Source organism: Ceratotherium simum, chromosome 3, assembly GCF_057802395.1.
Source record: "Ceratotherium simum simum isolate JZ-2026a chromosome 3, ASM5780239v1, whole genome shotgun sequence".
In the NCBI taxonomy this organism is placed as follows: domain Eukaryota; kingdom Metazoa; phylum Chordata; class Mammalia; order Perissodactyla; family Rhinocerotidae; genus Ceratotherium; species Ceratotherium simum.
In genome coordinates, this window is record NC_141902.1 from 93,604,944 (window position 1) to 93,749,122 (window position 144,179).

Here is a 144,179-nt window from a genome sequence, read left to right on the forward strand (position 1 = left end):
CTTGCATTTCTCTTCCTCCTCCCTCTTGTGCATTTGTTGCTGGCAGCTCCCACTGGAGTGCTGATGGTGGATCCCCTTTCTTGTCGTTCCCAAGGACAGGCCCTTCTTGGGGGCCCCTCCGCCAGGCATTGCTTTGTCCCCAGCTCCCTGCGGGTGTGGCGCTGTCGAGGTGTCCAGTTGTGTGCAGCACTGGGCATCTACGACGTGCCAGGCTCTGTGCTGGGCGCTGGGCAGGCAATGTGACCCAGACCCACACTGCTGTCACAGAGCTCACCAGTATGCCGAGGCGTCAGGGCTGGGAGGGGCTGTGGGTGCAGAGGAGGCCCTGTTGGATGCTCCTGCATCACTAGGGGACACTGTGTTGGCAGCTGAGGGGCCAGAGCTGGTGGAGGGGAAGGAGGGGCCTTCCCGTCTCAGTACCTGTCCAGACTGGATTCTGAGCTCACATGGACGCTCCAGAGGGACTCCCAGGGACGCAGGGGATAGAGTCGAGGGCCTGGAGCAATGGCTGGACCGATTTCCCTGGGAGCCGGTGGTCGCTAAGCCCTTCCCAGAATCCCAGAACCTCTCTGGCCTCCTGCGGGGCCGGGGCTCCACCCTCACTTCTTCCCCCCCCGCTGGGACGAGCAGGACCCCTCTGCTCTCTACGCCCCACTTCCTCGTTTGATTTGCATAACAATCTGCCCGGACCAGCTCTGTACCTTGTCACCTGCTGTGCCTCCTGCTCCTCAGGAAACAGTTCCCCTGAACTCTGCAGGCAGGCAGCACTGCCCTCTGACCGAAAAACCCAACCAAACAAAGCTCTAGCAGAAGGAAAGCTGGTGGCTCCTGGGCAGTCTTTCCGGGGAACCGGCTCTTGGGGACTGGCTGGCTCTGGAGTGAGCTTGGGTCAGTCCCAGGTGAGGGGGCCTCCTTGAAACTGCACCCTCCTGGCATGGGGCCCAGTGTCCCATCTGGGGGGGGCCTGCTGGAGCGCTTGGAGAATTTATCCTACACACACCGGCACGCAAAGGGGTGTAGGACAAGGGTAGTCATCACAGCACTGCTTGTCTTAGCAAAAGACTGGAAATAACCCGTGTGTCTAATAGTGGGGAATCGGGGATTCTGGGCATCCCAGGCATTCACCCGGTGGAATGCTGCAAGCCCTTAAAAAGAGCCAGGGACCCTGGCATGTGCTCACAGGGAGGGGGCAGCTCCTGCGCCCCCATGTGGGCACTTCACCCATCCCCCAGAGGCTGCCACAAACGCCTCAGCGGGGGCCTGTGAGGACAGTTTACCTACCTCACAGGTGAGATGGCACTCGGGACACGATGCAGGTGGGAACTAGGGGCTGCAGATCGGAGGCAGGGCTGGGGTCAGGGTGGTGCCGGCGCCCTCTGCAGCGGGGAGCGGTGGCCCAGGGCTCGGCCCTGCCTGTCATACACTCTGCGTGTGCAAGGGGCACTGGGCCGCCGTCCCCGGCCACCCCCCCCAGCAGACTCCACGGCCTAAGGGGAAGAGTTCAGGGGAACTGTTTCCTGAGGAGCAGGAGGCACAGCAGGTGACACGGCCCTCACCTCCGCCTGCCCTGAGAGTCACTCAGCACTGTGGGGGGTGGGAGACACTGGGTCACCCACTGGCGCTGGAGGCTTGCCCTGCAGCCGGTCCGCTCAGCAGGCTTGCGGCTGGAAGATGATTGGGGAACTTCTGGGGGAGTGAGTGGACACTGTGGGGGGCGTGGGCAACGGAGCTGGCAGAGATGGGGGCTGAGAAGGGAGTCCCACTGGGCCTGGAGGCCGGGACCCTGCCCTGTCCAGGATCCTCGATGGCGTCTGAGCCCACAGCCCCCGTGGACCCTCGGCTGGCTCCAGAGGGAGTCTCTGTCTTCCCAGGAAAGTTAGAATTGTTTCCAATTAAACTTGGATCACTTTTCTTCCCGTACTGACTTGATGATTTCCCTCTTTCATTTCCCCCTCTTCTGTGAGCTCATATCTTATTGTCATTCTTTTAACAAACCTTAAAATAAAAATACACATTATCCTCTTTATTCTTTTCAAGGACTCCATGAGGAAGAATTACCATGTCCCTATTTCTCAGACAGGGAAACAGTGAGGACAAGGGACCTGGCTGAGGTCACCCTGCTGGTGATGAGGCCAAGGCCCAGTCTCACCCACTTGCCTTTCTGCCTCCCTGACGCCAGCCCCTGGCTGGGCACTGGGTCTCAGGGATGAGCAGAGCCAGGCTGGCCCATGGGGGGCTCACAGCAGGGGCCAGAGTCCTGACCTGTGGGGTTGGGAGGTATGTCAGGGAGGGCTTCCAGAGGAGGAGCCTTGAGATCTGGGGGTGAGGGAAGGTGGGTAAGAAAGGGGTTCTGGTGGAGGACAAAGCATGTGCAAAGGCCCAGTGGTGTGGGAAAGGGGAGCTTAGGCCAGTGTGGCTAAAGTGAGGGTATAAATGGAGAAGGGGGGGAGTGAGGGCTCTGTTCAAGAGCCTCTGTGGGAGGGGGAGATGAGGGTAGTGGAGCTCAGGAGCCCCCCAACGTTGTGGGGAGGAAAGCCTTGGCCAGGCGTGTCCCAGACACTTATCAAGGCTGGGCCGGGCCCCCAGCTGCCTGGGTCCAGTACCAGCTAGAATGGGCATCTGTATCACAGGCTTAGAATCCCAGGACAGGGACAGGAACCTCTGGCAAGAGGGGCTTGGGAGACAAGCCCAGTGGTTCTTCCAGCCAAGAGGGGCTGAGGACCCTAGGGACCAGCTCCTCTCTTCAGCGCTTCCTAGGATTCAGCTGCCCAGGTTGAGACCTGCAGAAACTCTGAGTCCTCACACTGTCTTCATGAAAACCTTATTTACACTAAAGTGTCAATGACACATACAGCTTAAAATGTAGTGGTTCTCCACTCAGGCTGTTCAGAAGAATCATCTGAGATGTGTGTGAAGAACCTCCTGGTACAGAGTAGATGTTTAACACAGCCCACCATTGAGTGTCAACATTTGGTGAACGTCCTCTACATACAGAGAACTTTGGAGATAGAGATAGGTAGAGAGAAAAGTAAACAGGTCCAAATAATTTTCAAAGATGGAATTGTACCACAACTGCTATATTATAAACTAAAAGTAATTTTACTTGAGTTTAACAGAAAATCTTAGATAAATCTTTACTTTCTACAGAGATATTAGTTCATAAGGAATTTCTCTAACATTAAGAAAAAAGCTTATGAAACTCATTAAAAGATTGGAGTCCTGGAGAAAAATAATCAATGTTTCACTCTGGGCAGGCTCAACATTTCTTGGGATAAGAAAGGTGATCCTTCCCTTACGCATCATCCCCTGCCCCCAGCTGCTGATTGTGATTCCGATATTTTCACTGTGTCAAGGTTGATAGCACTTATGTTCCGTTCTGCAACCATAATTCTCCTAGTATTTCATCTTAGTTCTGTATTTAAATAGATTCCATTCCACTTTTAAAGCACATTTTGTCCCTGAGTTTTGCAATTGGAGTCATCTCCTGGTTGTAGCAGGAAAAATTGCGAAAGAATCTGAAATGGACCAAAAAAAAAACCCAAAAAAAGACTACTGGTGTCCTGTATTTAGGGACCTGTGCCTTTCATTGCCTTTGAGCAAATCTAAGTTGTAGAAAACTTATAGCAATGCAAATAATTCTTGTCTGTAGAAATGCAAATGAATTTTGTCCAGTGGAATGCAGGTGATTATTGCCCTGGGGCTGTTGATCAGTTCTGCACATGTGTAAATTCATTTCAGCCTTCCTTATCTGCCTACGTGTGTGTGTGTGGTTCTAATTTTCCTCGGAACCACTTGGAACCTATTTCTTATTCTCTAATTATTTAATTAGTTAAATAAAGTTTTTGGCATGTGTTCATTTTATATTGTTTGAAAGTCATGCTTTTACCTTAAAAAAATGGACGCTTTTCTGGCCGGGTGGCGCTACCGGCGCACTGCTTGGCAAGCCATGCTGTGGCGGCGTCCCATATAAAGTGGAGGAAGATGGACACAGATGTTAGCCCAGGGCCAGTCTTCCTCAGCAAAAAAAGAGGAGGATGGGCAGATGTTAGCACAGGGCTGATCTCCTCACCAAAAAAAAAAAAAAAGAAGACTCTTTCAACGGTTAGCTAGATTTCATGGCTGAGTAATTTTTTTTCAAAAAAGGCTCGAGGGTGCTGTTTTCCCTGACCCTTTCCATGTTGTCTGTAAATCTGCACAACCTCATAGGGTGTAATATTCTTGGTTTTCCCTTTTCCACACAACTGTGAAGACTCAGCTCCCTTCCCTTCTGGTATTGAATGCTGCTGTGGAGAACGCTGAGGCCAGACTGATTTTTGTCTCCTCTTGCTGGTGACTTGCTTTTCCCCCCTGGGTGTCTGAAGAGTTGTTTCGTTTATCCTCCAAGTTCAGTAACCGGCCCGAGTCAGCACGTTCCCGATGTTGACGGTTCGGGTGCCCTCTCGTGCCCTCTCAGCGCGCACAGCGGGTTCTTCCTTCCTCTCGGGGTTTCTCCAAATATTCTTTTGTGGGAGCTGTTGGATACTTGACTTCAGGACTCCAATTCCTCTTATGGTAGAAGGTCTGGCTTCCATAATGATCGTCTTCTCTCTAATTGTTTGAACTAATTTGTCCTTTTTCTCTGAATTCACTGTGGTTATGTCAAGTTTCTCTCCGTGCTGTTAATTTCTGTGCAGACGTGCGTGACTCAGTTTTCGGACGTGAAGTGGTCCCGTTGGGGTCCTCCGTGTGGTCCTGCCCTCTGCGAGCTCTCTCTCTGCGTCTCCTGATGTGATTTTTTCATCTTCTCTCCTCTGTGCTGTCTTCACATCTGATTCACGTTCTCATTACCTTTTCCCTGTCCTGAAGCGATCAGTTTCAAGGAAGCTGCCCTCGATCCTCGGTGCCTCTTCCCTTTCAGCTGTGCCCTCATGTGACTTCCTTCCCTTTCCTGGCGGTTAGCAGGGCCGCCTTGCAAGTTCTTTTCATCTTGCTTGGTTAACTCTCGCAACTCCTGCAGACAGTCGACCCCTCCTAATACAAGAACGGGTCTGCCCTCCCCTCAGGGCAGTTTCGAGGGCTGTGTTGTTTTCAGCCTGCTTTTTGGCAGCCTGGCTGTGCTGGGGGTGGGGAGTCCCCGGACCAGGGCCACACTGCTGGGGCTACAGATCTTCCCTTTCTGCCATCCCGTCACCGCCCTGCAGCCCAGGCCCCTCTGTGCAGCCAGGTGTGTCTCCTGCTCCCGCGCCCAGGCAGCCCCAGATCCGTGAAGACGGAGGGCCCTGGCGGCCAGGTACTGGGGTCGGGAGAGTCTGTGCTCTCCCTCCACTCCACCCTCTGAAGTCTGAGCTGGGGTATACAGGCCTGGGGTTGAGGACTGCTGAGTCATCCACCAGGACCATTTGCATTTTTGTCAAATTAAAGGAATGTGGCTCCAATTGTGTAGAATCACATGGCTCTGAACATTTCACCATTTTGGAATATCCGAATGGGTGGGCACCCTGGATCATTCATCCTATTGGGAGGCCTCTGAGGCCCAGAGAGGGGAAGTGACTTGCCCAAGGTCACACAGCAAATCAGCAACAGACAGATTCGAAGAGCTGGAACTGCCAACCCCAGATCTGGGACCTGAGGATCAGGGTAGCCCACCTCTGAGGGCAGGAGGGTCTTTGTCTGTGGCAGAGCCCCCTTCCCATCTCTGATCCTCTGAGAGAGGAAATGGTTGTGGCCCTGCCCCTGGGGAACTTTGGTGGTGAGCTGCACTGGGGGAGGTGGCCAGACCAGGAGGCACACCACCAATCCCAGCCCGCCTGGAGGAGCGACCCCACTTCCCCTTGTGCCTGACCCCTCCGTTCACCCACTGCCCAGCAGCCGCGCTCTCTGCACAAGCGAGGGCCTGTGAGGACCTGGGCCAGGCGGCGGGTGGAGCAGTCTTGGTGAGGAAGCAGCATCAGAAAAGGCGGGGAGAGCCAGCCCTGATGCCCTAGTGGTTGAAGTTTGGCGATCTCACCGCTTTGGTGGCCTGGGTTCACTTCCTGGTGCAGGAACCATACCACCTGTCAGTAGCTATCCTGTGGCGGCAGCTCACATAGAAGAACTAGAAGGACTTACAACTAGGATACACAACCATGCACTGGGGCTTTGGGGAGGGGAAAAAAAAAAAGAAAAGGTGGGGAATCTGGGATTAGTACTGGAGAGGGTGGGTCAGGCCTTTCTGGGAGGGCCGCCCATCTGCCTGGGGAAGGAGCTGCCAGAGCAGTTTAGGCCATGACTGGGCAGTGAGCTTGACCCTCCAACAGAGGGCTGGGACCCTCAGAGCAGTTGGGCCGAGCTGCTCAGGGGGTCCTGGGTGTTGTCAGCCCCTGGTTCTGTTCTCGTCCTGCCCCACCAGCCTGGTGACATCAGGCAGCCCGAGGAGAATCCCGGGTCCACCCCTTGCTCGTGTCATGGCCCTCCATGGCTCAGCCACCTCAGGAAGCTGCCAGCACCCTCCCACCAGGTTGTGGTGAAGAGAGATTCCCGTAAAGGCACACAGGAAGCACAGGCTCTCGGTAACCGAGCTGCTGAGCTCAAAATAGACCCGTTCCACAAGGTAACAAGAAATATTCCACTGGAGTTTTTTTGTGAAGAGATGGGGAAAAGGAATCTCACCGTTCACCATAAAGCTGCAATTTAATTTCTCTCTGGGACATTTCTGATCTTTCCCTGCTAAATTCCCACCCGCCCCATCCTGGAGGCCCTTCTATTGTTGGGTCCCAGCCCTCTGTCTGCGCAGCCCTTACAGTGGCCCCCCAGTGTGTCCGGGGGAGTGCGTGACTCATGACAGTGGCTACAGCCTGTGCGGCGCTTGCCACGCTCTGGGCAGCACATGAAGCAACCGTGTGGCAGGGACTGTCATGACCCACTGGACACAGAGCACCCGGGAGGAAGTGCCCACTGTGGATTCAAACCCAGGCCGCCCAGGCCCAGCTGCTTCCAAAGATCTTGACCACATCAGCCACACTCAGGGGCTTCTTGGCTCTTCACAGCACCCCCAGGAGGAAGACGGGCCCCATGGCCACCACCGTCCCACAGAATCCCACTTTTCAGGTGAGGAAGCGAAGTTAAGAGAAGCTAGGGGCTCACGTGGCTGATAAGCCACAGAGCCTGGACTCGCCGCATCCTGCGCTCCTTCGGCCATTTTTGTCTGAGCTGCACCATGGACTCTGCACACCCCACTGTGTCCAGTTCTCTGGCTGTCCCAGCCACCCCGCTGAGCACTTCACTTGCTTGGTCTGTGACGGGGCAGGTCCACTCACTGTTTCACAAGGCTTATCGTCCCAAAAAGTTCGCAGGTGGCTTGTTATTACGGCTAATTGTCGTCATACATTTTGCCTGGGGCCTTACGCTTCCTAATTTGTTCTCACCATTTTATCGTGTTGAGTCTTCTCCTTACTTTGGAGAAGGCCTGGCTGTCACACAAGGAGACGCAGAGCTGAGCTGCTCCCATCTTTGTCCCAAGGTCTTGGTTTCGGGGAGGCCCTGTGTGTTCCTGGTAGTGGCTGTACTGTCCAGGGAGCCTGCTGAGGGTTCTTCAGCCTCTCTAAGGCAGGGTCCCTTAACCTTTCAGGGGTGCTGGCCCTTTTGACAATCTGATGAAAGTCGTGGCCTCTCTCCCAGAAATCTGCACAGACACACAAAAATAGTACATAAAAATTTAGGGGTTTATACCCCTTCTGATGTCCATTTGGGATCTTCTAGGCATTCCTAGAGTCTGGATTGAGACCTCCTATGTTATGGGGTGCTGTCTACCAATCTCCAGAACCCCAGAATATGTATGCTTATGATGGTTGGATAGCTAGATGTGGCTGTGCCTGAAGGTGGCCTCTTTTTTTTTTTTTTTTAAGAAGATCAGCCCTGAGCTAACAACCATGCCAATCCTCCTCTTTTTTTTTTTTTTTGCTGAGGAGGACCGGCTCTGAGCTAACATCTATTGCCAATACTCCTCCTTTTATCCCCCAAAGCCCCAGTAGATAGTTGTATGTCATAGTTGCACATCCTTCTAGTTGCTGTATGTGGGACGCCGCCTCAGCATGGCCGGACAAGCGGTGCGTCGGTGCGCACCCGGGATCCAAACCCAGGCCGCCAGTAGCGGAGTGCGCACGCTTAACCGCTAAGCCACGCGGCCGGCCCCTGGCTTCTTTTTTTGAGAAAGCAATTTTATAAAAGGATTAGGTTGAGAACAGCTGAGCCCACTGAGTGAGAACTATGTCCAGGTTATTTGCCAGTCAACTTCTGCACAAATATACGCAACAAACAACAAATATATAGAGTGGGTCTATGCTGTAAGGACAATAGCTCATGTTGAGTGAGTGCCAGGCCCTGTGCTACACGTTGATCACACGTTGTCTTGTTAAATACTCATAACCATCAATCCTATAGGGTTATGTTGTTATGATCTCTCTGAGGCACAGAGAAGTTAAGTAACTTACTCAAGGTCACACAATAAATTGACCCAATTGGCCTTTGACCTCAAGCCCTCTGACTCCAGAGCCATCTGACAGTCTTCCTACGAACTGGTGAAACTCACATGCAGGGGAGGTTGGCCGCATCCTGTTCTGAGATTTGCCTTCATTCCCAGCTCAGCAGTGGGATCCTGTTGGGTCTAAGCAGAGAGCAGGCTCCAAGTAAACACTGAAATGGTGTTTTTCTGGAAAGCCTCTGTAACACATTGACACCCCAAGACCCCTGTCCAGCAGTCCCCAACGGACCGTGTCATGAAGTGGCATTTGCCTGGCTTGGCAGGGAGAGAGAACTCCACTCTCAGGCAAATTTGGGTGGTAATGTGATCCCATTCGACCCCACAGGCTGGCAAGGCCTGGGGAATGTCAGCTTACACTCGTTTCCACTGTGTTTAAGGAGGTTCCCTTTGCCTCCAGCAGACTCTGAACAGCTCCCGCTGGGAATGGCCCTTCTGCTTCTGCTTCCCTGTTTCTCTAAGATGCACTTTGGTGATGGAAGGGGCTTTAGAGCCTGGTTTTCTCATGACTCCAAACCCCTTCCTGCACATGGCTCCCACCGAGCAAGGCTGTTCTACTTCCACATTCCTAAACACGGTTCCAACCCACCCGACAGGCTTGTCCAACATGCGGATGGAGGTAGGTGAGCCATCGTGAGAAATCAAGGATGAAAGAGAGGAGAAGGCCTTGCTCAAGGCCCCAAGCTAAATTCCCAGCAGCTGAGGTTTGTATTCGCCCTGAGGGTTGACCCCTGCTGCCCTTTCCTCTGCCTGAGGCCAGTGGTTCTGAACACGTGGGCTGGGGTGGCTGGCAGCTTCAGCATCATCAGCGAGCTTGTTAGAAATGCAGACCCTGGGGGCCCAGCCCAGATCTTCTGAGTCAGAAGCTGTATTTTAACCAGCCCTGTAGCAGTGCAGAAGCTGTTGAGAACCACTGCCCGAGGCCTCTGCCTCCCCAGCTGGGATTTGAAGCTCTGCAAGGTAAGAAGGACTGAAGTTTGAATTCCGACCCCTCTGTGCACCTTGGTCCTCCCCAAAGTGTTCCCCACACGTGCGTGGACTCCAGATATGCAGGATAGAGCAGGGAGCTGGAAGCAGATGCTGGTGGCTGTACAAATCTTAGCACATGGTAAACAATGCATCCCCAAATCAATAAGTGGGGAAACTGGTTAGTTTTCTGAGAACAAAGAAGACACTGATAACCAACACCATCAATGCACACACACAAGGAAATCTAAGTGAATACTGAGGCCAACTGGAAGCAATTTTCACTTGTCTTGGTGAAGCCAGCAGAAGTGGTGAGGGGGGAAGCCTTCAGTGACCCATCTGCCACTGTGCTCCATGGCCTGGCACTGCCAATTGGACTGTGAGATTCTAAGGTCCAGCAGGCCCTGTCCCCATCCTCCTATCTTATCCTCCCATGAGGAGGGCAGTCTAGGTAGATGCCTTCACAGCAGCCCCCTTCATCCACCCACCCATTCATCTATCCATCCATCCACCCACCCATTCATCCATCCGTCCACCCATCCAACAAATGTTATTAGGCACCTGCTGTGTGCCAGGTCCTCCCTGCCAGAACCCAGGTCTGGGGCAAAGTGCAGACCTAAGGTGAGGCCTATTGAGGAGTGGCAGGACTTGTGGGCTGGGGGTCCTTGCAGGTCGGCTCGGCCCCCCTCCCCGTGCAGCACCCTCTCCTTGAGTTGGAGTTCCTGCTGTGTTCCTCGAGGTCACCTGGGAAGGCGACCCAGCCTAGCACACTTGTCCCCTCAAAGTGAGGAGGGTGGCCACGTGGAGAAGTGTCACTTTCTGCTCAGAAATGGGGTCCCAGGGTGGCTTTGTGCCCCTCCTGCCCTTCCCAGAAGGCGAGGAAAAGAGAGCAGAGGAGGGTGCAGGGCGGCCCCAGTGGGGATAGCCAGGCCCTGGGATACCCGGCCTGGAGGCCACGTGGCCACCCCAGCCTCCTGTGCCCTGCACAAGTCAAAGTCCACTGACGCCCGCTGGCCTTGCTCGTCCTGGTCCCAGGAGGAGTTGGTCACTTCTGGCCCCACAGCCTATCCCTAGTCCACTGGGGGTTCTGACCCGGCAGCCCTTCTGGAGCAAAGCTGAACCCCAAGGTGGCCGAGTGGCTGTCCCTTTGCTTTATTCTGATTATAAAAATGATACAGAGCTTGTTGTAAAAAGTTAAGCATTTAGAAAAGTAAAAATCACCTAAATCCCACCACTGTCAATATTTTAATGAGCAACCTCTCTCTCCACACACACAAGCACAAATAAAGTGACAAATAAAATCTTTACTAGCCATGTTGTTCTGTAGCCTGCTTTAAAACAAACAAACAAGAAAAGCTGTTGTTTACAAGACATACAACTGCTGAACACCCTCTGTGTTACGGCCCGGCCCTCCCTGCAGCTGGGGGGGGACCCGGGGTCCCAGGCTGGGCAGCATGGTGGCAGGGATTTACAGCGAGGCAGTGGGACTCTGTTCTGCACCTCAGCAACAGGCTGTGGATGACTTTCTAGGTCAATAAGCAGAGCATTCATCACATGCTCTTAAATAAAAAAGAAATTAGCACAAAGTTGACTTTTTTTGTTGCAGGGAGAGCTGTGGCCTTTGAGGAACTACTCGCCAAGCTTGGAGGAGGCAGCGTGGGCTGGAGAGAAGGCACATGCACGCACATCCCCTACATCGTGGGAGATGCTGGGCCCATGGCGCTGACACAGGGTCTAGACCAGGGGCCCCCAGTTGATCCCTCAGGAATCAGTGTCCTCCTGCCTGGCAGGGAGGGGGCCTGTTGGCATCACCGATGCAGGAACACCATCTCTCCTGCATGTCTTCAAAGCATGTCCACCGCCCCTGCCCCCACCCCATTTCCCCTCCTTGGTCAGTGGGATCCGTCCACTCCTGTCACCTGTTACCCTGAAGGCTGCTACGTCTCTTGCTGGACAAGCAAGAGCCCCCTGCCTGTCTGTGGGCACCCATGCTCATCCCCTCCAATCCTTTCCTGACCCTGTGCTCAGAGCCATTTTTCTAACACTCAGATGGGATCCTGTCTCTCTCCTGCTCCAGTGCCTTCTCTGGGGACCAGTTCACGCTCCTCAGCCAGGACCATCTCGCTGGCTTTCTACCTCCCTCAGCCCGTCCCTTCACAGGCCATGCTCTGTCACACCTCCAGCCCTTTCCCTCTGCGGTTCCCTTTTGCCTGGGGTCTCCTCTTGTTCTGAATTCCCACTAGTTCTTCGAGCCTCCAACTTCACTTCTTGTGCCCCCCAGACTGGATTAGGTCTCACCCAGGGGCTCCCACAGCACCCCAACACCCCAATCCTGCTTCTGTTCTTCTCCAGGGCTGTTAGAGAGTTTGCTGTTCCCTCATCGACAGTGACCTCGCTGGGGCCAGGGCCATGCCTGGGTCTCTGTGTTCTGGCCAGCAAATGTTTGTGCAATCTCTGACCAAAAGGGAGCCCAGAGCCACCGCAGGAGGCAAGACCGGGCGTTAAGTTTAATGTGCAGATGAGAAATTGAGGCTCACAGCGGCCGCGGAGCTTGCGAATGTCATTGGGCTAGTACAAAAGGAGCAGGTCGCCGGGCCGGGTGCTGGGCCCGGCGGTGAGATGGACCAACCGCAGTCTCTGTTCCCAAGGTGCATGAGCAGCTGCGGGGGGGGGCCCAGGGCTGGGGTGTGTGGGGGGCGCCTCCCTCAGGCACCAACTGTTAAACCACCGCCGCCGCAGGCGCTCACGCTTCTGCCTTGAGGTTCGCAGGGCTGCTGCCTCCCGGGTCACGAGAGGCCAGGCCCCCAGCCAGGGAGAGGCCCATGGGGGCCGGTCTGCGGGGCTCTAGCCAGAGGTCTTGCTTCTCAGACGCGCTTCCCTCCAGACTGTGGTTTCAGAGTATGGTCCTGGAGGCAGGGAAGGCCCCCGGCTCAGCATTCCCAGCGCTATGCCCGCACCTTCCACCCCAGGTTCACTGCTCCGGGCTCTGCCCCACGGCGAGAGTCTTCCCTGAGGGAGGCAGGGACCTGCGGGCTCCGCTCCACCCAGAGCTGGGCAAGGGGTGAGGGCCTGACCTTCGTGGGGCCTCGAGGCTCCTGGAGGGGACTGAGCACACGGGGCCAGGATGGGCTGCCGCCTGCAGCCTGTGCATGTGCCAGGCCCTGTGTGGGGGACCCACAGGGACAGAGGCCCACTGGGATGAACTGCATCCTGAGCAGGCCTAGGCCTAGGGGCCATCAGAGTCACCAGTGGTCAGCAATGGTCACCGAACCCTCTGTGGGATGGTGGAACCATGCAGTTGAGCTGTGACGCCGCCAAAACTCTATCCTCCACACCTGTGGGCCGCAGGGACCCGCCTCAGGCCCTCAGCCCTGCTTGGGGCTCCCCTCCCTAAGGCTCTGTGGACTCAAGTTCATGCTTCTGTCTATTCTCCTGTCTTGTCCTCTGTTCCCCCAGTAACCAGAACAGGGGCCCAGCAGCCCACTCCACCACTGTGGGATTTCGTTCCCTCCCTCCTTCCTCTCCTGCCAAGTGGGAGCACAGATCTGGCTGAGGAAAGCCGCTCTGGGGGCCGGAAGAACAGGAGAATGAGGGCTGTTTGGAAACCAGGAGCTTTCTAAAGGCCCAGGGGGAGTGTGGAGCTTCGGGGGTGCCCTGCACAGGCGCAGAAACTGAGGCCTTGCCTCATAGCAACTGAGGGCTGAATGCACAGACTGGAGTATGCGCAGGGCATGGGTCCCCTGAACTCCTCCCACCATCAGGCTTCTCCAAACCCTATCTGGGGAGGGGGCGGGGGTGGAGGGGTCGAGCGGGGGCATGTGGCTGCTGGAACCCCTTGGGGACTCTGCCCTAGCCTCCACAACTGGCCCATGGGCCATCGTCCCTCCGCTGGGTGGGAGCCCACGGCTGGGTGAGATCCATGGTAGCCGCCAGCCCAGGCCGCTGCTCAGAGCAGGAGAACCAGGGGCTCACAGCAGCTCCAAGCTCTAGGAGGAGAAGCAGCAATTTCTTAAGAGCAAAGGGGCCTGGACCACAGCCTCCACTTCCTCTTCTGAAGAAAAACTGCAGCTCAGCTATGCTGACTGATAATTCTGCAGCCTCTGTCCCTAGAGCCTGCCCCTGGGGCCTCAAGTTTTGAGGAGGTGGCCCCTGGGACTTTAGATGAAAATACGAGGTTGGGAGACGAGAGTGGATTGTCCAGGGAAAGAGCACAGTCCTAGATTTCTTATAATTTATTGCCCAAACTGGAGCACTCCTGAGAAGGAAAGGGAGTCGACTTAATTATTACACCAGGGCAGCAGAGTAAACTGGGACTCTTCAGGGCAAACCGAGCTGTATGTCACCCTACTTATTACCACTTCCTTAGCTGTGTGGATTTGGGCAATTACATAACCTCACTGAATTCTGGTTTCTGCATAAAAAAGGCTAATATCATATGCCTGCCTCCCAAGGCTGTTGAAGGGATTAAAGAGTGAATTAACTTATGTGAAAATTCCTGGAACAGTCTTTGGCATCGAGTGGGCTCTCCATGCTCGTTCTCTTCCTGAGGTAGTGGGTTCCCCGTCCCTGGAACTAAGCAAGGACCTGTCAGCCCTCTGGAATGAGTTCTCATGATGGGGGAGGGCCCAGGGAGGGTGTGTATACAGCTGGAGAGTCAGATTCCAGTCCTTCCTGTGCCCACCAGCAGGGTGATCGTGAGGGTGGGAGAGGCCCAGCCCCGGCCCTCAGGCCTTCCTGTATCCAGGGGAGGCTGGGCCAGTAAAGGGTCCTAGGCTGGAACTCCCTGGTGGACTTGTCCCCACCACTCCTCCCAGGCGGCGGTGATTTCTGTGCCCACTGAGGGCCCCCCCGCCGCCCAGGGCCCAGCCTCGAGCGGCTTTGCTGTCACCATCTTTCTCACTGGCTGCCAGAGGCCCTGGTTTTGGTCTAAGGAAAGTCCATGCGCGTCTGTCCTCCCAGGATTGCCCCGTGTGGATGCAGCTGCATTCTCCAGGGGGTCTGGGAAGGCTGGAGGTTGAATTGAAGGAGGCTGCTTGCATTTTCTGTGCATGTTCCCAGAATTTTTTAAAAGAGCTGGGTGTGGGGCCTAGCTCTGCCACTTGACCCTGGGCTAGTCCAAGGTCTTCAGGCGTCCGGTTCCTGCTGGGCGGCAGGGATGAGTTGACTGTCCTCCTGAGTGCTACGGTGGAAGGCCGGATGACGGTGCGGCGGGCAGTACTGGCCCCACTCCACCCTTGGGCTCCCACTGCACTGCCCTGATCTGTTCTCCCATTGCCCTGGGGGGCCCCTGGAGGCAGAGTGGGCACTCCTGAGGGGATAGCTCCGTCTCCAGTGTCTGGGCAGAAGAGGCGCTCAGTAAAGGAATGAATGAGGTCAGAGCTGGGAAGTGACCCAATGTCTGTGGGATCGGCTGTGTGGAGCCTGCCCCACGCCCCCTCAAAGCCAGAGCTGCTGTAGGTGGAAGGGTGTGACCTCTGGCCAGACACTCTTGTGCCTCTCCAACTCTCCAAGGTGACCTCATGCTAGGGACATTAGGCCAGCAGCTTCAACTACTGGCTACTTTGTCCTCCACTTCCTCTCCTCACCCCGAGAAGGTTCTTCTGGCCACTTGAGTCAGGGCTTGCTGCAAAGATGGTTTCTCTGAAAATGTCAGCTCTGGAAGGCATCCTGAGGTAACAGCACACAGCCCTCAGCAGACTCCTGTCTGGCCAGGCTCCTCCGTTAAATGTGGAGCCCGAAGCACCAGATGGCAGTTGAGGAGGCAGCAAGTAGGTGTGCAGCTACGAGGCTGGCCCCTCAGGGTGGGCCCAGGGCCCACCTCCGTGCTGAGTCTCTACTCAGTACTGAGCTTCCAGCCAACTCCATCCTCAACACCTCTGGCCCACGCAGGGCCTCCTCAGCTCTACCCATTTGATGAGGTCAAGGAGAGAAGTGGGACACCAAACAGGTCACGAGAGTTACTTACAGCTAAGAAAAAATAAGTTTCCAAAAATGAGGTCCTGGAGCTCCAAAAAGGGGTGCCAAAATCCCACTTTAAGACTTTCTGGCCAATCAGCCTATTAATGGAGAGTCTGGAAAAGTATGGCCTCCCTAATACTAAAGGACAACACCAACATTTAACATGTTCTCACCAACAGAATGTTTGACCACTCTCTTGTTGACCCCAGATTTTGGGAGACTGTCCAGTGTGGACAATTTCATAGGCAAAAGAATGGCATCTCATTATTGTAATTTATATTTTTAACTAGGGAGATTGGGTATTTTCCACATATTCATGGGCGATTTGTATTTCTTCTTCTGAGAAGAGCCTATTCACATCCTTTGTTCATTTTTCTACTGGGCTGTCTTTTTTTCCTTAATGATTTATAGGTACTCTTTGTATATTATGGATATTAATCCTCTGTTATATATTTTTCCCTATTTTCTCTGTCATTTGTCTTTTAATTTTGTTTGTGTCCTCTTACGCAAAAAGTTTTAGTTTCACAATGTCCCATCCATGTCTTTCCCTTGAGCTTTTGTGTTTCATGACGTGCTTAGAGTTTTTCTAAGATGATTCAGCTGCTGCTTCAGAAGTTCTGAGAAACAATGGCCACAACGCTTGCAGTGGCAGCAAATCATGCTTATTCAAAAGAAAATGTTTATTTTAAAAATAAGAACTGTCACCCCAAGCATTTATTTAAATATTAATAGATATGAGTAAAAATTACAAATGGTATAACAAAACTAAGAGCTTTATATTCACAGATGGTCAGATGCTGACAAGAAATAAGATCTATGTACACTGAGATTTGGTTGTTATGAAAATGCATATGAAGGCTTAAGGAACGGTCTATTTATAGGCTTTGGTGGAGCCATAATCCCCAATTTTCTACTGGCTCCTGATGCCGCTTCAGAACCATGCAAAGCTGAACTGGGTCCAAATATGTTGGAGGATTTAGTTTTAGAAGATATCTTTCTGCATGCGGTGGACCCCCTAAAAGGTGACAAAGAAAAGAAAATGTTAAATAAAACCACAAGTGAACAGTCTTCTTTCTCTTAACCTGCACGGAGCTCTATGATCCATGACTTTCCTTGGTCTGAGGTCTCTGTGAATTTTCTGCCTATAAACCCCCTGGGTAAGGTAAGTTTCCTTGACAATTCAAGTAATAAAGGACTGCTGCCCTTCACACAAATTTGTCCTAAATTTGTCTTCCTAAAATGTCAAGGATTGTTTCTTACTTCTGTGACTTGAGACCAACTCCGAGCCTTCTGTCCACCCACACTTTTCATGGCTGATCATCAGGCCTCTCCCTCTGGACAACAGAGCTGAGATCCACATTCCTGGATCTATCCTGACCAAATAAAGGAAGCAAGAATACCTTGTTTTAAGGCCCCAAATGCCCAGACAATAGACACTCTGGAATTACTGGGCTTATACTGTCCAGAGAAAGGTAGTTTTGTGGGTGAGTGGAGATGGGGCAGAGCTGGGGTCCTACTCTTGGCTGAGCTGGGTGGGCGGGTAGAGCAGAGCAGAGCCTCTTCCTGGCCAGCCCCGGCCGCGGGGAAGGCTGCAGATGTGGTTCCCCAGGGAGGCCCGAGAGTTGCTCAGGTCTGGCACGCCTGTCAGGGCCATGTCACCAGCAGCTCACTCTCCTGCCTACCCTCCAAGATCTGCCTGCTCTTGCCTCCCACTCGCTGCCTTAAACCAGGAAAGCAGCCCCTGCCACAGCCCATCACAAAGTCCTTCCAGCACCTCACTTCTCTCACCGACCTGAAGGTAACACCTTTTTTTCTCCCCTCAAATAAAACAGAAAAAAATAGAAATCCCAGGGCTGGCATGTCTACAAGGATAACAGCAGGCAGCATTCCCTATAGAAGGCTTTCCCTACCGGAATTTTTGTGACGGCTTTGTGACCAGGCTGAATTCATGCCCAGCATTAGTCCACAGCATCAGGGCATGCACGTGGCCTCCCATCTTTGAATTTAGGGGCCAGGGAATCAGGGCCTCCAGTCTGTGGTAACATTTTGGTGGGGCTGGGTAAAGTGTGTTTTTTTTAACATTTTTAAACACTTGCTTGAGGGCAATTTTACTGCAGAACTGGCAAATATCCGCTTCTAAGGCAGAGAAGCAGCCTTAAATTTCCCTGTGCTGGTTTCCTGCTGAGAAATTAAGCCCCGAGCAAAAACCTGCTGTTTATGTTGATTTACAGAACGAACCTGCCAACAGCAGCCTCCATTTCACCGGGGCCATCCATTTTACTCCCACTCAGAGCCCAGAACACAACTGGTTCATTGTGTGTCATTCTGAAGATGTAAAACTCTGAGGGCAGGGTGGAGAGTTAAGTCTCTGGCAAAGAGCCACATTTATTCTGTCGCTGTGCAGACTCTCAACCAGGTGAGCAGACTGGGAACTGTGGGAAACCATCTTTCAGAGTGATTCAGTGACAATAAGGAGGATGAAGCACAAACACAAGGAGGCTGCTACAAGGGTAAAAAAAAGTCACAAAACTTACTGGTTTTAGCCAGCAGGGATTAGAAAAGAATCCCACTGTAAACACATAGGCTAATTGAAAACTAGCATCAAAATTGGTGCTGGCTTTTGGACAAGCGTGAGTTTTACTACTTATTAGATTAGGTCCTAGACCATAGGGCAACGTGCTTTTCTCTTATAAACAAAAGTTGTGAAAACTGAATAAGGGAGAGGACGGCAACGAACGCTAAAATATGGTTTGCTTTGTTCTAACAAGTAAAAACGAGAAGACAATGATCGTTTTGAAGGAATCTCCAAGGACGCTGTGCAGAAATGAAAGTGCTCTGGGCAGGCGTGGGCGAGCCGGTGCCCAGTCCTACCTGTGGAATTGAGACCAGGTGGGGACAGCCTCACACGAGCCTTCCCCAGGCGGGGCTTCAGCCTCCTCCTCAGAAACCCCCAGGGGCTGGACCAGGTGCCTTTTAAGGTCTCCTGCTCTGTGTGAACTTCTGAGTAAACAGTATTTCCCAAAACGGAGGAGTAAATGAAGAAAAGAAAAATGTCCCCACAGAAGAACATCTGCTGGTCACTTGTGCACTAAAAATCACAAAATTAGACTAACATTTACTAATGCCTTTAATTCCTGTACCCTGGCAGAAGGATCAGCACATACAAGATGTTTGTTTATGGATTTAACAAGAAAACGACAATTTGGTAACATTTGCCTTCCTTTCTCTTCCCCCACTCAATTTTTGTTTTTTATTACCTAAAAGGAAAAGAGGTAGAAAAACTGCAAAAGAAAAACACAACAGCTTGCAAAAGTTTCCTGAGGCCTTGTTTCCTGGTTCTGTAAGCATACTGTTATAATATGCAGTTATTTTGGGGCCACATTCTCCACACTGACAGGATGGTCACAATCTTGCCCACTTACCTACGAGGCAAGGGCAGAGGATCTCCTTGCAGAAGACAGGAGAAAGGGGCTGTCAGAAACAGTGTAATTATGAAGAAATAATGCTGCCCAGATCACTCCCCCCGGACCTGACAATGCTCTCTCTGTGCCCGCTCCGTGCGCAGAGAGCACCCCAAAGCAGACGCATCCCAGCCCAGGGGCCAGGCAGATGTGGGAAAGGGAAGATGGAAGCCATTCACGCCGTGCCTAGACCTTTTGGTTTTCCTGTTGTGGCCTCTTCTCTGCTACCCTTTGAAGGCTGGGAGGTTGGTTCTCCTAGGTATTAACGAATGGCAGGGAGCACGTAGGGCCTCCACGTGGAGGCCTGCAGACTCTGCGGCAGTAAAAGCAGGGTAGCAAGTCCTGACAGAATCATAAGAGCAACGAGGAGCAAAGCCCTTTGCTTATTCAGCTAGTATATGGGTTATAGTATTTTAGGTGGAAAAGTCTCTCAAGAAGAACAATTATCAAATTTTTTTTTCTAAGGTAAGGTCAAAATTGGCAAAGATTTTGCAAACTATAAAACTTTAGCGATAATCAACTTAGAAGAAGATACTTTAAAAATCTGAAACAAATGATTTTGTTTTAGATCAAACCTTAATCATCACTCCACAACTGGAGGGACAACATTTAATAATGGCTTATTTTAATAAATACTTAAAAGCAAACCAGAGCAGTTTGCTTTTGTTCTTTTCTCCCTTATATCCCACATTGCAGAACATGTCACAGAACATACCCTTTTGTCTTGGAAGCACCGAAGCCAGTTTTTCTCCTCTTAGACCTTTGGGAGGCTGACATCCTTTTCCTCTTTCTTTCATTTTTGGTTTTATTTGCAAAGTAGTGAGAAGATACGGGTGTTTCCTCATGGAACTCCTCAGTGGCATTTCTTCCAGTGCCTCTGCTGCTGGATGGGCTTACCCGTGGGGAACCGTCCTCAGCTACAAACGGACAATGCAGACGTTTACCGGTGACACTGAGCTGCTCCAAGTGTGCTTACGGTCTACACGGAGATACACAACACGGGTGCAGCTCAGCTGACACCTGGCTGCCTTTCTGGCACCCTCTTGCCACATGGATTCAACAATTCCACAAGAACTGAACATTTCTTTTTTTACTTCACAAAGCCCCAAAGTGCTCAATGCCAATTTATTTTTAAAGAAAGGGGATCAGAATTCATTAAAAAAATTTGTGATACTCTTTAACTTAACTAGAGACATCAGGTTTGCCTCATACTCTGTTGTGTATGGCCTGCGTCCCTGTTTTTGTTTGAGCAGTTAATCTTGTTAAGCTCTTTGGAAAGTATAAAGTGCTAAATAAAAAACAATTTTATTTATCATTTCACACATGCTGAAAAAATAAGCCCAGTGTAAGAGAAACATAACAAACTATGTTCTGCGTTTCATCTCTGCACAACAGTTATTTAGTAAATGAGTGTCAGAAAAGTCTAGATGATATTTTACTCTTCAAAGACAAAAAACACTTCTTTGCATAACAGTTGTGAATATTTCACAGACTATGCAGGAAATGGATCTGTAAGAAAGTACACATTTGCAAAGAAGATAGTAATTTCCACAGGTATTTACATCCCAAGGCACCCAAAAAGCATGAAACCCCTCCAGAGGTCAACAGGGATCCCGGCTCCATTTTCTGATGGAAGATACTTCCTGGCTGGTCTGGTTCTCCCCCAGATGACCCTCCTGCCTGGCAGGAAGGGCACATCGGACTCCTCATCCGTCCAACACTAGTTCACACAGGAGGCAGTATAGCTTGGGCGAAGAGCTGTGGGACTTTGGAGAAATGAGAAGGCCTCCCCCATTCTCACCTGTAAATGGGTGTTGCGAGGATTCAATAACACAAAATAGGCAAAGCTCTTGGCACAGTGTCTGTCTGTCAATACGTAGGACAGATCACTACCACACTGTGGGCTGTTTCCACAGAGCAGCCCTGTCTAATGTGGGTAAAATCCCCTTTCAAACAAGTTACCATACTAAAGAAATGTTCAAGTTCCTACCAAGAGACTGTCAATGTATTCAAAGCAAGGCTTTTAATGGAATAATTACCATACAGAGGAATTTACAAAAACCCTACTTTTCAGCATTTTGTTAATGGATAAAAAAATGTGGAGAGAATTTAAAACGCATGCTCATTCATTTCTCATCTTGCTTGCCATTTCCGTTAGCCTTGAGAAGAAACCCCTACTGTGGTCAACAATTAACTTGGCTTGTCTGTTGTGTCTTATTGCATGGCAATATGTTATAGGAGGGCATAACACTTCTGCACCCACCATATCTCCTACAACAAAATCTTTCTTTGTTCTCAATTTTCCCTTAGTCAATGCTTTCTATAGCTCAGTGATGAGGTTCACAATTAGAGGTGCTACATGACAGGCCTAATGTAACCTCTGGGAATGGCTGCTGCTGATGCACTCACCCAGGCAGATTCTTTCAACTGCTAATAACAATAAGATTATCTAGCATTCCAATTACATCTTAACATTTTTCCAAAACATTTAAACTCTTAAATTCTATCTTTAGACATGCTTGTCAGATAACATATTCCTTCCTAGATAAAGAAAGTGAAGCACAAAGAAGTTATCCGTGGCCTGCCAAGGATCACAGAGCAAGATGGTAGCAGATCTGGGATCTGCACCCAGAGCTCCTGATTCCTCGGGCGCTTGCCTTAACAGAACCAGTAACTCCCGGGCCCAAAGGTCGCCCTTTGGTTCTATTAGCAGGTTCAGTGACTGGCATCCCCTGGGGGACAAAAGCACCAGTGTCCTCTAAGAGGTGACTGACACACCACTGGGGGTAGTCTGAGCACTTGAACATCAGTGTGACAAGGTGTAAAAGTATTAATACAACCCGGAAACCACATAATTCTAATCCAGTAAGATGCATCGCTTAACATTAAAACAGGCTTTTAGAAAACATATTTGGCTGTATACTGAACCTGGCAATGTCCAATCAGAGTATTTCTGTAATATTGGAATCACTTCTGCACCATATTTTTCCAGTTTGTCTTCAGTAACACCATCAATTTGAAGCAAAATCTCAGGATCAGAAGATAAAGATTCTGTGCATGGGCATAAAATTAGGAATTTAAATCACCACCCATAGAAAACCCACTGAATTCATGCTCATTCACCCATTCAGCACGTTTGTTAAGTGCCAACTAACTGTAGAGCACTGGGCACATGGGCCAATTTCTAAAAGGCACTTAGTGCCAGCAGAGGCAGCAGACAGGCCTAGAAGGCAGGAGCCCATCATCCAATTCCAGCAGCAAAGGTGCATACGTCAGGGCAGAGAGTGGGCCAGAGCAAAGGACATGAGGGAAACTACAGGCGGGACCTGTGCAACGTGCCTCAGTTTACCCAGACTTTGCTCTCGCCCACTGTTCTCACAACACAGACTTGTCCAGCTGCAAGACTGATATTCCCGCTGTTGTGGAGAACGCCCACATTTATATCTCCAGCTCTGACTTTTGCCCTGCACTCCAGACTTGTCTATCCTACTCAGTAAGGCCATAACCGAATTCTTACTTTCCCCAACCCAAACCCATTCTTCCTCCAGTCTTTCCACATGTGGGGTGAAGCAGGCATTCTGAGTTCAACAAGCAGGCTTTTAAGAGTCCTCTGGGGGCCGGCCTGGTGGCATAGCAGTTAAGTTCGTGCGTTCCCCTTCGGGGGCCGGGGATTCACCAGTTCGAATCCTGGGCACAGACCTACTCACGGCTCATCAAGCCATGACGAGGCGGCATCCCACACAGAAGAGCTAGAAGGACGTACAACTAGGATATACAACTCTGTACTGGGGCTTTGGGGAGAAAAAGAAAAAGAGGAAGATTGGCAACAGATGTTAGCTCAGGGCCAATCTTCCTCAAAAAAAAAAAAAAGGAAAGAAAAAAAAGAGTCCTCTGCATACAGATAGCACATTAGTCTTGTAGCTAGACAAGTTGGTCATTTTAAAGATCACTCTGGGACCAGCCCCATGGCTTAGCGGTTAAGTGTGTGCACTCCGCTACTGGTGGCCCGGGTTCGGATCCTGGGCGCGCACCGACGCACTGCGTGTCCAGCCATGCTGAGGCGGCATCCCACATATAGCAACTAGAAAGATGTGCAACTATGACATACAACTATCTACTGGAGCTTTGGGGAGAAAAAGGGAAAAAAAGGAGGATTGGCAATAGATGTTAGCTCAGGGCCAGTCTTCCTCAGCAAAAAAAGAGGAGGGTTGGCATGGATGTTAGCTCAGGGCTGATCTTCCTCACAAAAAACTAAATAAATAAAAAATAAAGATCACTCTGGCTGCTGTATGGAAAATGGATTGTGAGGGAGAGTGGACTGGGAGCCTGGTGGAAGCCACTGTTGGAGCAAGAGAGGATGCAGTGAACAAGAATGTAGTAGTGAGGATGGAGAGAAGAGAGGGATGGATACGTTTTGGAGGCTGGGTCTGCAGGATTTATTGATGCACTGGCTATGGGGAGTGAGGGAGTAATAATTCCTACGTATCTGACTTGAGCAAAGGGTGGATTTCAAATCTGTAATTTTCACATCATTTCTATATTTAGAGGAAAAGGAACAGACCTGTGGGACAGACCAGAAGGTTTATGGAGGGGGTTAGTGGAAGATAAAGCGGGAGAGGCAAGTAGAAATGCAGATCCTTGATAGAATTTGTACCTTATCTGGAGAGCTGCTGGAGTTTTAGCAGTTTTTGAAAGATTAAAATGTATATCATGTTCATAACTGGAGTTAAGGAGACCAGTTAGGAAACCACACCAATAGCCCAGGAACAAAATACTGTATTTCATCGATTCGAAGACACACACTCTCTCACGTTTTGGCATTCCTGAGGTCAAGGTGCATCTTACAGTGCTGACGGCCAAATGGCAGCTGTACTGCGGCTGCTGCCGCCCGTGCACGTGGGAACCGAGGCACAGCCATCTGCACTGTCAGCACGTCGACAGCGTCACTGCAGTGCTGGGTCCTCACATGCTGAGTTTAACTGCCACATGGAATGTCTACAGAAAGCCTAGACTGTGATTAGCACTGGGAAAGGGATTGTGAATGCAGAAAAGCTCAGAACACAGTAATGAGGAATAAATCTGGCATTAATAAAGCAAATATCTGTCTTTGAGGAAATGACCACAATTCCATAGTTTCTTGCAAGCAACAACCAAGTGCTTTACACGACCTAAAAGAGAATATGCCTAGAGTAGATGAAGCAGTGTTACACTGTGTTCCTGAGAGACGTGCAACCTTCGTTGACACTTTCTAGTATCATCAAGAAATGCCACCATCAAATCAGAATGGGTGATAAAGGTTTTGATTAAAATCCTAGGGAAGACAGTGGAACACGCTAAAAAGGCTGTATCATTAACATTCTCAATGAGACGAGGAAAAAGAAAGACAACTAGTCAAAAAACAATTCAGAAGTGTCAGGCTTTTTTTTTTTTTTTGAGGAAGATTGGCCCTGCGCTAACATCTGTTGCCAACTTCCTCTTTTTTCTCCTCAAAGCCCCAGTACATAGTTGCATATATCACAGTTGTACACTTGTAGCTCTTCTATGTGGAACGCCTCCACAGCACGGCTTGATGAGCGGTGAGTAAGTCCACACCCAGGATCCGCACTGGTGAACCCCGGGCTGCTGAAGCAGAGCACACAAACTTAACCGCTATGCCACTGGGCTGGCCCCATGAAGAGTCAGGCTTTGAATGTGAGTATTTACAAGTACCTAAATTAACTTACTTTGATTTTATGCATTTTTAATATATGCACAGTTATATGTGATAAAAATCTATATCTAAATAAGTCAAAACCAATTCTTTCCATGAAAGCACTGTCATAGTTTAATTAGTAGAATTTTTTCTTTCTTAACAGTCCATAAAATAACGGTGTCTGAAAATAGACGGCATCTTAGAGCTGATGACATACTGTAATGACCTATGCTCATAGGAGTGGGAATGGAAAAGAGAGAAAGTCATGACGATGAGACTGTGTGAAAGAAGAACCTGGAAGGTAAGGCACACTAGTCAGTCAACTCTGTGAACAATTTATTTTCCAGGGACTTTACTGTTAGAATTCTGGGTTGAGCTCTCTGAAGCTATGGAAATAACTCAGGTTAGCAAGTATTTATTAACTAAAGACATAGCAGTTTGCTAGATCCAGATTCAAAGAAGCATAAAACAATCTCTTTTTGTAAGGAACTTACCTCTTCACTGCCAAGGCATTTGTACATAACACAGCTAAACATCATAAGGCAGGCAGATAATGGACACAAAATCATTAAGTGACACCTAGTGTTAGAGATGACAATTATCCATATTCTAATATCCAGCATTAAAGTATAAAATTAAAATTATACCATATGTCTGAATAACAAAGTACTGCACAGATCTTAAAGAATATATTTTATCTCAAGAATAAGTTTAAATTGTTTCTCTGAGCTTTCAATTTAGTAGTTAAATAAAAATAATAAAAAAGACATATATTTATGCACTTAAAAAGTTCCTTAGCAAGATTAACTTTTGGCCTATTAATTTATGCCACATAACAGAAGACTCACATATACTCACCTGCAAGCTTCTTGAGAGTGACAGTATTGAAAATATTAAAGTAGTGGACACCAAAAACTTTCCCCAGAGATTTGCAGACTTCTGTAAGTTCTCCAAGACATTTCTTAACCATCTCTTCCCTCTGAGATACCCTTGCCACCAACGCTTTTTGTTTTTTCACACTGCTGTAATTTTCCGTTTCCATAAAATCTACCTTTGTGAGAGAGAAAGAGATCACAGGAGTGGGTATGTGCATGCTTATATCCAAAGAGAGGCTTTATTTAATGCTTAATTGCACCTTTTTTTGGTATTTCTATTATGCCGAGTAGACAGTGAGCCCCTTGGGAACAGGTGCTGTGTACTCTCTGTCTTTCTATCTCTACGGCATAGTACAGAAGAGCTTCTTGATAAATGTTTATTTAATGAACAGATGACGATTTAAGTGATCTGATAGCTCATTAAATTCATTTTGACAGGTATTACATTACTTGGATTCAATTTTAAGATCTCTTTCCAAATTAAGAGGAACAGAGTATGTTCATATAGGACAGTAGATATAAATTCAGTATCCATAAGCTTTGGAAAAGACACTTTAATTTGCAGTAATATATTTTTGTCCACTCATTGGGAGATACTAAAATGAAATAAACATTTAAAATACCATACCTTTAAATGCCCGTTTAGTACAGTTTGGGCTTTATTTCCGGGCATCACATAGGCAATTGCTTGGTCATTGGCATTGATATATAAATCTTCATCCAAGATCTTGTCAAGTATCAGCTTTTTAAAAAGTCTTTCGGCATTGTGTCGTGAATAAGTAGATCCCTTTCCAAATATCCCCGACTGAATTTTTGCACTCTTACTCCCTGGTAAGAGGGTACAAGAAGTTAGATTAGTAAACGTAGGTACACCACAACCCTCTAATAGAAAAGGCTGAAAAAGTCATTTATGGACAGGTCTGGATAAAGGGAACAGACAGTCTATTCCACAGGAAAATCCATGGCACCAACAGACACCCATTTCCATAAAATGAGAATATTTGAGTAGAACTATAAAATTTTAACGGTTGAATGTACTTTTCCTCATCTTTTTATAACACACATTGACCAAAAACAGCAGCAAAATAAAGTTTATCATTTTAGGATGTTGCATTTCCAGCTTATAAAATTATATTACAGCAAAGAAATCAAAGAAAGAGTTCATATAAACCTTAACAGCTTCATATCAATGTGCTACGTTAGGATAATTGTGCATTTTTGACAATCAATTTTTGACAATCAATTTTATAAATGCTATCTCTGGTCCTGTACTGAAATTGCTACCTATTTACAATCAAAGTATTTAAGTCTATACTTTTTGTCACCCTCACAAACGAAGCCCATACAAATTCCAAAACAAAAGCACAACACTCCACAAGGCTGTGCACACTTCCCTCCTCCTCTCACTGGCTGAGGGCTGGATCCTTGGTTTTACATTCAAGCTGCTGTAATTACGAATGTCTTCATTGTAAACACAATTTTATTATAACAGTCTACTTCAGAAGCCTTGTGACGTTGATTATAGTTAGAATTAACAGTTACTTTGTAAAGCTTTAGCTCTATTTTAAGAGGTTCCAATAATCACATTATTGTAAATTTCAGATGGCTTCTGGTCATATATGCTGAATGATTTAATTTTTTCTTTCCTCAAGTGATTTGTGTCCCTGAAATGTGACATTACAGGATCAGGACCTCTGCTCTGGTAAGGGTGGGCTGGATGATGTGGACCAGCCCTAGTGCTGAGGATAACTAAGACAGCTGGATGAAACATAAACAGTTTTCTTAAAAACATATAAGAGCTAATGAGAAACTGAAGAATGTGTCAGAAAAATGTTTGATTTAGTAATCTTTCTAGGAGTCTACATGAAAGGTGCAATTAGAGACGCAGTCAAAGATCTATGTATGTATGTATTTATTTGCTGAGGAAGATTCACCCTGAGCTAACATCTGCCGCCAATCTTCCTCTTTTTGTATGTGAGTCGCCACCACAGCACGGCCACTGACAGACAACTTGTGTAGTTGTCAGGAACTGAACCTGGGCCACCAAAGCGGAGCACACCAAACTTAACCACTAGGCCACCAGGGCTGGCCCTCGAAGGTGTATTTAAGAGGCTGTTTATCACACTATTATTTACAATAAAAAAAAATGTTCTAAAATAAGACTACGTATACACATTTCATCAATATGATAAAATATAAATTATTAAAAAGCACTTTAGAATAAAAATTCAGAAAATGCTTATATCTTGTTATATAAAAATGATATAAATTATATGTACAATATGATACATATGTGACTGTGAGCAAACAAATTAAAATAGCAGTTTTTTCTGGAGTTATATTTTTTAGTTTTCTACATATCATAATGCACACTGATCATGCATCACTCATACAATAAGTTATTTTATCTGCAATATCTCATTCCTTCCACCCCTAAAAGAGGTACAAACTGGGAGAACGCAAGAATCTCCAGAAAGCAGGGGCCAGCCCAGGGTTTGCGTGTTTGGATCCCGGGCGTGGACCTACATACCACTCACCAAGCCATGCTGTGGCGGTGTCCCTCATACAGGGAGGATGGAGACTGGCACACATTAACTCAGGAACAATCTTCCTCAAGCAATTTGGCAACGGGTGTTAGCTCAGAGCCAATCTTCCTCACACACACACACAAAAAATCCACAAGGGGCACACCAGCACTAAAAGCTGTTTTTGTCTGCAAGAATGAGCAGATCCAGAAGGAACAGCGAGAAACTGAGCAAACCATCTTCCTACTCCAACCTAGGCTATTCATTTTTTAAAAAATGAATGAACCCATTAATTGCTTTATATATTTTAAATTAAAGTAATACATGTGCATTCCCACAAACAACATTCCTCTGTCCCACCCTTCCCCTCCCCAGTCTCACTCTCTTCTCCAAGGCAATCACCTTTTAAATCCTTTTGTTTTCAGCTCTTCTGGTGGTCACCTCTACACTGAACCCTAACTCTTGGTGTCACTGTTTACAAGCCAGGCACCACCTGCCATTATCTATTGACCTCTCACTACGAAAGATGAGGGTGGTCTCATTTATACCACCCCCTTCACTTTACCCTCCCCCAGATTTTGCTAATTATATGATAACATAGGTTCATCTATTAACTATTTTTGTAACTTTAGAGAGAACTCTTGACCACTCTCCCTCCCCTCCATGTAGGAGGTTATTCCTTTATTTTTATTTACTGTATTTTTGCTTTTCCATCATCAAGATTCACACGCACATCCTGTCCTGTCCTCTCACCATGTTTCAGTCTGTGCCTGGACCTGACCACTGCAGCAAACCAGCAGTACTTATAGCATGACTGGTTTCCTTTCCTACTTGGGCCATCATGACTCTTGTGCAACCCTGAGGATGTTTACTGCATCCAGACAAACGGATTATTTTGTGTACATTCTATCAATTACTCAAAATCGTGTAACAATTTCCTTTGTTTTATATTTGACTTTGGTTTTCTTATATAATCTTTCCCCTGGAGTTTCTAAGTGCCTTTCTCTTTTTTTTTTGTTGAGAAGTAACATGTGTGTTCTTCACTGTCATCAATAAAATCTTTTATTTCTTCTTCTTTCTCTATACTGCTCGGGACCTATTTTTCTTGACTTTCTGTTACAATTTGCACAGACTGCTTCCTGGACCTGCTGCATAGCTGTGATGGCACCATTTCTTCTCACTGGACCCATGAGTCAGTTCCTCTGTTTACGGTATCATATGATGGGCAATCACTTTCTTTGCCTTCTAGTCTCCGGGGTTGCTGATATTAATCTGATGCCAGTTTGGTTTTGGTTTCTGTTTTTTCTTTCCAAAGCTTTCAGGATTATCTCTGAAGGGGTCCAGAATATGCCACTGCAGCATAAAAATTATTTTGAGCAGAAGGCATTTGAGTTTCTGAAATCTCTTATCTGCCAAAAAGCAGAGCCCTCTAAAAGAACTCAACTGTCATAAATACCCTCCCTGGGAGCAACCAGGGAAGGCTGACTCTTAGCACTGGAGTTGAGAAGTCTCCCCATCACACCTAAACAGACACTGTCACAGAACTGATCATATCTCCCTCCCATTTATTCTTCTAAGGGCCCATTTATCTTTCCAAAAAATCATTTGTTTTCCCATAAGCGTCATTTCCCCCACTCTCCTTCCCCTATTAAGATGGTATATAAGCTACAAATTCCAACTGCCCCTTTGAGTCACACTTCTCTGTGAACTCCCATACATACATGATTAAATCTGTCTTTTCTCTTGCTAATTTGTCTTTTGTCAGTTTAATTCACAGGCCCCCAACTAATAAATCTAACAAAGCAGAGGAAAAGTCTTTCCTCCCCAACATCTCTACTCTTGGTATTCTTAAAGCTCATCTTATAAAGCATCTTATTTGGCATTCACTGGGCATTTTAATCTGAAGCCTTCTTTCTCTTCCACTCTGGAAAATTTTCTTCTATCATTGGTTTGATAAAACCCTCTCTCTATTTTCCATTTCAAAAATTTTAGGGGCCGGCCCGGTGGCGCAGCGGTTAAGTGTGCGCTGTCTGATTCGGCAGCACGAGGTTCGCCGGTTTGGATCCCAGGTGCACACCGATGCGTGGCTTGTCAAGCCATGCTGTGGCGGCGTCCCATATACAGTAGAGGAAGATGGGCATGTTAGCCCAGGGTCAGGCTTCCTCAGCAAAAAAGAGGATTGGCATCAGATGTTAGCTCAGGGCTGATCTTCCCCCCCCCAAAAAAAATTTTATCTGTCAGATTTTACATCTCCTAAGAATTGATCTATATTTTTCTCTCATATTTTCCATATATCTTTTTGCTCAGGTCTTAGACGATTTACTTGACGTTATCCTCCAACCTTTTCACTAAAGTTCCTTTGCCAATCATTTAAAATTTTTTTTTGAGCAAGATTAGCCCTGAGCTAACATCTGTTGCCAATCCTCCTCTTTTTGCTGAGGAAGATTTGCCCTGGGCTAACATCCATGCCCATGTTCCTCTACTTTATACGGGATACCGCCACAGCACGGCTTGATAAGCAGTGCATAGGTCCATGCCCGGGATCCGAACCTGCAAACCCCGGGCCACCGAAGCAGAGCACACAAACTTAACCACTACGCCACTGGGCCAGCCCCAATCATTTAAAACTTTTAACAGCTCTTTCTCATTCTTTGTTTCTTTTCCATAACATTCTATTATTAAGTCTTTGTGAAAATACTAATTAGGAATCACGCTCTCTTCTCCCCAAAGCTGTTGCCTATTTTCTAAATTATTTCTGTCCCTAGGGTTAAATACTCTACTTATTTGGTCCTTCTCTTGACTGTCTGTCCCTTTATATTTAATTAATTAATTAATTAATTTATTTATTTATTTTGTCCCTTTATATTTAACCTTCAGGGACTAGGTTATACCTTTTAGGTGGATTTCCTCTGTTATTTTATATCTAGGTCTATTTCCCCCCAAATTCCTTCCCTGAAGAGGGATATTCAGTTATCAGGTTTGCTTTAGGGTAAGTGGGTAGGGCCAGACTTGAGGTGGGCTGGGTGGTCCCCAAATGCCACTTAGGGGCTCTGGCCCCTAACTCAGTTGCCTTTCTATTCCTCAGGCAGTTTATTTATTTTTGTTCTGGAATCAATTCCAGGCTGGTATTTGATGCAGTTCTTTTGTAGGTAGACTTTTTTTTAACTGCCCCCTCCTATTTTTGGCTCCCCTGCTTTCACTCGCATGCCCTGGACCTCTAGACTTTCAAGTCCAAGGCCTAGTGATAATGGGGTTCTGCCTGGTTGATAGTCCCTCCTCTGCTATAACTCTCTCCTACATTTATTTTGCATTGTAGTTTATTGCATTTCATTCCATTTGTCAACATGCTTCCATCCATTTCTTAAAAGATTTTTAAAACCTCTAATCTGATGATGGTCTCTCTCTGGTTCTCTATGCTGTTATGGAATTAATCCCCATTTCATTTTCTTACTATTATTTTAATAGGGCCTCAATCAAAAAAAGAAGACAGATACTTATGCTCAGGCTGCCATCTTGAACTGGAAGTTCATCAATGGGAAATTCTCCAAGCAAGTTATATTCCACTCACTCAGATGAAATTGTATAAGCTTTATTTTTTTTTTATATGTGAAAACTCATCTTAGTGACGTATATAAATTCTATAAAAATAACTGGTATAATTCATAAAAACTGATTTTCTTTTGTTACTCAAAAATGTTTTATTTTGAAACCCTTAAGTTCTATAAGAAAATAGACAAGAGATTTTTTCTATGTACTTGTAATGAATTCTTTAGATGTTCAATTTCAATTGATGTAACTCAAACAATAAAACAGACAACTTACCCAAGAAAATGTCGACCAGCATATTCATAGTAAATCTCCCAGAAGGACCTACATGTTTTCTATTTCTCGTTCCTTGTGATGAACTATGTTCTTGAACAAATCTTACAATATTTTTTACATCATCAGTCACATCTCTTGTCTTATAATCCTATGGATAAAAAGAGATTACCTTCTGCTATAATTAAGATAATGATACCTAAATTGCTAGGGTTTAATGCTAACTGTATTAGTCTCATAATAACCATTTCCAGACCAAAACCATGACCAAAAACCAAGGAAGTTTCAAATGTTCATTCTTTTCTAAGTTCTTCCATTAACCTTGTGTCTAGAACAATTGGCACTCTACTATACCTATTTCATTCCTGGTTCACAGACATACATCTTGTCTTTCAATTACCTGATAGCACTCTGTGGGTAGGAATATTCCTTTTTTTTCAACCCTTCACACTTCCTAGAACAGTGCTCTGTCACTTACTGGATGGTGACTTTTGGGAGGAAAACCATTGTCCAATCATGCAAGTTTGAGTTCTAACCTCTTTTGGGTCTTTAGTGCCAGTTAATTCTTTTTATTATCTCCTGTTAGTTCCCTTTCTCATTCCCCTCAGTTGTCTCCAAACTCTGCTTACTTTTTAAAGCCCCCATTACTGTATGATCTTTCTGCTTTCATCTATCCTAGATCTCTAAACAAGCAATACCAACCACCTGCAGTTCTCAAAAGCCGCATCATGCTTCTGTGCCTGTCTATGCAGTTCTTCCTACCGTCTAATCCTTGGTCATCTGCCACATTCCAACAACCTGAAGATAAATAGGTTTCTTGTCTTATACTAACAATTGGTAGTGATTCTTAGGCTCTATCTAGAATTATCACAAAAGAGTGCTGTGTCATTCTCTCCAACATCATTTCTGCCTTAATTCTTGGTGACTTAGGATACAGAGATGATTCTCCCACACCTTGGCCTTTGGCATCTTGATCTCCCTCTGCTCCAATGATCCTGTTGTCCACACACGTCAGCCCCTCACTCCCATGGTCACACTTATTACCTTGACCTTATGGCAACCCCTTCATTCTCTGACCACCACCTCCTACCTTTCCAACTCATGTCATCTAGAATTCTGACTCCAACAATCCACTGGGACTATCCACTGACCCTCATCCTCAGATGTTCTCCTAACTCAGCTTAAACTCCACAGCCAATCATTATATATACCTTCAACTCCCTTGCCCTTAGATTACTTCATCACATTGCTTGATGAAACACATTAGATCCAATTCTCCACCATTCCATGCCCGTACCTTTGTAGCTGAACTTGGCTGGAGAAACACAACCACGTTGAATGTTTTCATTTTCAATACATGGCCACAGACCTCAAGTGGACCCTTGAGGCTGCCAGGTAATCATCATACATCCTTAGTCTATCACTGCCCCATTCTCTTAAGAGTCAGCAAACTATGGCCCATGAGCTATATGCCTAATTTTGTAAATCAAATTTTATTGGACTATAGCCATGGAAAATCGATGTATTTATTGTTCATGTCTGCTTTCGGGCTAAAATAGCAGAGCTGAGTAGTTGTGACAGAGACAGTGATTCTAAGGCCCACAAAGCCTAAAATATTTACTCTCTGGTCCTTTAAGATAAAGTTTGCTGACCTCTGTCTTAGACGACTATTTCACAGGGTCTCTTTTCTCTTAACCCCCTCTTTTATCCTGACTGTCACCTGACGATGACCTTGCTTCCTACTTCATTGAGAAAACTGAAGCAGTCAGGAGAGCTTTCACAAACTTCCTTCACTACATCTCTCACTAGCATCCACCCCATATTTTCTTACCTTTCCTCCTGCTGTTATAGATGAACCATCCAAGCTCCTGTCTGAAGCCAATCTCTCTACCTGTACACTAGATCCGCTCTGCCTCACTGTCTACTCAAGGACACTGCTTCAGCAGTTCTCCCCTCTCTCCTTACACATCAATTTTTCACCCTCTATAGGTACATTCCTATCAGCATGCAAAAATGTGATTTCTTCTGTGTTTTCTTGATCCACTTTCCGGGCCAGCTACTGTTTCATTTCTCTGTTCATCCTTGAAGCAAAACTTGAAACAGTTCTCCATATTCACTGCCCCCAATTTTGCCCCTCTCTAATGAAGCTGGCCAAGGCAAAGTCATTGTGATTTCTGTGGGGCTAGATCCCATGGTGAACTCTCTCTCAGTCCTTATCATCCACGGCTTAGCAGCAGCATTTGACTAGTTAGCACTCCCTCCTTCCTGAACAGTTTCTGCACTTAGTTTTCTAGGTTTTCGTCGTCGTCTTTTTTTTTTTTTTTTTAAAGTTTTATTTATTTATTTATTTAGTGTGTGTGTGTGAGGAAGATCAGCCCTGAGCTAACATCTGCCAATCCTCCTCTTTTTGCTGAGGAAGCCTGGCCCTGGGCTAACATCCGTGCCCATCTTCCTCCACTTTATATGGGATGCCGCCACAGCATGGCCTGACAAGCGAAGCGGTGCATCGGTGTGCGCCTGGGATCCGCACGTGGGCCACCAGCAGCAGTGTGCGTGCACTTAACTGCTACGCCATGGGGCTGGCCCCGTCTAGGTTTTCTTCTTATTTCACTAGTTCTCTGTCTTGGTCTCCTTTCCTAGTTCTTCTTTTCCTCAACCTCTTAATGTCCCAGGGCTCAGTCTTTGTTTTTTTTCTCTTTTGTCTAAACTTATACCTCTGAAGATTTCATCTGCTCTCATGGCTTTAAAAATCATCTGTATGCCAACCACTCCCAAATTTATATGTACCACCAGTCTCTTTTCCGAATTCCTGAATCTAATAGACATATCTAACTCAATACGCCCCAAACTAAATTCCTGATCTTCCCTGCCAAACAGCGTTCCCCAAACATCTCGGCTGAGGGTCACTCCATTCTTCCAGTTACTCAGCCCTCCAGTTACTGCTGTGGCCAGCCATTACCTTTACCCCTAGCTGACTCTTAGCCTTGCTGAGCCACACGGCTCCCTTACTATCCTTCAAATGCACAAGCATACCCCCCACCTTAGGGCCTTTGTTCTTGGCTTTGGCCAAGAATGCCCATGTCCAGAGAGCTACTCAGCTAACCTGTTTCTTCAAGCTTTTGCTCAGGTCTCATCATCGCAATAAGACTTCCCCAGGCCACCTTAACTAATACTGCCTCCCACCCACTACTCCTGACCGCTTACGCTGCTGTACTTTTCACCACAGTTTTTCTCCCTTAACATGAACTTATACGTATATTGTTTGTATTCAGCCTCCCTCTGCTAGAATGTAAGAGCCACAGGGCAAGGATCTTTATATTTTGTTCAGTGATGTATCCCAGACTCCTAGACCAGTGTCTGTCACAGAGCAGGCACTCAAATATTTGTTGAATGAGTGAACTGATTAGCAACATCTACAGGTGGGGTGCAGTGGGTGGAGATGGCCAATAATCTGCAGATTCCACCCCAAGAGAGAGTAAACCACCCTCTGCTCTGGCTAGTGCTGCATATCTTTGTAACTGCACTTATCACACGATATCACAATTATGTGAATACATATATGTCTGCCTCCCCTCCAGTCTACGGATTGGCCCACACCATGTTCATTTGTGAATTCCCAGCACCTTGCACAGACATTTCAAATAATATATCAACTGTGAAAATACTCTGTATATTGTAAAGTACAATAGACATTAAAACACAGAATTACCGTGATAGGAACAATCAAGTACCTAATGATTGAATTTAACATCCTCCCAAGGTTATTTTTAGGACAGATGAAAGCAAACTCATCTAGAAGCTATTGCCATTATTCCTTATAGGTTTTTTTTTTGTGTGTGTGAGGAAGATCGGCCCTCGGCTAACATCCATGCCCATCTTCCTCCACTTTATATGGGACGCCACCACAGCATGGCCTGACAAGCGATGCGTCGGTGCGCGCCCGGGGTTCCGAACCGGCAAACCCCAGGCTGCCACAGCCGAGTGCGTGCACTTCACCACTTGCGCCACCGGCATGGCCCCTCCTTATAGTTTTTTAAAAACCAATTTATAGAGAATATAATTGATCTGAATCCAAACACACACTACACTAATTATTATAACTCTTTTGAGAATGATATCTTTAAATGTAGATTAGAGTTGAATTTAAAGTATTCTACCTGGGCTGGACCCGTGGCTTAGCGGTTAAGTGCGCGTGCTCCGCTACTGGCGACCCGGTTCGGATCCCGGGCGTGCACCGACGCACCGCTTCTTCGGCCATGCTGAGGCCGCGTCCCACATACAGCAACTAGAAGGATGAGGCAACTATGACATACAACTATCCACTGGGGCTTTGGGGGAAAAAAACGGAGGAGGATTGGCAATAGATGTTAGCTCAGAGCCAGTCTTCCTCAGCAAAAAGAGGAGGATTAGCATGGATGTTAGCTCAGGGCTGATCTTCCTCAAAAAAAAAAAAAATAAATAAAATAAAATAAAATATTCTCCCTGCCCATGTTGGATCTTTTTGTATAGTTACAGATTAATGATATTTCTAAAATATCCTATAATCATTAGTGCATGTATATAACCTCAGTATTTTGGATAGGACAAGGGTATTTTTTTTATAGGCTTCTAATTCTAAAGATGTTCCACAGAATTACCATTAAAATGTTTCTATTCCAAATTACTACAAGGAGGAAGTCATCTTTCCCTTGTTTAACCTCTTAGGGCCCACTTATTGTAACCTAATTTGTATCTAATTTATCTAAATTAAGAGAAGAAAAAAACTCTTGGCAATTTCCTTAATTACAAAAAATTTAAAACTTTCTTATTTTACCTTTGTTTTACAGCAATTATCACAAGAAACATCTGGGTATTTCTTGCAAAAATCAGGATTAAATCCATTTTCACCAAAGTAAGACAAAAGCTGTATTCTCCTGCATTCTGCTATATTTTCACAGTAATGTACCATACTATACAAATTATTGAAGTGAGTCTCTTTTGTGTGATGGTTTCCATCTTTTTCCACTAAAAGAGATGAAGAGCACAGTAAAACATACTTATTAGAGTAGAAAAATAGAAGAGAATATCACAGAAATATTTAGAAGATTCAGATAACTTTAAATATTAAATGAAATAAAATTATTATTAATAGGCTATATGACTTGATTCTATATTATAATTAACTGAATATTTATGTTCATCTCTCAAGATTTTAGTTTTATAGGAATAAATGTAGATTTTCAAGAATAGCTGAAAATTTTTTGCAAATCTTCATTATTCCCAATGATGAAGAGTTGATTATTATATTTATCAGATAAGTATGTACTGAACTGAACATCCAAAGCAAGCAGAGCATGGAACTACAACAGTGGACTGTGCACCTCCCTGGGAATCTGGGGTCAAAGTGGTTAAGCCAGTGGTTCTGAGACTGTGTGCCAAGGAGCCTTGGGATGCTGGAGTGAACTCACAGGAGCACCGGCAGGGTATTTTGCATTCAAGGGGAACACGGCAATACCCGACATCTGTTGAACACCATACAGACTACTAGTTTGAGGTAGTTCATAGTGCGCTAAATTCCTTCCAACGACATCTTTGCAAAGCTGAATTTCTGGCCATTGCTGGGATAAAAACAAGTACCTCCAGAAAATCAACGCAAAACAGCAAAGGAGGTGGGCAAGGTCCAATCTAATTCCAAGGTTTCATACTTTCCATTTGTAAGCAATTGCAGTTAGTTAAGAATGAAATAAAAAATTTTTTTTTCTAGTTTATAAGTATAATTTTTTTCAAATGGTTGCTAAGTTATTAGGACTTACATACTTATAAAACTGTTTGGACCTAACTTAATATAGGTTCTGTTTAAATACACAAATGGACACTAAGTTTAAAAGTTTCATTTTTTCACTGAGAATCATCTTGGTATAGTGCAAGGGACACGGACTTAGGAGTCAGATGAACCTGCATTCCCCTAGGGCTCTGACACCAGCTCTGTGTCTTTTTCCTTCTCTGCAAAATGAGGAGAGGAACAGCAGTATCTTTCAGAGTTGTTGTGCAGATTAAATGAAGTGATATATGAAACGTTCCCTATCATCACCACTCCCACTGCACTCCCACTCCCACTCCTCCTACTGCTGCTGCTGCCACCGCCACATCAGCACTCTTGGGGGCAAGGTATACAACCTTCCTGAAGCTCACTTTTCTCACGGGACTAACTCTACCTCAAAAGCTAGTGGTTACGAGCAAATAAGGTGATACACTATTGGGCACAGCGCTTGCTAAGTGCCATTCCCCATGCTCAGTATCTCTGCCAGAGTTCATTTAAAAGTAGTCTCAAAATAGGCAAATTTATTTAGGAAATGTCTTTAACTATCACAACCCAGTAGGAAAATGGGCAAAGGACATAATAAAATTCTAAAATATGTATTCACTTTGACCTAGCAAGTCTAAGTTTAGAAATTTGTCCTATAAAGATAATTGCACAAATGCCCAAAGATATCTGTACAAGGATGCTCAATACTACATTGTTGCCACCACCGAAAAACAATAAACAATCTAAATATCTATTAAAAGGTACAGGTTAAATAAACATGGAGTAACCATTCTATGTTGTCAAGCTATGCATATTAATTGGAGTCATAATTACATCCTAGTGTTGACTGAAAAAAATCAGGTCACTATATATATTAAAAAAGCACAGGGCCGGCCCCGTGGCTCAGCGGTTAAGTGCGCGAGCTCCGCTACTGGCGGCCCGGGTTCGGATCCCGGATGTGCACCGACGCACAGCTTGTCCGGCCACGCTGAGGCCGCGTCCCACATACAGCAACTAGAAGGATGTGCAACTATGACATACAACTATCTACTGGGGCTTTGGGGAAAAAAAAAAGGAGGAGGATTGGCAATAGATGTTAGCTCAGAGCCGGTCTTCCTCAGCAAAAAGAGGAGGATTAGCATGGATGTTAGCTCAGGGCTGATCTTCCTCACACACACACAAAAAAAGTGCACATATAACATAATCCCATTTACATTATAAAATACACGTTTGGAAAAGGTAAACACTAAATACAAGATATTGTCTATCTCTAACAGGGGAGTAGAGGGATGAGATAGGAGAGAGATACATAGGGGGTTTTCTTTCTTAGCCTGGATACTGGTACATGAGAGTTCATTATTTTTTCTGTTCTACCTTTCTGCATGTTTGAAACATGTGTTATATGCAAGGATGCAGGCAAAAACTGGGTCTGGAAGGATACAAAGGAAATCAATCACTGGCGTTATTTCTTAGCGCAGGACTGTCTACAAGGCTTGGTTTCGAATTTTTCTGCCATGTACACGTCCGTATCATTTGAGTTTTACATAACAAGCACGTAATAGTTCTATAATAAAAATGAACTAAAATAAAATTTCCATATCTATATAAGCACCTCTATTTTTCTGACACTATTTAAGGAAAACTGGACCAAAAGTACTACAACAGCAGGAGTAGATTACTATCATGAGATGGAAGAGGACAGACTGTCCCTACAATGGAGCTCAGCTTACTCAATATAAGTCTCTTCAGTCTGGTCACATCATGATAGGTATAGAAAAGCAGGCAGTGAGATATTTCTCCATCTCTTCCAGCTCTGCCAGATTCTTGGTAGTAACCCTCCACGGATTTAGGGAGAGATGCATGGATCACAAATCGCACATCAGGTTTGTCAATCCCCATTCCAAATGCAATTGTCGCACAGATAACCTGATGTAAAAGCAAACGCCTGTTAGAGTCATAATGCATTTAAAGGAACATTTTAATAACAGATGCTTCTAAAAGCTTTATCCTCTATTTTACTTTAAAATGTACTCTATACAACAATCTAATATCTTAACTTGGTCCCATTATTTAACATGACTAATACGAGATTTTTATATCGATAATTTGCAATTCTATTAAGACTCAAGAAGGCAGAGACAGCAGCTCGGTGCGGCAGGCACTTTCTCGCGTGACTTGGTACTATCACGTAAGGGAGCCAGATTCAACAGCAGTCACCTCCCGATGTGTTGCCACTGTTTGTTCTCTTATGTTTTGATATGGAGGTGTGAGGGGCATTGCTCACACAGCCAAGACATCCAAGTCAGTGGTCATAAACCTGCTGCTCGGGAGCTCTGGGGTGTTCCTAGGGCTTGAGCGATCAGAGGTCACTGCTGCCAGCCTTTCCGATGATTCAGGAACAATGGCATTCTCACCTGCCCCAGTGCTTACCATCCATTTTCCTAGTAGCAGCAGCTGATCATACACCAGCTCCTTTTATTCATCAGCTGATTTCAAAGTCAAAACTTGTGAAATTTTTATTGGAACTCATGTGGGTAAAAGTCTGAGAGTTGCTTATACTAGATAAAAAAGGCTAGAGACTGTGGATCTTGGCCTATGCAAATTACTTAGCAAGGTGACAGTTAAATTTCAGGAGCTTGATAAATCAGTTTTTAGTAAAAAATCATTTTCACGAATATCCATTTCAGTTGCAAATTTAGGACCTATTTAACCCAGACAAAAACATTATATCTACAGGCAAAATTACTTTATACAAATAAAGCTGGAAGTCTTTTTTCAGCCTTAAAACAATTAATTGCTACTGCAAGAACAGTACTTCAAAAGCAACTGAACTATTTGGCAGCCAGACTGAGGCTAATGACATGATTTCAGTGACTTCGAGTACCCGAGAAACGAACTGCAAGCCATGGAGTATGGGGACGGCAAATGGGTACAGTCATCAACGCTGGGCACGGCCGGGGCCTGCACTCTAGGTTAGGCATCCATCTAAATTCGTGGCACTTTGATCAAAGGTAAATCTCCTTGGAAAGAGAAAGGTGACTGGAGCCTTTGGTGGTGGAGAACAGGGGGAGGCTGCGGAGCGAGATGTGCTGGCCCGCAGGGTGCCGCCCACAGGGTTCCAAGCCACCCAGGAGCATTGCCCAGGTAGGCACATGGCTGCGAGGCAGTCTACAGGCTCCAAATGAGGCGATGATGCTGCAACTCCTTCTGAAAGCCTTTATTTCTTGTAACTGGGAAAACTGGCTTTGTTGTTACTTTCTTCTTCATTTCTGTGTTGCTTTTAAAACTTCAGGCTACAATCATTTCTTTGTGAAGAAAAAGAATCAAGTTTTATTATATCTCACAAATCTAACCAGATTAAGGCTGTCCAGTTTGTTATATTTTTATACCTTGACTGTAAGGATTAGCTGGTCTGAGAGCAGAAACAATTACATTTAAAAACAAACTGCTGGGGCCGGCCCCGTGGCGTAGTGGTTAAGTGTACGCGCTCCGCTGCTGGTGGCCTGGGGTTCGGATCCGGGGTGCTCACCGATGCACCGCCTGTCAGGCCATGCTGTGGCAGCGTCCCATATAAAGTGGAGGAAGATGGGCAAGGACGTTAGCCCAGGGCCAGTCTTCCTCAGCAAAAAGAGGAGGATTGACAGATGTTAGCTCAGGGCTGATCTTCCTTACAAAAAAAAACTGCCACTTTTTAAAACCATATTTTTGATAAAAGTTTTTTATATATATAAATACATATATATACACATATACATTGTAGGACATACTATATACAAAGATTTAAAGTTTTGAAAAAAACTGGCTTTCTTTTTTTCTTGTCTATTTTTCTATTGAATTTTGTTTTTTATGGTAGAGATTACATATTTTTGATTATACACCTATTTTTCCCTACCTTTCTCCATCATTAGCATTTGAACATTTTCATATCATTAAAAAAATTCTTTGGGGCCGGCCCCGTGGCTTAGCAGTTAAGTGCGCGCGCTCCGCTGCTGGCGGCCCAGGTTCGGATCCTGGGCGCACACCGACGTACCACTTCTCCGGCCATGCTGAGGCCGTGTCCCACATACAGCAACTAGAAGGATGTGCAGCTATGACATACAACTATCTACTGGGGCTTTGGGGGAAAAAGTAAAAAAAAAAAAAATTCTTCATAAACCATTTTTAATGCCAGGAATGTACTATAATGTACCCAATCATTCTCTCCCCTATGTTTAGGCTATTTACATTTAGGCTATTTACTATTAAAAATAACACTGATGTAAAATTCCACACCCACATTTCAGATCTGAGGCTCTTGACACAGCCTCCCATACTGTTTTCCAGAAAGGCTCTTGTGAGCATTGCAGGAGATCGTCTCTCATAGCACTGTCCTCAACAGTTAATAAAAGTTTGCTAATACAAGAGGTGAAAATGGTTTCTCATTGTTTTTTTTTTTTTGTGAGGAAGATCAGCCCTGAGCTAACATCCATGCCAATCCTCCTCTTTTTCCTGAGAAAGACCGGCCCTGAGCTAACATCTATTGCCAATCCTCCTCCTTTTCTTTTTCCCCTTTTTCTCGCCAAGGCTCCAGTAGGTAGTTGTATGGCATAGTTGCACATCCCTCTAGTTGGTGTATGTGGGACGCGGCCTCAGCACGGCCCGACAAGCTGTGTGTTGGTAGGCGCCCGGGATCTGAACCCGGGCCGCCAGTAGCGGAGCGTGCGCACTTAACCGCTAAGCCACAGGGCCGGCCCCTCTCACTGTTTTAAATTCGAATTCCATTGATTATTAGTGAAGTTGCACTTTAAAAAATTTTTATTTATCCTTTTGTATTTTCTCCTTTCCAAGAGTCTCTTGATAGCCTAGGGTAATTTACTCTCTGAGACTCATGTTTTTCTTCAAATTTTTACAAGCTCTTCATTATGTTTTATTTGCTGGAGATGTATTTCCTAGTTTGCTGTTCCCTTTTAATTTTGTTTATTGATACACACGTGTTTATTTGTTTAGGTTTTTAATCATTTCTAGCAATTACTTCCTTTTGGGCTGTTTTTAAGCTCAGGTTCTCTTCCACTCAGAGTTCATACCTTTTACAATACCAATAGGTTTATTTATCTGTAATTAGTTTTGATATGTGGATCCAAAATGATTCCCCTCATCAGGTAACCAGCACCACCAGTTGAATAATCTTCCCTTGCTCATTAATTTTCTTTTTTTTTTTTTTTGAGGAAGACTGGCCCTGAGCTAACATCTGTTGCCAATCTTCCTCTTTTTCTTTCTTCTCCCCAAAGCCCCAGTAGAGAGCTGTATATCCTAGTTGTAGGTCGTTTTAGTTCTTCCATGTGGGACGCCGCCTCAGCATGGCTTGATGAGCGGTGCATAGGTTCACCCCCAGCATCTGAACCGGTGAACCCCAGGCTGCTGAAGCAGAACACGCAAGCTTAACTGCTGTGCCACAGGGCCAGCCCCTCATTAATTTTCAATGCCTTCCTTTTCACAGATTGTTTTTACATGTTTTCCAGTCTATTTCTGGATTTCTCTTTCATTCATCTGTCATTATAATATATTGCAAAGCCAATGTAGGGGAGGAAGAAAATTCCTCTACCCACTCTACGTCCTTCTGGCCGGGCTATGAATTAAATTGACACGAGACAGAATAACAGGAGAAAATCAAACAGAGCTTTATAATATGTATACATGGGAGATACTACGGAAAACTGAGCAACTTGCCAAAACGGCAGAGGCTGTTACCTTAAATACTATCTTGAGCTAAAGACAAAAGAGGATGTTGGGGGTGGGGGGACTCAGTTATGGGAGGCTACCAGAAAAGCACAGTAAACAAGAGTAAGGTTATTATGTAGATTTAAGTCCTGGCCTTCCACATTGATAAGAGTTTCTAGAGATAAGGTTATCCCCCCTTCTTCCTGGTACAGAGAGGGAGATACCTTTACAAATGGAGACTTCCCTTACAAATGTAAATGTCTCTTACAGAGGATAACTTCCATTTTACTTGGTTTTCCGAGATTTTCCTATGTCTTCAGTTTTGAAAAGTAACCAGCCCAAAATAATCCTCATGCCAAAGAGACACATTTTGGGGCAGCCAATTCTGATCCCCCACACCAGGATTCATGTGTTATTGTTTTCTTGCCAAATTCTTTTAGTTATTTTCACTTGAATATTCTTCCAGGCAAGCTTTAGAAAAAGTTTATCAAAGAAAAAAAACACCTGAACTGATTAAATATATAAATTAGTTTGGGAAGACTGACATCTGTAATTATTTCACTGAAGATAAATCAGTGATATATTTTCTGAACTTTTACATATCTGAGAATGCCTTTCTGTTGTTTTCAATATATCTGACAACAACCCAGGTATGAAATTCTTCAGTCCTAGTCTTCCGTCTTCTGGTTCTGAAGACAGTCTGTTCCTGTTTCTTTAATTTAGTGAAACAGTCTCAGGTAGGTCTGTTTTTTGTTTTTTGTCGAGTAACCTTTTCTTTACCTTATTTCTTTTAGTTTTGTAAATCAAAGTGCTGAACTATGTCTATATGTAAGTTTTTCCCCAGTGATTTTGAGATGACTCTTTATATTTGTTATACATTTGTTATGTATTTATTTATAAAATATTCGACTACTATATCTATTTTAACTATCTTGATTTCTTTCTTGGGTACACTTATTATTCTTAGGCTGAATATTCCCTGTCACCAACAAATATCATTTTCGTTTTTTCCCCTCCATTTTCATGTTTTTTTTCCTTGCATTCAAGTTATTCACTACGTCATTGATTCAAATGTCTGTGTTGAGTCGGACCATTTGTGTCTTGATATATAATTCTTCCTTTTTTTTTTTTTTTTTTTTAAAGATTTTATTTATTTTATTTTTTTCCCCCAAAGCCCCAGTAGATAGTTGTATGTCATAGCTGCACATCCCTCCAGTTGCTGTATGTGGGACTCGGCCCCAGGATGGAGGGAGAAGCGGTGCCTCGATGCGCATCCGGGATCCGAACCCGGGCCACCAGCATTGCAGCGCGCGCACTTAACCACCAAGCCACAGGGCCGGCCCTTGATATATAATTCTGCTGTTTGTTTTTCTTGCATTTTCTTATTTGGATAAACTGCATTTATATTTCTTTTTTTTATCTCAGCCTGTGATCTTCTTATGGCAAACTGTTTCTAGTTCATATAAGTCTTTTTCCATCTTCCTAAGGATACTAGGCTGATATCTTCTAAGATTTTCTTCTGTTTTCCATTAGAAAATAATTTTGAGAGATATTTTTCCTCTGAATCTTCAGGGTAATAATTTCTTTTTTTGTGAGCTGAAAACTTCATAGGCTACAAAAAAAATTGTTAGTTGTTCTCCTCAAATTCATCCTTGTATTTAGAGGGATCTATCTAAGTCTGGCCTTTGCCACAACATGGGATGCCTAGAGTGTTCTCAGCTTCCCTCTTGATCCACTTGGGTGACAAATTTGTCATCTCAGAAATAGATGCTCAACATCATTAGTTATCAGGACAATGCAAATCAAAATCACAATGAGATACCACACTTTACATCCACTAGGATAGATATAGTAAAAAAGACAGACAATAAATAAGTGTTGACGAGGAGACAGAGACAGTAGAACCTCATACACTGTTGGTGGGAATGTAAAATTCTGTAGCTGCTTTGAAAACAGTTTGGCAGTTCTTCAAAAACTTAAACATAGAGTTGCTGTATGACTCAGCAATTCCACTCCTAGGTATCTACCCATGAAAACTGAAAACAACTGTCCACACAAAAACGTGTATGCGAAGTTCACAGAAGCATTATTCACAATAACCAAAAAATGGATACAACCCAAATGTCTACCAACTGATGAATGGATAACAAACTGTGGTATATCCATAGATGAAATATTATTCAGCCACAAAAAGGAATGAAGTACTGACACATGCTAGAATGTGGATAAACCTTGAAACCATTATGCTAAGCAAAAGAAATCAGTCACAAAAGAACATGTCCTGTATGATTCCATTTATATGAAATGTTCAGAATAGGAAAATCTATGGAGACAGATTGGTAGTAGTTAGTGGATTAGTGGTTGCTAGGACCCGGGAGTTGGGGGAGTGACTGCTAATGGGTATGGGGTTTCTTTTTGGGGTGATGAACATGTTCTCGAATCAGACAGTGGTAATGGTTGCATAATCTTGTGAATATACTAAAAACCACTGACTTGTAAACACTGAAAGAGTGAATTTTATGGTACGTGAATTATATCTCAATAAAAATTTTTGACTTAAGAAAGAAAAAGAAACTTTAGAAATCTCAAAAACGATGTGATGTGTTGGAGAGGTTGTGGAGAGAAGGGAACTCTCATACACTGCTGGTGGGAGTGCAAACTGGTGCAGCCACTATGGAAAACAGTATGGAGATTCCTCAAAAAATCAACGATAGAACTACCATATGATCCAGCTATTCCACTGTTGGGTATTTATCCAAAGAACTTGAAAACACCAATTTGCAAAGGTACATGCACCCCTGTGTTCACTGCAGCCTTATTCACGATAGCCAAGACTTGGAAGCAACCTAAGTGCCCATCAAGGGACGAATGGATAAAGAAGCTGTGGTATATATACACAATGGAATACTACTCAGCCATAAGAAACGACGAAATCCAGCCATTTGTGACAACATGGATGGACATTGAGGGTATAATGCAAAGTGAAATAAGTCAGAGGGAGAAGGTCAAATACCGTATGATTTCCTTCATTAAGTAGTAGATAATAACAACAATAAACAAACACATAGGGACAGAGATTGGATTGGTGGTTACCAGAGGGGAAGGGGGGAGGGAGGAGGGTGAAAGGGATAATTCGGTACATGTGTGTGGTGATGGGTTGTAATTAGTATTTTGGTGGTGAACATGATGTAATCTATGCAGAAATAGAAGTACAATGATGTACACCTGAAATTTTTACAATGTTATAAACCAATGTTACTGCAATAAACAAAAAATTAAAAAAAAAAAAAAAAAAAAAAAAACGATGTGATTTTTAATTTCAGTCTTACTGATGTTTGCTACCTTTAAGGCAAAAACAATTTGCATTCTACATGTACAAGTTTGCATATATACTATAAGAGATTGTTTCCTTTGTTTATTTTTAAAAATGCTACCTGGCAGCCATCCTGATTAATCCACTTGTGCTGTACTTCATCTCTGGCGGAATCACTGAGGCCAGCATGATAAGCAAGAGCAGCAAGACCATCTTTCTGTAATGTGTCAGCCATTGTGTCACATTCTCGCCTGGAGAGGCAGTAAATTATCCCTGAGTCATCTGCCAAGAAACCAGAATAGTATTGAGAAATGAAGACTTGTACCATAAATAACAACACAATTTATATTATGTTCTTAGAAATATATGAACCATAAATAGATCTCCATAGTTTTCTTATAGTAGAGAGAGATCACTTAGACAGAATAATTCAAGCAAGGAATTCAAGTGTACTGGAAATGACAAGATTTGACCTTTAATCCTGTCCCTCCGAATGACTCCTTAGATGGACCTGGACGAACTCTGGGCTCTATTTCACACTGGCTAGAAAACGGGAAAGCACCCTTCCACAAACTTTGTGGAAAGCATATGGCAATACGTATCAAGAGGCTTAGAAATGCTTATATCTTTTGACTCAGTTTTCTTCTAGGAAACTAATCTAAGAAATAAAGTGGCACAAGGACTTACACAAAAAGTTTTGCCTATAATTTTAAAAACTAGAAAAATTTTGATGGCCAACATTAGGAGAATATTTAAGGAAGGAAATTATGACATAAGATATACTATAACTATTAAGTGTTTGCTAAGCTGTTTTTTTTTGCTGAGGAAGATTCACCCTGAGCTAACATCTGTTGCCAGTCTTCCTTTATTTTGTATGTGGGTCGCCCCCACAGCATGGTCACAGTTGAGTGGTGTAGGTCTGCACCCGTGAACAGAACGTGGGCTGCCAAAGCGAAGCATGCTGAACTTCACCACTAGGCCACTGGGGCTGGCCCTGTTTTCTAAGTTTTTAAAAAGACATAGGAAAATGCTCAAGATATAAAACAGGTTGAAGGTAGAAACACTGTATCTACAGTATGCTAATGGAAAGAAAAATGCATAGCAAAATTATTGGAAGGAAATAAACCAAAATGATAACAATGACTTGTGTTAGAGTGAGTTTGACTTTTGCTTCTTTCTTCTTTTTGTTGCTTTCTAAATTTTATTCAATGAGCATGTTATTATATTTCTTGCTGTTTTTATGTGCTATTTTTAAAATCAAAAAATAAAAGGTATTAAAGAAAAGGTCACCTCTCTGTCAGAGCCAAAGGTATAGATATACACACTAAGTTATTTATATCAGCTGCCTAGGATAGTGGGGGTTGGAAAGGGAAATTACTGACTTTTTCTCGGTCTATCTCTGCATTGTGTGATTTGTTCAAATAAATATGTACATTAATTTTTTAAAAATGAAATAGAGGGGCCTGCCCTGTGGCGTAGTGGCTAAGTTCAGCACATGCCGCTTCGGCAGCCCAGGTTCACAGATCTGGATGCAGACCTACACCACTCGTCAGCCATGCTGAGGTGGCGACCCACATACAAAATAGAGGATTGGCACAGATCATAGTGCAGGGCTAATCTTCCTCGAGCCAAAAAAAAGAGAAAAAAAAAAAAAAGAGGAAGGTTGGCAACAGATACTAGCTCAGGGGCGAATCTTCTTCACCAAAACAAAAAACAAAACTGCTATGAATTTCAGAATCTCATTTCAGTTAAAATAACAAAGGCAGACACACTTGGGACAAGGCACTAAAACAAAGAGCTGTATAATTCAAAAACTGATAGAAGGCAGAGGAAAGACATTGAAACCACAAATTATAAGATAAGTGTGTAGGAGGGAGTATTTAATATATATTTTTTGTTAGGTTTACTGTTGCCAAACCAAATGAGATTTTACAATTTCCAGAATTGAAAGTTGCAATATTCTGCTCTATAAATAGCAAGTTAGTGTTATCAGAATGAGAAAAGAAATGTTTGATATGCAATTTTACATATTCTATTGTGGTACTAAAAAGACATTTATTTATTACTTCCAGATATAATTCATCACATGGCTGTACTCACGTGGGTGATGCTTTCTGATCCATTCTAAGCAATCGAATGCCACCTTTTTAGGCTTTTTTGGTAATACATAGTATTTCAGATTATGTCTGTTAAAGCTCATGCTAAACCTAAAAGAAGTCCCAAACATAAAATTTTGTTATTATGAGAAAATACAGTTTTAGCCATCTTCAAAAATTAAATACTGATTTTCCAAAATGCAAACCTTATTATCAACTTGTCTTAAATTGAGTATTGTCACTGGCAGCTTACATAATAGAACACTGAAAGGGAAGTTAGGTTAAGGGTTAAAGAAAAGAATGGTCACGGGGAGGGAATGTTTATGGGACTAGACGACAAACATCATGAAGGACTGTAAAAGAGAACAACAGGTTGAAATAATAGGTAAGTCAGGAGCCCAGTCTCCAAGACAAGGTTGATTAAAAGTAGAGATGGCTAAAACAGTATTTAAAAGATTAAGAAACTCAGAGAGAAAACACACACATTTTTAGGCCACCAATGTTCCCAAATTTTGATGTGTACATAGAGAGCTGACTGCAGGGCAGCAGCATGAGCAAAAGCCCTACAGATCACAGATCAGCATAAACTTGGCTCTGAGCCCCAAAGGGAATGTGGTTGGCTCTGAGACGATGTGCCCCTCCTTCTCTGGTCTCTTGCTCTAGGTATCCCTCCCTCCCACTTCCTTAGGGAGCTCTACCTTTCCATGATCTCCTCTCTTGTATTTCAGTCTCTTCTGTGAATTCATCCCTTTTGCCTCTGAATATGTTCTAGAACCACCAGTCCTAAGAACAATAAAAGCTTCTTTTGACCCTTCTTTCGACCCCACTGCAGCTGGCATCCCAACTCTCTTTCCCTCCAATGGCAAGTTTCTCAGAAGATACTTATGCTCCTCACCAACGAACCATACATCCAATTTCAATTCTCATCACTTCTAATGTGGCTTTTGTCATTACCATTCTACCAAAATTGTTTTTCCCAAGCTTTTAAAATCAAAGAAAGGTGAGGGAATTATTACAGGTCCTTGGCCCTGCAGGGTCCCTCCACTACCCCAGGTTCCAATGTCTCCACAGGAAGGAGAGAGAACACTGTATAACAAGTTAAGGTTAGAGCATAAAGACATCTCAGTGCCTGGGCTGATGGCAGGAAAGAAAGAGACCATAAACTGCAATAACCTGTGGCGAGGAAGTTGCCTGTATATAGCGGGTGGGGATCAGAGAGAGAAGGGGAATAAAACCACTGGCTTTCTGTCTCTGTATCTAGATGCAAGCTAGATGCGTCCAGGTTTTGTTGCCATTGGTAGGATAATCTTGTTCAGTTTCAGACCTAGAGAATGCCTCACATGTGGAGGGAGGGCAGCTGTGTTCCTGAAGGGACTGCTACAGATAAGAAGCCCACGCAAGAGGCAGTGGTAATCTTCCAACTGCACTGGGTACGAGCATTGGTCTTTCTTCAGACCTCATTCTCTCTGCCCTCTTCGTCATCCCACATTGCTGGCTATCCTTACTGAAAGCCTCTATTAGCTCTCACAATTTTATATTCCTGTGGGTTTTTTCCCCTTACCTCTCTGCTTTTTTCATCTCCTTCTCTTCTTCCTTTGCTTACTCCTTAAGTGAGAATCACCCCTAAAGTACTTGGCTCTTCTCTTCTTCTCCTACACTATCTTCTTCAGGGACCTCACTCTCATCACTTTAAACAGCACCCAAATATCATTCCCATGAGTCCCAACTTTTGCCACCAGTTTAACCTCTTTTCAGAGTTCTACACCAGTCCAACTTTTTAGATCAGTAGTCTAAAATTGGGGTATGGATACCTCTAGAGGTTCACAAAGACTTTCTAAAGGTACATGAGCAAAGACAATTTTAAAGGAATCAATTTTCAGATCCTCCATTTTCACATGTACTTTTTCCTAAAAGACTGACCTGAGAATGCTCCTGCAGTCAAGACATCCTGCTGGTTACTCCTGCCCCACTTTTTCCTTTCACAATTGTCCTCTCACTATCTCAAAACAAAGAAACAAACCTTGCTTTTCACCCACTCTGAACTTTACTACTGTGCATTGTCCCAGATGTAAAAACCTCCAGGACACCAAATAAAACAAATTGAAATATAGTATGGGTGTAGGTGAAACTTTCTTTAATCAAAGTTATCAGAAACCCTTGGTAGTGCTTCATGTCTTCAAGTGTTTTACATATTTCTGTTAGGAGTAAGTGTAACACCAGGAATGAAGTATGTTAGCCCTTATTGGGATGTTCTAACTTCAGATATACTGAGAGTAAGGTGGTGGGAGTGAAGATGATTTTATGATGTTGCTTCTTTCATCCCTGACTAATGTCACAGAATGCATTACTCTGAGAGTCTTGTGAGACTACTGTGAAACAGTGCTTTGAAATTATCCCTCTTATGATATCATTTATACGTACAAAACACTCAGAGTTCTCTTTTAATGCTTGAAATGGCAGAAGGATGTGTAGCAGATTGTGGCAAAACAGGCAGTAGATAAAAGACTGATATATGCATGAACTATTTTGGTTATTCTCAGTTAATTATTTACAATCAGTGCCATAGCAACGGAAACTTCAGTTCTGATAAAATTACGGCATAAAAAGAATTGCCCAGGAATACAAATGATGTAGATAATCTCAAAACTTATTTGAGTTGATTTGGGCTTAAATTGGGAATGGTGCATGTGTCTCCCCCACAAATGGGAATGCTGAAATGACTATAAACAAGAATGGCCTTATTGCTTTTTCATACATTTTATATTACACTTTAATTTCAGAACAATGTTTTAGGAATTAAAAAAAAAGCTTTGAGTCAATAAAGAGAGACAGTAGGGCTGGCCTGGTGCCATAGTGGTTAACTACACGCGCTCCGCTTCAGTGGCCAAGTTCACAGGTTCAGATCCTGGGCACGGACCTACGTACCGCTCACCAAGTCGTGCTGTGGGGGCGGTCCCACATACAGAATAGAGGAAGGTGGGCACAGACGTTAGCTCAGGGCTCCTCTTCCTCAGCAAAAAGAGGAAGACTGGCAACGGATGTTAGCTCAGGGCCAATCTTCCTCACCAAAAAAAAAAAAAAAAAAGAGAGAGAGAGAGACAATAGCAAGTGCTGGTGGAATCAGAACCCACTACAATCATGGTGGGAATGTAAAATGGTACAGCTGCTTTGGAAAATAGTCTGGCAGTTTTTCAAAAGGTTAAAAATAGAGTTACCATATGATCCAACAATTCCACTCCTGGGTATATACTCAAGAGAAATAAAAACACGGGTCCACACAAAAACTTTTATGTGAATGTTCATAGCAGCATCATTCATAGTCCCTAATTGGAAAAAACCGCAATATTCATCAATGGATAAATAAAATGTGGTATACCCATACAATGGACTATTATTCAGCAATAAACCTTGAAAATATTACGCTAAGTAAAAGAAGCAAGTCACAAAAGACCATATATCGGATTATTTCATTTATATGAGGTATCCAGAATAGGCAAATCCATAGAGAGAAGGCAGACTAGTGGTTGCCTAGGGCTGGTAGGGGTGTGTGAGGGGATAGGGAGATAAACTAATAATGGGTATGGATTGTTTTGGAGGGTGATGAAAACATTCTAAAATTGATTGTGGTGATGGTTGTACAACCCTATACTAAAAACCACTGAATTGCACACTTTAAATAGCTGAATTGCATGGTTTGTGGATTATATCTCAATAAAGCTGTTATTAAAAACATTTGGCATATAATCTGAAACATTTTTTGATTTGTGACTTAATTGAAAAAAATTTAGAAATGTTTACTAATTTAGTCAAACAAATCACTTTTACTAAAAATATTAAAGTGACATGAGATTAGGACATAAAGTTGTAGATCTCAAATCCAATTAAAACCAAAAAAAATCTCTCTACTGCAAAAGGACTGATAAACTCCAGCAGATGGGCCACTAACTAAAAGCAATATTCACACAAATTGTTATAATGACAAAGTTAACAGTCCCTTCAAGTTTATTACATATAACAAATCTTACTTGGCCTGCTGGAAAATGGGATGTTTGGAATTATCAAGTATTCTACTTAGAGACAGTTCCTACCAACTAATGAATGGATAAGTAAAATGTGGAATACCCATGCAATAGAAGATTATTCAGCCATAAAAAGGAACGAAGTACTGAGACATGCTACAACATGTATGACCCATGAAAACATTATGCTAAGTGAAAGAAGATGGGCACAAACGAGACGGGGAGAACAGGGAGGGATTGCTAATGAGTACCAGGTTTCTTTCTGGGGTGATGAAAATGTTCTAAAATTAGATTTGGGGGATGGTTGCACAACTCTGTGAAAATATTAAAAAGACACTAAATTCTAACATTTAAATGCGTGAATTTTATGGTGTGTCAATTATATCTCAATAAAGATTTTATTTTTAAAAAAAGCTTCCGATTCCATTGTATCTTCACTAAGGGACTAGATGCAGTCATTAACAAGGTAAATATTATTAGGTCCAGAGTGTCAGACTCATGTCATTTTTTTTTTTTTAATAATTTTATTTATTTATTTTTTCCCCCAAAGCCCCAGTAGACAGTTGTATGTCATAGCTGCACATCCTTCTAGTTGCTGTATGTGGGACGCGGCCTCAGCATGGCCAGACAAGCGGTGCGTCGGTGCGCGCCCGGGATCCGAACCCGGGCTGCCAGCAGCGGAGCACGTGCACTTAACCGCTAAGCCACGGGGCCGGCCCAGACTCATGTCATTTTAAGTGATGTGTCAGGAAATGGAATCAATTTGTGCTCAGCTCTTGTTGCTTTTGGAACTGAGATAGTTGCCATGGGGATATGTACTAAATAGTTTATGTGCATTGAAAAATGAAGTCAGAATTTTTTTATATAAGAAAATAAATCTAATTTGGCTGATTGGTTTGGCCATGAAAACTGGCTTTGCCAATTGGTTATATGGTAGTCATTTCCCGTTATTTGAAAGAGTTAATCTGCAGCTACAAAGTTTTGAGAAAACTATTATTTAAAAGCATATCATACAACAAAAATATATGTCAAAAATACATTAGGAAAAGTGTACTAAAACTGATAGTATTTTGATTTCCCCAACTCTTCTAAATATGTTGGATACAAGATTAATTTAAGTGAAACAGTAACAAGAATATTTAATAGGGGCCGGCCCGGTGCCGTAGCAGTTAAGCGCGCGTGCTCCGCTTCAGTGGCCTGGAGTTTGCAGGTTCAGATCCTGGGCGCACACAGACGCACCGCTTGTCAAGCCACGCTGTGGCGGCATCCCATATAAAGCAGAGGAAGATGGGCACAGATGTTAGTCCAGGACCAATCTTCCTCAGCAAAAAAGAGGAGGATTGGCATTGGATGTTAGCTCAGGGTTGATCTTCCTCACACACACACAAAAAGAATATTTAATAGTCATTAGATAAATCTTGGTAAAGCTTTTTTTAGGGTATATTTCCCAGAAAAAGTAAAGTGAATAACTAATGATCTAACTTATTTTGCCAGTTAGATGGTTTCCAATTCTTTGCTTTCCACAAAATTTGGATGACCTATCTGAGTTGTCAGCCGACAGATTATTAGAAATAATTTTTGATGACAGGTCATTATGTAATTTTGGCATATACGTCAGAAGGAATTCAAATAATTAAGTGTTACTGCTACAATAAAATGCTTTCCATTCCCATCTACATGTTTATGTGAGCAACGTTTCTCAATGATTATGTCTCTAAAAATAAGAAATATGAACTGACTCAATTTATCCAGAGATATATGAACTAACTGAAAAAAAGTCCTATCTCATTAAGTTACACATTCCCAATCAAAATTCACGCTTAAGAATTATTTTAAAAATATATTTAAGCTAGTCCAATCAGTTATATACTACTAATGATTATAATAATTCAATCCAGAAGAAAGTATAGGAAATTAAAAAACAATTTTTAATTTACATACATATTTTTCTTGCAGATAAGTATGATAGAGTAAAAAACAAGACTTCATGCATAAAAATATATTACCTTAGGATAAAATTCTGTGGGGGAACTGAAAGAGAAATATGAGTTCAAAGAGAAAAAGGGAAAATGTAAAATACCTGTTAAAGAGTTAAAAATTTTTAATGTGTTTTGTAAGTGGATGATAGTAGGTACAGAATGGCTGTTATTTTTATATTCTACTAGATACATTTAAAAGGGCTAGGTAACAATTTTGTTTAAAAACGTTGATATTTACAACAGACCACATTCTCTTTATTTAAACTCATGTTGAAAAATTTTCGGTGTCAGGTTAAAAATGTACAAGTGGTACAGCTTTCCAAAATTCTTTTAGGAGGCACACGTGACCAAAGAAAGTATAAAGATTGCTCTCTTGGCCATCTCCACTCATCCCTAAATATCCTGAACACCATAGATCTAAAATCAAATTCATTACCCATCCCCACTCCACCCCACCCTTCTTCCCTCCTGCATTTCCAGTTATGGTCAATGGTACCAGTCACCTGTGCCAGAACTAGCATAAACTTCACTACGTCCATCCTTATTGCCCCATCACAGTTGCAGGTCTCACTGATTCAACTCTGCCCTGTCTCTCGACTCTGTCCCCTCCTTCCTCTTCTGCTGTTGCCACCATCATCATCTCTCTCCTAGTTGACTGCAACAGGGTTCCTAAAGGGCTATCCTGCCTCTGATGTCTTGTTCCTCCACCCCACCTTCTATTCCACTACCAGGGTTATCATTCTACCATACAGTTCAGATCAAGCCATTTCCCAGGTAAAAAGCCCACAGAATAAAGTCCAAATGCCTTATCATCACAGTATGCAAGACCCACCATGATCTGGCCTCAAGCCACCTTCCCAGGGTCATGTCTTCTCTATGTTTCTCCACTTATCCTCTGGATTATTCACCACTCTTGGGCCTGACCTGTACTATCACGCCAGAAACTTCAGCCCTGAACTCACACTCTTTGCCTGTTAAAATCCCATTCATCTACCACCTCACACCCACTACAATGGGTATAATCAAAAGACATACAGTAACAAGTGTAGGAGTGGATGTGTAGAAATTGCAACCCTCATATACTACTGAAAGTAATGTGAAATGGTACAGCTGCTTTGGAAAACAATCTGGCAGTTCTTCAAAAGGTTAAACCCAGAGTTACCATATGACCCAATAATTCCACTCCTAGGTAAATGCCCAAGAGAAATGAAAACATATGTCCACACGACAACTTGCACACAAATGCTCATAGCAGCATTATTCAGAATAGCCAAAAAACAGAAATAATTCAAATATCCACTACATGATGAATGGATAAATAAAATGTAGAGTATCCATACAATGGTATATTATTTGGCAAATAAAAAAGAATGAAGTACTGATACATGCTACAACATGGATGAACTTGAAAACATTATGCTAAGTAAAAGAGGCCAGTTACAAAAGATCACATATCGTATGATTCTATTTATACAAAATGTCCAGAATAGGCAAAAATCTACAGAGACAGAAAGTAGACTAGTGGTTGCCTAGGGCTGGGGGAATGGGAGATAGTGGGAACTGACCTCTCAAGAGCATGGAGTTTCTTTTAAGGGAGATAAAAATGTCCTAAAATTAGATAGTGGTGGGGTTGCAAAACCCTGTGAATAAACTAAAAGGAATAATCATAGAATTGTATACTTTAAATAGGTGAATTTTATTGTATGTAAATTATAACTCAATACAGCTGTTTTATTTTTAAAAGACCATTCATCCTACAAAGTCAGCTTCCTTTCTAAAACCCCACCTGACCCTTGTCATTAACAGTCAGTTGTTACTCTGGGTTATAGTTAATCCTGCCTTCCTGAGTTTCAGCAGTCATAATTTACATCTCTAATCACCACTTACTTCAGTCTGCAATTTGGTCTAGTATTTAAAGGGTTCTGAAACCAGACTGTTTGAGTTTAAGTTATTACTCCAACACTTGCACAAGGTATGTGACCTTGTGTACGTTACTTAATTTCTCTGTGCCTCAGTTTCCTCATCTATAAAGTGAAGAAAATAGGAGTACCTACCTCATAACACTTTTGTGTGGATAAATAATACACATAAAATGCCAAGAATGGTGCCTGGCACATTGTGCAGGCTGGATACGTAAATGTTAGCTATTTTTACTGTTCTACTATAGCTAATTGTCTATATATCTGTTTCTTTTCTCTTTCTCAGTTCATATTTTGAGGTCCTAAGGAAAAGGAATAAAGTCTATTTTATTATGCATCCTTGTATTTCTCAAAGAGGAAGAATCTTATCACAGACTGGCAGGTGGAGAGGAGCACAGGGGCCATGGCTCCAACCCTAGGGATACCTGCCTTCCCCACAGCCATGAGACAGCAGTAACTGGGCGAATTTAATCCAAACAAGGGGTTTGCTGCAGAAAAGAAGATCAGGAAATAATGTACTAGAAAGTGTTTGCTAAAATCTTTTACTTCCACTAAGGGATTTAAACCCTCCCAGATAAAGAAGTACTAAATATATTAAAGAGTCAATAGACTTGCCCAAATTTTCATGTTTTGCCCACACTTACCAAAATTCCTCCATACGTTTCATTTATTCATCCTTACTGAGCACAAATTATGCACAAGGCACCACATGCTAAACTCAGGAAATGTACAATCTATTGCTTTTCCAGGCAGATCTCCTCAAACTACTAAAAAAAGATATTAAAGGTGTCTGCCTCTAAATATGTATGCCCAATGTTTACTCAAACAAAAATCACAAATTCTATACTTAGAAAAAATTACTCAAAAGGTGAATTGAATTTATATCATTTTTTTTTTAACTAAGTATTTGGCAATTAATATTGCTGATCTAAAAGAACAGCAGATTGCATCTGGCATACTTTGACGGAAAAAAAAGCTAAAAACACTGCCTATTAAAAAGAAAAACTTTCATAGATCAATGTAGTACTTGTAGAAGCAAATTTGTAGCACATCGGTTATTCACTAGAACCTAGAGTATAATATGACATCTTAAATGTAATGTTTTAATGTATATCAATTATGGAAGGCAAATATTTTCCCCCCAAATTTTATAGAAACACCCCTCTGAGAGTGAGATTAAAGTATTCCATTCCAAATTTTGTGATCACATACACAAAATTCTGAAGATTCTAAAATTCTTGTGCTCAAGAACATCAGTTTAATCTGCAAAGGTCTTTGCAGCTATCTTAATCTCATGACCTCCTCCAATCCTTCATATGGAATTTTCAGTTCTTCTCATAACCCACTGAGATGCTGCTCTTGTTTTTACTGATTACAGTATTTATAGAGCCAGCTTATGGTCTTTATTTCCAAATGAATAAAAGCTATGCTTTAAAAATCCATCCCAATCTATTAGTCATCACTCCTTCAGACATACCTCAAACTCAAAGTACCCACTAATAAATTAGAAGAAAAAAATATTTTAACCTTGGTACACAATAGATGTTAGATAAATACCTGCTAAGTGGAATAAGCCTATCAGAGAAAGCACCTGTTTCTGCAAAATCAGAGGTACGAAATAATCCAGTACAACCTCTACATGTGGGGATATATATATATTTTTTTTGTAAGGAAGATCAGCCCTGAGCTAAGATCCATGCTAATCCTCTTCTTTGCTGAGGAAGACTGGCTCTGAGCTAACATCTATTGCCAATCCTCCTCCTTTTTTTTCCCCAAAGCCCCAGTAGATAGCTGTATGTCATAGTTGCACATCCTTCTAGCTGCTGTACGTGGGACGCGGCCTCAGCATGGTGGGACAAGCAGTGCGTCGGTGCGCGCCGGGATCCGAACCCAGGCCGCCAGTAGCGGAGCGCGTGCATGTTTAACCGCTAAGCCACAGGGCTGGCCCGTGGGGATATTTTTAACAGTAGTTTTTGTTATTGAGTAATTACGGATTTGGTGGCAACAAGAAGCCCTCTGCTGTTGAGATGAACATAAAGTAAAAAAGCTGTTATATAGTTTCTGGACTGTTTTCAACAGTGTGGATATAACTGAGACTTAAAGGAAAAGGACAAAGTAGGGTAACCTGCTCATTTTATGAAGTATACTCTAGGATACATGGAAGCCAAAATGAGATAAATAAAAGCTAATTTAGTACTGGGACTATACCATGGTCAATAGGTACAGCATGCAATTTATCCCTACTTCCAAAAACAGGTGCTGGGAAAGAGTTTGAATTTCAGTAAGTGAAGAAAAGCCCTAGGGCTCTGGTTCCCAAATTTTGCTGCACATTGGAATCACTTGCGACTCTTTAAAACATACTGGCTCCCAGTCCCCCAAATTCTGTTCTAATTGGCATCAGGTGCAACCTGGGCATTGGGATTTTTAAAGCTCTGTATGATTCTAACGTGCAGCAACTCAGAACTATTGCCCTAGGATTTTAAAATTCATGGTTTTCAGGAACTTACACTTGAGGTCTGAGAATCTTCAGCTGAGTGAGGATGTCCTTCTGTACCCTGGGATTAGCTGTGGCAGTAAGAGCCATCACTGGAACAGAGGGAAACTTCTGGCGAAGCATATTCATTCTTTTGTAATCTTGACGAAAATCATGTCCCCACTAGTTGGAAAAAAGATACTGCTTTTCAGACTATTTGGATCTTCCTTATGCAAAAAGCAAATACTGGTCGATATATTAAGAACCACCTTCTTCTTCAGTGAATAGCAGAATAATTCACTAATTATTTTTCTCTTCAGCTCTGAAAATATATATACTGTTGGTAGTATATATTTCTTGGTATTTCATGACATAAAAAACAGCATTTACCTGACTGACACAATGTGCTTCATCAATAACAAAACGTGCCAAGAGCTTCCTCTCATACAGATTCTCCAAAGTAGAAATCAGTCTGTTACTTGCACAGACCTAGACCAGAAATGTATTAATGAGACATTTAAAAACATTTAAACACCACATCACCTTAAGGATTTTGTTGTCTTTTAAGTTCCATTACAACTTAAGCCACATTAAAACCTCCACATAAAACTGGTTCTTAGTTCAACCTATGAAGACAATTAGCAGAAGTAATAGAAAATAGCAAATCAGACATTTTAGAATGTTTATCCACATTCAGCAACAGTTTACGTATTAGGTCAGTGGTTCTAAAACTTTTTTTCTGCCTCAGTGTATCTGAGGGCCACCACATGTTCACATTGGTGTATATTGTTACATGGGTTACAGATGTGTGTCACATGTGTTTGGGGAAAAAATATATACATACTTACATACATGTATATTTGTATTTTTATTATATATGTATATTTATATTTTCTATCTCTGTCTATGACAAGGCCTAGAAGCAATGACACCCAAGTAGCAATGTCCATATCTGGCACCCACATCTTGACAGGGACATGTCAAAAGGACACAGAAGCCAGGTTGATGGAGCTCTCTGACTGGCCAAATCTGGGACAATTAGAACATTAAAATAATGATAATTGATTATAACCCATTGAATAAATTAAGAACCCATGACTTCGTATTGATATAAATAAATATGAGGGTAAAAGGGAAAGCTCTTTCTTATAGCAGAATACCAACTAAATTAGAAGAATCATTATTTGGCATCCATTATAGTATTAACTGATTTGGGGATTCATTCATGGGTAAAATTCTGATGAGTAACAGGATATTTACATAGTCTCAGAGTATCCTACTACAGGATACCTATTAATCACAAAGCCCAAAAAAAGTAATTTTACGGTGGAGAAATCTGGCAGACACCATCTTAACCAAGTGATCAAAGTTAACTAACATGCCAGTAATGGGACACGCCAGTAATGTATCAACATTAAATGCTTCCCAAGAGGATGCACTGAGAACATATCACCACTTCTGTGACATTCCTACCAAAATGAATAACACGAATCTAATCGTGAGGAAACATAAGATAAACTCAAATTGAAGGACAGTCCTGAAAAAAACTGGCCTTTGCTCTTCAAAAATGTCAAAATCTGGGCCAGCCCCATGGCTTTGCGGTTAAGTGCGCGTGCTCCGCTACTGGCGGCCCGGGTTTGGATCCTGGGCGCGCACCGACGCACCACTTCTCCAGCCATGCTGGGGCCGCGTCCCACATACAGCAACTAGAAGGATGTGCAACTATGACATACAACTATCTACTGGGGCTTTGGGGGAAAAAAAAGGATTGGCAATAGATGTTAGCTCAGAGCTGGTCTTCTTCAGCAAAAAGAGGAGGATTAGCACGGATGTTAGCTCAGGGCTGATCTTTCTCAAAAAAAACAAAACAAAACAAAACAAAAATGTCAAAATCATGAAAGACCAACAGAGAAACTGTTTAAAGGAGATTATAGATACTTGACAACTGAGTGCAATGAAAAATCTGAGATTTTCTTTTGCTATAAAGGACATTATTGGGACAACCAGGAGAATTGGAATAAGGTTTATAGACTAAGGAATAGTATTCCATCAATGAACATTTTCTGATTTTGATAATTGTACTGAGGTTATAAAAGAGAATTCCTTGTTTTTAGGAAATACACAGTGAAGTATTTAGGGTTAAAAGGATATCATCTCTGCAACTTACTCTCAAATGTTTCAGAAAAAAATAGAGAAAGAATAATAAAGCAATCATAGTAATATGTTACCGTTTGGAGTTTCTGGGTGAAAGTTACACAGGAATTCTTGGCACTATACCATAAGAGAAATATATAATATGTAACAGAAATTATGTCAAAATTTTAAAAATATATGTATTCTAGTGGGCTTTAATATCATATTTTAAAATTAATGACATAAATACAAACCTTCTCTGGAGTAACATATAGAAGTTTTATAATTGGGTCTTTTTTTGATAACTGAAGGTAAATACTTGTAGCTTCTGAGTCAGTCTTATCACCTGTCAGATATGTAGCTGGAATCTAAGTATAAAAGCAGTCAACAATTTAAATTTTATACATTAATCTCACTTAAGCTTACATTTATCCTTAGGTTTTATAAATATTTTATAAGTCACACATCAAACCTGTCAGAGGAAATATAATCTCAATATAATAAAAATAACAAATAATCAGTACATATTTTTTAAAAACCCTTATTAGGCTTAACTCAAAATATTCCTCCCATTGTTTACTTCCTTTTCTTTTTTTCTCTTTACTTCCTTTGCTTTTCATATTTGTAAGTAAAATAAATATGAATTCAGCATCCAAGGGATTCCAATCCTAAGGTATAGCTACACTTATTTTTAGATAAATATATCTTCAAAGTTTTAATGCATAATAACAATGAAAGGGCTGTAACATCATGAATGGTTGAACAACGGCTACCATCATGGCACTAAGACATTCTTTTGAAGAAAAATCAAACCAGTCGTCTTGTTGAGCACTGGTGGCTCATAACTTTGACATCAGTTCTGTTTTATCACAATGAGCAGAATTTAGTAGACTGCTTTTATATACTTCCTTAACCTCAGCCAGGAGGAAAAAGGACATATGTGTGTGGGCACACGCATGTGTATGTATTTGAATATATAAAGGAGTGAGAACTACGTTATCTGGCAATAGTAAAAAAAAAAAAAAAAAAGAAATTCTTTCACATTAGTAAAAAAAAATTACATCAACAAAATACAGGTTAAAAGTTCTTACTAAAATACATCCTTTTAGAACAAAATGAGATTGAATTACAGAAGGTAATCTGTATTAGAATTTTCAAAGACTTGTGCTTAAATGTACAACTTAATGTTGTGCTTCATTCTTCTAATTCATGAACTATAATAAAAAAGGTCATCCAGAGTATTGAAATATAATTGCTTTTAAGTTGCTTTTTTTTTTTTTTTTAACTATTTTTATTATCATTAGTAGTGGTTTGTTTTAACTTACATCCAAGGAAGTCAGCTTTTGGACTTGGTCTACTATAAGTGATCTCAAGGGAGAGATGACAATAGTGACCCCAGGAGAAACACAGGCAGGGAGCTGGTAACACAAACTTTTGCCGCCTCCTAAAAGAGAAACAACAAAAAAATATCTGTCAGCTTCTATCTTGAGAGCACGGAGGCAAAAGTTACAAAGTAAATCACATATAATACTTAAAATGATTAACTAAGAGGACACCAAGTGACATTTCCCATGATGCCAACAATTTGCCATATTTGAATGAGCCAAAATATTTAGGCAATTTAAATGTGTAAAAATTATCATTTAAGACATCTTATAGGGGCTGGCCTGGTAGCATAGTGGTTAAGTTCACGCATTCTGCTTCGGCAGCCCGGGCTTCACCAGTTCAGGTTCTGGGTGCGGACCTACTCACAGCTCATCAAGCCATGCTGAGGCAGTGTCCCACATAGAAGAACTAGAAGGACCTACAACTAGGATATACAACTATGTACTGGGGCTTTGGAAAGAAAAAAAAAGAAAAAGAGGAAGACCGGCAACAGACGTTAGTTCAGGGCCAATCTTCCTCAAAGAAAAGAAAGAAATCTTATATTGGTACAAATGATAGTAAAAGCAACAATCAGGGCAGGAAACTTAAATGGAATGGAAATGCTTTAAAAGTCTTCTTGGGGGCCAGCCCCGTGGCATAGCGGTTAAGTGCATGCGCTCCACTGCTGGTGGCCCAGGTTCAGATCCCGGGTGCGCACTGATGCACCGCTTGTCAGGCCACGCTGTGGCAGCGTCTCATATAAAGTGGAGGAAGACGGGCACAGCTGTTAGCCCAGAGCCAGTCTTCCTCAGCAAAAAGAGGAGGATTGGCATGGATGGTAGCTCAGGGCTGATCTTCCTCACAAAAAAAAAAAGTCTACTTGGGAAGTTCAAATACAGTACACTTTTTATTTCTGGCAGTACAGGGGTGCTAGGATACTAGGATTAAAATAATTATTTTATAGAATATTTAATTTTTAAAGAGGTAAACTGTGATAAAATATACAAAATTAAAAACCATAGTAAACATGGTTTAATATTTCTTTGATGATCCAAAAGGCACTTTTAGGATCTCAGTTTTTTTAAACCACTAGTATGAACCTTTCAACACTGAATATCAGAGCTTTTACTCCCAGAACTCTTATCAATAAGGTAATAGTCCCAATCTTCCCTTGAAATAAAAGAAGGGTAGAACTACCTTTGTGTCTACCAACAGAAGATAAAGAGAAATTTTGAGACCAAAAAAAAACCCTCTCTGTGTAACTCTAATTCAAAATGGCAAGACAATCAGTACACGTCTAATGATAACTAAAATGATGAGTTTCTCACTTCCAACTTCACCCATCCACTAATGGTTGAAGCTGGTGCCAGGCAATTTCTACAACTTCTATTTGTTTATTTTTTTATTTTTTATAATTTTATTTATTTATTTATTTATTCCCCCAAAGCCCCAGTAGACAGTTGCATGTCACAGCTGCACATCCTTCCAGCTGCTGCATGTGGGACGCGGCCCCAGCATGGCCGGAGAAGCGGTGCGTTGGCGCGTGCCCGGGATCCAAACCCAGGCCACCAGCAGCAGAGCGCGCACACCCAACCACCAAAAAACGGGGCCGGCCCTCTATTTGTTTTTTTAAACTATACATCACAGTCCTTCTCTTTCGCAGGTGTAGTAAGTTTGTTCTGTCATATATATGTAAATGTCAAGGAGAGAGCAGGACACTGAGAATAGAGACCCGAGTTCTAGTTTCTGCTCTACCACTTAATAGGCTACATGAACTTAGACGTGACATTTAATCTTACCATGCCTCAATTTTATGATCTGCAATGTATACTAGATCAGTGGTTTTCAAAAAAATTTTCTTGTCTACAAGAAACCTTATTTGGAATCCTTTTTTTTCCAATTTAATTTAATTTAATTAGTTAATTTTTTGGTGAGGCAGACTGTCCCTGAGCTAACATTTGTGCCAATCTTCCTCTATTTTCTATGTGGGTCACTGCCACAGCGTGGCTTGATGAGTGGTGTAGGTCTGCACCCGGGATCCAAACCTGAGAACCCAGGTTGCCGAAGCAGAGTGCACCAAACTTAACCACTATACCACCAGGCCAGCCCCTGGAATCTTTACAGATATATAAACCAAGAGGTTGAAATTAGGGTGGATAGATGCTCAAAAATGCCCCCCTGAAACCCTAAAGGACCATGCAAAGCCCTGAAAAATTGCTGGACTAGATCACTGTCAGGGTCCTTTCCAGCTTTAGTTTTGGAGTACTGAATTGGGGTAGAAATGGAAGACACAGAGTGATCAACAAGTTAACGAAATTTGAAACGCTGATTATTAAACCAACCTCATCTAAATTTTAAAATAAGTTTGAAAAAACTCAGATATCCAGTCAACATTATTTAATAATGATGGCAATAACTAATTGCCAAAGGTCACAACAAGGCAAGTAAAAGGCAGAGGGAGGACCACACGTAAGTACTGAAATTCCAAATTCCCCATGTTTCTTATCCTAACCGCTTATTTAATATTCTTACTTGGATGACTATAAATCATTGAACAGCTGTTATAAACTTTAATAGCACAATGAAAAAAGTCCTGGATCTCTTCAAAACTGAAGCCAAGGATGAACAATGCTAAATGCTTTTCATTTAATCCTCATGACACTCTGTAAAGCAGGTCCCGTATTACGACCCCACTGCACACATGAGGAAACTCAGGTTCAGGGAGAGGAGTGCCTTGCTCAAGGTCACACCACTAACAAGTGGCAGAGCTGCGCTTTAAGCTCAGGCCATCACCCCAGAGCTCATGATTTTAACCCTCATGGAACACTAGACTGTACCAAATAAACTGCCAGAGATGGTCATGGTCTCTGACAGTAATTTTTTTGTTCATGTTCCAGACTAATTTAGAACCAGAAAAAAGAAAAATTCCCAAAGAAAAATTCTAAATCAATTCAACACAATGAGCTTTGAACTGAAAATCTTAAAGGGCTATAAATGTTGTCACGTCAATAATTAGAAGAGAGGGTTCTTACTATGGCATGGGAGGTTTGGAGGTCCCTAAGTGACAGATACTGTGTAGGTGTGCTTTTTATTTCTATTAAAGGGCATTCATTTCACATCTGCCAATGGATTCCTGCCAATTCACATCTAAAAATACATACCAGTGGGCATTAAGATAAAACAGTCTTCACCAAGGAGTGCAGCATTGATTGCCTCTAGCTGATTAGTTCTAAAATTATGCAGGCCAAACTTTTTATGAAAAATCTTCATCATTTCTTTCGTATGAGGAAAACTAAGACTTTGGAAACGCTCGTGTTTCAGATTTCCGGATGCTAAATTTTGCGCCGACTTGTCTAAGAAAATCAATGTTAAGAAAAATGAGTCCATTAATATAACAAGTCAGTTTTAGCATTTACCCTTTGCCCTGCAGAATCATTGGCCTACGTTTCCTTGTAGCAAATTCCTTCTTTAACCATTTACTGGGTTTCCTTCCCAACAAGTGTCAAAGCCATGGAGACTTCCTAAGGGCCAAATTCACATCTTTCCTTGATTTTTCTGCAGCACTCCCACTGCTATTTATTCCCTCTTTCCTCTTCTCTCCTCACCTTCAAGATAATCGTGAGTTTTCTACCCGCTTTAAATTCCCTTTCTCAGCTCCACTTCCTCCACCTGCCTCTTAAATTTGGGAGTCTTTCAGATACCTGGGACTAGACTCTTTAGACATTCTTTTTTGGAATTTTCCTAGTCCTATGATTTTAAACATCACCGATGTGCACAGAATGCCTAGATCTCCTTCTTAAGACCCAGTTGACACCCTCCTAAGTTCCAGTCCTGCATGCATCCAATTGTCTGCAAGACACTTTTACCTGAGAGACTTACCAACACTTTAAGCTCAAAAGTCTTAAAATAGCCCTCCTCAGCTTTTCTCCAAATCTGCCTCTGCTTCCTGACTCTCCTATTTCTGTTAATGGTGTCACAGTTTTCCCAGTCACTGGGTCCGAAACCTCCTAGTCATCTTAGCTTCCTCTGATTTTTCTTCCATAACGTCTCTCACATCCACCCCGAGCTCTGCATTGTCACTGTCGCAACTCTGGTTCAGCAACGAGAACAAGTAGTGCTCACACCAGCTCTGGCAGTTACTCTAACCCCAACACTCCACAGCCTCAAAGATAATTTCAAACATCAAGTATGACACATTCTAACATGATACAAAAATAAATCCATTAATGGTTGTTTTAAAGGTCAATAGCATAACTGTAAGAACAACCTCCATAGTACTAAGTCACCAACAGTAAAAATAGGGAGGGCTGTACTTTATAAAACTTTTATACATATAAACTTCTTCAGTTAAAAAACACTGTGATAACTTTACAGGGTTGATGTAAGGTTTTAAAATTAATTTTGGGTTTTCTCTGCAGCCTTTACAGCGGCTAATTTCACTCCTCCAAAAACCTCTCACTTAACTGTGAGCTCTAAGAGGGCAGGAACTACTCGTTATTAATCTGTCGATTACCAGAAGCTAGCACAAAACATGGTACATAGTGGGCGCTCAATAAGTATTTGCTGAATAAGTTAAAAGGATTCTAGGCCAAAAGAAATAATTTGATTGATTTAAGAAATTTCTGACTTCGTTATTTTTCTTAAACTGCCCTATATATATAATATTTTAAGACATAAAACATGCTTCTCTACTTTATAAATTGATCAGTTCTCATCAATCCAGCATTCTAAAAATATATACAATTAAATTTTTAACATATAAATTCAGCTGTGCTTTTACCCATCCCCCAAATCATTAAAAACTTGGCCCTCATGAGTTTATTGTTTTAGGGACTAAAAATGTTAATTTAAAGGCAAAGCACATTTGTAATGACTTTAGAGCTTTACTACAATAGGTTATAATTACACATTTTATAAAACTACAGCTGCTACAGAGACAAAAGAGCAACTTGCTTTCGAAACTGTGATTTGTAATTCATATTATCAGCATAAATTTGCATAGAAACAATGCAGTTTTCAGGCAATGACGATTTGCTATGGTTTTTCTTATACAATTTCTATTTTGGACAGTTTTGTTTTCACATAAAATATAAGCATTCAGTTTATTTTAAACTTACCAGTGTAATTCTGAATTGACTCTGAGAAGTTTTTATTTTGAGCAGTAGATGCCACTGGAAGACAGTTTGTCTTGGCTGAAGAAATTCTTTCTGACATTGATTTAACCGGCCCACCACCTTCCTTAACAGGTTGGTAGGCAGCTGTGGAAGATTTGCTGGCTGCTAAATTATGCATTATATTTTCCCAGTCATCATCATCATCAAAGTCATCTATGTCAAAATTATCAATTTCATAGGAAGCCTGGATTTCTCTTTCTGAGTCATTTACTGAAGCAGTGTGTTTCTTCTGATCTTTCACAGCAGTGCTTGTGAGAACATTTCCTGGAAAATAAGAGCTTTCAATTCTTTTTTCTATCCTTGGTGTTTCAGCCCAGTTGCTACTTACAAAGGACTTCTGTAAATGGGAATTGAATAATGGTCTTTCAAAGAGATTCTTCGTGGTAGCTGAGAATCCCATCTTTCCTGGGGTAGTAGTCAGTAAACAATCCCCAGCAGAAACTGAATTTGAGGGAAGGTGTGGAAAATTTAACTCCTTAACAGAATTCCCTGTAGGGCAGGAATTACCCTTTGGAAATGTGTAAGGCGAGGAAACAGATGCCATATCCTCCACAGGGCTCCCAAGTGAATCAGGCCTGCACCTCCACATTGAGCCAAGAACACTGGTATCACTTGTATTAAAATCTGCTTCAGCTAGGAGCCTCCTTCTGAAGAGAGAACACAGAACACCATGTTAAATAGGAATAGACTATGATGGTAGGCCACACAAGTATATCTTTAGTTTTCAGCCCAAAAGATGGCAAAAGATACCCTCTTTGTCCCAATCTCAAAAATTTGAATACAAATGCTAAAGGGACAGTTTGAAAAAGTAAGTAAATTTAAAACATAGTGACAATTATCCTATTCAAGTTCCCGGCCAGAATGCCTGGAAATTTTACCCTGTACATTTCTGACTTGGAGTGGTGGAAATGCAATCAGATATATCCAGAAGGAGAAAAATCAACATACCTTATGTCCCGCTGCTGAAGCAGTTCATCCCCACAATCCAAAGCTTTCAGTTCATCATCAGGAATAGTATCAACTAATTCACAGATATGGTCCATCACACGAACAAGCTGCTGCTGTGAACTCATCTGTCGAGCTATAAAGTAATTATGTTAATATTTTTCCTTGAAAACAAGAAAGATTTAAAATTTTGAAAGTCATGCATGTAAAATTTGAAGTAGTTTAAAAACAAGATTAAAAACAACCATATACCGTCTTATTCTCTGCCTGTGAAATAATTTGAAATCAGATTGTTTGTATTCTATATCATGAGAGCTCATAACTATGTTATCATTTGATTTCAGGTTAATTCTTAATATTTCTCTTAGGGTAACCAACGTGGTTGTAAGATACAAAAGTTTATCAATTTACTATGATTTTTTACTAACTTCAGGTATAAATCTCATCACGCCCCCACAAAGCATATCATAAAGGCTTGGAATGGTAAGAACACCATGTTGTTCTGGTCTGCCCGGCATCCAGGCTTCCTTTCAATGGTTAACAGCACAGCACTTCGACTTTCTTCTTGGAGACCACCCCTCCCCAGCTCCCTCAGTGGGTCTCTGATGTAAGGCAGCTCAATGAGAATTAGGTCTGGGAGTTTTTCAACTGACGGGAAAAGAGGACCTCTCTTTTCAACAAGCTAGACAGGCTGCTGTGGCCATCTCTGCCACCACACGGGGAAACAGCTTGAAAACAGGACCAACACAAGGGAGAGCAGAAAACAGAGACAGAAAGAAAACGAGGACTGAGATGGAGAGATGGGATGGAAGAGAGCAGAGAGAAGACAAATGTGAGAGACAGAAATTCCTGATGACAATGTTTGGACATCTAAATCCAGCCAGCCCACTCCACATTTTTTTGTTTAAGCTATATAACCAAGAAATAGGATGTCAAAGGAGGTGAGGCTTTAGATGAAGGAAAGCAAAAAAATGGGTTAGGGTAGTAGTGGGAATCAAGGAAGATGCCTACTCCATCCCCAAGGCCTAAAGAGAAATAAACAGTCTAGGTAGGCTGCAGAGGAAACAGTATTCTCAGGAGACAATCAGAAAAATGGGGAAGGGCCGGCCCGTGGCTTAGCGGTTAAGTGCGCGTGCTCCACTGCTGGTGGCCCGGGTTCGGATCCCGGCCGCGCACCGATGCACCGCTTCTCCTGCCATGCTGAGGCCACGTCCCACATACAGCAACTAGCAGGATGTGCAGCTATGACATACAACTATCTACTGGGGCTTTGGGGGAAAAAAATAAATAAATAAAATTAAAAAAAAAAAAAGAAATATGGGGAAGAAAATGTTCAGAGAAGAGAAGGAAGTTATTGGGAAACTGCTGATTGGGGGCAGTCAGTCGAAGGGTCCAAGGGGCAAGAAGGAGGGAAGACAGCACAGACCAGGGGGTGTACAGAGCAGCGTGGGGACAAGCACCTATGTGAGAATGACCTGGGAAATGTGGACTTTTACTAGTGACTGATGTAAATAGGGACATGAGGTATGAGATGGCTAAAGTAGAATTGCTGAATTCCTATTTTATGTCTATTTTCTCTACAAAGAGAATGAGCACCAGATTGGAAAGAGGAGAACAAATAATGGTCTGAAGGAAATACAAGCCAAGACAGGCTCAGAGAGAGATACAACCATTGGAAAGGAGCTCGGGTCTCCTTGTCTAGACAGATTACACTTCAGAACACAAAGGAAATGCGCAAATAAGATCTTGCTGATACGTGAAGCATCTAGTGAATAGAAGACCTGATGGAAGAGTGAAGACAGGCAAACATTGTTCTAATTTTCAAAAAAATTCTAAAGTGACTGCCAAAAGCTATAGGCTGGTGATCTTGATGTTAATTCAAGGTAAAATTCTAGAATATGTTATCAAATGGTGGCTTTGTGTGCTCTAAGAAGGAGAGGAAACAATTACAGAGCTAGCAAGAGTTCATAAAAATAAACCAGCCATCTTAACATATTTCCTTCTTTGAAAGGATTACTAGACTGGCAGATAATAACTACCATTTATTAAAGGCTTACAGTGCCCTGGGTACTTTACACTGAATCCTGACAACTACTCAGCAAGGTAGATTTCTCCTCGTTTTACAGAAGCAGCAGCTGAGGTCCAGAGAAGCTTAACTAATTTGTCATAGTCACACAGCCAGGAGTAGGAGGAGACAGGTTTGTGTCTCAGGTCTGCATCACTCTAGAGCCAATGTCCCATCCATTCCTTCTTGCTGCCTCAGACACTGAACTTCCGGAGTCATATGACCAAGTCTTTTGCACGCCCATGGACAAGGGAGAGAAACATGGTCTGAAGGCATATTTGTAATTAGTTGAAAAACAAGTAGTGATGAATGAACTGATGTCAGCTGAGAGGGAAGCCTCTAATGACATTCTGCAGCACTCTGTCCTTGCCCCTGTCCTAGCGAACCATTTTATCAGTGAAACTTGATGTAGAAACAGCAGAATGCAGTGGCTGTCAGCGTAAACTCAAGAGCCTCAAGACTGCTGGTTTCGAATCCTAGCTCTGCTGCTGTCTAATTCTACGTGTAGAATTAGACATGTGTAGTTACTTAACTCTCCTGTTATCTCAGTTTCCTTATTTGTAAAATGTGGATAATGGAAACTACCTTAAAGGGCCATTGTGAGGATTAAATTAGTTAATACTGTAAGGCACTTAGAAGAGTGCTTAGGACATCAGATATTTCAGGAACATCTCTAACAATAAATTCAGAGACCAAAATAAACAAAAAGAAATTCAGAGGAAACAGAAACAACACACAGAGACCACTACACATGTGTGTGTATGCACGCACACACAAGCACAGCACCCATCAAACAAGAATAGAACGTGTTACAAAAATATTCAGAGAATAAAAAAGAGCTCTTGGAAATTGACTTGATAAAAATAAAAAATTCCATAGAAGAGTTAAAGATAAAATTGAGGAAATCTCCCAGGAGGCAGAAAAGCAAGAGATAGAAAATAGAAAAGATAATTAACGGAGGTTTGATACCCAAATAATAGAAGTTCCAAGAAGAGTGAAAGAGAAAATAGAAGAAAATAAAAAGAAATAATACCAGAAAATTTCCAGACTAGAAGGACACAAATCTCTAGACTGAAAGAGCCTCTGGGGAGTAGAAATGAGGAGTGGGAAAGGAGGCTGCTGTTTTCAAAGTATTGTAGCACTATTGGATTATTCATACTAGATATTTAACAGAAAATTTAAAAATGAATTTGAAACAAATCAAACAAACAAAAAGTATTAAACACTAAATGAAGATCAAGACCCAAATGCAGAGTATACACAAGGGTAAAGCAGGAGGATGAAAGGTCTAGAAACAATATCTATAAAGAAGAGTTAGAAGACCTGATAATATTTAGCTTTAAAAAAAAGAGAACAAACTTCTAGGAGCCTTAGACTTATATCACAAGGATTAAAGTTACAGGAAGGCAAATTTTGGCTTGATACGAGAAATAATTTTCTAACAAGTAGTGTTTTCAAAATAGAGAATGAAATATCTTGTAAGAATATGAGTTTCTGAGCTGTTCGAGTAAATGCTGGCTAACCAGCAAACAAGGATGATTCTACCTAGAGCAAAAGGAACTATAAACTTGCCATCTTTTTTTGTGTGTGTGTGAGGAAGATCAGCCCTGTGCTAACATCTGCCAATCCTCCTCTTTTTTTTGCTGAGGAAGACTGGTCCTGGGCTAACATCCATGCCCATCTTCCTCCACTTTATATGGGACACCGCCACAGCATGCGTCGGTGCGCGTCCGGGATCCAAACCGGTGAATCCCGGGCCGCCACAGCAGAGCACGTGCACTTAACTGCTGCGCCACCAGGCCGGCCCCTAAACTTGCCATCTTATACTGTACAGCCACGGGTTAAAAATACAATTTTTGTTTTCAAAAGTAAGTAGTTAAAATATGTGATATGTCTAAAACACTTTTGTACCATCACAGTCTGTGCTGGTTTCTTGATGAGGCTGCTGTGTAGTCATTTTCTCAGATTTTGACAAGTCCTCCGATGTGCTAAGACCATCCTTTCTGTCAGAGGTGTCTAGGTCCTTTAACATACTACAAATTAAAAAATATAAAATCAATCATAGTCTAGACTAGACCAAATGCATAATTTTTTCCTCTAATATTTTTTCACAACTGGTCAGATAATATATAACAGAAAAGAAAACCATGTATTTCTATCTCCTCTATTCTAAAACCTCTTTAGCTGGCACTCAAAGTCTTCCATCTTCTGGCCCCAAGAGACCTTTTTGACTTCATCTCCAGTGACGCCCTTTCAATAACCCCACACTCCAATCACATGGCATCACTTACATTCCTCACATGAGGCTGCAATGTCTACTTTAGAGGTTTTGCTTCTGCTCTTTTCTCAATTTGGAAAACCCACCATCCCAAGCTCTTCTTACTCAAATCACATCTGTTCTTCTAGGCCCAGCCCAAGTGTCACTTCTCTAATTTCTTCAGCAGGTGGTTATTAACACCTCTCTCTCTTCTGAGACTCCAAAGCATTTTATCCAGACTTTTCTTACTATGCCAATATGTATATATGTGTATCTTACACATAATTAACTCATACACATTATAAAAAAATACTAACACATATAAACACTGTCAGTCTGACTGGATATTAAAAATACCTTAAAAGTAAAAAAATAAATTAGTACTAAATGAGTGTTCAAGAGGGGGTACTGTGGAAATCCAAAGAAAGAGAATACTTTCTGGAACCTGAGAAGGCTTCGCCAAGGAGGCAGGACTTGAGCAAACTTTGAAAGATGGGCATGGGAAAAGTGATAGACTAGGAAGGAGAAAAAAGACAATTCTATTTATTGATACCCAGGAATCAACTGTACTTTTCTAAAGCAGGATTTTGGAATGCAATCTTCTAACTAAAGCAAACAGTGAAGAATAACTGTGTTCTATATTGGTTTTGTTTTGTTTTACTGGGAAAGATTTGCCCTGAGCTAACATCTGCTGCCAATCTTCCTTTCTCTCTTCTTTTCTTCCCTCCCCAAAGCCCCAGTACATAGTTGTGTACTCTAGCTGTAGGTCCCTCCAGTTCTTCTACGTGAGCTGCTGCCACAGCATGGCTACTGACAGACAAGTGGTGTGGTTCCGTGCCCGGGAACCAAACCCAGGCTCCCAAAATAGAGTGTGTTGAACTTTAACCACTAGGCCATCAGGGCAGGCTCTGTTCTATACTGTTTTTTAAAATGATAATATATTATGATTAAAGAAAGAGCCTTATATTTTTAGGAATGTATATGAGGTTGTAATGGAAAAAGTATACAGAGAGAACCTACCTTACGAATAACCTTGGAAATAACCATTTTCTAATTGCCGAAGATCTAGGTCAAGTTAATTATGGTATGACAACTCAATAAATTATGTAGCCATTAAAAGGTATAAAAACAGGGGCCAGCCCAGTGGCGTAGCGGTTAAGTTTGCATGCTCCGCTTTGGTGGCCCAGGGTTCACAGGTTCACATCCCGGGCATGGACCAATGCACGGCTTATCGAACACCGCTTATCAAGCCATGCTGTAGCGGCGTCCCATGTAAAGTAGAGGAAGATGGGCACAGATGTAGCCCAGGGCCAATCTTCCTCAGCAAAAAAGAGGAGGATTGGCAACGGATGTTAGCTCAGGGCTAATCTTCCTCACCAAAAAAAATAAAAAAAATAAAAAAATAAAAAGAATAAAGACTATTTTAAAAACATTTTCCAGGGGCGGGCCCCGTGGCTTAGTGGTTAAGTGCTCGCACTCTGCTACTGGTGGCCCGGGTTCGGATCCCAGGCGCGCACTGACGCACCGCTTCTCTGGCCACGCTGAGGCTGCGTCCCACATACAGCAACTAGAAGGATGTGCAACTATGACGTACAACTATCTACTGGGGCTTTGGGCAAAAAAGAAGAGGAGGAGGATTGGCAATAGATGTTAGCTCAGAGCTGGTCTTCCTCAGCAAAAAGAGGAGGATTAGCATGGATGTTAGCTCAGGGCTGATCCTCCTTACAAAAATAAATAAATAAAAACATTTTCCATATTGCTACATAATGTTAAGAGAAAAGAAGTAGAATAAAAAATTATAGTTACATGTTGATTACAGTAACACAAAAATCATACACACATGTAGAGAAGGATCAAAACCTAACACTGATAAAGAAAATATTTGGTTTGCTGGAATTGTGAGACTACAAATAAGCATCCTGTTAAAATGGTTTACGTGTTCCGCTTCAGTGGCCTGGGGTGTGCCGGTTCAGATCCTGGGTGTGGACCTACTCACTGCTCATCAAGCCATGCTGAGGCGGCGTCCCACATAGAAGAGCAACAACTCTACAACTATGATACCCAACTATGTACTGGGGCTTTGGGGAGAAAAAAGAAAAAAAGAGGAAGATTGGCAACAGATGTCAGTGCAGGGCCAATATTCCCAAAAAAAAAAAGAGCATTCTTGACAATGAATGTTTAAAAAAAAAAAATGGTTATGATGTTATCTGTCCGATATACACTTTTTCTATAAGAAAAGAAAAAGGCTAGGCATTCAACAAGGAATTGGTATGGCCCAGGAAAAAGTGCTACACTGGATCTTAGCCCATTTGTCATTAACTGTATCATCCTGGGCAACCCCCTGCTGCTCCCTCGGCCTCAGCTGCTTCACCTGTTAAATAAGAATGCTGATTTAGAATCTAGACTCTATATGAACTCCTGCTCAGTTTTTTACTTTCTACAATTCTGGCTCATTTTCTATCAGAAGGGAGAAGAGGAGAGGAGAGCTCTCATAGGTTTTCAGTTTTGTCATCAAATAGTAATCATGCATCAACCTTTCCCACCTCTTTAAACATCCCAACCTACCTGTTAAAACATAAACCCAGATAGGCCAGGTTATGCAGGCAAACCGTTCTTCCTGCCTTCCTTCCTTAATTAAGGTGATATACTAGAGGGATCTGTTTCTCATCAAAATATTGGTTAACAGCATAGTATAGGCTCCACCACTCAGCAGAGTGGGAGTGAGGACAGAGGTCACACTGATTGTTAGTGTTTTAAACTACTGATGAGCTATGTGCACTATCTCCTTTTCCCATAACCACAATCTTGTCACTAATTTACTACAATTCAGTGAAGACAGATACAATGGCCAATTCTATCCTGCAGGATCAAAAAGAAGGACTTATTACTTACTAAGTCATTTCCTAAAAGAAGAGTTAGTTCTGTGCCATTTCAGATCTAGGAGTTTGGAAATATAATATTTTTAGGAATATATTCCATATGTCAAAATCAACTACATAACATTGTTTGGAGGTCCCATGTAATTAATCATAATGGAACTTTACAGCTTTAGAATACCACCAACTAAATAAAATGTATAAATAGGGATTTGTTGATGCTTTCATTTCAATATAAAATGAACTGTACAGATGCATGAAATTTATCTATATAGAAATGACACTGCATAACTAAATTAAATTATTTCAGATATTCCAGAAACAAACAATAATGTTTACTAATTAATTAGCTATTTTACCTAGAGCATTTTAAAGAGGAAGAAGAGCCAGAGATCATTTCTTCTTCTGGAGAAGGTGGAACAAAATCTATGCCATAATCATCTTCATCAAGCTCAGCACATGGAGATTTCTCAATGGAAAGTAATTCCTTATCTTCCAAGTTTTTCTTCTTTTCACCATTATCTATGTTGATAAACATAGGTTATTTTAATAATTAACGAGACAAAGAATAAGGCGTGAGCACTTAAAAGTGAGTGCTTCAGGCAAGTCACAAACAGTAACACCACTCGGTATATGAACCCTCTCCTTTACATGTTAATGTTGGCTTGTTTCGTCATAAATGATTATTGAGTCAACCAGATTAAGCCCAATGAATGCTGGATTGAGGCTGAAGATTTGCTTAAGGATTTTCATGATTGTCTCATGAAGTTAAATTATGAAACCCATACTTAGTATTAGCACTTTTGTTTTTCTATTTTTCACTCATATTTAAATAAGGGTAAAGTGCAACAAATAAGTCTGATAATCGCACAAACACTGTTGTTTGTACAAATAAACTGCACAAAGGCTTCCTAGTCATTTAGGTCTACCAGATTCAGTGTCTCTCTTGACTACGTGGGAAAACACAATACCAAATTGTTGCTCTCAAAAAGCTAAACTTTTACCAAATTTTCTCTTCATAAATAGCAACACATTTGATTAGTCTATAGTTTTGCTTATTATCAATCACTTTTCAGTCCTCTCTCATCCTATAGTAACCTTGAAGGGATTCTAGTGTTTAAAGATGTTAGTCTCATATTTCCAACTATTTCGTAAGGTGAGTACTTCCACATATGGCTAATCTCAGCTATTAAGTTCTGGACATCTAATAACTATGAAACCAAAACAGAAAACCATTTGAATGTAATTTATAATACTTTAATAGCATGATTAGATCATACTATACATCAATATTAGGTGGCAACAAGCCATAAAGGAATTACAAGAGAAAGGCTCAGTTTCACTTCCCAATTCCACCACTAATCAGCCAGTAGACCATTAAGAAGCCATTTTAACCTCTATGGGCTTATTTTCTTCATACGTAAAACCACAGAGCTATCTTTGGTGTTAATATAAAAATTATACTAGCAGAATAAAATCTTTCCTTTCATCAGTATGTCTTGCCTCAAGAGTGTGGCCAACAGATTGTTCAATAAGCGCCTCTGTAGATCCTAAGGACAAAAGCATATTTATCATATTTGCTACTGTTCCCAATGCCTAGCTTTGAATAGACCAATACAATCAACATATTGAAATGAGATAAAATAATAATTCTTACCTCTTTCCTCTCCCAAATGAGTTTTTAAAGAGTGACTTTCCTGAGTATCTTCATTTATAAGCTCTTCGGAATTGGGGCCATCATCAATGCAAATCACATCACTACTTAACCATCCTGAGTCACCCTGTTTCTTAGTCAAATATACTTGCTCGCTTTCAGAGGAGGAAAGAGTCAAATCAACCTTTACTGTATTTGTTTTATGAAGCTGGGCTTTTAAAAAGTTTCTCTTAGACTTTTTACATTTCTGAGCAGTGCTTACTCTTACAAAGTGATTTCTGGATGGTGTAACAAATGCTTTTGAATTTCCAGAAGTATCAAAGTCATCCATATCATCCCAATCATTGATGGTAATAAAAGAATCTGATGAAGAACTAAATTCTAATTTCTTGAAAGTAGCATCACGGGATTCCTTGACCACTGGTGTCTTCCGGGTATTACATAAAACTTCCTGAGGAACCTGCAACAAATCTGGCAGTAATGGTTTTGAACCAACTCTCTTGGTTTGCTGTCCTGCTGGAGTGTTTTGAGAGTCATTGATCCTTGTCTGCTGATTTGTGGTGTGCGGTAGAGGTTCAGTGAAGGAAAGGGCCTCAGTAACATTAACATCTTTATCACTCAACACGGGTGTTTTTGCTACTGACACCCTAGTTACAGATACATCGTTGGCTGATGATATTTTCTTTTTAAAAGTGAAACCTCTGAAAAATAATTGAAAAAATGAATTAGATGGATTGATTTTAACAAACCCACCAACTATAGAAAACAAAACTCTAAATTTTTTTTACTAATTTATGTAACAACTTTTTTCATTGTATCACAAAAGAGCAAAGCATCTATCTTCTTTTCTGATTTTAAAATTTATAAGGTAACTTAAACTATACTTATTATGTGCTGATCTTTCCTATTCAGAAGCTAATTATTCAGTTTTGAGAGTATCCAGGCCATTCCCACTACTTTATTTCTCAGGCTGGTAGTCCTTAATTAATAGCAGCTCCAGAGGGAGGGGACTGCGTAAGTAAAAAAGAGAAGAGACTCAAATGTGGCTACTTGCTGCTACTCTGATAAGTTTTATGGGGCAGAGTTAAACACTGCTAGCTATGCTGAAACCAGAAGGACAAGTAAAAGAGGCAAGAGTCCTGGACATCTGCTAGATTCAGTGACATGAAGGTCAATGGTGACTTTAAAGTCAAGCACCCAGAACAGTCTCTAGAATCTGGTAAGAGCACCATAAAGAATATAAGTTATTATTAGATATCATTAGAAGGAGTTTAGAGTATAGCTTGGAGGAAAGTCCAGCACTGGAGAGCTACAGTTTCCCTATAAACTTTTCAGAAAGGACATAAAATTACAATAAAATATTAAAAATACTTATTTGCCCAAATTTATGAGAAGATTCATTATTCATTCATTCAACAAATATTTACTGAGCAAGTAATATGTGCCAGGAACCATGGAAAGGTGCTGAACAATTTATTACCTAGTGCTGCTAAAATATGCTCTACCATTAATTTGCAAAGTGGGAGAATCACCGACCCTCTCAGCTTTGTTTCCTCATCTGTACAAGGAGAGGGTTAAACGGGAAGATAAAATCTCATTTGTATCACACCGTCTGTTGTGCCTGTGTGACAGCAAACCAACCAAAATACTTACGAAGATTTTGGTTTTGAAAGACTTAATTTATTACTAAGTTTTCTTGCTGAATGACGCTCGAGTTGCTCCTGGAGATTATTTAGAGGAACAGCAGCCATGATCCTAGAAACTGAAGGAAAAAAATATCAGTGGAGTTATGTACTTTGCATTAATCACAATATATATTAGGGGGGTGGAGTACTATTCCAACTGTGCCCAGAGTAGTGAGGCTTTTTTTTGGTCAAAAAATTGTTTTGACATTTATAACTGGTGACATTTGAAATATATAATCTTTAACTAACTGAAGGCTCACTTAAATAGCAAAATGACCTGGTTTTCCCCCAATGCTAAAATAAGCACAAAAGACATTAGGGAAGGGATTATTAGGAAAAGCCTTGTAGAAAAATGGGACCTGGCCTGGCACTGAAGAATAAATGGGAGCTGGACAGAGAGTAAAGTGGGAGAAAATGATCAAAGCATACTGAAAACCCGAAGAACAAATGAATAACTGAATTCTCTGCCCAAGAGGAAAACCGGGAAAAGAAGAAAAAGCACCACCAATGACAGCAATGGTTTACCAGCAAGATATTGTGCTTCATAATTATCTAGTTTCAACCTGAAAGAATACTTTTACCAAGCACATTTATACCCCTTATGTAACAAATTGTGATACTGCTGACCTATTGCTCAGGATAACGTACAGCTTAAGCCACCTTAAAATTACTGGGGCTAAAGAAAGACTAGCTGAAATCTATGGATGATAAAAAATCCTCATTTTAGTTGATAGTTACAACCCCCCTTTCCCATTCTATCTTTACCAGAGATCTACTTTTATTTTATGCCATATATCTTAGTAGGAAGGGTTAATAACACTAGATATTCATGGAAATATGAAGTTTTGCATAAATTGTTTTCCACTCACTAATTATTAAAATAACCTATGTTTAACAATTGTTTTACTTTAAATAATAGTGAAAAGAAGAAAAACTTGGAAGAAACTGAATTACATTCAATTGAGAAATCTCCATGTGTTGAGCTTGATGACGATTAAGATACAGATTTTGTTCCACCTTCTCCAAAAGAAGGAATGATTTCTGCCTCTTCTTCCTCTTTAAAATGCTTTAGGTAAAACAATTAATTAGTAAACACTGAATAATTCACATTGATATGCGAATTATATCTTAATAAAGTTGTCACCAAAGTAAACATAAAAAAGCAGACAGAAAGGTATAATGAACTCCTACGACCCATCACCCAGCATCAACAATTTTCAACTCATCCAATATTGTTTCACCTATACACACATCCCAATGTTCTCACTTCACCATTCTGAAGTTGACCTCCCAAAATGGTGATATTTTAACTCTGTCATTCTTTCTTTGTTTTTGCTTTTTTTTTTGGTGAGGAAGATTGGCCCTGAACTAACAGCCATGCCCATCTTCCTCCACTTTGTATGTGGGACGCTGCCACAACATGGCTTGACGAGCAGTGTGTAGGTCCACGCCCGGGACCCAAACCCGTGAACCCTGGGCTGCTGAAGCAGAGCATGCCAACTTAGCCACTATGCCACTGGGCTGGCCCCTCTGTCATTCTTTCTTTATTCATTAACTGGAATATTTCTATCAAGAGAAACTCCCTCTTATTTACTATTCTGTCACCCAGTAGTACAGTTCACATTGGAAAGACAGGATAAACATTAGATTCTTTTCCTTTATTTATTAGTTTTCAAAATAATGAGTTCATTCTCTAACACACCTCCAGTGGTGGTCAATTTTTTTTTTTCGGTATCATTGTAAACTCATGGATTAAACATATTAGGTAAATTTCAATCCAATATAGTTTATCACCCTTATTGATTTTCAAATTGTTTCATGTTTGGCCAGTGGGAACCTTTTCAGGTTGACTCTTCAGTCCTTCTGACATAAATTTAGTAGTCTTTAAGAGTTTTCTTACTGTCTGGAATGAAAAGATGTCCCAGGCTTATCTTGTGCATTTTTTGCCCTAAACTTAGAATCAGCCATTTCCCCAAGGAGCCCTGATTTTTTTTAGTGGAGAATACTTTTAAGACCACAGTCCCTGCACGTCCAAAGGCATCTCCATTTTGTATCCAGCTTAAAAGCACTGGCCTTTTATTGAAGTATGCTCTCTCCAAGGTTCTATCCAATGTGTAAGTCTTTCACAGTATAAATGATAAAGAGTGATGATACTACTGCCCTCGCAGAATTTCAACCTCAACCAATTAGTCTGCAGACGCAGAGGCACACAGACCTTCAGCCATAAGACACTAAGCAGAACAAATGATCCATGACATCATTACTTAACCTCTTCCCATACTCCTAAGTTTTTATTGTTCTTATCTCCTCCTTCTACTAATTTTCCATATCTTATTTATTTTCAGATCAAAACCAGCCATGGTACTCTAATAGAGTTTTCCAACATTATTCCTCAGCATGATTTTGTATGTATATTTAGCCGGTCAGCAGTACAAATGTTTCATTAAATATTTCATAACTGTAGTGATACATTATGGATTCATAGTTAGCACACAGTCAACCTTAACCCTGGGGCCCCTTTCCCTACTTTTAAGCTACACTGATCTTTGGTTATTCCTTACAGGGTAGCATCCTCTAGCCAGAGCCATAGTCCAAAGCATGGAAGTAAATACACAATATTCCTATTCAATATTCCTCAGTGGGAAAGCTTTTAAGAAGTTGGTAAGTACAGAGAAACAAAAAGGTGTCTCCTCTGCGCATATTCCATTAAAGTATCAATAAAATTGCCTGACACAAAAAATTGCTCACCAGCAACGAAGATCAGTGCCATAAAATTAAAGGAGGAAAATAAACTGAAAATAAGTAAATTGAGACTAATGAAAAGTGTCACAATACTAAAGAGGAACAAAGGAATGAGAGCCCAGAAAACTTAAAAAAATAAACCTCTGAGTTAGATTCACCACAAGAATCACAAGCATAATTTGGAAAACGACTAAAATTTTCTCTCACATACATGAAGGAAGTTATTATGCCATTGTAATATAAACAGGCAAAAAGCTGAATCAACAGCGCAAAAAAATGTATTGAATGAAACAAAATAAACTAGAAAACCATATCCGTACATGGAAAGAATAAGTAAATCAGTGAAAAGACGGTATGAGAGAATGACAACAATCCAGAGCAGGAATAGAAAAAATATATCCAGTAAATGAGACTTCTTGAAGTAGTAAAAGAAACCAATGGCAAAGAATAAATGATGAAAGGAGTCCTATCTGAACAGTATCTTGAATGAATAAAAATAATTTAGGCCAGAAATTGAAAGGACCTTTTTTATTTAACAACCAGAATATGACACTAAGAAGTAGTCTTACGAAATTAAACTAAAAGGAAACATTTTTTAAAATCCTACTAGTGGAAGAGCAAAAAAAATATCACATTTACAGTAACAAACAGAATTACTTCTGATGAATTCTGAGGGACACAGAGAACATTTGTAAGATCCTCAGGCCAAAAGACCCAAGCAATTGTCATTCACATATGACAAGAAGAGAAATATCTTTTTGTAGTTTTAAAGTCTTAGAAAAATGTAAGATTCAAGCCTTATCTCTAAAACTGGCCATTAAGAACTGTTCAAATAGCAACACCGACTTTAAAAATAAAAAAAAAGTTAATGGAAGCAACTGATGATCTGAGTTAACCAAGTCTATTTTTTTTTTAAAGATTTTATTTATTTATTCCCCCCCACCAAAGCCCCAGTAGATAGTTGTATGTCACAGCTGCACATCCTTCTAGTTGCTGTATGTGGGACGCGGCCTCAGCATGGCCGGAGAAGTGGTGCGCCGGTGCGCGCCCGGGATCCGAACCCGGACCTCCAGCAGCGGAGCGCGCGCACTTAACCGCTAAGCCACGGGGTGGCCCCAAACCAAGTCTATTAAACACGCTTTAAGAACACCAATGGGAAAAGGATTGTTGCTGGAAGATGTACAATTATTAGAACAAAAGTAAGGTAAAAAAAGACCTTAGAAAAACAAAAGACATGGGACAGAGAAAGGAAAGTTTTTTTTTTTTAAGTGCAGAATTCCTTTTCTTTCAAATAAGTGAGACTAACATTACTATTTTGGGATAGACTAGCCAAAAAGACTACTCTTAAGAAATTCAGTGCCACGTAACATTCAGATATTTCTTGCACTGTTTCCAGTCTTCTGCCAAACGTAGAGGTTTAGGGGGTGAGCCCCACTCGCTTACTGTTCAAAGGGGAGGAGTTACCTTCCCTGGGGCAAAAGTGGTGAGCGAGGGAAGACCTGATCAGAACCTATGAGCCTCAACTTCACCTCAACTAGGGCACTAGGGGCAAGCAACTCTCTCTTCTCTAATCAAATTAAACCTCAAGCAAACACAATTTCTAGACGAAGAGAGACTTTTGACAGGGATTTCATAAATGTTATATGTTTTCTTCACTTATTGTTATATATATTTTATCTTCTGGGAAGAGGCATATGGATCTCTATATACTTACCTAAGAAAAACAGAACTGTCAAAATTTGTAATCCCATTATATCCCATAAAAAGGGAAATTTATTAATTACTGTTTATCAGGTGGTCTCCAGGTCTATTTTTTTTATTGATGTTTTAATAGTTTTTTAACATTGTAAAATTGTGGGTTGCACATTTTTGTTTGTCCATCACCATATATATGTCTCCCTTCACCCCTTGTGCCCACCCCTCCCCCATTGTCCCTGGTAACCACAATACAGTTTTCTCTGTCCATGTGTTGGTTTATATTCCACATATGAGTGAGATCATACAGTGTTTGTCTTTCTCTTTCTGGCTTACTTCATTTAACATAGTATCCTCCAGGCCCATCCATGTTGTTGCAAATGGGACGATTTTGTCTTTTTTTATGGCTGAGTAGTATTCCATTGCATATATATACCACATTTTCTTGATCCAGTCGTCAGTTGAGGGACACTTAGGTTGCTTCCACTTCTTGGCTATAGTGAATAATACTGCAATGAACACAGGGGTGCATAAGCCTCTCTGGATTGTTGATTTCAGGTTCGTTGGATGGATTCCCAGTAGTGGGATAGCTGGATCATAGGGTATTTTTATTTTTAATTTTTTGAGGAATCTTCCAGGTCTATTTTTCCAAAAATCTTCCATATCACTGTTTTTATTACATAGCTTTTAATTATCTCTCCTCTTTTTTAAATCCATAGTAAAAATGTATTTAAAGTAATTCTCTATCTTTTAGACTTTTATTTATCTTTCAATTATATTTAATAGGTAAAACTAAACAAAAACAACGGATAAGAAATATAAAAAGAAAGGACATACACATTATATAAAGGAGAGTTTGAGGCAAAGGGAATAAATAAAAAAGTCACTGTAGAATGATTAAAAAGCCCAAACTATATTTAATCTATATGATCCAAATGACACAGCATGAAAATGTATAAAGCTAAAACTGTTAAAAATGCAAGGAGAAATAAAAGAAACACAATTGTAAGGAGATCAGTACCACTTTACTACAAAAAGCAAAGACCAGTGGAAATGAGAAACGTATTAAGAACCCAAGTTCTTTGGTCAAGTCTGCCACAAATCATTGTGTGTGTGGGCTTTAAGGATTTAATTTATTCTCTCTGCTGTCCTCATTTGTAAAGTAAGGTGGTTGGGTTAGAGAATCTCTAGGTTTCCTTCTAAAATTAGCTTTCTATGACTCCAGGACCAATAGATATTTGGCAGGAATAAAATGAGAAGTATAGAGAATATAATCCCTTAAAAAATGTTGATAAGCAATCAAAAAACTGTCATAAAGAAAAATAAAATAGATACAAAACAGAGATTACATAGTTTCAAACTGGAGGCACAAGTTAATAAAAATAAATTAATACAAAAAATATAAGGAAAATTTAGAAAGTTTAAAATATGGTCTTAATAAAACAACTGGAGCAGAGAAAAAAATCCCAACATTATAAAATGATACATTTTTAAAGAGTGACAATGAAGACAATACAATACTGAACTCTTGGTTTGCACTGGTTCTCTGCATTTTGGGCTATAGCTTCTGGTAAACATTTGATCAAAGTGATAGACCTTTTGTCCAGAAAAATGAACACAATTTTGCAATCAGTTTCAGGGGGTTGTAAGTCCCAACAGGAGTCCATAACCTTTGGTAAGAATCTGCTTTATTTGGATATGGCCAAAGGAGAGGAAAACAATAAACTAATTATATATACATTAAGATCTTAGAAAAAGCATAGAATAACAATTTAAAAAAGCTTTTTTACATGGCAGGAAAGCCAATAAAGAAAAATGAGGGGGGCCGGCTCCGTGGCTTAGCAGTTAAGTGCACGCGCTCTGATGCTGGCGGCCAGGGTTCGGATCCCGGGCGCGCCCCGAGGCACCACTTCTCCGTCCAGCCCGGGGCCGGGTCCCACGTGCGGCAACTAGAAGGATGTGAACCTACAACATACAACTATCTACTGGGGCTTTGGGGGGAAAAAATGAATAAATAAAATCTTTAAAAAAAAAAAGAAAAATGAGGGGAGTTGATAACATCAAGAGGTCATTTTTACAAGTGGGACTTTATCAGATTAAAGAGCTTTTATAAGACAAATGAAACCAGAATCAAAATGAACAAACAACCAACCAGCTGGGAGAGAATATTTGCAAAACATACATCTGACAAGGGGTTGATCTCCATAATATATAAAGAACTCACACAATTGAACAACAAAAAAAACAAACAACCCGATCAAAAAATGGGCAGAGGAAATGAACAGACACTTCCCCAAGGAAGATATACAGATGGCCAATAGGCACATGAAAAGATGCTCAACATCACTAATCATCAGGGAAATGCAAATCAAAACAACACTAAGATACCACCTCACGCCTGTTAGAATGGCTATAATCACCAAGAAAAAAAACAACAAATGTTGGAGAGGATGTGGAGAAACAGGAACCCTCATACACAGCTGGTGGGAATGCAAATTGGTGCAGCCTCTATGGAAAGTGGTATGGAGATTCCTCAAAGAATTAAAAATAGAGATGCCCTATGATCCAGCCATCCCACTACTGGGAATCTATCCAACGCACCTGAAATCAACAATCCAAAGAGGCTTATGCACCCCTATGTTCATTGCAGCATTATTCACCATAGCCAAGAAGTGGAAGCAACCTAAGTGTCCCTCGACTGACGATTGGATTAAGAAAATGTGGTATATATATATATATATATACACAATGGAATACTACTCAGCCATAAAAAAAGACAAAATCGTCCCATTTGCAACAACATGGATGGGCCTGGAGCGTATTATGTTAAGTGAAATAAGCCAGAAAGAGAAAGACAAACACTGTATGATCTCACTCATATGTGGAATATAAACCAACACATGGACAGAGAAAACTGGACTGTGGTTACCAGGGCAGTGGGGGTGGGGGTGGGCACAAGGGGTGAAGGGAGTCATATATGTGGTGATGGACAAACAAAAATGTACAACCCAAAATTTCACAATGTTAGAAACCATTAAAACATCAATAAAAAAAAAACAAAAAACAAAAAAAGAGGTCGTTTTTAGAAAGGATAATACAGGGACAAAAGTAAAACAAAATATGAAAGGAAAAAGTAAAATATAGAGAAAAGAAATAGAAAATAAGAGAAATATATGTAGGAACATTAACTACCATAGTATGATAGTTGATTTGAAAATCTAAATTAAATACTTTTTTGATAAAAATATAAATTGTCAATGTTGATACAAGAAAGAAATAGGAAACCAAAATGAACATTCAAAACAGAAAGAACTTTGAAACGTTTTTTTTTAAACACCAAAACTCGTTCTACAAAACAAGCACAGTCCTGATCCTAAAACACCATAGAACAAAATAAGAAATGTAAGTTCTTGCTCACCAACCTCAAATGGGCCCGCAACAAGGCCCAGCAAAACTACATTTCTTAGGTCAACGTACTCTCTCACATAATCACTTTTTCAAACCTCCTACTCTTCTCTCCCAGCAGATGACTTCCTTTCTACTTCCCAGAGAAAGTGAAAACCACCACAAGAAACTCCCTCATTTTTCTGCTGCCAAGCATGCAGCCCCCCTTTATGTGCACCCAGCCTACCCTCTTTGACAAGGTCAAGTTCTCCACCTGAACCTTTAGAGCCCCTATATATCCTCCATCTTCTCAAAAACCTTACTCTACTTCTTACTAATCTTTCTCTTTCTTGTATAATTAGTGCCCCCTTCTCAACTAGCTCCCTTTTAGCTTTTAAACATGTGAGAACCTCTCTCTTTGAGGGAAAAAAAAACCCAAAAATGAGACTTCTATGACTCCATTTCTTCCCTATAGATACTGCCCTCTCTCTCCTTCCCTGCAGAGCCAAACTTCTTGAAAGACTTACCTTCCCTCTCCGCCTCCCCTCTCCCAATCACTCTTCTCATATAGGCTTCTACCCTGATCACAATGTCAAAACCCTTAGTAGGGGCACTAATGAACTCTATGTTACTTAATCCAATAGGCTTTTTCAATCTTTCTCTTTCCTGACCTCCTAGTATCTGACGCAGTTGACTACATGCTCCTTGAAACAGGAGCCTTCTATCAGACCCTGCTGACACAGTTTACTCCTATTCATCTTTCATACGTCAATCTAATCATTATTTCCTTAAGAAAAACTCCATATTTAGGTAGTAGCATAAGAGTGGTTAAGAGCATGGGCTCAGAGCTAAAGTACATGGGTCTGTATTCTGGCTCTGCCACTTATTAGCTAAGTGCCCTTGGACATATCATCTAACCTCTCTGTACCTCAGATTTCTCATCTATACAATGCCTACCCACCTCATATGGTTGTTATGCAAATCTGAATGAATTAATATTTGTGAAGTGCTTAGAATGGTGTCTGGCAGATAGCAAGCAACATATAAGGGCTTGATAAGGAAAAATTCCCCTATAATACACTTTTTTGTGTGTGTGTGAGGAAGATCAGCCCTGAGCTAACATCCGATGCCAATCCTCCTCTTTTTGCTGAGTAAGATTGGCCCTGGGCTAACATCTGTGCCTGGGCTAACATCCTGGGCTAAAATACCACATCTTCCTCTACTTTATATGGGATGCCGCCACAGCATGGCTTGACAAGCGGTGCGTCGATGTGCGCCTGGGATCCAAACCAGCACACCCCAGGCCACCGAAGTGGAGCACACACACTTAACCGCTACGCCACCGGGCAGCCCCTATAATACACTCTGATAATAACAAATACCTCTCAATTGCAGTTCTTATCATAGTTGCAATTCCACATTCACTTTTGTAATTATTTGATTGGCTATTTCTTCTACTAGATTGAAAGTACTATGCAATTATGGGCCATTATTGGTTTTATAACCCATAGCATCTCTAAGCATCTAGCACTTAATCAATAGTTACTGAATGAAAGAATAAAAAACAATGTTAAAGAATACAGAAAGAATGTCTCAAAAGGATTATAACTGTGATCAACTATGGCTTATCACGGAAACGTAAAGCCACTTGAACATGAAGTGAAACCACTAATATATTATCTTAGTTTAATAAAAATCGATCAATATGATCACATGAATAGATTTTTAAAATACATTTCTATTGGGGTAAAACATACATCCAGTAAAGTGCACTTATTTTAAGTATGTCTCAAAATAGTTTTACTTATGTATATAACTCTATAAACAACATTCAAATCAAGGTATAGAACATTTCTAGCACCTCAATATTCTTTCCTGTGCCCTTTCCCAGTTAACATGCCCCAGATGTAACTATTATCTGACTTTATCACCAGGGATTAGTTTTGCCTGTTCCTGACCTTCTTGATTCATGTATGGAATCAATCACACAGTATGTATTATCAATGCATTTTTGAAAAGACATCTGATAAAACTCAAACCATTTCTAATAGATACATTAAAACACAGAATTAGAAGTATTAAGATCAAGACCCAATATAATATCTTATATTTTATAATAGGGGTGAATCCATTAAAAATGGGGGCAAAAAGGGTCTGGCCTGGTGGCACAGCGGGTAAGTGCGCACGCTCTGCCTTGGCAGCCCAGGGTTTGCAGGTTCGGACCCCGGGCGTGCACTGACGCATCGCTTGTCAAGCCATGCTGTGGCGGCGTCCCATATAAAGTAGAAGAAGATGGGCATGGATGTTAGCCCAGGGCCAATCTTCCTTGGCAAAAGAGGAGGACTGGCATCGGATGTTAGCTCAGGGCTGATCTTCCTCATAAAAAAAAAAAAAAAATAGAGGCAAAAACAAAATTGATCTCTTATTTTCACTCTCATATTGAACATTCTTGCCAATGCAAAAATATTTAAAAAGGAAAATACTAGAAAAAGAAGAGACAAGAATATCATTACATGTAGACAAGTTGATTATATATACCAATACAATCCAAAGGAAATCAGTTATAACAATAGATAATTAAAACTTCACTAAAGTAGTTAAATAAAAGATAAATATAAATCCACAAAAGTCAAATGCATTCTCATGTAGTAGTAATAACTAACTAGAAAATACAATTTTCAAAAGGCATTCAATTAACAATAGCAATGAAAAATACTAAAAATAACTATCCATTAACTTAACAAAAGACACATATCTTCATGATGTAAGGAATATGACCAAATACTACTGGGAGAAATAAATAAAGATCTGGGTAAACAGAGAACTATTTCATGTTTTTAAATAAAAGGTTTAAATATCATAAAGACAACTGCTCTCTATACATTATGATTTTAACAAAATTTTAATTAAAATACCACAAGAATATTTCACAAAACTCAACAATAATGCTTCCAAAATTCATTTGAGGGGCCAGACCCATGGCGTAGCAGTTAAGTTCATGTGTTCTGCTTTGGCAGCCTGGGGTTCTCCAGTTCAGATCCTGGGCACAGACCTACTCACTGCTCATCAAGTCACGCTGAGGTGGTGTCCCATATAGAAGAACCAAAAGGACATACAACTAGGACATACAACTATGTACTGGGGTTTTGTGGAGAAAAAATGGAAAAGAGGAAGATTGGCAACAGATGTTAGCTCTGGGCCAATCTTCCTCAAAAAAAAAAAAAAAGAACACAAAATTCATTTGACAAAAGCATGAGACAAGAATACTAAATAACACTGGGGTGAGAACTAGCATTAGAAATATAATCATATTAAATGCAACAATAATTTAAATAGCATAGTATTCACCTTTAAAAAAGGAAAAACCTAGAGCCAGCCCTGATGGTCTATCAGTTAAAGTTCGGTGCGCTCTGCTTTGGCAGCCCAAGTTCGGTTCCCAGGTGCGGAACCACACCACTCGTCTGTCAGTAGCCATGCTGGGGGGACAGCTCACATAGAAGAACCAGAAGGACCTACAACTAGAATATACAACTATGTACTAGGGCTTTCAGGAGGAAAAAAAAAAAAGCTAGTCTCCAAAATATAATGTTTAGTGTGTAATGAGAGAAACATAACAAAATAGGGAAAGTAATCAATATTTAACAAATGTTATTGGGATAATCAGTAAGCAATATACTTTGGATTAGTAGTTGGCAAACTATGACTGATGGGCCAAATCTCGTCTGCAGCCTGTTTTTGAAAATAGTTTTACTGAAACACAATCATGCCCATTTGTTCACATATTGCCTATGGCAACTTTGGCACCATAGTTGGGTAGTTATGACAGAGGATGTCTGGTCTGCAAAGCCTAAAATATTTACTATCTGTACATTTACAGAAAACATTTGTTGATGGTTGTTCTAGATTATTGCTGGATAAAATAAGAAATTATTAAATACATCAAATCTTTGACAAGTTGAAAAAATCATCAGGCCAAAATCTAAATGAAAGTGGGAACCTAGAGAGGTAAGGAGGACAATGAAGTTGCTTTTGACTTGAGGATAGCTATCTAATCCTGCAAATTTGAACATCAGGTTTTTTTTTTTTCTTTTTTTGGTGAGGAAGATCAGCCTTGTGCTAACATCTGCCAATCCTCCTCTTTTTTTTTTTTGCTGAGGAAGACTGGCCCTTGGCTAATATCCATGCCCATCTTCCTCCACTTTATATGGGACATTGCCACAGCATGGCTTGCCAAGTGGTGCGTCGGTGCGTGCCCAGGATCTGAACCGGCGAACCCCGGCCCATCACAGTGGAGCGTGCGCACTTAATTGCTTGTGCCACCGGGCCGGCCCTGAACATCAGTTTTTTTGTCTGTTGTTTTTGTTTTTTTGCGTGTGAGGAAGATCAGCCCTGAGCTAACAACTATGCCAATCCTCCTCTTTTTGCTGAGGAAGACTGAGCCCTGGGCTAACATCTGTGCCCATCTTCCTCCACTTTATATGGGACACCGCCACAGCATGGCCTGACAAGCAGTGCCATGGTGCGCGCCCGGGATCAGAACTCGGGCCACCAGCAGTGGAGCGCACGCACTTACCCACTACGCCACGGGGCCGGCCCCTGAACATCAGTTTTGATAGCCTTGTTGGAAAAAGATGGACAGAATCAAAGTGAGGGCCCACCCAAGGTGGGAAGTGATCTCCTATAAAACCAGCACCCCAAAGGCCTATATCATTTGGGAAAAGGTAAACCAAAATTAAATCCCACTTCTACCCCCAGGTGTCCATAAGTAAAGGAGAGTTACCAATCACTGAGGGACTGAGTGGGAGAGACCTTGAAATCACAAGCCCAAGAATCTTTTCAACCCAATTTTCATCACTTGCATAATTAAAAAAAAAATTCAAGTCATGAATTTAGATTAAAGTGACCCTAACTCCAAGGTACCTGGCAGAAACAAACGCAAAAATGTCTCTGGAGGGATACACCTTACCTTAGGCCTTAAATAGTTCCTACAAAAAATTTTTCAAGAGAATGTGTAGCCAACAGTCATAAGTAGCCAAGCACACAAGAAACAAGCCACCAAGAATGAGAACTCGTTGTAACAGAAACAGTCAAACAGTATCAGGCATTAGAGTATAAAGCAATTAAATTTTTTATGTTTAGAAAAATAAAAGACAAGCTTGGAAGTATCTGCAGTAAACAGAAAACTATAAAAATGACGTTGCAAACAGAACTTCTAGGAATGAAAAATACGATAACCCAAATTAAGAATTCAATGGATGGATTTACCCGTAGGTTACATATAGTTAAAGAGATCATCAGTAAACGGGAAAGAAAGTCAGAGGAAAGTGTCCAGGATCTGTCTCCATGGATTTCTCACATTACCACATGGTCCAAGCCTTCTGAGCAAAGGACATATTAAGTAGCAAATGGTCGTGGCAGCTAGAGATAGTGTATCCCTCTGGAGAGATTTGGAGCCATACCTCCCCAGAGACATCCAACAGTAGTAAAAATAAAGCCCTCTCCTTTCTTTCCCTAGAGATATTTCCTTACATTTCAGGGTAATAAACCTTAAGGCATCTTCCCCCTCTTACCCAGCGGAGATCTGCCTACATTCTAGGGTAATGAGTAATCTCTGGAGGGGAGAATGTGCAGATATGCTGGTAACTCTTAAATGCTCAGAGTCTCTGAATTTGGGGTTCCTCTCCTCTCCTGTGATGCACTCAACTGTATGCATATGTATCTTCTTCATCACGTCACCCTGTAGGAAGTAGGGTGTGGGCAACTGTCGCAAGATATTGCTGGCTGTTTTTGCTGTAAAACCATGTGGATCTCTGACCCAGGGGTCTTGTGTCTGGTCAGTATATGTGTAAATGTGTGTGTGTGAATAAAAAACTGTGGCAGGCTACCTTGCCACCTTAAAAGTAGGGTAAAATCTAAGATCCTTCATAGTTTCTGACTTAGAGGCATACACAGAGAGAGAAAGAAAATGGATGGAAAAGACGAGAAGTTAAAAGACATGAAAGATAGTGTAATAAAGTCTAATATAAATCCAGCCATCTAGTTCCAGAAAAAGAGAAGAAACTGTGGCAGAATTAATATTTGAAAAGACAATAGCTGGAACTTTTTCAGAACTAATAAAAGACACGAATCCTCAGATTCAAGAAAGCAAACAAATTCTGAGCAGGACAGATAAAAAGAAATCCACACCAAAATATATCATTGTGCAACATTTGGACAGAAATCTGATTTCTCTTCAGCAAAAATGAAAATCAGGAGGCTGGCCTGGTGGCATAGTGGTTAAGTTCACAAGCTCCGCTTCTGGCAGCCCGGGGTTCACAGGTTCAGACCCCAGGCACAGACCTACACACTGCTTGCTCATCAAGTCACACTGTGACAGGCATCCTACATAAAGTAGAGGAAGATGGGCACGGATGTTAGCCAAGGGCCAATCTTCCTCAGCAAAAAAGAGGAGGATTGGCAATAGGTGTTAGCTCAGGGTTAATCTTCCTCACACACACACACACACACACACACACACACGAGGAAATCAGAAGACAGTAAACTGAGATCTTCAATGTGCTGAGAAAAAATAACCTAGAACTCTTTTCCCAGTAAAAATATCCTTCAAAAATCAAGGAGAGTGAATTACATAATTTAAAAGGGTGAATTTTATGATACATAAATTATGTCTCAAAAAAGCTGTTATTTTAAAAACTGGCTATAATAAAGCAAGATAATAATTGTTGGTGAGGATGTGGAGAAATCAGAACCCTCATACACTGCTGGTGGTAATGTAAAATGGTGCAGCTGCTCTGGAAAACAGTCTGGTGGTACTTCAAAAGGATAAATGCTGAGTAACTATATGACCCAGCAATTTCACTCTTAAGTATATAGTACTCAAAAGAAACAAAACAGGTATTCAAACAAACACTTGTACATGAATGTTCATAGGGGCATTATTCATAATAGCCAACAAGCAGAAACAACCCAAATGTCCATCAACTGATAAATGGATAAATAAAATGTGTATATCCATACAACGGAATATTATTTGGTCACACAAAAGACTGTAGAACTGATAAATGCTACAATAATGATGAATCCTTGAAACATTACGCTAAGAGAAAGAAGCCAGTCACAAAGAACCACATATAGCATGATTCCATTTATAAGACATGTTCAGAATAGGCAAATCTATAGAGATAGAGAATAGATTAGTGATTGCTTGGGGGGGGGTGAGTAGATTGGGGGATGATGGCTAGGGGTGTGGAGTTTCTCTTTGGGCTGAGGAAAATGTTCTAAAATTGATTGTGATGATGGCTACACAACTCTATGCACATATTAAAAGCCACTGAATTGTACACTTTAAATGAGTGAACTTTATATGTGAATTAAACCTCAATAAAGTTGTTACAAAAAAATCAAGGCCAGAGAGGTCATCATCATGGCAGTGTAAAAGTATCCCTTTGTCTCTCCCCTTCAATAAAACATCCATAACCCAGCAAAGGCTACATTGCCCAACACACCAGGACATCAAAGAGATCCACACATCGGTACCTAAGAAGGTGGGTGGACTGGAGCACAAAGAGGAGGTGAAACAGGGGAACAGCAGAGGCAGTGACCAGGACCCTGGAGCCACAGCTGCAGTGGCTGAGCCAGCCACTCCTAACCCCAGAGAACCCGGTGGGCAGCAGCGGAGGCAGAGCCCAGTGATTCCAGGCCCCTGGCCACGGCTCAGAGCCTGGTAGCAGCAGTGGAGGTGCACACACGACTCCGACATCCCAACCACAGTGGTGCCTGTGACCACAAGATAACAGGCAACAGCAGAGATGGTACTCTGCTAATCCAGCTCCCTCTCTAATCTCTTCCTCCTCTTGCCATGGCAGAGGAGATTCCAACCCAGGTGATCCAAGATGCAGCAGAGGCATCAGCCATCCCTGTAACCTCAATGGCAAAGCCAGTGGCTGCAGTGACACCAGCAACAGCAAGGCATCAATGACCCCAGGGGTGTAGGTGGCAATGAAGAGAGTATCAGCCACATCCCAGATAGAGGTGGGGGAGGGTGGAACGTACCAATCCTCAAGTATAGTCACAGGCAGCTCAGGGAAGAGAAACCAAAAAACAACTAGCACTATAGCACCACCTACTAAAGAAAAAAAAAAAAAAAAAAGAAAGGCCTCTAATCTCCAACCGGTTGAAAAGTTTGAATCAAAACAAAGAAAGCTATACCTAAAAAAGAAAAGTGTTTGCTACAACAAATGCAATAACTCGGCAAGCACCATGAAAAGCCATAGTAACACAGCATCACAAAAAGAAAATAATAATTCTCCAGAAACCAAACATAAAGTCATAAAAAGACTGTGATCTAACTGATAAACAGTTCAAAACAGCTGTCATGAACAAACTCCACAAGCTACAAGAAAAGTCAGAAAGGCAGTTCAATGAGCTCAGGAATAAAATCAGTGAATAGAACAAATACTTTACCAAAGAGACTGAAACTCTAAAAGAAGAACCAAACAGAAATTATGGAGCTGAAGAACTCAATAAATGAGATGAGGAATGCATTAGAAGCATTGGAAAGAGCAGACCATATGGAAGAGAGAATCAGTGAGCTCGAAGATAGAAACCCAGAAATGATGCAGGTAGAAGAAGACAGAGAACTAAGTATTTTTTTAAACGTAGCAATTCTATGAGAGTTATCTGACTCCATCAGAAAGGGCAACAGGGGCCAGCCCGCTGGCATAGTGGTTAAGTTCAAGTGCTCAGCTTTGGCGGCCTGGGATTTGTCAGTTCGGATCCTGGGCGCGGACCTACTCACTGCTCGTCAAGCCATGCTGAGGTGGCATCCCACACAGAAGAGCTACAACTCTACAACTATGATACACAACTACGTACTAAGGCTTTGGGGAGAAAAAAGAAAAAAGAGGAAGATTGGCACCAGATGTTAGTGCAGGGCCAATCTTCCTGGAAAAAAAAAAGAAAGAAAGAAAGAAAGAAAGGGCAACATAAGGATACTAGGTATCCCAGGAGGAGAAAAGAGAAGGGAGCAGAGAGCTTATTTGAAGAAATAATAGCTGAGAACTTTCCAGACCTGGAGAGGGAAACAGATATACAAATCCATGAAGCTAACAGAACACCCAATTATCTCAATGCAAAAAGACCTTCTCCAAGTCACATGATACTAAAACTGTCAAAAGTCAAGGACAAAAAGAGAATATTAAAGGCAGCCAGGGGAGAAAAACCTCCAATAACCTACAAAGAAAGCCCCATTACACTATCAGCTGGTTTCTTAGCAGAAACGCCACAGGCCCAGAGAAAGCGGAATGATATATTCATAAAAACTGGGGCCAGCCTCGGTGGCCTAGTGGTTAAGTTTGGCAAGCTCTGCTTCAGCAGCCCGGGTTCAGTTCCCGGGCATGGACCTACACCACTCCTCTGTTAGTGGCCATGTTGTGGTGGTGGGTCACATACAAAAAGAGGAATATTGGCAACAGATGTTAGCTCAGGGCGAATCTTCCTCAGCACAAAAAAAAAAAAAAAAAAAGAAAAAGATACAAACTGTCAGCCAAGAACACCCTATCCAGCAAAGTTATCTTTCAGATATGAAGGAGAAATAAAGGCTTTCCCAGACAAACAAAAGCTGAGGGAGTTCATCGCTACTAGACCTGCCTTAAAAGAAATGTCGAAAGGAGCTCTCCAACCTGAAACAAAAAGGCAAAGGTACACAAAGCTTTGAGCAAGGTGATAAATAAACAGACAGAATCAGAAAATTGCAACACTTGATTTTAGTGTTAGTAAACACTAAATTTAGGTTAGTAAACACTTAATTTTAACATAAAGGTTAAAGGGAAAGGAAGAATTAAAAATAACTGTAATCACTTCAATTTGGTAACAAATTCACAATACAAAAAAGGGTAATTTGTGAGAACAAAAACATAGAAGTAGAAGATGAAAAGGACAGAACCTGTATAAGCAAATGAAGATAAGATGCTATCAGCAGAAAAAGGACAATCTCATCTGAGACATTTTATACAAACTTCATGGTAACCAGAAAACAAAAATTCAGAGCAGAGACATGAAACATAAAAAAAGAGGAAACTGAGAAAAACATCACAGAAAACCACTAAACTGAAATGGCAGACAGAAACACAAGGAAAGAGAAACAATGGAAATACAGGGCAACTAGAAAACAAAAGATAAAATGGTAGTATTAAATCCTCATATATCAGAAATCACTCTAAATATAAATGGATTGAATTCATCAATCAAAAGACACAGAGTAACTGGATGGATTAAAAAGCAAGACCTAACAATATGCTGCCTCCAGGAGACCCATCTCAGCTCCAAAGACAAACACAGGCTCAAAGTGAAGGGATGGAAGATGACAGTCCAAGCAAACAGCAATCGAAAGAAAGCAGGAATCTCTGTACTGAGATAAAATAGACTTCAAACCAAAAAAGGTAATGAGAGAAAAAGATGGACATTATATAATGATAAAGGGGACAATCCATCAAGAAGCCATAACATTTATTAATATATATGCACCCAAGACATGAGCACAAAGTATATAAAGCAATTATTAACAGACCTAAAGGGAGAAATTGACAGCAATAGCAGAGGACTTTAATACCCCACCTACATCAATGGATAGATCATCCAGACAGAAAGTCAACAACGAAACATCAGCCTTACATGAAACGTTAGACCAGATGGATTTACTAGATATATAGAGAACATGCCATTCCAAAGCAGCAGACTACACATTTTTCTGAAGTGCACGTGAAATATTCTCAAAGATAGACCATATGTTGGAATACAAAACAAGTCTCAATAAATTTAAGAAGATTGAAATCATATCAAACATCTTTTCCAACCACAATGGTATGAAATTAGAAATCAACTACAAGAAGAAAGCTGGAAAAGTCACAAATATGTGGAGAGTAAACAATATGCTACTGAACAACTATTGGATCAACGAAGAAATCAAAGGAGAAATCAAAAAATACCTGGAGACAAATGACAATATGACATACCAAAATCTATAGTATTCAGCAAAAGCAGCACTAAGAGGGAAGTTTATAGCTATACAGGCCTACCTCAAGAGATAAGAAAAATCTCAAATAAACAATCTAACATTACACCCACAGGAACTAGAAAAAGAAGAACAAACGAAACCCTAAGTCAGCAGAAGGAATGAAATAACAAAAATCAGAGCAAAAATAAATGAGAGACTAAAAAACAATAGAAAAGATCTATGAAACTAAGAGTTAGTTCTTTGAAAACATAAATAAAATTGACAAAACATTAGCTGCACTCACTAAGAAAAAAAGAGAGAAGCCTCAAATAAATAAAATCAGAAATGAAACAGGAAAAATTACAATGGATACCACAGAAATATAAGCCATTTTAACAGAATACTATGAAAAGCTATATACGCCAACAAATTGGATAATCTAGAAGAAATGAATAAATTCTCAGAATCATACAAGTTTCCAAAACTGAATCACAAAAAAACAGAATCTGAAGAGACAGATCACTGGTAAGGAGAATGAAAGAGTAATCAAAAACCTCCCAAAAAATAGAAGTCTAGGACTAGACAGCTTCTCTGGTGAAGTCTACCAAACATTCAAAGATTTAATACTCATCCTTCTGAAACTCTTTCAACAAACTGAAGAGGAGAGGACACTTCCTAACTCATTTTATGAGGCCAACATTACTCTGATACCAAAACAAGACAAGGACAACACAATAAAAGAAAATTACAGACCAATATTGCTGATGAACGTAGATGCCAAAATCATCAACAAAATATTAGCAAAATGAATACAACAGTATATTAAAAAGATCATACACCACTATCAAGTGTGATTTATTCCAGGGATGCAAGAATGGTTCAATATCTGCAAATCAATCAACGTGATACACTACATTAACAAAAATGAAGAATAAAACTCACACGATCATCTCAATAGATGCAGAAAAGCATTTGACAAGATTCAACACCCATTTATGATAAAAACTCTCAATAAAATGAGTATAAAAGGAAAGTACCTCAAAATAATAAAGGCCATATACGACAAACCCACAGCTAACATCATACTCAATAGTGAAAAAGTGAAAGCTATCCCTCTAACAGGAACAGGACAAGGATGCTCACTTTCACCACTCTTATTCACTATAGTATTAGAAGTCCTAGTCAGAGCAATTAGGCAAGAAAAAGAAACAAAAGGTATCCAAATTGGAAAGGAAGAAGTAAAACTGTCACTATTTGCAGATGACAAGACTTTATATATAGAAAACTCTAAAGAATCCACCAAAAAACTATTAGAAATAATAAACAAATAAAGTTGCAGGGTACAAAAATCAACATACAAAAATCAGTTGTGTTTCTATAACTAACAACGAACTAGCAGAAAAAGAAATTAAGAATACAACCCCATCTACAATCACAACAAAAAGAATAAAATACCTAGTAGTAAATTTAACTCAGGAGGTGAAAGACCTGTGCCCTGAAAACTATAAGACATTGTTGAAAGATATCAAAGACACAAAGAAATGGAAAGATATTCCATGCTCATGGATTGGAAGAATTAACACAGTTAAAATGTCCGTATTACCTAAAGCGATCTACTGATTCAATGCAATCCCTATCAAAATCCCAACGTTTTTCACAGAAATAGAACAAAGAATCTTATAATTTACATGCAACAATGGAAGATCCCCAATCACCAAAGCAATCCTGAGAAGAAAGAAGAAAATTGGAGGTATCACACTCTCTGATTTCAAATATACTACAAAGCTACAGTAATCAAAACAGCATGGTACTGGCAGAAAAAGAGATACACAGATCAATGGAACAGAACTGAGAGCCCAGATATAAACCCACACATTTATGGACAGCTAATTTTCGACAAAGGAACCAAGCACATACAACAGAGAAACGAAAGTCTCAACAAATGGTGTTGGGAAAACTGGACAGCCACATGCAAAAGAATGAAAGTAGACCATTATCTTACACCATACACAAAAATTAACTCAAAATGGATTAAAGGCTTGAATGTAAGACCTGAAATTTAAAACTCATAGGCAGTATGCTCTTTGACTTCTGTCTTTGCAATATCTTTTAAAATATATCTCTTTAGGCAAGGGAAACAAAAGCAAAAATAAACAAGTGGGACTACATCAAACTAAAAAGCTTCTGTATGGCAAAAGAAACCATCAACAAAACGAAAAGACAATCTACTGACTGGGAGAAGATATTTGCAAATCATATACCTGATAAAGAGTTAATATCCAAAATATATAAAAAAACTCATACAACTCAACAACAAAAAAACAAACAATGCTGGGCCGGCCCCGTGGAGTAGTGGTTAAGTGCGCACCCTCGGCTGCTGGCGGCCGGGGTTCGGATCCCAGGCATGCACCAATGCACCGCTTGTCAGGCCATGCTGTGGCGGCGTCCCATATAAAGTGGAGGAAGATGGGCACAGATGTTAGCCCAGGGCCAGTCTTCCTCAGCAAAACAAAAAAGAGGAGGATTGGCATGGATGTTAGCTCAGGGCTGATCTTCCTCACAGGAAAAAAAAAAAAGCAGTGCAATTAATTAAATGGGCAGAGCATCTGAACAGACATTCTTTCAAAAAAGATATATCGATGGCCAAGAGGCACATGAAAAGATCTTCAATATCACTAATTATTAGGGAAATGCAAATCAAAACTACAATGAGATATCACCTTATGCCCGCCAGAATGACTATTATTAAAAAGACAAGTAATAAGTGTTGGAGACGATATGGACAAAAGGGAACCCTCGTACACTGCTGACGGGAATGTAAACTGATGCAGCCACTATGGAAAATAGTACGGAGATTCCTCAAAAAATTAAAAGTAAAACTACCATATGATCCAGCTATTCCACTTCTGAGTATTTATCCAAAGAACAAGAAAACACTAATTCGAAAAGATATATGCACCCCTATGTTCATTGTAGCATTATTCACAATAGTCAAGACTTGGAAACAACCTAAGAGCCCATCAATGGATGAATGGATAAAGAAGATGTGATATATATACAACAGAATACTACTCAGCCATAAAAAGGATGAAATCTCGCCTTTTGCAACAACATGGATGGACCCTGAGGGCACTATGCTAAGTGAAATAACTCAGATGGAGAAAGTCAAACACCATATGATTTCACTCATATGTGGAAAATAAAACAACAACAACAAACACATAGATACAGAGAATAGATTGGTGGTTACCAGAGGGAAAGGAGGTTGGGGGGAGGGCAAAAGGGGTAAATACGGACATTTGTATGGTGACGAATGGAAACTAGACTTTTGGTGGTAAACACGATGTAGTGTATATAGAAGTCAAAATATAATGATGTACACCTGAAATTTATGTTATAAACCAATGTCACCTCAATTAAAAACAAAAGTATGCTAGCTCATGAAACAGTGTTGAAGGGACTCCTTCTTTTTGTCCTGAAGCAGATAACAGCAGGTGATACGGATTCCCACATTCTAAAAAACCATGCTGGACTATCCACATGGGACTTGCTAAGAGGCAGCCCAACTGTCCTGAGATCCCATCCATCACCTAATTCCAGCCTATGTATAAAAGGCGACAGAAATCCAGCAGTGAGGTAAGCCACCTGGGGGACTGACTGCTGTGTAAAGTGTCATTGATGGAGCTGAAAGGATGTTGTAAGAATTCAGTCATGATAAGGAGGTCCTTCTGTTACTTTCCCTGATGTCAATCGAACTGAGCTGGTTCTGGAGTTCTGGACCTCTCTGATAACTGAAGACTTATACCTTGAGATAGCGCACCAGAAGAAATCATATGCCCAGGACTATATGTAACGAATGATGTGCAAGATCTGTATACCGTACGCCACACAAAGATTGAGAACCCAGTTTTTAGACCAGGAACTAAGTCACCTCAAGTCAGCATTGATGTCTGGGTAGTGGGAAGGCTGGAGAGGTGCCCTCTGGCTACAAGTAAGGTATCAGGCACATCCTCCAGGGGCTTCATGGCAGTCGACGGTAGCAGCCCAACAGGACAAGGGATGGCAAAAAAAAGTTTAGGAAGGAATTATTCTGAGCAAGCGTACAAGGTCTGGATTGGTGTACACATGAACAGGGAGGACAAATATTTTCCTTGGAAGAAAGAACTGGGGGAGTCCTGCTTGTTTGGGTAGGAGGGGCAGCTATTAAGCAACTAATGAGCATGATGCCAGCACTTCTTTTTTTTTTTTTTTTTTTTTTTTTTTAAAGATTTTATTTATTCAGTTTTTTCCCCCCAAAGCCCCAGTAGATAGTTGTATGTCATAGGTTCACATCCTTCTAGTTGCTGTACGTGGGACTCGGCCTCACGTTGGACGGAGAAGTGGTGCCTCGGGGCGCTCCCGGGATCCGAACCCGGGCCGCCAGCATCAGAGCGCGCGCACTTAACCGCTAAGCCACGGAGCCGGCCCAGATGCCAGCACTTCTGACTGCCTAGCAGGAATATCCCTCACATACAGAAGAGGTGAAATCTTGAGCATCTGGCATATGTGGGGCCAGCCTCTTGCTGTGCAGAAAGCAACCCACCCCAAAGTCCCCTTGGGGAGCAGAAAGCATACAAAAACACAGAATGAGCGAGCCTGAGGGTGGACATGGCATACACAGCCAGGGCCTCAAAGAGGACAACAAGCCCTAGAGGGACACTGTAATCATTTCCACTTTCAAATTAAGGATCAAAGAAACCGAGAGGCTGAGAGACAACCAGGCTCCCACCATTATAGCAAAGCTCAGAGCTGGGATTAAAGGCCTATATTCAATCCACAGTGATTTCTCACTCAGCAGCTCCTGGGAGAAAAGAGACTTCTAGTGTCCGAGTTGAGCTCTAAACGTTCCCATTGGCAGCACAGGAAAAGCTGACTCTGGTTGAAACGCTCCTTGCAGCCAAAGCAGGAATGCTCTTCTGCACAGACTGTCCTTGTCTGGGAAAATGTCCTGTGTGCTGGTATGGTCACTGCAGAGAGCAAGGGCCTGACTGTCACCCTGAAGGTCTAAACTGTGTGAGGAGCTGCCAGGACTTAAATCACCTCTGGCCTCTGCCCCACCCTCACAGGAATCTGGCCAACAGCAGAGAAGCAGCAGATAGCACACAAAGGACCCTGCATTTCTAAGAGCAAGAGAAGTCCAACTTCTGTAGGCTCCTCTTCCCAATGACAGAGTCACTGCCAGGAAGCAAAAGCAACAGGTACCATAGCCACAGGTTTTGTATGCTTTTGGCATCATGAGTGACTGGAGGACACAGGAGCCCAGGCAGGAGGCTTCCCAGTGACCCCTGAGAGGTCACCTCGACGAGACCCCAGGCTCTAGGCCAGGCAGAATCTGAACCTAGAGTCAGAGAACCAAGCCTGAGTCCTGGGCAAATGACACTCATGGCCCCCTGTTATCCTTGGACAGACCAGGCTCTATGGAGTGAGGTCCAATAAATAATATATCTAGTCTTTGTCCATGGTTCCTGGCACAGAGCTTCAAAAGCCCTTGGAATTTCCTGGGTGATAGGAGTCGTCTTTGTTACATTAATGAAGTGATTCCCAGTGGGTTCCCAGATAGCTTCAGGTCAGGGGCTGGTCCCCAGAAAGACCAACCACGTGAATAGAGGGTTGGGACTTTGGGCCAGCTGGACCTCTGGGGAGGGGAATGTGGCTGGGGATTGAATCCAGTCAAGTGGCCAATGATTTAATCAATCATGTCTACATAAAGAAACCCCAATCAAAACCCTGGACATCAAGGCTCAGTGGAGCTTCCTGGTTGATGAATGCATTGATGTTCTGGAAGGGCGATGTGCCCTGACTCCACGGGGAGAGGCATGGAAGCTATGCACTCCCTCCCAGACATCATCTCATGTGTACCTTTTTTAATAAAACTGTAATTGTAACCAGTAAAAAAAAAACAAAGTAAAGACATTTTCAGATAATCAAAAGTCAACTGTTTGCACCAACAGACTCTCATTAAAAGAAATTCCAAAAGATGTACTTTAAGGCAGTAGAAAAATGAATGTAGATAGTAGTTCTCAGATGACAGACGGACTGAAGGACAAAGAAAGTGGTAAACACCTGGTTAAATCTATGCAAACCCTGACTGTATTAAACAACAATAATAATGTCTTGTGGAGTTAAAAAAATAGTTGAAATACCCAACACTAATGACACATAAGTGAGGAGGGAGGTAAAGACAGTGAATGTTTTCCAAGGCCTTTGTGTTGCCTGCAAGGAGTGTAAAGTGCTGATTAGCTTCAGACTCTGAGAGGATAAAAATGAAATGATAAAAAAAAAAATCTCACCTAAAACAAAGCTATACAAAAGGAGAGAAAAGAAAAAATATAATACAAAGCACAAAATAAGGTAGTAGATATATAGTTAATAATATTGTACTGCACATTTGAAAGTTGCTAAGAGAATAGATCTTAAAAGTTCTCATCACAAGACAAAATTTTGTAACTATGTATGGCGACAGATGTAGACTTATCGTGGTGATCATTTCACAATATATACAGATATTGAATCATTATGTTGCACACCAGAAACAAATATAATGTTATATGTCAATTATACCTCAAAAAAGGGTAGTAGATTTAAATCCAAATATTTATTAGTTATAGTAAATGTAAATGGACTAATTGCCTTGGTTAAAAAGATTATCAATCTGAATTTAAAAAATGATATCTAACTACATACTATATTTGCTGTTTATTAGAGACACATCTAAAACAATAGGTGTACAGAAAGTCAAAAGTAAGAAGATGGAAAAAGTCCCCAAAAGAAAGCTGAGATATCTATATTAATGAGACAAAATAGATTTGAAGACAGAAAGCCTTACCAGAGATAAAGAGGGTCACTATATAATGATAAAGAATTCAATTCACCAGGACAATAGAACAACTTTAAATTTGGCCCATAAAGTAACTGCAAAATATATGAAGCAAAACTGATAGAATTACAAGAAGAATCAGAAGAAAACTATAATTATATTAGACTTAAAATCAGCTCTCTCAGGCTGGCCCTGTGGCTTAGCAGTTAAGTGCGCGTGCTCCGCTACTGGCGGCCGGGGTTCGGATCCCGGGCACGCACCGACGCACCGCTTGTCCGGCCACGCTGAGGCCGCTTCCCACATACAGCAACTAGAAGGATGTGCAGCTATGACATACAACTATCTACTGGGGCTTTGGGGAAAAAAAGGAGGAGGACTGGCAATAGATGTTAGCTCAGAGCCGGTCTTCCTCAGCAAAAAGAGGAGGATTAGCACGGATGTTAGCTCAGGGCTGAGCTTCCTCACACACACACACACACACACACACACAAAATTGGCTCTCTCTCAGTAATTGATAGAAAAAATAACTAAAAAATCAGTTAACAACCCAGAAGATTTGAATAACACAAACTTGACAAAAGCAAATGTACACATTCTTCTCAAGAACAGACATTCACAAAAACTGACCACCCAGTGAGCCATAAAGCAAGTCTCAACAAATTTCAAACGACTGAAATCACAATGACATGTTTTCCAACCAAATGTAATTATGCCAGAAAGCAATAATAAAGAGATAACTAAAAAAAAATAATTGTTTTAGTATCCATTGATGATTCACGCCTGAAGAAATAGTATGGGCCAGCCCCAATGGCCTAGTGGTTAAGTTCGGCACGCTCTGCTTCAGCAGCCGGGGTTCAGTTTTTGGGGGCAGACCTATACCACTTGTCTGTTAGTGGCCATGGTGTGGTGGTGGCTCACATACAAAAAAAAGAGGAAGAATGACAGTGGATGTTAGCTCAGGGCAAATCTTCCTCAGCAACAAAAAAGAAATAATAGTATGATTGTAAATAATATGATTGTATAATGATGTTTTTTCTAACCCCATCATTCTTTAGCGGCCAGCATCATCATTTAGTAGTTGGCATTCTACTGTATTTCCCTTCTCTCCTGTTTACCAGTAAGTATTCTTAATTTATTCAGTGGGTGGTAATCCATTACTGTCACTATTTTTTTTTTTTTTGTGAGGAAGACCAGCCCTGAGCTAACATCTGATGCCAATCCTCCTCTTTTTTGCTGAGGAAGACTGGCCCTGGACTAACATTCAGGCCCATCTTCCTCTACTTTATACGGGACACCACCACAGCATGGCTTAACAAGTGGTGCATCAGTGCGCGCCCGGGATCCGAACCAGTGAACCCCGGGCCGCCACAGCGGAGCGCACGCACTTAACCGCTTGCGCCACCGGGCTGGCCCCTACTGTCACTATTTTGATGCTCAAATTGTTTCATATTTGGCCAGTGAGAGTGGAGTTCTTTCAAGCTGGCTCCTGTGTGCTTTTATATTTTTAATTGTGCTAAAAGGTACATAACATAAAATTCACCATCTTAATCATTTTTAAGTGTACAGTTCAGTGGTGTATATTCACATTGTTGTACAATCTCCAGAACTTTTTCCATCTCGCAAAACTGAAACTCTATACCTGTTAAACAATTCCTCTCTCCCCATACCATTGACAATCACCATTCTACTTTCTGTTTCTATGAATTTAACTACTTTAGTAGAATCATACAGTGTTTGTCTGTTTGCGACTGGCTTATTTCACTTAGCATAATGTCCTCAAGGTTTATTCATGTTGTAGCATGTGTCAGAATTTCCTTCCTTTTTAAGGCCAAGTAATACTCTGTTGTATGTACAGGCACACCTAGGAGATACTGCGGGTTCAGTTCCAGACCACTGCAATAAAGCAAATATCGCAATAAAGCAAGTCATACCAATCTTTTGGTTTCCCAATGCATATAAAAGTTATGTTTACACCATATATATCATAAAGCATGCAATAGCATTATGTCTAAAAAAAGCAATGTACATGCCTTAATTAAAAAATACTTTATTGCTAAAAAATGCTAACCATCATCTGAGCTTTTAGCAAGTCGTAATCTTTTTGCTGGCAGAGGTTTTGTGAAAAAAAGCAATATCTGCAAGGTACAATAAAACGAGGTATGCCTGTATATACCACCCACTGGTATTCATTCACACACACAGTTTATTCATTCCTCTATTGATGGACATTTGGGTTGCTTCTACCTTTTGGCTATTGTGAATAATGCTGCTACGAACATCGATGTACAAATATCTCTTTGAAAGCCTGCTTTCAATTCTTTTGGGTATATACCCAGAAATGGAATTCCTGGACCATATAGTAATTCTATTCTTAATTTTTTGAGGAATTGCCATACTATTTTCCACAGCAGCTGCACCATTCTACATTCCCACCAACAGTGCACAAGGGTTCCAATTTCTCCATATCCTCATTTCTTCACATCCTCACCAACACTTATTTTCTGTTTGTTGATAGTAGCCATCCTAATAAGCATGAGGTGATATCTCACTGTGTTTTTGATTTGCATTTCTGTAATGATTAGTGATGATGAGCATCTTTTGGCTTGTTGGCCATTTGTGTCTCTTTGAAGAAATGTCTATTCAAATCCTTTGCCCACTTTTCAATTGGGTTGTTATTTGTTTTAAAGAACTGTAGGAGTTCTTTATATATTCTGGACTGGGAGAAGGGAGCAAGAGGAAGGCATTACAAAGGGGCCTGAGGACACTTCTGGGGAGAGATGAATACATTCATTAACCTGATTGTGGTAATGATATCTCACAAATATCAAAACTTATCAAACTGTACACTTTAAATATATGCAGTTTATTGTACATCAATAAAGCTACTTTTAAAAAAACAAATCTGAAGAGCATCTAGAAAACTGAGAGGTGTTTTGGAAATTTTATTTCACTTTAGCCCTCCACCAACTAGAGACAGATGACTAAACCAACAATTACAATAATACAAAGTAACCACTAAAAAAAAGAATTCGGAAGTTTTCCTTCATTTCCTATGCTCTGAAACAATTTATTTAGCATTGGGATTATCTGGACTCTTAAAGTTGGTAGAATTTCCCTGTGAAATCGTTTGAAACTAGTGTTTTTTTGTTTTCAATGGTATAGTTCTTTCATAACTTTATTTATTCTATGGAAATTGAGCTATATAACATCCGATCTCTACTGAGGTCGATTTTGGTAAATTGCTTTTTCCTAAATAATTATCCATTTCATTTGAATTTTCAAATTTGTTTACATAGAGGTGTGCAAATTAATCTCATCTAAAAAAAAATATCCTCTGTGTCAATGGGTTTTTTCCACTTGTCATTTGTTATTTTGCATTTGTGATTTCTCCCTATTTTCTCAAGTTAGCTATTAGTTTGTCTGGTTTTTTAAATTTTTCAAGATATAAGATTTTCATTTATTAATCAGATGTTTTTCTGTTCTTTATCTCATTAACCTTTGCTTCTATCTTGTTTTATTCTCTTGTGCTTTCTTTTGGTTCACTCTGTTGTTCTTTTTCTAACTTTCTAAGTTTGGAATTTACTTCACTTATTTTCCTTTCTTCATTTATAATGTGTTTAAGGCTATAAATTGCCCCCCAATCACTGTTTTATATGTATCTTATAGAATCTAATTTGTTGTGTTTTCATTTCATTAATTTTCAGGAATCTTGTATTTCAATTTATATTTCCCTTGCATTCAATACTTCTTTAACAGAGGACTTGTAATTTTCCAGAAGGGAGGTCCTTTCACTTTTTTAAAATTTCATTTTACATTTCTAATTTTGTTGTATAGTGATAAGGATTTTTTGTAATATTTCTATTTTATGGAAATTACTAATATTTTCTTTGTCATCTAACATATAAACTATTTTTATGAATGTAAATGTACACTTGAGAAGGTATATTATTACTGTACTAATCCTGCAACTTTTCCATAGGTTTCTAATTTTTCAAAGTATTAAAAAAAAAGGAGATCTGGAAAATACCCATGTTTGGAAATAAATATAACTATAAATGAACCATGGATCAAATAAGATATCACAGTGGGTATTAGAATATATTTTGAACTGAATAATAAAGTCTACATATAGAAACTTGTGATATGTAAGTAGAGAAGTAATTACAGGGAAATGTACAGCCTTAATTATTAGAAAAGGCTGAAAATTAATGAGCAGAAAGCATCTATTTAATGAAGTTAGAAAATGAAAAACAAAATAAACTTGCTAAGAACAGAAAGAAAGCAGTTATAAAGGACTAAAAATAATAAACATATAATAGAGAGAATCAATAAGTACAGACTTATCAAAAACAAGAGAAAAGGCACAAATAAATCAATATCATAACCGAAGAGACAACTACATATACTACAGACATTAACATATTATAATAGATTATGAACTTTGAGCCAATAAAATTTAAAATTTAGATGAAATCAAGACATTTCTTTAAAAATTAACTTATCAAAACTCACTCAAAAAGAAGCAGAAAACCTAATAGCTTTATAACCATGTAACAGTTAAAATAAATATCTGTGGTGAAAAATCTACCCATAAAGATAGATAGCATGAAGACCAGAGAGTGGTACAGGTGAATTCTTCTGAGCATTAATAGCGATAAAAAAATTCCAATTTTACATGAATGATTCCAACTTCCCAACTCACTCTACGAGGCTAGCATAATCTTGATACTGAATTCTACAAGGGAAGTTCAACAGTGAAAAATTACAGGCTAATTCTTATTCATAAATGTATCTGCAAAAAATCCCAAACAATATGTTAGCAAACCAAATCCAGCCATGGATAAAATATACTTTGACTAAGTTGTATTGTCTTAGGAATGCAAGGTTGGTTCAACATTTAAAAATCAATTAATATTTACATTATTAGATTAAAGTAGAAAAATCATATGATTTTCTCAAGAGCTGCAGAATAAGCAAATGATAAAAACATATCTATTCATAATGAAATCCATTCATGATGAAGACTCTTATCAAACAAGGAAAAGAAACTTTCCTAACCCTACAGAGGGGATATATATTTAAAAAAATAAACAAGCCTACAGTAAGGAGAAATTTAGAAAGCTTTCCCTTTTAGATCAGGAACAATACAAGGATGCCTACTCTCACCACTTCTGTATGAGGTGCACTGAAAGTCCAAGCCAGAGCAGTAAAGAACAGTAAAGAAAAAGGTACGAGAACTGGAAAAAAGAAAAACCATTAATATTCACAAGTGATATGATTGTGTATATAGAACAACTAAAAGAATCTTCAGACTAAATTATTAAATTCTTAAGTGAGTATGGTAGACAGAATAATGCACCCCCCCCCAAGATGTCTATGTCCTAATCTTTGGAAGCTGTGAATATGTTAGGTGACCTGGCAAAGGCAAATTACTATTGCAGATGGAATTAAGGTTGCTTATCAGTCGACTTTATTTAAAAAGGGAAGATTATCCTGGATTATAACAAGTGGGCCCAAAGTAATCACAAGGGTCCTTTTAAGTGGAAGAGAGAATCAGACAGCAGAACCAGAGAGATGGGAGTATAAGGATTCCACCCAAAGTTGCTGACTTTGATAATGGAGGAGGAAAGCCTCAAGAAGCGGAAGCGGAAAAGGGCAAGGAAGCAGATTCTCCCCTAGAGCCTCCAGAAAGGAACACAGCAGCCCTTGATTTTAACCCAATGAGACCCATTCAGACTTTAGAACTACAGAATTGTAGGTTAATAAATAAATGTGTATTGTTTTAAGCCACTAAAATTGTGGTAATTTGCTATAGCAGTCATAGAAAACAAATGTGGTGAGTTTAGGAAGACTGCTGGATATGAGGTCAATATATAAAAATTAATACTATTTTATATACCACCAATAAACAGAAAATGTAATTTCAGAAAACCTTCCATTTACAATGTCATAAAAAAATTTAAATACCCAAAAATAAATCTAACAAACTATGTCCATGATATCTATTCATAAAATTGTAAATAATTATTAAGAGAAATTAAAGAGTAAAGAAATAAACATTTGAACCATGTTCATAGTTAGAAGACAATACCGTCAAGATGCCAATTCTCCCCAAACTCATCTATAACTTGATGCAATTCCAATCAAAATTCTAATTTTCTTTTCCTGGAGGAACTTAATAGCTGAGTGTAAAAGTTAATATGGCGATGCAAAATTCCATAAACAGCCAAGATATTCCTGAAGAACTGAGGTGAGAAGACTTGCTCTGCCATACATATAAAGATTTACTAAAAAACTACTTTAAAAACTGAGGTATTGGTATAAGGGTAGGCAAAAAAACAGCAAAAGAGAATAAAGACCGAGAAACGAGCCCATATAGACACTTAACTTATGACAAAAGTGGCACTGCAGAGCATGAAGCAGGGAGTCTTTTCAGTAACTGATGCTGGGACATTGGATATCTACATGGGGAAGAAATAAAATTTAAACCCTACTTCACTCCATACACACAAATCACTTTCAAATGAATTGCAGATCCAAATGTAAAGGGCAAAACAATAGTTTCTGGAAAATAATATAGAAGAATAACTTCATAAGCTTCAAGAGATTTCTCAAACAAGATACAAAAAGGACTAACAAAAAAGAAAAAGATTGAAAAATTGGATTACATTTTAATTAAGAATCTTCTGTGCATCAAATAGCTTAAAACAGCACTAAGACTTTTGAGACATCTGAATATAAACAAAAGCAAGGTACTGATAAGCACAAAAGTCAGGATAATGGTTATCAGTGAGGTAGAGATGAGACAGGGACATACAGGTGGCTTCTGAGGGTGTCAGCAATGTTTTTTTTTTTTTTTTGTGAGGAAGATCAGCCCTGAGCTAACATCCATGCTAATCCTCCTCTTTTTGCTGAGGAAGATCAGCTCTGAGCTAACATCTGTTGCCAATCCTCCTCCTTTTTTATTTTTCCCCCCAAAGCCCCAGCAGATAGCTGTATAGGTGCACATCCTTCTAGTTGCTGTATGTGTGACGCGGCCTGAGCATGGCCGGACAAGCGGTGCGTCGGTGCGCGCCCGGGATCCGAACCCGGGCCGCCAGTAGCGGAGCGCGTGCAACTTAACCGCTAAGCCCCGGGCCGGCCTAGCAATGTTCTATTTATTACCTGGGTCATAGGTATAGGAGTGTTTGCTTTGATAAACGTCATTAAGCTGCTGTCTCGGGGGTCCCCAGAGACCACCCCCTTATGTATGTTCAGTGCTCTGCTAGAACAACTCATGGGACTCAGTATATAGTCCTACTCACAGCTAAGATTTATTACAGCAACACACAGTAAGGACACACAGCCAGATCAGCAAAAGAAAAAGACACATCAGTCTGCAGGAGTCCGTGCAGGCTTCCTACGCTCTCTACCTCCCATGAGAGCACATTCTCTCCCAATGAAAATGCAGCTACATGTGTACAATGTTTCTGTTCCAGGAAACCTGTTAGAGACTCAGAGTCAAGGGTTTTTATTGGGTAGCACTCTGTGCAGTGCTAAATGAATGCAGCTAAACGTGTGCAATGTTTCTGACCCAGGAAACCTGTCAGAGACTCAGAGTCTAGGGTTTTTATTGGGGGCTGGTCACACAGGAACCCTCTGCCCACCAAAATGTCAGCATCTCAGAATGAAAGCAGGTGTTAGTGTCCCAGGTGTGCAAAACAACCTCATCAGCTTAGGAAGTTTCAAAAGTCAAGTTCCCAGACACCAGCCAAGGGCCAATCTGCAAGCAGGTCTTTCTTAAGATAATCATCTCAGGCCTACGATGTTAATTCATTCCCGCACAGCTCATATGGATGTTTTTTGCACTTTCCTCTATGAAACATGACATAATATTTCACAATAAAAGATGTTAAAAAATAGTTGACTAAAATTATGTTAAGTTCATTTTAAAAGGCCAGAGTAGAAGATATTTGTAATATATATAACTGATAAATAACTAGTATGTGGAATGTAAAAACCACTCCCACAAAATATTAAGATAAAGACAGACAACTCCCTAGGAAAGACAGTTTAAGGCACTTTAAAAAAGAGGAAATAGTCCATAAACACAAAGTGCTCAACTTCACTAATAATCCAGGGAATTAAAACCACAGGAAAATATTACTATACATACACCTACTAGATAGCCAAAAATTAAAAACACAATAGCACATGCTAGCAAGGATATGCAACAATGGAAAATCTAACACACTGGTGGAAGTGCAACCACTTTTGAAAACAATTTGGCATTATATACGAAAGTAATATACACATGTACACATGCCCTTTCACCCAACAGTTCTCCTCTCAGTTATATACTAACTTAGGAACATGTGCTCCAGAACAGACCTACAAGAACATTCACAGCAACATCAACAGCCAAAAATGGAAACCAACCCAAATGCCATCAAAAGCAGGATGGATAAACTGTGGCACAATCATACAATGGAATATTCTATGGCAATAAAATAAATTTTTGTTAAAAATTATCTTCAAAACATAGAATAATCTCACAAACATATTGTTGAACCAAACAAGTAAGACAAAGTAGAATCCATAAACTATCACCCCATTTATACCTCAGAACCAGGCAAAACTGAACTACATTACTTATGGGTGAATACACGGAGTAAATTACGAAGACAAGAAAATTATCATCACAATTTTCTTGGGGAAGAGGTTACAATGAGGGAAATGCACTTCTGGGGTACTAGCAACATTCTATTTCTTGATCTGGATGATAGTTATATGTAATTATAATTTTACAAATTATTCTTAACATTTATACAATATAATTTTTAATGTATATTACACTTTATAATTTTCCTTTATAATTATTCTTTAAATCATATATACTATGTACTTTTTAAAATGTATCTTCTTTCTCACAAAAAAATTTTTAAAAAGTAAAATTAGCAACAAATAACAAAGGATTAATATTTAAGACATATAAAGAACATCCAAGTTCCCATGAACAAATGATCAGCGAATATAAACACATAGTTCACCAGAATTTACACACACTTAATAATCTTATGGAAAAATGTTCAACTTTTCTAATAATTAATAGCATAAAGCAACATTTTATACCTATTAAAGCAAGAAGGACAGTGGAACACTGTGATAATTTACAAGATAAATGACAACCATGAAGACTGAGTAGCTACATGGAATAGTTTAATATTGAATTCAATATTGAAAACACTAAATTATGAGTACATTATGGTTACAGCTATCTAAGAAATCTATATAGCTAAAATTTGGAAAGTACTTGAAAAATGAAAATAGCTCAAGTGACTAAAAGATAGGATTACGACTATAATGTTTTTCTTGACATTGAGAATATGTTTTATTAAGATATAGGAATTTTTAAACAAAGTAAATGCAATAGTTCCTTCCCATTCTAGAGAACAAATCCATACATCATAACTCTAAGAACTTCCACTAGCTGACTTCAACTTGTATTTTTCGCTCTGTGCCAAGCATCATGTGAGGCAATGGAGTATGAAGATGAGCAAAACTTAATTATTCTCAATGAGCTTCTAGGTTGGCAGGAAATAGACATATCAGCAAAGAATTACAATGTAATGGGATAAGTCCTACAATTAAGTCTTTTCTTAAAAGCCTTATGGCTTCCCATATGAAGAAAAAACTCAGAAAAATCATAAAGAAACTTTCCAGAGAACAATGAATTGGATCTTGAAGGATAAGTGGAACCTTCCAGAAAGGGTGGAGGTCATGAAGGGTAGTCTATACACTATTTGTGCAAAGACTGAGGTAGAAAATAGGTGGTTAGAGAAGGAGACTACTCAAAGGCCTCATGTATCATGCTACAGGCAAAGGAGACCCATAGGGGCTTCCAGAATTTAGTTCCGAAGAGTATTTCTGCAATTACCTTGGACCTCTTAGTTCTATCCTTTCTTTCCTTAAAAGAAATATATATATATAAATATATATTAAAATAAATATATACTTAATTAATATATTTAATATATAAATATATCTATATTTAATTTTTGTTATATATATATTTCTTTTAATTTTAAATATTTCAAACATACAGAAAATAAAATGATATCCATATACCCACCAACCAAATTAAAAGTTAAATTCTGCCCTATTTCTGTCTCTTTTAAAGGCATAAAACATTTCAGATATATTTAAAATCCCACTCACTCCCCTTTTCTCCTTTCCTTCCCTCCTCATAGATAATACTTACTATCCTAAAGTGGATGTATTTGATTTCCCTGCATATTGTTCTTTTACTACACGTCTAACACTGTGGTCTTTGCCCAATTTTTAAACTCTGGGTTTCCTCATCAGTAAATTGAAGGCAATAGCTACCTCTCCCGGTTACTGGGAGGATTAGAAGTAATATGTATAAGGTGACCGGTATTGAAAAGAACTCAAGACCCAGAAATTTTGTTTCCTCCTAGTAGACTACATGCCACTTTCTGACAGCAGCCCAGCCAACAAAATGCTGGTTCAATTTAATTCCATTTATTATTCCCCGTACAGGATACTTCTGCCTCCCCCTCTCCAATCTCTGACGTCTAGACCAGTCTCTCCCATTGCTGCTCCTTAAGCTTGACATGGGCACAGGAGTGCTATTTATCTACAGTGGTGGCACCAAGGGCTGTCAGGCGGCTGCTCCATCTCAGGCCATTAGGTGTGCAAGGTTCTGAGTAACCTTGGGGAGGTGAGGGGTACGGAAGAAAGCCTGGTGCTGTGGGCGATGTTTGGAATCAGGCAGCCCTTAGTTCAAATCCCATCTCTAGCACTTAATCACTACATGCCCTTTCAGCACAGAGATAACCTCTCTGTGCTTCAGATTTTCCTCGTCAAAAACGAGGAAAATGTTATCCTACTTCTCTGTATGATGATGATAGAACCCTTACTATGTACCAAATACTCTTTGAAGCGTTTATTGCATATATTAAGTCGTTTAATCCTAACAAGAACTCCAGAATGTGGAAGCGATCCTTTCCCCCATACTACGGAAAGGAACCGAGGCCCTTAGTTTAAGTAACGGGTGGATGATCACAGAGCTAGTCCGTGGAAGAGCCGAGATTCCAACCCAGGCCATCAAACGCAGTCTGTGTCCTCAACCACTTCCCTTTCTGGGGTATCGTGAACCTACAACTGTAAGATAACGGGGGCTAAGCACACAGTAGGTACTCAAAATACAGGAGCCCGGCTCACGACTGTGGAAGACCACGGGAAAAGCACGGAGTTGTGGTTTTCCCTCAGGAGGGAAATGGGGTAGCGCCAGCGGTCTGGGTTGGGATTCCGCAGTGACCACCCTGTACCACGCACCGTGGGAGGCAGTGGAGGACAAGAACAAGAACATCATGGGTGTTAGGCTCTCCTCCCCCGACGCCCTGGGCGACCCTGGCAGAGCTCGCCCCCACCCCCGGCCTCTGCGTCCGCATGTGAGCACATCCGTGCTTCTCTACTCTCCTCCCAGGCTGCCGCGGAAACAGAAGACCCAGCGTACCCAGGCGAACCGGGGCGCGCAACAGAGGACCCGGCGAGGCTTTCCTCTCCGGCCCCCGGCCGAGTGATCGGCAGCGACGCCAAGACACGGCCTGCCGGACCGCAAGCCGCCGGGCGCTGCACTCACCTCACCCGCAAGCCTGCAGCGGGCGGAACCAACCTCCAAACTCCCCGCGGCGCCTCCGCATCCCGCGCCCCGCGCCGCTCGCTTCGCGCCGGAAGCCGGCAGACTCCGATTGGCTGCGTCCCGAGGATGCCGACCAGTACCGTCGCCGCGTGGCGACTATCCCCGCCCCCGTGGGCTGCTGGGACGGGGTTCTCGTACGGCGCTGGGTGGGGCACGTGTTCCCAGAGCCCAATCAGAGCCCAGAATTCCAGGTCATGTGACTACTATTAACCCCCGAGCTTCCGGCGCTAGTCCCGGGTCTTTGTTTCGGCAGTATGTCTTCGTGTCGGTGAAGGCCGTGAAGAAAACAGGCAACTGGAACCCGGGTGGCGGTAGGATTGAAAAGCCCCGGAGTTTGAGGGGAACCTAAGACTTGCCGGCTCCCCCAGGCCGGGTCCAGGCTCCGCGCCCCGTTTCTTTGGCTCTTTGGCTCTGTGAGGCTTTGGCGTGCTCTCCTCCACCCCGTCGGTAACGCTGGCCTCGGCCTGCCCGCACCCCTCTTGGCCGGCAACTGTAAATTGTCATGGGCGGGGCAAGGGGTCGCAAACTCTGGTGCCTCCGGGGACGTGTGCAGTACCGGAGTGAGAAGCCGGGCTGCGGTTCCAGCCGAGTGCTGCCATGCGGCACAGCGGGCCCTGGGATGCCAGGTCTTTTTTTCTTTTCTTCCTTCCTTCTTTTGTTTGAAAAACTGAAAATCTGTTTCTCCTTTGTGTGTGTGTGTGTAATCTGCCGATTTTTAAGTGTTACAAAAATAAAACGCTACAACCAAACAAAACACATTGTCAAGTTACTTTCTATAGGAATAAGCAAAACCAAAGTAAATTGAGCAGATTTTTAGTAGCAAAATGGCTAATAGGAAGCAGGATAGAGACAAAGTACAAGGTATGAAAAAATCTACCAAAAAAATAAAGCCGCCAACACTTAGACTCAAAGGGTACCACCCAGAGTGGTAAGTAGGATCCTCTCAGGACTCAGTGAGGGGGACGCTTAGCTGAAAGTGCCTGGGTCGCACACCACCTAAATTCTCCTTTTGCTTTTTCTTCATTGCCCTTCCATTTTTTGGCCTTCTATAGTGCCAGGCATTGTGCTGGGCCCTGGAGAACTTCCTCATGGAGCCCACAGTCTGTTAGAGATAGGACTGTGGAGGGGGGCTGACACTTGTCCACTGATAATGACTACACAGGGATAAGAATGCTGACCAACGTTATGGGAGCCCCTGAGAGGGACACACACACACAGGGTGGCAGGGTTAGGTAATGCTACTGCACAACATTGGGGTTCTCTGCCCAAGGTGCGCATAAACAAGCTAATTAATTATGGCATCAGCCTTTCAGGGAGAAATCAGCTTTTATTCTGGGAGGTGGATCTGCAGGGAGACAGGGGGCGTGTGCCCTCAGGTCTGTCTCCTGATTCAGCATTTGGGACAAATTTAAGAGGTTAGGGAGAACAGGCTGGCATGCGGATACACTGGTGGGACAGGCTTTGACTTTTGGGCTTCAAGCATTTATGGTAAGGTTTTTAAACGTTTATGACAGTTCTAAACATTTATGATGAGATTCTAAATATTTTATGATGGGGTTCTAAACGTGTTTAATGAGGTGGGGAAGGAATTTTAACACTGGATCTTCCTGAATGAGGGATCCCTCAACTTCTGACTTTCAAGTTCTGGTCATGTCCTGGTCTTTGGGTTCCGTGGGGAGGAGGATCTTTAGTTCTGAGATCGTTTCAGGGCACAATTTTTTATTTTTACACATGCTCTGGCTGTGTGACTTTGCAGTTTTTCTGAAAGACAATCCCTAATCACTTTGTTGATAAGAGATGGAGTCTGTTGGAACTGGTTCTAAATCGGCTGTGGTTACAGTAAGGCTTTCAGAAGATGTCCTCACAACTGAGAGATGAATAAGAGGTTTGATTTGGAGGCAAAGGCCAGGAAACTGGAAGGACTACAGTAAGGTACCTTTGAGGAAATGTCAGGAAAATAGAGAATGGAGAGAGATGACACATGAGAGGAAATAGGGACAAGATTTCAGTTTGGACATCACCCTGAAGGTAAATGGTAATTATTGGAAGGATTTAGGGGCAAGTGGGATAGGGAAAGACTTGTGCACTAATTTTAAGTAAAATCAATGATTTTACATATACGTTTATACATATGTATCTCCACCACCCAGATCAAGATATATACCATTTCCAGCACCCCATCAGATTCCCTTGTGGGGCTTCCCAGTCTAGCGGTGCCCCCAGTAGTAAACTGGTATCATACAGTATATACTCTTTTATGTCTGCCTTTTTTTGCTCAAGATAATACCTGAGCTTCATCTACATTGTGTGTACCAGTAGTTCATTCTCTTATTACTGTGTAGTGTAGAGAAAAATCGTGAAAACTTTGAAATGGTCCAAAAGACATTTCTGAGTGTCCAGCGTAAATAACGTGTTGTCTAGCATACCCTTCTGGAATATCTGATTCTGTGAGGGCTCTACACATGTCATTGTCTTTGAGATAAAGAAGAACTCTGTAAGTTTTTAAAAAATTGATTCTTGTCTATAGAAATACAAATTGTACCCAGTGGAATGTATTTAATTATTGTGGATTTGATCAGTTCTGCCAGTTTTTGCACCTATTTGTAAAACATTTCATTATTCTTCATATGACTACGTATGTGAGGTACTTTGAATTTTCTTTTGAATCAGTTGTAATATCTTTCTGGATATCTCATTAATGAGTGAGTTAAATAAAACCTTTGACAGGTGTTTATTTTATATCTGTATGAGAGTCATGATTATACTTGATTTAAAACTTATTCTTTAACAGTGGTATGCAATTGTGTGAACACACCAGAATTTATTTATCCATTCATCTACTGAAGGACATTTGAGTTTTTTTCCTTAGGCTATTATAAGTAAAGCTGCTATGGACATTTTCATATAAGTCTTTTTTGTGTGCGTGTGTGAGGAAGATGAGCCCTGAGCTAACATCCATGCTAATCCTCCTCTTTTTGCTGAGGAAGACCAGCCCTGAGCTAACATCTATTGCCAATCCTCCTCCTTTTTTTCCCTTTCTCCCCAAAGCCGTAGTAGATAGTTGTATGTCATAGTTGCACATCCTTCTAGTTGCTGTATGTGGGACGCCGCCTCAGCATGGCCGGACAAGTGGTGCATCGGTGCACGCCTGGGATCTGAACCCAGGCCGCCAGTAGCGGAGCATGCACACTTAACCGCTAAGCCACGGGGCCAGCCGCTTGTATAAGTCTTGGTGAACATGTGCACTAATTTTTCCTTGGTGAATATCTAGGGATGAGATATCTGGGTCATAGAGTAAGCATATATTTAACTTTGGTAGAAACTGACATGTTTCTAAAATGGTTGTACCATTTTACACTCCCACCAACACTATATGAGTGTCCCGTTTTTTGCATCCTTGCCAACACTGAAATTGTCAATCTTTTTCATTGTAGCTATTCTGCAGGATGTTTCGTGGTATCTCGTATCTCGTTGTGGTTTAATTTACCACAGAAGGTTTTCAGGAGGGAAGTAATTTGAACACATTTACGTTTTAGAAAGCTCTTTCTGGCTGTTATGTGGAGAATGATATTTGTACACCAACGGTCCTAGCAGCATTATTCACAATAGCCAAGAGGTGGAAACAAACCAAGTGTCTATCAGCAGATGAATGGATAAACAAATGTGGTATATATATATGTGATGGAATATTATTCAGTCTTAAAAAGGAAGGAAATTCTGACACATGCTACAACATGAACTGTGAAGACATTATGCTAAATGAAGTAAGCCAGTCACAAAATGGCAAATATTGTATATGATTCCCCTTATACGAGGTACCTAGAATTAAGAGACAGAAAGTAGAATAGTGCTTACCAGGGTTTGGGGTTGGGGGTATGTAATGAGGAGTTACTGTTTAATAGGTAGAGTTTCTGTTTGGGATGATGAAAAAGTTCTGGAGATGGATAATGGTGATGGTTGCACAACAATGTAGATGTAATTAATGTCACGGAACTGTACACTTAAAAATGGTTACAATGGTAAATTTTATGTCACATACACTTTAACACACACACATACACACACACACACACACACACACACACACAACCTAGTGTTCTAGGTCTGAGAACTCAGCAGTGGCAGCTCCTGTCTCAATTGTACCTGAACAATTTTAATTTATGGAAGTGACTGAGTGAGGACACAGACAGGCTAATGCCATTGAAAGAAGAATTTGTTACTTCGTTTCCTGAGAAGAGGAAGCACACCACATAGGGCCACTGGGGAAGCAACAGGTTTGGTCAGGAGGCAGAGAGGAGCAAGAGAAAGCGTAAGCCAGAGCCTTTATTGAGGTTTCTGCAGGAAAGGCAAGCCGTGGCAGGGAAAACAGCTTAGGAATGGCTAGTTTAAATAATTCTGTTGGGCTTTGGAGCATAGGGGGCTATTCCTAGATGTCTGGTACCTGGCCCTGGGTTGATTTAGGGCAGGGGAAATATTGGCGTGGTGTGAAAGATAAAAGAGGTGGCTGTTCGTATGGACTTGAGATTGGTTGGAGGGTTTGTAATATGACTTTCCATGCTTGCAAAAGCAGGTTTGCGGGGGAGATGTAAACAACATTGGCGATTAATTTGGCCCTGTGGTTAATAGATGTCAAAAGGACAAATACAGAATCTAAGAAAACACAGAACAATTGGCCCTGTGGCTGTTTGGCATCATTTCAAGGAAACTTTGGGGTGATGCTGATGGAGACTTTTGGGGAGTAGGGCATTAAGTTGTCCTAAACAACATAGGAAACATTTTATTATGAGAGTAGAAAGGAGGAACACAGGTAAAAATATGAGGAGTCCTGCTAGGCCAGCCCATAACTAGGTTTTCCATTTATATGGCATTAGCTAAGAAAATAGATCTGAAATCTCGGGAGTCTTTAACAATACTTTGGTGGAGTTTTAAAGTGTGTTAAAAATATGAGTTTGACAATAATATCTTGGTGTGTTTCTCAGGTCATGGCAGTTATGTTGTTGGAGGGTGTGAACTGATAATTTAGTAAAGTATATGTAAAGATTAATGGTATCGCTTGTAACCCGGGGGAAGGAGATGCAGGGAAAGGGTAGGAGAATGCTCTGGGGAGTGAGTGGTCCTCTGCCCAAGGGGTCAAGGGGTTGACTGATATGAGGCAGGTGCCTTCTGGGGAAAGTAATAATCTCCATTAATTTTTGGAGTGGCACAGATAGTGGTAACCTACCCGATTTCCCCTTAGGCATGGGAGCATAGGAGTGTATGTTTTGTCAGAGAGCAAGGAATATACCAGGATCATGGGCTAGCAGCCAGCAAGCTCGTAAACATAATAGAATCTCTAACATCAAAGGAAGAAAAGCAAGACTGTCCCATGTCCAATTTGTGCCTTAGGAGTGGTAGTCCATGGGCATTGCTGGGATGGAGGCTTCAGTATCTAAGTGGAGTCATCTCCAGCACAGGGGCAAAGACATTTCCAATGGTGAGGTCTTTGGTTGGGGCAATGGCATCTCCAGTGGTGAGCTCCTAGGCCAGGGCAATGTCATCTGGGATGTGGCACTTGGGGTATCCTTTATTTAATTATTTATTTGCTGAGGAAGATTCGCCCTAAGCTAACATCTGTTGCCAATCCTCCTCTTCTTTTGCTTGAGGAAGACTGGCCTGGAGCTAACATCTGTGCCTATCTTCCTCTATTTTGTATGTGAGACACTGCCACAGTATGGCTGGTGAGTGGAGTAAGTCCGTGCCTGGGATCCGAACCTGCGAACCTGGGCTGCCGAAACAGAGTGCACAGACCTTTAACCACTCGGCCACATGGCCAGGCCCAGCGTATCCTTTTTAAGTGGGCGCCCACTCAGGTTAATGTGGGTCTGAGCATTTGCCATGCGTTGTTGAAACAATGGCTTACTCAGAGGGTTTGGGCTTCTGGATTGCAAACCAATGAAAGCACCCTGACCAGTAAGCAACAGAATGGTGCGCAGCTGCACTTGTCAGAGTTTTTGTTTTTCTTTTTGGTGGAAGTTTAGGTTCAAATGGTTCCCATATCAGGTGAGCAGCTGCCTGGCCCATGGGACAATCTGTGGTTAATGGGTCCTAGCAGAGTATGGCCCTCTGTCTGGCCTCCAGCCCTCAGGGGATGGGGGCAGGATCAAAAATTTGTAAAAATAGATTAAGGTGTGGGGCAACATAGAGACTCATTTAGGGGTTTATGTGCTGCGCTGGGATTTTAAAAGGAGTTGTTTGAGGAGACGATTATGTCTCTCAGTTAAACTGGCTATTTGAGACCTATTAGGAATGTGAAAGTTCTGTTGAATGCCTTTTCCAAAAGCCCAGCGTTGTGTGTTTTGAAAAGTGAAATGTGTGTCTTGATTCCTACCGGTAATGTTTGTAACTCTGAAGGGAATAAGGAGTCCTGGCAAGGCCTTGTATTGTGGCCTTAGTACCTATAGAGACGTGTGTGATTCTGATTTATATTTTGGGTATCTGTGAGGCAAGATTCCCAGAGTCCTTTACCTTGAAGAGCACAATTTTTGGGTAATGGCCCAATAGTTTATAATAAATGTGAAGATGGGACCAGTGTTAAGATGACTGCCTGAACTTGACCAAGTGTGTTGACTCTGGGGTCCCGTCTTTTATCAGGGACATCCTGGTTAAGGGATGGAAGACAGCAACATTCCATTGAGCTCTATCACATATGGTGGTTAGCAGTACCGTTCGCATGGCCTACGAACTCCTGTTGCTGACCATTCTGTTAATGGCAAGCAGTTTCTTAGGTAGCCAAGAGGTCTGGGGTAAGGGTGACTCCTTCCGCCCTGTGGCATCTCGCAAGGGTCTGAGGACAGGAGAAGCTACCTCCTCCTAGAGGTGGAATATGCCAGAGGGTCCAGGTTTGGTTTTATCCTGTCTTAGGGAGAACTCAGTAGCTGTGCCTGAGATGCAGTTTTCATGATCTAGAACATAATGGGCAGCTAGGTGTGGAGGGTCACAGACTTAGGGTCTGTGAGAGCCTCTCTTTTCAGGACAGTTCAGTATGTAGCCAGTTATTTGTTGTTTTAGTGGTGTAGAGCATGAGGCCGAAAGAGATAGTTTCTTGTGTTACAAGCTCTTGGCCAACTTACGGCCGTGATAAGTGGTCTGGAGATTCCAGGAAGCATGAAAAGAGGTTATCAAAGACTCCACAGTGAAGGAGTTTCTGAGGGCCCTAATGGGAGTGCCCGCTGATTTTAATTGGGGAATAAAATTTATAAATGAGAAATATGTTGTCACCAGACCCAAAAAGGACTAAAAGATGTTGAACTTATATGTCCATTATGAGTGTGTCAAATGAGTCTCCTTGGAGGAGGATGTCATCAATATAATGTCATACCTGTGTTCCTGGAGAAAGGTGGATGCAGTGAAGATCTTGTCTGCAAGGATTGTGATGGCAAAGCTGTTGAGGTACCTCAAGGCTGAAAAAGCTGTTGAGGTACCCTATGCCTGGAAAAAGTATATTGTGTCCCTTCAGAAGTGAACGCCAACTAGGGGTGAGAAGCTTTTGAAAAAGGCACTCAACAGAACATATTAGCCAAATTTATAAGAGCAAAATATTTACTAGTTGTTGACTGGATAGAGTCAGTAATTTAATAACATTGGATATTGGGTATGGGGGTCCTAATGGATGGGACCAGAGCATTAATGTTGTCGTAATCCACCATGAGGCACTTGTTATGGACTGAATGTTTGTGTCCTCCAAAAATGTATATATTGAAGCCCCAACCCCCGATGTGACTGTATTTGGAGATAGGGGCTTTATGAAGATAACTAAGGTGAAACGAGGTTTATGACTATCTAATCCCATAGGACTAGTAGCCTTACAAGAAGAGGAAGAGAGAGATCCCCCTCACTCCACATGACTAGAGAGAAGGTCGCGTGAGGACCCAGTGAGAAGGCTGCTGCCTAAAGCCAGGAAAAGAGGCCTCACCAGAAATGGAATCAGCCAGCGCTTTGATCTTTTACTTCTGGCCTCCAGAACTGTGATAAAATACATTTCTGCTGTTTAAGTCACACAGTCTGTGGTATTTTGTTTGACAATGAATTTTGTTTGAGCTAAGTAATACAGCACCCTTTATTTTTTCCAGGTTTAAGAACAGGCAAAATTGTGCTGTCAAGTAGAGAAGCTGTGGGGGTCATCACCCCTTTATTAATTAGGTTTTCTATAATAAATTTTAATCCTTGAAGGCCCTGTTTTAACTTACATTAGGCCATATTAGCTATTTTAACTGGATAGTCCATGGGGTCCCATTGTATCAAGACAATTTGTAAGTGTCAAAGATTTAATTCTATTATTCATTGTGTTAGAGGGTGAGTGCCTAGTATGGGATCTTTTTAGGGCAATGGCTCCTATGACGATGGGCAAGGCTATAGTTAAAGTGAGGCATTCCTATTTTTTTCTCTATTTTATGTTTAGTTACTTTCTTAAGATTAGAGGGGGCACAATGTTTAAATTTAGGGGTATCCCCAGGTAAACTATAATTTGAGCCCCAGTATTAAGTCGATAAAGTTTTGTCAGTTGGTGCATTTTAGCAAATACTAAAGTTGATTTAGAACCTAGGCTGTAGAAGCACAAAAGCCAGTTAACACCCTTTTTATTACATAAATTCATTTAGTATATAAATTTTATTTTTTATTATTTTGTGTGTGTGTGTGAGGAGGACCAGCCCTGAGCTAACATCCACGCCAATCCTCCTCTTTTTTGCTGAGGAAGACTGGCCCTGAGCTAACATCCGTGCCCATCTTCCTCCACTTTATATGGGACGCCGCCACAGCATGGCCTGACAAGCAGTGCGTCGGTGCGCGCCCGGGATCCAAACCGGCGAACCCCGGGCCGCTGCAGCAGAGTGCACGCACTTAATAGCTTGCGCCACCAGGCCGGCCCCAGTATACGAATTTTTGTATATAAATTTTGGATTTCCAATTGGGTCAAATTAAGGACCTTTGTTTTAATTTAGTTAGATATCATATATACATATATAATGTATCTATTATATATTTATGTTAAAAAATATGTACATCTATATTTAGTTACCTTTTATTTTTTCCCCTGGTATCTAGATTTTTTTTTTTTTTCTTTTTTTCTTTTATTTCCCCCATCCCCTCCCTTGCTTTTTCTTTTGTTTAAGGCTTTTAGCCGCCTGAAGCAGTGGTTTTTAGTTTCTGGCTGGTAAGTAAAAAGGGAGAGGGCCTGGCCCAGTGCTTCTAGGCAGCAGCCTCTCCCTGTCGGCAGCCTAATCTGTCCCCTTCACTCCCCTCCTTTTTTTCCCCTTAAACAAAATCTTTTAGAGCAGCTGAACAGCTGCATCTCTAGGTGGTAAAGCTTTTCCTCTTGTTTCTCTTTCTGTCTCTGTCTGTCCCTGGCCATCCCCCGACCCCCTGCTCTACTTTTTTTCCGTTTGAGTATTTAACTGATAAGCCCCTAGTTGGAATAATTCCAGCAGGCTTTGGGGCAAAGAGGCTGTCCCTTGACGTCTGGTACCTGGCTCTGGGTTGACTTAGGGCCAGGGAAACGTTGGCGTGGTGTGTGTTAGATAAAGGAGGTGGTCGTGGGTATGGACTTGGGGTTGATTGGAGCGTTTGTAATGTGACTTTCTGTGTGCACAAAAGCAGGATCGCAGGGGACATGTAAACAACTTTGGCTGTTAGTTTGGCCCTGTGGTTAATAGATGCAAATAGACAGATACAGAATCTAAGAAAATACAGAGCAGCCCCTCTCCACCCCAGGGTATTTTCCAAGCGGCTAGTGCTAGGGCCCTGTGTGGCCTCAGCCACACATATATTTGGCATTAAATAGCAGCTTCCAGGCATGAAAAAGCCAAAAAGTCAAAGAACAAAACAGCACCTCTTGCAGTAAACATCTGTTGTTTTCACTTGTGGAGGATCTTCTGCTCACAGCACCTTGATGTCCCTTTGGAGACCCACCCCCTCCCAACTCCCAGCCTGCGACTCAGGCCAACATGGGACTGACTTCTCAAACCTAGGGCTCCAGAGGTGGTCATGTGACTGGGCCTGGCCAGTCAGCATATCCCACCAACTTGGCCTTGGTGATTGGTTCAGAGATGGGCCTGTGACTCCAGCTGGTCCAATGAGAACCTCCCCAGAACTTTCACTAGAATGTATTGGGCATATGGGAAGCCATGCCCCTTCTGATGGAGTTGCCAAACTGTTAGGATGTCATCCAGAACTGGGGCTGAGAGGGGAGTACCATGTGGGAGAGGGTGGGGGCAGGCCTGAGAAGGAAGCCACCACAGAGGAGAGTGCAGGCAAGAGAGGGAAAGAATTCGGGTTTTGATATGACTGACTGAGGCCCTGCATCCTGCAGTGCTGTCAGCCATGCCATGGACTTTTCAGTAACATGAGTCAATATATTCCCTTTTATACTTAAAAAAAAAAAAACAAGGTACAAAACAGTAGGCATAGTATACTACTGTTTGTGTAGAAAAGGAGGAGAGTAATAGTGTTTATATGTATCTGCTTGCAAATGCAGTTAAACTTTTCTGATAAGAAACTAATAATCATGGGTACCTGTTGGGGGCAGGGAACTGGGTAGATGGTGGAAGGAGTCAGAGAAAGACTTCACTGTATATCCTTTTATATCTTGTGACATTTGAAAATGTTACCCATTCATAATATTAAATACAGAATTTTAAAAATGCAAAAAACTAGAGGTTGCAATGGTATTTTATAAGCATTAGGAAGAAAAAATCCTATTATATCAAATACATTGAATTTTCGAAGTACTATGCTAGTAAGATAAGTATATTTACCCTCCTAACCACTCAGGAGCAAAGTAAACAAAGAACGCAGTTAAGAGACTAGGTAGATGGAGAAAGATCTTAATTAAATTTAAAGTTATGCATAGTCTGTCTTTTGTTATGTTTGCTAAGAAGATGCAAGAAGCTTTCTGAGATATCAGTGGTAACTACAAAGTTCTTCCCAGAATATTCAGTGTTATTCACGAGGAACTTCTGCTTCAGAGTAGGATGTAGTAGGTATCAGCAAGTCATCATTCCTGCTACAACTTGGGGAAAAAAAGGATAAATTACAAGAATCATGTTTTTAAAGACATCAGAGAGCAATGGAAGCAAAGAGGTAAGAGCCCATTCTAGGTGAGCTGAGATTGTTGGTCATTTTTTCCCAGGGTGCATTTGTGAAGTCTGGGGACAGGCTAAAGATTGGGCTTGGTTTACACTGAACTGTTGAGGCCACTCAGGCTGTCATTACAGACTAGGATCTAGAAGATCCCTGGAGATGAGGGTTTTTTTTTCCCATGGGCTGAGTGCTGGGGTTGGTGGGGGCGCTGGGAGGAGAGGGCCCAGCTAGGGGTCTGGGCTGGAAAGGCCCAAGTAAGATCTGCAGTCTCCTGGTGTTGGGAAGATGGAGTCTCACTGGAGGGAAGAGCCTTCAACAAACACAAGACATGTCTCACTCTCAAGACAGTTGAAAACAGAGGTGGACTGAGTCTAACTAAATCTGCAGCTCACCCCAGTTCAGCTCAATTCCTGATTGGATGGAGGCATCATCCTCTTAAACTACATTGTCTAACGAAGGACAGGTAAACCCTCTGGGAGAAAATATGATTAACTTCAACCCCTGAGATTCTTTTATACACAATATTGGCACATACTAAAAACTTACAAGTTATAGAAAAAGAGGTGTGGTAGACTGAACAATAGCCTCCCAAAGATGTCTCTGTCCTAACTCCTGGAACCTATGAATTTGTTACTTTACATGGTAAAAGGTACTTGGCAGATGTGATTAAGTTAAGGATCTTGAGATGAGATTAGCCTGGTTTATCCAGGTGGGCCCAATATAATCACAAGGGTCCTTATGAGAGGGAAGCAGAAGGGTCCGAGTTAGTATTAGGAGGTGTGAAATGAAGCAAGAGGTTGGAGTTATGCTAGGAAAGGGTCTCGAGCCAAGGAATGCAGGTGGCCGCTAGTAGCTGAAAAAGACAAAGAAATGGATTCTCCCCTACAGCCTTAGGAGGAACCAGCCCTGCTGACACCTTGACGTTAGCCCAGTGAGACTGCACTTGGACCTTTGACCTCCAGAACTATAAGACAATAAATAAGTGCTGTCTTAGACCACTAAATTTATGGTAATTTATTATAGCAGCAATGGGAAACTAATACAGTAGAGCACTGTGATTGAGTGAGAAAAAAGAGAAAAAATGAGACAATAGAAGCAGACCCACATCTGATCTGGATGTCAAGGACGTTAAAATGACTATTTAAATATGTCAAAGAAAATAGTGGGAACAATGGACAAAATGGTGACAAGGTGGGGAATTTCAACAGAGAATTGGAATATATAAAAACCAAATGAACATTCAAGAATTGACAGATATATCTGAAATAAAGAATTCAGATGGCTTGAGCAGCAGACTGGACACTCCAGAGGCAAGAGATTAGTAAAGTTGAAGACAGGCCAATAGAAAATATCCCAACTAAAGTACAGAAAGATAAAAGAATAGAACAATGTTAACTTTTCTTGTTTAATGTCTCCCCACAATGTAATATTTAGCCAAGAAGATTATTCATTGACTCTTAGGATGTTTGTTGTAGGAAATAAAAGAGAATTTGTTTATTTAAACTGTAAATAAATTCACTTTGTAAATCGTATTGTAGATGCTCTTATTAGACTCCTGGATCTAGTTTTCCCCACACAGGTTGAAAGTAACATACAGTAAAGCTTCTAGTGGGTTTGAATCTAAAAACCACCCTCATTTTACAATGCTGAATTTCAGTTTTGGCGTTTGCAAAATGGAGACAGTAGTTCATGTCTCATAGGTTTAGTATGAGGATAAGTGACATAAAGCCCTTACTATAAAGCCTGGCATAGAGTAAATGTACATTTTTATTATTAATTTTTCCTCAGGCAGATATATCTGCCATGTCAGAAGAATCAACAGAGGGAGTATGAGGTAATGGACTCCCATTAGATGAGATGAACTTAAGTGAGGTAATGGATGTGAAGCTCTCAGTAAAGTGCTTATAAATGGTGGCCTTTACTGTTATAGCATCAATCTCAGCTTACCAACTCAGGTGTGCACCAAATAGTATTTTCTTTATTTTATTTTATTTATGGTGAGGAAGATTCCCTCTGAGCTAACATCTGTTGCCAGTCTTCCTCTTATTTTGCTTGAGGAAGATTGTCTGTGAGCTAACATCTGCGCCCATCTTCCCCTATTTTGTATGTGGGATGCTGTCACAGCATGGCTTGATGAGTGGTGTAGGTCCACGCCCAGATCTGAACCCGCAAACCCCGGGCCACCAAAGTGGAGCACACTGGACCCAACCACCATGCCACGAGGCTGGCTCCAGTATTTTCTTTATTTTTATATAACAACTTAATTTATGTTTTGAGCTCCCAATCTGCTAGAGTGACAGCAAATTAATCTCAGGAATTTGGGGTTTTCTTTCCTTTCTGCCATATGGTGTCTAAGTTCCAGAGGCTCACATTGTGCCAAGGTGTGGGTTGGAGGGTGGTTGGTCCTTATCATCTTTCTTCATCGGTCACAAAGAAGTACCTTGTTCCTGTGTATATGCTTTCTTCAGGTCAGTGGACTCTCTCCTCAACTTCCATTCCTAGTTTAGAGGTCATGGGAATCTTTCTGCTGCTTCAGTGCCAAGCAAGGGCATGGAAATCTTGCAGAGGCTGCCTGTGGCATGGCTTGCCTAGATACCCTAGATAGTAGTGCCATCTCTGGGATCATGTTCCCTGGGATGCTGCCTAGGAAGCAGGGCCCCAAGCCTTTCATTCTGGAACCCACCTCATCACTGCTCTCACGCATCAATTTCTCATTTCTCTTTCCCCTGCTTAAAGGGCTTTTATCAGGTCTCCTTAAAGAACTCTACCTTCTTTATAGGCTTAGGTTTTTGGAAACTACAGTTTTTGGACTATTGTTTTCTACTTTCATTATTGTTTCATCTCTCCTCTGAGCCAATGAACACAGAACTTGCTTAAATGGATGAAGAGGAGGGGCAGGAAGGATGCCAGAAGGAAATAAAAATGTATCAGGTAAGGGTTCCAGCTGTGATGTAATCCCTGGTACCAGATTAGCCTTCTTGCTATAGACAACCATAAAACTGGACAAAAGATAGAGCAATCATTCTCAGGCATTGAACAACAGGCAGTACATGACAGTGATCTCTGAGAGAAGAACTCATGAGATGTGCCCCCAAATCACTTTGGGTCTCTGCTGGGGAACGGTCTTCCAATCATAGCCCAGCAAGCTGGAATCCTAGCAGAGTAGGGATGCCTTGCTGTGTTTTGTTTTTTTTTGTTTTTTGGGGTTTTTTTTGGTGAGGTAGATTAGCCCTGCACTAACATCTGTTGCCAATCCTCCTCTTTTTGCTCAGGAAGATTGGCCCTGGGCTAACATCCGTGCCCATCTTCCTCTACTTTTATATGGAGGACACCTGTGACAGCATGGCTTGACAAGTGATGCATAGGTCCATGCCTGGGATCCAAACATGTGAACCTCGGGCTGCTGAAGCAGAGCATGTGAACTTAACCACTACGCCACCAGGCCAGCCCCGCCCTGCTGTGTTGAAGAGGCAGAGATCAGAGTTCAGGGCTGCTGGAGCAACTGCAATCTACAGGTTGTGGCACTGGAGAGGATGTTGCTGTATGTGTGGGAGACAAATCTATGTGGGAGGTCCCCCATGAGTCCTTGGCTGAGGGCTGGGATGCACATGTATAGGGGAAGACTACCTGAGGTATCCCAGAGAGAAGCTGCTACAGAGTTGAGAGTAAAACATATACTAGAGGTAAAGCAGGTAACAGAATCTAGAGCCTCAATAACAAAATCTAGAGCCTCTACAATGTATTATTCACAGTGTCCATTAAACAATCTGAAATTCCTACACATGTAAGAAAACAGCAAAATGTAACCCATAGTAAAAACAACACCAACAAAGAGTCAATAGAAACTGACCCCAAGATGGTCCAGATATTGGATTTAGCAAAGACTAAGAAAATTAAAAATATGTTCAAAAATCTAAAAGAAAATGTTCAAAGAATTAAAAGAAAATATGGTCACAATGAGTGAACTAATGGGAAACCAAGCCCAAAGGTATGCAGTGGGTAGGGGGATCTAGGGATCGAACTTCTTTCACCCCATCCTCATTATTTTAGACCCTCCTTTCACTCCCAATTCCAGAGATACCACGTTCTGTCAGCTGCTGTGCCTTTTTAGGATTCTGTGATATAAACTGGGCTGGTTTTCACCTTTGCCCACTACTGGCCTAGGAATTGTCCCTTCTTAGATCTGCTAAAACAGTCAGCATTCCTCTTCTGCTATCTGGCTTCCAAAATTTTGTTACTGTTGTCTCTTATGTTCTCTTCATCCTTGTAGATTTATTGTAGTTTTTAAAAAACTACTTTACTATGGTTTTAGAGGGAACGAATCTGGATGTGCATGTTTAATCTGCAGTTTCAGCTCAGAACTCCTGTATTAATTCTTAAAAGTGATTTAAGTAATGTAACATTTCCTGGAAACTGTTCTCATCCAATATGTTAAGAGCCTTCTCTTGGCCTCGCCCTCACTAAAAGGCCTCAAATGAGATTTCTTAATCTCCCTTTTCTCTTGTGCCCTCAAGGGACACAAAGCCTCTAAAACAAATTACAGTTACGCCTGTTCCAAGCCTATTGCTTGGACATGACAAATCAGTAAGAGAGAGACACTCATTTTCTTCTAGGGAAGTAGCCATCCTCAAGGGACCAGTGCTCACCACACTTTCACAAATGCATACCTTCTTGGACATGTCTGGCTTTTGCTGACAGTAAATATTAAATCATGCTTCAAATGTAAAACCTCTACTGCATCTAACTCAAGCTAACAACACTAGATGATTACATTAAATGATTACCTAGGTCTTAAAATCTAAAAGGCTTTTTCTTCCCTTAAACAAGTCCTGTCAACTCCAGCATTAGGTATCCTTGATTCTAGTAAACACTTCACTCTTTTCTGCCATTAAAAAAATTTACTTCTGTTGTACAAAGACTAATGGAGACAACTCCCTATTGCCTATTATAATTCTCCTTGCAATTGGTAGCACCAGATGTGCCTCAAGCCTGTGTTCTCTGGCTAGGACATCTTTCTTGTTGGAGACTTCTATTTTCGCCTTGGTTCTCCTCTAAGTGGGGGAGAGGGGAGTCTGCTCCACTTCAGGTACAGTACACCTAAAAACCAAAATACAATTCCAACATACTAAAAAAACTCATAATTTTTTGCGTACACCTGTTTGCCTTCACGCAACCTCTCTCTCCTCTTTTTCATTAACAGAATCTTGATTTTGTGCAGACATCTATGTACATCCCTCTTCCCCTAGAAACTGACACTATCCCTAGCTCAAGGGCAAATCTTGATTAGTCAAGTACCATTCCCCTGGTTGGGGATTGGTCCAGCATGGATATGTGATACAGTTCTGCCAATGAGACACAAGCAGAAATCTCTTGGAGAGGCTTCTGAGAAAAGTGTCCTCGTTCCTAAAAGAAGACCCCCAGGAAGAGTCACTTTCTTTTGCTGATCATTGTTGGGCCTGAGTGTGGCACCTGCAGCTGCAGCAGCAGCAACCTTCTTGTGACAAGAACAGAATCTAGCCTGGGGAGGGCAGAAGAGAAAGAAGGAAGGACTTTGGGTCCTCCACGACATCACTGATATACCAACCGTGGAGCTGCCCCCGCTGAGAAAATCTTGTTAAATAAAATACTCTAATTTTTTAAGCCAGGTGAGTGTACTGGATTTTTTTCTGTTTGGCCCTTTGGATTCACTCTCCATTCCTCTCTGTGAATCAGGAGGTTGGGTTTGTCCAATGGCATGCATCAGCAGTAGATCAAAGCATGGGAGTAGAGAGCCAGGCCATAGTTCAATAGTGGCTGCCTTCTTTTACCAAGGCCATATTACTGAGGTTCCAATAACCACTCCTTCCCTTTGCCTTCTTAAGTATGGAAGTAGCTTCGCTCTGTTGTAAGTTCTATCCCTTGCTGGTTCCCTGAACCCTGCCTATATTTTTGTAAATAATCCCTTAATTAGCCTCTCTTAAATGTCTCCTTTTGAGTGTGCCATCTCTTTTCTGCCAAGACCCTGACTAATACATTGGGTTTCCAACTGATACTCAGTTACTGTCCACCTGACTGAACTTATATTGGCCTCAAAGACATCTTACCGTCATCTTTTATGTAGACAAATGTGTTCATTGTTTTCAGGGCACCAGCTAGGATAATGTTCCCCTTTGATTTCGGACATCTGCACAGGTGATGAACTGACTGTTTTAATCAGAACATGTACCCTTCTAATCAACCTGTCAATATTTTTATCGATTCCCGCTATGACTTTTGGGTTGTTCATATTTATGGCCAACTGGGAAAACAATGAAGAGAAATAAATCTCCAAAGGTCTTTAGGTTAACAACTTTTCATGCCTTACAACTGTCTTCTGAAGAAGCCTTATGAGATGCTCCGGCTGAAAATGCTGTGGCTACTGCAACCATTTTCTCTCTTCTCAGGCCACGGCTGTGTTGTCCTCACCCACCAACTAGGCTCCTCTGACGACTTTCTTAAATGTTGCTCTGCTCCAAAACCAGGCCCCAAAACTCAGGGGAAGTATGTAGAGGCTGGTGATTTTCATCAAGATCACCTTAGGTGTTCCCCAGATGGCCACTTCATGGCGCCCAAGAATCTTCTCCTTCAGTTCACTCATGTGATCCGTGGAGTGGCTCATGTGAATAAAGTGGGTAGGATAAAGGAAGTCTGATAAAGGTCATTGATGTGTTCCAACATATTCCATTGTAGACCATAGTACTGTCATGCCTGCCATTTTTTAAGCGTATAATGGAAGGGCACAATCCACAACAGGATTATTCTGTTTAATTTCATCCATATGAAGAAATATTTATCACATAAATAGAAATGTATGTTCACAAGATATATAGAAATATCGCCATATGCAAAATATAGTATACCATCATCATCAAAGAGCTGTTAAAAGGTTTCACACTCAGATTTGAAATACCCTTTCCTTTAATATAATGGGACAGAAATTTTACAGGTCAAATTGGAAAGGAAGCCTGAAGCCTCTCAGAAGCGGCAAAAATTTACTGTTAACTTTCACTGTAGATTCAGCAAGGGGGGTAAAATGATAAAATAGGATTTTGAAAATGAAATTGGCCAAGATATGTGCAGAAACCTGAATCAAACGGCTTAGATCTTCCCCTTAGTTCTTGCAAGTATAAGATGCATAGCTATCAAAGAGACAAAACTTTCTCATCTTGAAATATTAATGGGTTGGCCCATGAAACTTCCCATTATACTCTCAGGGGCACCCACTTAAAAAAAATTATATATTAAATGGCACTCTACTAACAGTGCAAAACATTTTTGTTTTTAAGCATGTCAAGGCCTTTCATTCTAAGTGTCCTACCACAGCAAATGCTGTTGGTGCTTCACCCATATCCCCTTGGATCCCTCCAATTCTGATTCCAATTCTGATGTGTGGGGGTTTTTTTCCCACAGCAAGCAATTCTCCAATACCAGCTGGGTGTCCTACAATTCAACTCAATTCTAACACTATCTACCTGGAGATAGTGTCAGATCCCACAGGCTACCCACAGGCTAAGGGCTCAGTCCTACAAGACTGCCCCCACCCCACTTCAGATGCCAATCACAAGTCCAGGTTGTCACCTGGGCTTCTGACCAACTGGCTATAGATTGGATGTTCCCACCCTCCTCTCCTTGGGTTTGACTAATTTGCCAGAGTGGCTCACAGAATTCAGAGAAACATTTTACATACTAAATTACCAGTTTATTATAAAAGGATATAACTCAGGAACAGCCAGATGGAAGAGATGCATAGGGCAAGGTGTGTGGGAAGGAGTGTGGAGCTTCCATTCTCTCTCCTAGCTCACCACTCCTGAATCTCTACATGTTCACCAACCTGGAAGCTCTCCAAACCCTGTCTTTTTGTTTTTTTATGGAGGCTTCATTACACAGGCATGATTGATTACATCATTGGCCATTGGGACTGAACTCAATCTCCAGCCCCTGTCCCCTCCCTGCAGGTGGGTGGTGGGACTGAAAATTCCAATCCTCAAATCACATGGTTGGTTCCTCTGGCAACCAGCCCATCCTTAGGTGACCCTAGGGGCTTCCCAAGTCACCTCATTAACATAATTTTAAAAGATACCTTTATTGCTCTCATCACTTAGAAAATTCCAAGGAGTTTTGGAGCTCTGTGCCAGGAATTGGGACAAAGACCAAATATATATATTTCTTTTGTGTGTGTGTGTGTGTGTGTGTGTGTGTGTGTGTGTGTGTGAGGAAGATCAGCCCTGAGCTAACATCCTTGCTAATCCTCCTCTTTTTTGCTGAGGAAGACCGGCTCTGAGCTAACATCTATTGCCAATCCTCCTCCTTTTTTCCCCAAAGACCCAGTAGATAGTTATATGTCATAGTTGCACATCCTTCTAGTTGCTGAATGTGGGACGCAGCCTCAGCATGGCCGGAGAAGCGGTGCGTTGGTGCGTGCCCAGGATCGAACCGGGGCTGCCAGTAGCGGAGTGCCTGCACTTAACCGCTAAGCCACGGGGACGGCCCTATATTTCTTATCATAAATCACAATCCCTTTCACCATTTCTGTTCGGTTATCCTCCAGCTTCTGTGCCCTTTGTTTCCAATGGCTTGTGCCTGTGACTTTGTTCAGAGGATCACCCTTGGCTACAGGGGCTGCTCTGCACACCAGCACACAAAGGGAGCAGGAATTGCGTGGGAGTTTGCATGCCCCTCCCCCTGTGTCCGTGGATGCTGACAGGTGCAGGAGTACAAAGTCCAGCCCCCTTGTTTGAGGAGGGACAAACTCCAAGGTATAATTTACCCTTCAGAACTCTCCTCTGGATCAGGCTGAGGTTGGGATTTGGCTGACATCACAGTCTTGCTGGCTTTTTCCCCCTTCCTTACTTCTTTCCCTTTGTTGTTTTTCCCTGGAGCACTTCCTTAATAAATTATTTGCACATGATTCCTGTCTCAGTATTTGCTTTTGGGAACCCAACCTAAGAAACTAACCATTCGTGATAAACCATGCTGCCATGCACAGCCTAAAGTTAGGACACATGTCAAAGTTCACCAGAAAAAACCTTCACTGAAACATGCTGAAAGGAGTCTTTGACCTTGAATCTATTATTGCAAAAAGGCTTGCCTTGCTCCAATGCAGGCAGGGAGGGGCATGTAGAGGAGAGTAATGGTGCTTACAGCTTTGCTCCTGACAAACAGGAGCTGCCAGAGAAATGCCCACTGCACTCATTTGTGCTTCATGAGGAGCAGTCACAGGGTGGTCAGCTGTGACTTTGTTCTTCCCAATTGCTGTGGAATGGTCCTGGGTCTCTATTTTAACTTCTTATTCAGTTGAAGGTTTGCAACCTCCAAATAAGGACATTTTGCTGATCCAAACAAGCTTTTAAAAAATCCAGTGTCTCCTTAAGTATTGGCCCACTCACTTGGTTATAACTATAATTTTCTCACCAGAAAGAGAAAACAATGCTGTTCTTTGACTGACATATCAATATGCTAAGAGCTTGTGCATCTTTTCTTATTGGTCTACTCACATGAGACCCACAGTTCCTGGAAGCCATGACATGAAATATAGACATTTTCAGATAATCAAAAACTGAGAGACTTCATCCTCAGCAGACCTGCACTACAAGTGCTAAAGGTTGTTTGTGAGGCTGAAGGCAGGGATATAAGATAAAAACTTGAATCCAGAAAGGAATGAAAAGCAACATATATGGGTAACTATAAAAGACTATATTTTTTCTTATAATTCTTTTAAAAGACACCTATTTAAAGCAATAATAATAACAATTTATTATAGGGTTTAAAACATGTAGAAGTAAGATATATGACTATAACAGCACAAAGACCGGGAGAGTAAATGAAGATATTCTCTTTTTAGGTAATAAATTTTATAGAAATTGGTATAAATTAATTCTAATCAGAATGTGATAAATTAAGAATATATATTGTAATCCCTGAGAGCTAAGCCAATAATATTATACAAAGAGGTAGAGCTAAAAAGCTAATGGAGGAAATAAAATGAACTCCTAAAAATATTTGATTAATTGAAGGCAGAAAAGGAGGAACAGAAGAACAAAAAAAGTGAGACAAGTATAAAACAAATAGGAAGATGGTAGATTTAAACCAAATTATATCAATAATTACATTAAATGTAAATGGACTAAACAATTAAAGGGCAGAGATTATCAAATTGGATAAAAGTGACCCAAATCTATGCTGTCTTAAGAGACACAGCTGAAATATATAGACACAGATGAAGCAAAAGTAAAAAGATGGAAAAATACACTGTGTAGATATAATACAGATAATAAGAAATACAAACAAAAATAATAACATAAGAAGTCTAGTGGGGTCATATTAATATCAGACAAAGTCGGCTCCAAGACGTGGAGTACTAGCAGATAGATATAAAGAGAGAAATTTCATATTGAAAAAGGGTCAATTCATCAAGAAGATTTAACAATCCTAAGTATGTGCACTTAGTAACTGTATTAGTTTGCTAGGGTTGTCATAACAAAGTACCACAGACTGGGTGGCTTAAACAACAGAAATTTATTTTCTCACAGTTCTGGAGGCTAGGTGGGTGATATCACAATGTTGGCAGGGTTGGTACATTCTGAGGGCCATCTTCTCCCTGTGTCTTCACATTGTCTTCCCTCTATCCATGTCTGTGTCCAGAACTCTATGCCCAATAACTGCAGAATACACATATTTTTTTTCAAGGACACATGGAATATTCTACAAGATAGACCATATGCTGGACCATAAAATAATAAATATTAAGGGATTGACATAGAGTATGTTCTCTGATAACAATGGAATTATATTAGAAACAATAACACAAAGAAATCTAGAAAAGCCCCAAGTATTTGGAAATTAATCAACTACTAAACAACTCAGGAGTCAAAGAAGAAATCATGAGAGAAATTTTTTTTTGATGAGGAAGATTGGCCCTGAGCTAACATCTGTGCCTATCTTCCTCTATTTTGTATGTGGGACGCCACCACAGCATGGCTTGTGGTCGTAGGTCCACACCTGTGATCTGAAACTGTGAACCCTGGGCTGCCAAAAAGGAGTGTGCAAACTTAACCACTAAGCCACCGGGCCAGCCCTCACAAGGGAAATTTTTAAATATCTTGTACTGAAAGATAATGACAACACAACATAGCAAAATATGTGGAATGCAGGTAAAGCCATGTTTAGAGGGAAATTTATAGCTTTAAATGCTTATATTACAGATGAGGAAAAGTTTTGAATCAATTATCTAAATGTCTACCTCAAGTAGCTAGAAAAAGAAGAACAAATTAAATCCATAGTAACAGGTAGAAAGAAAATAATAAAAACAAGAGCAGAAATCAATGAAATAGAAAACCAACAAAAAATAGAGAAAACTAAAAGCTGGTTCTTTGAAAATATTAATGAAATTGATAAACCCCAGCAAGACTTAGCAAGAAAGAGAGAGAGAGAAAATAAAAGTGGGACCAGGGTAAAGGCTATATGGTGGTTCCTTATACTGTTCTTAGAGGTTCTCTGTATGTTTGAAATTATATCAAAATAAAAATTTAAACAAAGTGAGTGAAATGTGCAAATTGATAATATTGAACGACTTAAATTTTGGTCAAGAGAAATTGTCTTTTTCTGCTGAAATGAAGATGGGAGTGGGAGAAGCGTGGGAAAGAATAAAACTTATGGTTGAAGAACTGGGAGGGCTGAGTCCTTAGATGAACCACAACAATGCCCTTAACTGATCAGGCTCCAGTGCGCTGCCTTTCTAACCTAGATGTCTCCATAAGCCATGTGGTGTCTTTGTTGCATGGAGTTTTCTGAGCTGCATCAGGTTTCCATGCCAGTTTGCATTCTCTCCTGGTTGTTTCTTGCACTCAACACTTAAACTCCTCTTGTGGCTCTAACCTAAACACCATGTGAAGCCAAGTTTTTTCTTCAACGCTATGGGGAAGAGGATGAAGTTTTCCAGGGGTAGAAGACAGGCATTTAAATTTAGATGTGATGGATGAAAGCAAGTCTCATACTGCATCTGAATCAGAAACGAGGCAGAATCATTTCTTTATTTAAAAAGCCAACAGTTGCTCAGAGACAAGCAGATTGAACCACTCTCCTCCTTGCTCAGAAATTCTCAGAGTACACACACACACACACACACACATTTGTATACGCATGGTTAGAAGAACAAAGAAAAAGAGCACAAAAAAAATAATTCACTGATGATGTCATTGGCAACTTCAGCGCACCATTATATGTTTCATTTCACATGATTTCCTGCACATTCATGAGTCTAGGCAATTCTCCCAAACCAGGAGTTTAAGGATTACATTGCAGGTAAGCACTAACCAACCAATTAAGATAGACTAGTTATTTTTTTAAAAAGAGATGTTATTTCTTTTTTAGATTTTTATTAGGAAAAATTTCAAACATCACCCAGACTGAACAATCCAATTACATTGAGTTGGAAGAAATCATAAAAGAGGAAGTCTGCAGATTGGGATACAGAGCAGAACCCAGTTAAATTTAGCTTCACTGGGAGCTTGCTCCAACTTGATTAATCAGCGAATCAAAGCTCTTTGTTTAATTTCAGTTTCCTTATCAATGTAAAGAAAGGCTATTCACAACTCACCATCTCCACCAAGTTTCTATAGGTCGAGGTCAAATGCTCATGTTCTGTTTAAGATTCTTTTCCTTAGTTGATCCCTTTTTAATCAAGGTTGTAAAAAAAGACAATTTTGTATTATTTTCTACATTTCTTTCAACAAATGTGAGACTTACATTTTCTAACTACAATCCGCTGTGTTTGAGATGGTGACAGGGTATCCGTGTGGAGATGATCATTGGGCAAATAGAGCTATAAACTTGGATCTCAGGAGAGAGTTCCGGGACTGGAGATACGTTAGAAGTGGTAGTCCATAAAATTGGGAGACAATGTCAAGAAAAAAGGGTGTGGAAGGAGAGTGAGGCCTGGGTAGAACTCAGTGGAACACTCCCATTCAGTTACAGGAGGGACACGCAAGAGCTAGGTCACGAAGCACACGGCACTGGAGAAAAGAGGAAATAAAGGAGTTAACTATTGAGAGGAAACCACGGATGCTGAAGTCCCTCAGAATGAAGCAAAAGGGCGTGGTACAAAGACTAGGGGGCAGAGATAACAATCTAATTTCTATCCAGCACATCTCACCACCACCCCCCCCACCTGCCCTTCGCTGGTCTCTTCCACTGCTGGAATCCCTGGTCTCTTGGGGAAATGGCCCTTACTCCTTTCCCCCTACGCTCTTATCGTCTCTTCCTCCCCATTCCTCCTGGACTAGCTAATTCCTACTCATCAGTCATATCTCAGCCTAAAATTCTCTTTTCTGACCTTCCAGTGAGATCCAATCTCACCATTATACACTCTGTACTTTTCCTCTATAAAATGTCTAGGTTGTCATTGTGTACTTTCTTGGCTCTGACTAATACCTACCTCACCGAGTAGACATTTACCTCCATGAGGGTAGAGACCAAGTCTATTTCATTCACAAAGTGTACACCACGTGCCTACCTCAGTGCCTAGCCCCAAGCTGTGCTCAGTAAAGATGGAATGAATGAAGAATGAATGAATGAATGAAAGCAAGGAGATGTTGGCACAATCCCAGGACTCAAGGCCAGATATTCTTTCTGGAAGTGCTCAGAAGTTCCATTCTATCATCTGCAGTCCCCACTCACAATCCTGGGTAATGCCAACTGTTGCTGTCCCCTGCTGCTGCTCCCATGGCCAGTGTCCTGACTGGGGTCAGGCCAGCCTCCTGCTCTCCAGCCTCAGCTCAGCTCTGCAGAGAGCACTGGCCATCTTAGTGAGAGCTGTTCTGGAGGACTGATGAGGGTGGAAGCCAGACTGAGATGAGTGGGAGGTGAGGAAAGGGAGACAGTGGATGTAGACAGCTTTTTCACAAGTTTAGCTTTGAAAGAGAGGAGAGAATGAGGGTGGTAGCTGCAAGGAGGTTTCAGGCCAAAGCAGTTTTTTGGGTTTTTTTTTAATTTTAAGAGAGATTTAAACATGCTTAAATGTCAGTGGTTAGTTTCCAGTTAGGAGGGAGAGGTTGAATAAATAGGAGCGAGAAAGAATCCTGAGAGGAGGAGCAAAGGCACCTCTAACGGGCACATGGATGTTAATACAGCTCTTTCTGCCTCACAGTTGGCTGAGGCCCCTGAGAAGGGAGGCAGCCACTCCCCTATCCCAGCGTGGGATGCTGGACCGCCTAAGCGGGGCTGGGAAGGGAAATGTCCGAGAACTAGTTCTGAGTCAGTCTGCTGACCGCCTACCTCCAGCTTATAAAGAGGTTGGATAAATGGAGAGAGGAACCAGCAATTATGAAGTAGATTTCTGTAGGAGAGGCTTGTACTGTGGAGCCCACCCCCAGTTACCCCCCTGGGAGAGGGTAGATGTGCTTCCTATTTTCTCAAAACAACTGAGGGGGACCACCTGGAGAACTTGAAGGGTGGTGCCTGGAGACACAGGGGTGTCCGAGGCACACCTGGAAATCTACAGGGGAGGCTGTGGCTGTTGCTGTCTGTCGTTGGCTGGGCTTTTACAAAGGGCTCTATTTGAGAGTTAGGTGAAGGTTGGTCAAATGTGTGCACGTCCTGTGAATCAGACGTGAGCAACAAGTGCAAGGCCAGGTGGCCATGGGTTGCTCTAGATCAACGGTTTTCGCCTGGGGCGATTTTATACCCCAGGGGACATTTGGCAATGTCTGGAGACATTTTTGATTGTCATGACTAGGGGGTGCTACTAGTGGGGGTCAACTAGTGGACAGAGGCCAGGGATGCTGCTAAATATCCTACAATGCACAGGACAGGGCAGCACAGTGGCGGGAGGGTGTAGGCTTTTGTTAGGAAGTTGGAGGAGTCCCCATATGATGGTCTAAACATTTTCTGTGGAATAAGAAACTCATCTTCTGCTGGGAAAGGAGGGCCATGGAGATGTGAAAGAATGAAGAATTGAAATAGTCATTTCAGGAGTGAGGGAGCTAGGTGACACATGATAGGGTTGCCAAACAACATGTAAGAGAATGGAAGGTCCAGAGGTGGAGCCAGGACAGATTCCTGGAGGCTACCCAGGGGAAGGGGCCTTTTAAAGGGATCCCCTAGCAGAGCCTGTGTGCCCAGTCCCCTCAGAAGAACGCTGTTGAAACCTGGAGTGGTGCTGAGGGCCTCTCTGTTAACAGTCCCATCTTCCTTCGTTGCTGTAGGTCTTAGTCGTCCACTTGTCCAAGTTTGGCACCCCCACTGGGCCACGTCGATGAGTCGGTTCCTTGATCAGTGATGACACAGTAGCCGCAGGGAGCTCTTGGCCTCAGTTGCTCCCATTCTGCTTTTACAGAGGGGAGACTTTCTGACTTCCACCTCATAAATGTCATCAAGCATGGCTCCAGTTCCATGTGCGCTCGGCGCTCCTGCACAAGTCTGTGAGACGTGGATATGGGAGATGTAGCTCTCAGTGCTTCTCACAGAAATGACTTGGGGCTATGGTGATGAGCAACAGACACATCGACCACACAAAAAAATTCATTGGAAGGGTACGGCGTCCCTCACAGAATAAAGGGAAAGTTGAAGAACCCAGTCTGTACAGGACAGGAACCAGGGAGTCGTTGGGGACCCAGAAGCAGGAACCGATGTATAGTCTCATCCAGCCACTACAGAGATGTGTCAGCCTCTTCTCTGCTTTCGCTTCCCTCCATTCATGAGTCAGAGTCCCAGGAGAGAGTGCCCAGGGGAGCCCAGTGCCCTCCCACCCCAGGGAGGATAGACACCGTTTCTGATTCCCATATGTAATCAGAGAACTGTTCCCAGAATCTGGGGAAGTAGAGGCAAGACTGAGAAAACAAGGCTCATGGATCTCCTCGGCTCTCTCAGGAGAAGAGTTCTGGATGCTCATCACAGTTCCTCCGTAATAAGAAATTCCTAAACTCTGAGTCTTAGATACCCTTGCAACTCAGATGGAAATAGAGGATTGCGTAGCAGTTTCGGGGCTCGCTGGACCTCCAATCTAGAATCCCTGCTCTAGAAGTCTCTTGTCTTCCCTAGTCAGCGTCTTCCTGGCTCAGCTGCAGGTCTCTTACACCGTGTCTCTGGGGAACCTGCAGTTTAACCATGTCACCCCCACTGACAGGTGGGTTATACAAGCAGGTCCCTAAGCCTTGTCTTAACCTCATAAGCTTTTTTCTAAAAGGGCAAGACACTATTTCAGTCACTATTTTGCAGGGAGAAAAGTCCTGTTTGTCCTTGTGATTCATTTGGTGGTTTCTGGATGACGTTGTACCGTTTCACGCAGACTCCTTCAGCATCTGGTGTGAATTAAATGGGACTTTCTCTCGGTGACAGGAAAACGAAAGATCTGAAACAAGGCTCACATTAAAAGAGACCTAGTGGGAATACGAGGGTTTGAGCAATCTTTAGGACTTGAGTCAGTCCAGTCAGATGCTGTACCGTCTCAGCA

At 41.5% G+C, this 144,179-nt stretch overlaps 1 protein-coding gene and 1 long non-coding RNA gene across 6 annotated transcripts; one reads left to right on the top strand and one right to left on the bottom strand.

Annotated features, from left to right (window-relative positions):
* Nucleotides 1-16,114: 16,114 nt before the first annotated feature.
* On the bottom strand, nt 16,115-116,702 carry BLM (BLM RecQ like helicase). 5 transcript variants are annotated; one of them, XM_087428978.1, is made up of 23 exons: nt 116,540-116,702; nt 80,180-80,291; nt 79,194-79,302; nt 77,544-78,241; nt 76,246-76,408; nt 72,665-72,786; nt 68,692-68,824; nt 67,687-68,390; nt 65,731-65,922; nt 62,530-62,648; nt 61,459-61,572; nt 59,462-59,560; nt 59,106-59,254; nt 48,686-48,792; nt 46,707-46,867; nt 39,306-39,501; nt 36,604-36,794; nt 31,794-31,941; nt 26,075-26,274; nt 25,430-25,622; nt 21,808-21,930; nt 19,595-19,796; nt 16,115-16,433 (listed from the first exon to the last, which is right to left on the bottom strand). In XM_087428978.1, the coding sequence occupies exons 3-23, from the start codon at nt 79,289-79,291 to the stop codon at nt 16,256-16,258; spliced, it is 4,290 nt and encodes a 1,429-aa protein (XP_087285104.1). In that variant the 5' UTR covers nt 79,292-79,302; nt 80,180-80,291; nt 116,540-116,702; the 3' UTR covers nt 16,115-16,255. The 5 variants fall into 5 exon arrangements, with proteins under 5 accessions (XP_087285104.1, XP_087285106.1, XP_004432030.1 ...); XM_087428980.1 differs by lacking the exon at nt 80,180-80,291 and having other exon boundaries at nt 67,687-68,007; nt 68,251-68,390; nt 116,540-116,698; XM_004431973.3 differs by lacking the exon at nt 80,180-80,291.
* LOC147917692 (uncharacterized) lies at nt 24,486-31,665 on the top strand. The gene is made up of 3 exons (XR_015551636.1): nt 24,486-24,570; nt 24,735-24,872; nt 31,437-31,665. It is a non-coding gene; the product is annotated as an uncharacterized LOC147917692 (long non-coding RNA).
* Nucleotides 116,703-144,179: the final 27,477 nt, after the last annotated feature.

Coding starts and splice junctions, on each gene's coding strand:
- BLM (XM_004431973.3), bottom strand. CDS start 79,291: ATGGCTGCTGTTCCTCTAAATAATCTCCAGGAGCAACTCGAGCGTCAT. Junction 62,649..65,730: donor TTTTATCTTAATGCCCACTG/GTATGTATTTTT, acceptor TTTCTCTTTTAG/GAGGCGGCAAAAGTTTGTGT. Junction 31,942..36,603: donor ATAATTGCTGTAAAACAAAG/GTAAAATAAGAA, acceptor TTTTATCCATAG/GATTATAAGACAAGAGATGT.